Genomic DNA, 144,179 nt, shown 5'->3' with positions numbered 1-144,179 from the left:
AGCAAAGCATGTGGACATTAGAGGTTAAACGCTGGTCTCCTCTTGAACCCCCCTACTCACTATGCTATCCTCAATTTACCACCAACAATTTCTTATGTAGAATGGGTCTCAGACAGGGGTTCAGGGTGTTTGACCGCATATGTTGTGTTCACAGCTGTTTAAGTTTTTTGTTTAATTTTTAAGTTTCCTTTATTAATCCCCTTGGGGAAATTCAGTTACTGTAAATTAACCCACCCTAGCTGTGATCTGTGTAGCTAGGAGCAGTGGGCTGCCGCCTTCATACAGTGCCCGGGGACCAACTCCAGTTCTTTTCCCATTGCCTTGGTCAGGGGCACAGACAGGAGTATAAACCCTAACATGCATGTTTCTTTTGATGGTGGGGGAAACCGGAGCACCCAGAGAAAACCCACCACAGACACAGGGGGAACATGCAAACTCCACATACAGGATGACCTGGAATGACCCCCACGGCTGGACAAACCCGGGGTTCGAACCCAGGACCTTCTTGCTGTGAGGCAACAGCACTAACCACTGGGCCACTGGGCCACCATGCCGCCAATTCAGCTTGGTAAAGGCCTATACCAGGATTTACAGGGCACTGCAGCTCAATTTGTTGATTTAATTGATATCTCGTGGTAGTTTGCTTCGCTCAATCCATGAATTCTGATAGCCAGTGTTGACCTTCCACCCAACACCTGTAACAATAATCTTTACATGGGTTTTACCTTGATAAATACAACCAGCCAAGACTTTCTTCAACAGATTGGATGGTCAGATCAATCGACAGTCACCGCCTTATAACGGCAGAAACTAAATCCAAGTTCAATTCACTTTGAAATTCACAAATAAAGGAAGTTTTTTATCATCTATCATGCAACTTCTTTGGTATCTAAAAGAAATATAAGCCAACTGATTTCATGCACTGTCAGAAAATTATTAGAAAATGAGATTTGACTTCAAATTGGGAAAACTGAAAGTGAATTGAACTCAAAACCAAAGTGTTGGCTACCAAACAAGATCATGATCTGCTGTCATTTGTTTACCCAGGCTCTGGTCGTGTACGTAGAGCTCCTTGATTCCCAGCTGTGTCAGGGATTTGTCCAGCGGCAGCTCGTGGCGGCTGACACCGTCCTTCAGGAGCAAGACGTGAGCCGGGTCAAACTCACACTTGTCACAGATGACCGGTACTAGAGTCTGAAGCGGTACCAATGGATTGACCCGCACCACTGCTTTCTGGCTGCGGTGATAGTTCACCACCAAACGCACCGTTTTCTGATACAAGGGAGAGAGCGGGAGAGAGAGAGAGGGAGGGAGAGATGAGTGTCAATCAATTGGTTAGGGGAAAATTGAAAACTTTAACTACTACGATAGGAAAGAAGCTTTGATCTGCATTGACTTCATATTCAGAGTGAAGCATTTTCAAAACAACTCCATTCAGTATTTGAAGTAGCAGCAAAGTATATGAGGTGGAGGATGCATCTGCATGTCAAAGGGCATGCAGTAGATAAAAATCAAACCGTTAAATCAGTTTTAAAAGACAGAGGAGATTAGGCGGAAAGGACATAACCTCTACAAGGATCGCAGTAAAGTTTTATCAGAAGTTTACTTGCTATAGTGTGAGTACAAAGGTATCATCTGCATAGCAAACAAGCAGAAAGCAGAGAGAAACTGAGTAAGCACCTAAGATGGGAATTGATGGGATCTGGCATGTAAACACTCTACAGTAGAGTAGCCATTATAAATTAACATTCAAACGATAACTGAAGCTAAAACATTTTAAGGGCTAAACTGACAGAAATATGAAATACTAGGAAAGAAATAACACAAGCAATGTACAAAATGTCACTTAATTGATAAAGATTATATATTTTTTTTTCAGTACAAGGAGAGCAGAAGAATGACGATAGATAGATATTCAGACATGACAAGACAGCAAAATAATCAGTAACTAAAGGTTAGACTTTATTTCCTGACGACGGAGAGTGAAAGAACGAGAGTTCGTATGTCAAAATATCCGTCCATTTACGTAAGTGCTTTTGTACCTGTGTGTGTGTGTGTATGTGTGTGTGAGAGAGAGAGAGAGTGTGTGTGTGTGTGTGTGTGTTTTAATATCAGCAGCTAGTCCACAACACTAAAAGGTGTTGTGTTATTGAGTACAGAGAGTACCTTCTCTCTGTTAGGCAACCTATATCACTGAGTGAACCTCATCAGGCTATCAAACACACCGCATGTTCAGGTTCAAGATCACCTCTATTAAAACAAGCACAGCACTTGGGAGTCAAGGGCCTGAACAAATCAAAACAGCTGAAGTTCACCTGTGTTGGATGTCAACTGGCTTAGCATGTCACCTATCACTCCAGGGAAAGCTACCTGAATAAGGCAACACATGGCTTGTACTATCTATCTATCTATAATTTTTTCAGGATCAATATAACAAAAAATATCACCAACTGATGCAATGATCCCGCATTTATTTAATTTATATGTAAGCTAAACCTTCAGTCAACTTCTCTTTATCTCTGTATGTACAAGTACATGGAAAAGACAGAAAACCCCTTTCTAAAAGTACCGCAATCCAAGAAATACTCTCGATGACACCAAGGTCATTCTTTCTTATCTGCAGAGAAGTAGGAGATAGATAGGGATGGGTATCGTTAGGATTTTATCGATACTACTACTCTTATCGGTACTGCTTATCGGTTCGGTACTTTATCGATACTCTTATCGGTTCTTTTTGATTATTATGCAAGAAAAAAAGACACTTAATTAAGAACAGAATCGACATTGCTTTATTATTCTATTATATAACTTTATATAAATATAAACAATATTATTTATTCAGCAGCAACAGCAGCAGCAATGTTTTAAATGCGTCTGAATTATAGACTTTATAATAAACATTCAGCAACAACAAATAAGATAAGAAAATAAAAGTAGATAAAGATAAAGAAAAAAAATATATTAAAAATAAATTTTTACAGCAAAAGGCTAACGGAAGTTCAAACAAACAAGAACCGAGAACATTATCCTAACAGTTCTTCTGCAGAAAAATCAACCTATCTGCCTTCTTCGGCAGGAGTCGTGATCTCTCCTGACTTATAGTGTGCCCGGCTATTAGCCTAGCTAACTCCGTATCTATGGCTTATATATTTGTAGCTAAACAATTAGCTAAGCAATTATATTTTATTTATTGGCCTATTCGTAATAATTCGTTATTAGCCTAGCTAACTCCGTATCTATGGATACGGCTTACCTGCAGTGGACGTGGATGGAACACTACGAGCAAAGCAGTGGAAAACGCCGCATTTCTGCAGATTAATACCATGTTTCGACAAAAGATGTTTCGACAGATTGCTTGTATTGCCACCCTTACTGGCAAATGATTTGTTGCACTTGTGGCAACGAGCGTTGTTGTCATCGACTTTTGAAAAATATACCCAAACTTTTGAACGTTTAGTTCTGTCTGCCATGATGAGCACTTGAGCAGAGCTGTCTGTGCGTGTGTGAGCGAGTGTGTGGAGCACAGCACAGCCCCGCCCCTCGCGCAGTAAGAGAGAGACAGAGAGATGGAGAAAACGGCAAACAAGATTATGTTCGCGACGTTTAAATTCCTCGAAAAACACAAATGCCACAATATAAATCTCACTCCATGATTTCTCGAGTACCTACCGACTACCGATAGCAGAACCGAAAACGTCGGATCTTAAAAATGCTCCGGTTTTTACTAATTTAGAACCGGTTCCCGTTTAGAACCGGGTTTCGGGGGGCATCCCTAGAGATAGATGAGAGGGGTGACTAATAATGAAGTCTGAAATGGTGTTGACCCCTGGCCTGGGGCCAGGCAAAGGTCAAAGGGAGAGAGCAGCCAGCGAGCCCTGAGAACAGCAAAGAAATAATGCATGGTAACTAAAGGTAAGGCACTCATCAAATATTCACACAGTGGGAGGAGATAGGAGGAGAGTTGACAGAGAGACAGAGACAGACAGAGAGAGAGAGAGGGAGAGAGTTGACAGAGAGACAGAGACAGACAGAGAGAGAAAGAGGGGGAGAGACAGCGAGAGAGAGAGAGAGAGAGAGAGCGAGGAGAAAGAAATAAGATGAAGGCTATACACACAAAAACACACATTTTATGTATATATATATGCATATAAAGTTAAAAGCAATCAGAGAAAGAGAAATAATGAGAGGACTAGAGAGTGTGCGCATGTGTATGTGATGATAGAGAGAAAGAAAGAGTATCAGAATGACAAACCACAGGATAAAATAACCAGGTTAAGTCTCCTAACCAGCCTCCTACCTTAGCATGCGCCCTTAGTGGTTTCACTGGCCTTGTTTTCTGCCAGCGGTCAGTAGTAAAAGGCAGAGACGGAAGGGAGATTACATAGAACTAGCTACAAGCTAATATGATATAATGTAGCAATGCAACAAAACACAGACATTGGGATATACAGGGACGACAAAACACAGGGAATCAGGATATACAGGGGCAAAAACAAACCGAAATGTACCACAGAGAATATACCTGGGCTATCTCTTAGACAAAAATCATCACATCATGCTGCATTACTTCATCTGAACTTGAAGTCTGTCACTGCTTTTGGGATATATCAGCAATTCATTCAATCATGTATGCCACTTCTGATAGAATTTATGAATATATTACAGATAGACATGTTCGCCAAATTCATCAGTAAACAGAATTAACACATGATAAGCACTGACTCACACCAAAACACACTGTACTGAATTTTCAGCATCTCACAGGACATTACTCTTACTTAACATTGCTCTGCCTAATACCCCCGTAGATACATGTCACTGTAACCAACACATGCAGAAACCCAAACCATGCATAACAAACCCTTTTGCTGTAGGTCTTCAACATGAAAATAAAAGCTGCTTCAAAATATCAGGATTCAGAACAAGTTCCTGTGCACGCGAAACACAAAACACATGTGGCACAAGGACTCCTCCGGCTCACGGCATCGGGCACAGATCTACAGTGGCTCACCTCTGGCACTTTGGGTGCAGGTCTGCGCGCCACTTTCTCCTCGTAAACTTTCTCCTTGATGAGGACGCAGGCCACGTTCAGGGAGCCCAGCAGGGCATTGGGCTTGAAGCCCAGTGGGTGGCCCTCAGGGGACAGCAGCTCCAGGGTGTGCAGGGCTGGATTCAGGTGGTAGCGGCTGCACAGCTCGACCAACAGGTCCATCAACGCCTTACTGGAGAGAGAGAGAGAGAGAGAGAGAGAGAGAGAGAGAGAGAGAGAGAGAGAGAGAGAGAGAGAGAGAGAGAGAGAGAGAGAGAGAGAGAGAGAGAGAAAGTGAAAGAGCAGGAGAAGAGGGTTGGGAGGAGAGAAGACGGGGGGAGGGGGAGAGAAAGATGAAGAAAGAAGGAGAGAAAGAGGATAAGGTTACTCGGCCTTTCTCCCTTAAGCTCCCATAGATGGAGCTGTAATTACTTGATGCAATGATACAGAGACAATCTCTCACCTTACTCTGATGTAAGAGGTGTTTTAAATCTTAAATCAGCCTCTCTCTGAATCTCTAATCTGTGCCCAGAGAGGCGGGTTAATTCAAGACTGAAGACATTTTGAGCTATGGTTAACGAAATTGGATAAAGGGACAATAAGCACAAGCTTCTGACATGCAGGCCGAATGTTAGTGAATGACTCCATTATTCAGCTAACTTTTGAGACAATGTGCCCTGATTTTAAGACTACAACAGGAATTAAAAACCTGAAAATGCACAGTGCCCTGTTCCTCTTAAACACCCAAGCTGTCGCAGGCACCCCTTCACTCTTTTTTTCCCCAAAAAGTGTCTTCACCTTAACGTAAGACATAGACAGCCTAAGAGGAGCTCTATCATCCCTTAGTTTAGATGTCGTATCACATCACAGAGAAGTCATGAAAAATGTATTATGTAGGCCTTCAGCAAGAAAGTGTCACAAGGATTGATTCATGTCTGTGAAACAGTGCTACAAAATATAATATTTAAAGCTTATAAGACAAAATTGTATCAGGAGGAGAGACGATGCATGATTGTAACAGACGGATCCCAGGGACAAAGCAAGAAAATAATGTTAAATAATGTTTATTGTTTATAACTTTTTTTGGCTTACATTTGTGGGGAAAATTGATAATGCTGGGAGAATTTTTTGGCATAAAGCTTGTGCTATAGTGAACTGCTGAGGAAAGGGCAATATTTCATTTTAGTACTCATGTACTTATGGGAAACCAGTTACCTACTACCTGGTCATACTGGTTATGTTCACTGAGTCCTTGGGGTATCTTCTGAGTTCTGTGTGTGTGTGTGTGTGTGTGTGTGTGTGTGTGTGTGTGTGTGTGTGTGTGTGTGTGTGACAGAGAGAGAGAGTGAGAGACTGATGAGGAGCAGACAGAAGGTAGAGCCCATAGTGGTAGCTGTCAACCCTTAGATAAAGAAACCAAGAGACAGTCTCCACTTCTTTCTGGGAACAGCCAGATCATATGACACACCTGAGAGAAACTGTTACAAAGGCTACTACTGACAATCACTACCACATGGGCATAGTCCACAACTGCAACAGCGTCTGAACTGACCATACACACCTGCACCATGCCATTACAGGAGAGCTTGATCATCACATTGTGTCAAAAAATATAATTCAGTTAAGCGTTTTGCAATTCTGGAACCAAATCACATCTATTTTTACTTAATCTCCTATCTAGCTAACCTAGTTTTATTATGTGAGAACTATGCTGGAGTTTGCAAACCAAGCACTTCACCGCCAGAAACTAGTGGCACCATGTTGTGACGTTACAGTGTATTAGGCAAATACACTTTGATTTCATTTCATTTCAATTCATTTTATTTGATAGCAATATAAAATTCAAGGAGAATGCCAATGAGACAATTCAATCACTTAGGTAAGAGAGAGAGGAGCATCGACTGAACACATGATTTGTTCAGACATGCGTGTAATGAGATGTGCTTATGTAAGAGAGTTAGAGTGTCTTGTTGTGCTGCTTGCACAACATGACATTCATCGGTATCTCCATCAACAGAAACAAGCGATATGTGTAATGAGCATGTCCCATCCAAGTTTCACAAAAAGTCTGACAAATAGGCTCAACAGCAGTCCTTGGAGAAAGAAACAAGCCTACAGTGAGTCATTTAATTTGCTTAAGTTATGAAACAGCCTGGTGGCATACTTTTTCATTGTGTCTTAAGGAACACAAAAGACCTCAGTTTTATCAGTTAGTAGGCAAGACTTTGAGATTAATTACTTCACTCTCATAGCCGAACAACTGCATAAAAAAAAACGTGACTCATATCACAAATAACCCTGCTACTGCTCTACCTTCATTGGTCACGACAAACTACAGAGTTGATTGTAAAAAACAGATTCATCACAAGGCATTTCCTGGTCTGTCCTAATCTCAATGGGAGTAACATGGCCTTTACTGTGGAGTCTGCAACAGCATGCAACTAACAACAGAGCTGCAAAACTGACTTTAAATCACAATACAAAAACGAAAAAAAAAATTAATTAATAAAAACAAACAAACAAACAAACAAAACCAAAATAAGTTTTATATAATTGCATTTATCGATGTCTTACAATCTGTTTCATAGAAAGCGCTTGCTGGGATGATATTACAAAGACACAAGTTATCATCATCATCTGCCTTGTCAATGTCGTCATTATTTCATTGTTGTTCTCAAATCTATCCGACAACCATCCGGCTCACGTTGTGATCTACTGGCAGGGTGTTGTCAGAGAGGCGAGCCCACGAGTTTATCAGCTGTTTATGACAACCCTGTTTATGACGCCTACATCTGTATCGTCCACACCTGAGAGGCTTCTCCACCAGGCAAGGCTCTGATGTCACCATGAAGCAATATCCCCTAGTGTACCACGCATGTACACTGCAACAACAAAAAAAGACTTGTTATGAGGAATTTTCACAAAACAGTTAAATAAATCTTAAAACACAAAACTTGATTTGAGATAATCTTTCTTTTTTGGGGGTAAATGGCTTGAGACAAGTCTGATTATCTTGAAAAAAGTGAATTTTCTTGGAACAATATCCTCTGTCAGTGGGTTGGGATTTTTTTTTTACTATGTCTCAATAAAAACAAAGAATACAGTTTTATAGTCCTTTAAAACCCTCTTGCTGTTATTTTAAGAGAGGCTTGTGTGATACTAGAAAAAAAACTTGTTTCATGAGACGTTCTTCACCAAAGAGGAAGGCTAAAAAGTTCCTAAAATGAAACTAAAATTTAAAAAAATAAAAAATGTTCCCTACCAGGTCCCTGAATATTTAGGGTATCCTGTGAAAAGAAGTACACTGGGACCCGTTAACCTACATTATGGTGGTGATCATCAACAGAGTCCCTTGTTCTGTGCCAGGGACACTGGCGTGTCTCTGATTTCCTGCCCCAGAGAGAAGACCCTCATTAGGGGCCCGAGAGCGTCGACAGGTCAGCCTCGTATGTCCTCTCTCATGGACAAAGCTGATGCTTAGACAGAGAAAGGGACCTCTTGACAAGGCCCCAACACCACAGCCACCCAAACAAACGGCAAAATCTACAGCAATGTCATATTCTGTTTCTATGGTACCTTCCAAACAGCACCAGATTAAGATTGGTCCAAAACCTTGTTGACATCATGATATCCATGTATGTATGAGTGTATGCATGTATGCATGTATGTTGGGGAGCATTTGTGTGTATCTGCCAGCTTTTTTGTTCATTTGCCCTATGTGTGTTTACGTAACCAGGTAATCCAACGGACATTATTTCAAGAGGGACCTGCTCCAAAACAGGGTGTAGTACAGAACATAAAAACTGCCGCAAACCATATAAGCAAAAATATAAATGACATCAAATTATAGATAATTATAGGAAGCTCTTGAAAAGTGCTGGTTGCAACCAAGCCTGAACAGAGCTTGACTAAACAAAGCTCCTGGTCGAAGCTACTGATACTCTGTCTTTACTGTGCTGTCTGAAAACTAAATTAAATACAAAGAAATAAAGAGTATGAATAACAAAAACAATTTAATAGGCCTGGGATGCTTAATAAGTCAATGAAATGAACCCAGGAAGCCACCATGTCTCAATATGATGCTGAATGGTTAGTAATATCCATCCATCCATCTATTATCTGAACCACTTATCCTGCTCTCAGGGTCATGGGGGTGCTGGAGCCTATCCCAGCAGTCATTGGGCGGCAGGCGGGGAGACATCCTGGACAGGCCGCCAGGCCATCACAGGGCTGACACACTGACACACACACACACACACACACACACACACACACACACACACACACACATTCATACCTAGGGGCAATTTAGTATGGCCAAATCACCTGACTTACATGTCTTTGGACTATGGGAGGAAACCGGAGTAATATGTGTAAGTAGTATAAGCAGTCCTAAAATGTAATAAGTTTTGGTCCAGACATTAAAGATGACAAAGTCTGTAAGCTGAGGAAAGATCAATAGATTTACTTCCAACTTTGTTCAAGTTTTTTTTTCCATTGACACATAAATTTGATTGTTATGCTTATGTTATGTTATATTTGACTGTTATTGTTATGACTGTTATTGTTATCTGTGTAAGCCAAATATATGCAAATCTTTTCAATTGCATTAACCATACAGGATGGCTAACATCGTACTAGCGTCATCTGGCATCTTGCATTAGTGATGCTATATCAACTAAATTTCTATTGTGCATGTGTGTAGGGTGGGGGTGCAGAACAACAAACATTTTGGATCTGACAACTGTGTGTAATGTACCTGCTTTGCTAATGTGCCTGCTTAACTATGACCCTCATTAAAAACCTTCGGAGCAACCTGTAACACATTCAGGTTTATTTGCTAAGTGTAAGTGTGTGAGTGTGTGTATGTGTGTGTGTATTTCAGCATGTACGTTTATGTACATTATGTTGTTTGTGCATTCAGGCATCTAACCACGAACCTTAAGGCAAACTCCAGGTGGATGTGAGCTTGAACTTGGTTGTCTTCTTACCTGCCATTCTCTGTAATGGTAGTCTTGTATCCCTGTGGCAAGGTTAGGTGTATATCCACGGAGGCTCTCAGCATGTTCTCCTTGGCGTCCGTGGCTCCAATCCCTCCCCCGTCGGGCACCGCGTTCCTGAATATGCGCCGCGGGGCAGGCTCAGGGGCCTGGGGTGGAGGTGGGGCAAGACCTTTCATTTTCCTCCTGGAGATGGAAGCAAAGATAGAAATGGTTATTATTGACATGTCAGATGTTCATCTGTTTCACTTTGGCTTTGCTGAGTGTGTATTTGAGTTTGTTTGTTTTAACAAGGAATTATTCGCTTGATATTTTATTCCCAGTTCATATTTCATTTTCTCAGAGTACATAAATCAATCAATCAATCAATCAATCAATCAATCAATCAATCAATCAATCAATCAATCAATCAATCAATCAATCAGGAATGTGTATGAATCAAATCAGTCTGACAGAAAATTATATCACAGTAGAGAGAACATTCAAGTATGTTTGACCTTTTTTCTTTTGGATCACCCCCCCCCCCTTTTTTTTTTCTCCCCAATTGTACCCGTCCAATTACCCCGCTCTTCTGAGCCCTCCTGGTCACTGCTCCACCCCCTCTGCCGATCTGGGGAGGGCTGTAGACTACCACATGCCTCCTCCGATACATGTGGAGTCACCAGCCGCTTCTTTTCACCTGACAGTGAGGAGTTTTGCTAGGGGGATGAAGCACGTGGGAGGATCACGCTATTCCCCCCAGTTCCCCCTCCCCCTTTAACAGGCACCCCGACCGACCAGAGGAGACGTTAGTGCAGTGACCAGACAAATACCTACATCCAGCTTCCAACCTGCAGACCGCAGACACGGCCAACTGTTCTGCAGGGACGCCCGACCAAGCTGGAGGTAACAAGGGGATTCAAACGGGCGATCTCGGTGCTGGCAGGCAACAGCATAGACCGCTACACTACCCGGATGCCCCTAAGTATGTTTTATTTTTAAGCACAACTTTCGTATCTGCTGACAATAAGATAAAAACTTTAAATTACGTCAACCTTTTTTGGTTTCCATAGAGAAGCTCGAGTCACATTGTTGTGTGAAGGAATGAGTGGATCAGATCATTAATTAACAAACAAATAAAGACTTATGAAAACAATCCACTACCACCACCTCAGAAGCTGCCTGAATATCAATGACCATAGGTCCGTTTCTCTGTTTGTCAGGCTTCCCCCACATTCATTACACAAGCAAGACTGCAAACAGGGTGTGACTGCTTATTTGGTTGTCAACTTGATTTCAACATGTGACCTTCAGTTCCACTCCCTCTTTGCACTTGCATGACTGCAAGATGACATTATACTACACATCATGAACGTTCGCTGAGAGAGAGCGAGAGAGAGAGAGAGAGAGAGAGAGAGAGAGAGAGAGAGAGAGAGAGAGAGAGAGAGAGAGAGAGAGAGAGAGAGAGATGTTTCAAGAAAACAAATAATTCAAATAATCTGCCAAACCTTATCGTTGCTTTTATGGTTTAATTAAAGATGGACGGAGATAAAGTCTGGGCAAATCAGTGGTAAAGTGCAAACATTAAACTGAACGGATGGCACCAGTTGCACGTGTCTTTAACCAGCAGGTGAGAGCATTTGGGAGTCTTGCGAAACTTTGTTGATGTTGGGGTGCTTTGATAAAAGGCTCTCGCCTTTACATAACATAAGAAAATAATATAGAGCAGGCCTAACATGGTGGGACAGTTTTCCCAGCAGCATATATTATAAGGGTAATACTGGGGTAATTAACGCCACGGCGTCAAGCACATTATGTGGTTGTTACAAAATGAAAGTGAACATTATTTCTTCATCTGTGAAATTTGGCGACTAGGATAGATAAACAAAAGTACACAACATGTGATCACCCAATGATAGCAGCATATAAAAGCTGATGTCAGTCAACCCATATGATGCTGCTTCCTGACACAACTTAACCTTGGATCAGTTACAGTATCTTGTGATACTAAGATTCAAGCAGCAGGCTGAACTCTTGCCTTACCCAATAACACAATACTCATTTATATTTTATTGCACTTTTGGGTGCAACATTATCTTCTAGAGGATGTCTGATGGGAAGAGAGCTCATGGTGACAACTATGACATAGAGAGTTTTCCTTGTGAAGAAACTCTCTGAGGTCGCAGCGCAGGCTGAAGCTACAGAACAAGCACCAGAACAGCTAGGGGAGATTTATCATCTGTTTCACGGATCCTGGATGTCTGCCTATATGCAGGCCTGAAGACGGGTCCATCCAGGTGAAGGGTGGTCTGCCACACCACTTAGTGGCTATCATGAAAGTACCAACATTGAAAACTATACGCAAAATGATTAATTAAATAAGTATTTGAATCATATTGATTCATACTTAATCAGGGTATTGGTGTGGGGCACTCAACATAGTTCAGCAAGTACCAATTAAGCTGCACATCATGTAAAATTTCATTCATTCTCCTTTCATTTGAGCTCTTTTGTACCAACACCGAAGAAAATGTTTAATCTTTTTTTTTAAGCTACAGTATTCTCAGACCCAAAGTGGACACACCATGTGACAGATGGTAATGATGCTGGAGCTGCTGCTGTCTCTGTACATGATTTGACTTCACCATCACAACATAAACTTGTACCTTACCTGACACACCTGACTTGACAGAGGTCCCAGCAATTCTAAAGGCTCCTTTCTGGTGAATTATTATTCTATGCCGAGTTTTTCGAGGTTCTACGGACAGACAGTGTTGTCAATGAATGTTTACTGCAGTTACCTGTTTCTCACTGTGTGCCTATTAAGGCCCTCGGAGACTGTAACTGTAACTCATGGCTATACATATAAACTTGACTTGGACTATTTGAGCACACTGCACCTCTCTGTCTTCTCAGAACAAATATTAGCCTTAGATTAAAAACAATCACACTCACGTCAAAAAAAAAAAAACAGTCCTTGTGTTGATTACGTGCTCCAAAAGTGTTTTATATATCAGCCTGTTTACAGACCCAGGTCCAAGGACTCAGGATGCACTCCGAGAGAGGGTGTCTGTGTAAGCCTGTAGAGCAAACTCCACTATCCTTCAAGAAAATTCTGCTCGCTGCAGCAGAGAGAGGTGGAGTCGAAGAAGAATGCACGTATGCATACCGCAGCGAATGGACTCTAACCTGGCCAAAGTTAACCATTAACAACAAACGGTATCAGCAAACTTCCCCTATGGGACAGATAGTGTCAGTGCCCTATTATGCAATGGGAGAAAGTGACAGTGGAAGGGTACATCTTTCCTCTGCCACAGTTTGGGGTTTAAACCCCACTGGGAACCACTAATACTTTTCTCCCTTCCAACATGCTGATAACACTGTATCCCTTTTATTGTAATATATTTTGCATAATAAAATGACACAACAAAAACAACAATAATGATGATAATAATAATAATAATTTGGTATATCTGCCAGTAAAACCGTTACATCTTCCTGTTACAGTGCCAACTTTTCTAGAGGCCCACGCATGAGAAAACATATCTTAATGTTTTAAAACCTTTCTACTGATACCTGTTCATGCACGGGAAGCAACACAGTTTGTGAAGAAGAACTGGTCTCAGGCCAGAGTTAGCACCATCAGCGAATCTACCTTTCTCACACTATTGGTCTCTCTTTCTTTGAAACAGCATACAAAGAGTCCTTTAGAAAAAGTTTAGTCTCCCACAGTGCCAGAGAGAGATAGAAAGAGAGAGAGAGAGAGAGAGAGAGAGAGAGAGAGAGAGAGAGAGAGAGAGAGAGAGAGAGAGAGAGAGAGAGAGAGAGAGAGAGAGTGAGAGAGAGAGAAAGAGAGACAGAGTGAGAGAGAAAGAGAGACAGAGGGGAAAAAAGGGAAAAGGAGATTGCAAAAGGCAGGGGACTCAGTTTCTGTGCTGGCACAGGGGGGCAGTAAGTGCTGAGCCTCAACAGTGACTGGCTTGTAAATGGGCTGACACAGAAACAGACACACATACACACCCACGGATACAAATGGACCTTTCAAGGACCGCTCTGTTCTTTCCACTTGACTGCAGTAAACAGGAGATATGATGTCTTTTCACTGTAGTTGTTTAAATCCATTTTCAGCAGGGGAAGCTTTGATTCGTGGAGCACCTCTTAAGTCTTCATAACACTCCAGTTAAATCTGTACCATTACACTGATGGAAAGTTTGGAGGGCGACACACCACCGACATTGTGAATAATCACTTTAGATGGGAATAAGGTCAGCAACATTCCTATTCTATGTACACGTGAATCTGGAACAAAACGGATCCTGAATAGTACGAGATGAGGCAGAAGAGATGGCACTTTCTGTGAGACAGCAGATGGGACAGAAAATTCCTTGTTCACGACCACATTAACCTTGTATAACGCATCATGCAGAAAAAGAAAAGCAAACAGACTTTCTGAGCAGAAGCTAACTCTAGTCCATGGGTCAAACGACATATTACCCAGTGGGCAAGGGGACTCATGTATACAGTACAGATACACAGACAGGCAGAGTGACATAGACAGACTGATAGGAGGACAGACAGATGAGCAGATCAGACAGTCTGTGAGACAGGCAGATAGAAAATGTGCATACGGGTACTCATCATAGGAGTGTAGCAAATCTGACATACTTACACTACAGTGTGTGTCAACATGGCCCACAGGACACCAAACAGAATGACTAATACTGTAATACTGTTACTGAGAGTTTCTGGGCCTACTATGAAAATTAAAAGCAAATCACATTCTATAAACTGGCAGCCTTGTCTTGTATCCCAAGTTCGGTGTTGAATGACTGTGATGAATCACAGCAGAGATGTAAAAAAACCCCAAAAAAACATCAATCTGTTTTCCTACATTGCCACCTGGAATATTATGAGATTAGTCTTAGTGTAGGCATTTAAGTGTGTGTTGTGCACGCACATGTATGCGTATCAGTCTGTCTTTATTTCATATATCTTACTGGCCTATAGTTTATTTAGACCAGATAAGAATACCATTAAAACCAAACTATGCAATGTGAAAAAATAGTGATAATTCATATGACATGACATAACAAAAGAAGTTATAATAAAGTTAGCTGAATCTATGCTATAAATAGTTATAGACACTGAAAGATATCAGCATGTGCCCAAAAGTAAAATTTTACCTAAATAAATAGAATAAATCAGAGTAAACAGAGACGGGTCATTGCTGCCACATATATGCTAAACTCCAGCACAGCTCCACACAAGAGAGAGCTTCTCCTTAACTGCGGAAAGAAACAGTTACTCACTGCAAGGCAACATTCATCATGGACATGGAAACGCAGCTTAAATTTTCCTACTGTGGAGGGTCCTTATGAAAATAATGGAATATATTAGTGCATTTTCTGGGGTGTGCTTTGTAAAGAGTGGTAGCTGATCTGGGGTTGGAGGTGAAGAAAGCAGTTTTCTGTTGCGGTTTTACTGTTATTCCACATCTTAGCAGAAATCCCATGTTACAAATTACATGAACATCTGTTGGAAAAAGGCAACTAAGTTGTGATGGCAACAACTGCCATTATATCTCAAATACATAAAGCTCTCACATCTGGGCTTAGCCTGTGGCAAAGTAAGTTTGGTTATATTCTTTTATTCTAAAATTTCTCACAATAGCTTAGCTCTGAGTTTTTTTTGTGTTCTTCAGCACAGTCGCCTTTGAACTACTATCCAATCTTGACATCTTGACTTTGCCTCTGACATTTCTGTGGTCTAAAAGGCAGTGATTTGATAAAACATGAAAAGTCATTATGTCATTCTCTGTCTGAACATCTGCTTGAGGACTAAGTCAAATCAGACTCAAAAGACTGCAGACGCTCGGTTGTTTATGAGGTTTTTGGAGTTGTCTGGGGTTACCTGGAGTTTTGTTTGATTGACACTGATGGCCTCAGGAACAAGGCTACGTCCAATAAGGGTAAATGCATATTATCAAGTCAAGTTACTGAAGAGAGGAATGGTAAGTTGTGATAACAAGAGAGAGAGAGGGAGAGAGAGAGCACAAGCGAGCGAGAAAGCGCACTGGAGCCTGCTCAAATCCACCATCCTCGACACCTGCAAAACCACCCTTGGGTACTGTGGCGTTCCCAACACAGAATATTAACCAGTGTGGGTTGGTTGGTTTTGAATGTGTACATTCAAATGTGATTGGTGCTGAATGAGGTGGAGGTCAGCTATTGGTTGTTCCTGAAGATTATATAAGGCAGAATCGCCACCAGGGCGCTCTCTTGGTACTCCGCTCTACTTGGAATAGCTAGGTTGTTACAGCGTAATAATGAATATACTACGTTACTGTCATAAGTCTGCCGTGTGCACTTTCCAGTTATCTACTTAAACAGTTTTAGAACAGTATTAGTGTTTCATACACCACAGGTACCAGTCTAGAAAACAGATGCAAAGAGAGATGAAAACTGTCCATTTACTCTTATTTGTGTTAACTCCCTGTTATGGATGTAAGGAGTTCAAATAACGATGTAACGTTGCAGGCAGACACAAAAGTTTATTTACTCAACGAGACATTCAGTCAGCTAGAACGCAAGGCTGGTCAGGGACTGGGACAGGGACAGCCGGTCAGATAGACTGAGGACACCTGTCAGAGTCTGTTAAGTGTGACACTACATGGCCATGCAAACAATGGACCACTATCCGCTAATGAAAACAGCCCACTGGGAATGGTGCAGCTTAACTGGCCCAAAGTATGGCACTGACTGACCCATTTTCCCTATGACACACTTATTATATTCACTGATTATGTAAACAGTGGACAGGACAAAGATTCTGTCAGGAGGGGTGTTATCAGAAAGAATAGTGAACAAATGTCAAAGACTTTAAAATCTGCATAATGTTGATGCTGCATGGGACAAGAATTCAATTCTGTCTTATCCTAATTAAGAGAGAGCTATTCCCGTTGCTCCCCTGCCCGTCTCCAGACTGATCACTTTGTCAACTAACCCTTTATGAAACCCAGTGAAAACCAAGATTTCTCTAACATATTCACTTATGTGTTTAAGATGTGTAGCTTGGTATCAACTCAATATCTGGAAAGGCTAAGTTATCTACCACGATAGTCAATTCTGAGTTGGGTGGAAACCTACTAGAGATCTACAAAGACTGCACCAGGTAAATTCATTAAAAAGAAACATGAACGGGACTAAAAATTTCTCATTTAGTTTCTGCCAACGTCATTCAAGACATATAATATACCAAGACAAACTAGATAGGCGGCATGGTGGTGCAATGGTTACCACGGTCGCCTCAAAGCAAGTAGGTTCTGGGTTTGAACCTCAGGGTTGTCCAACCTTTGAGGTCATCCCAGGTTGTCCTCTGTGTGGAGTTTGCATGTTCTTCCTGCTATTCTCCATGTTCCCATGTTCTCCCTGTGTTTGCATGGGTTTCTTCCATGTGCTCTGGTTTCCTCCCACAGTCCAAAGACATGTAGGTCAGGTAGATCGGCCATACTAAATTGTCTTTACGTGTGAAAGTGTCAGCCCTGTGATAGACTGGTGGCCTGTCCAGGGTGTCTCCCCGCCTGCTGCCCAATGACTGCTGGGATAGGCTCCAGCATCCCGCGACTCTGATTGCGATAAGGGGCTTGGATAATTGATGGATAGATGGACAAACTAGCTATTTAAACTGTATCAAGAAACACTGAATAACAGATAGCGAGAAAGAGAGACCACAGTTGCAGTTACTCTTATGATGCACTATTCACAAAATTCTCATCTAATTGATATAAATGATTTTTCTTCTTTCATTGCCAATAATGATAATATTTTGGCTTTTAACTCCAGATAAGATGATACCGGAGTCAAATTTATGGACATGAAACTTCAATATAATGCATCTATTCATCCATCCATTCAACCATTATCCAAACCGCTTATCCTGCTCCCAGCATTGCGGGGATGCTGGAACCTATCCCAGCAGTCATTGGGCGGCAGGCAGGGAGACACTCTGGACAGGCCACCAGGCCATCACGGGGCCAGGGTTACTTGTTACTTTTACCCACACAATTGATTATCACCATTATCAACAAATCAACATATTACTGACAAACAAAATAACATTATCAAGGTACCTGATGAACGTAACCAGCTTATTCTGTGGCCATAGATACCTAACTTAGCGATAGCTAGCCAACTGACATAACTCCTAGTCACAGGTTAGCCAGGCTCAAACTCTCATTTCAGAACATATAGATCTGCGGGGAGGGTTGGCCAGGCCCATTGTAAAAAATTTTAGGGAGTCCGGGTGGCGTGGCGTTCTATTCCGTTGCCTACCAACACAGGGATCGCCGATTCGAGTCCCTGTGTTGCCTCCGGTTTGGTTGGGCATCCCTGCAGGTGCAGTTGGCTGTGTCTGTGGGTGGGAGGCTAGATGTGGGTATGTGTCCTAGTCGCTGCATTAGCACCTCCTCTGGTTAGTTGGGGCGCCTGTTCAGCGGGGAGGGGGAACTGGAGGGAACAGTGTGATCCCCCCACGCGCTATGTCTCCCAGGCAAAACACCTCACTGTCAGGTGAAAAGAAGAGGCTGGTGATTCTCCATGTGTCGGAGGAGACATGTGGTATTCTGCAGCCCTCCCTGGATCAGCAGACGGGGTGGAGCGGCGACTGGGACTGCTCGGAAGCATGGGGTAGTTGGCCAAATTCAATTGGGGAGAAAAAGGGGGAACATTTAAAAAAAAAGAAAAAGTTTAGCAGAGCATTTCAATGACAACAGTGTCTGAGGTGCTTTTATTTGGTTTTACTTGGTGACTTCCATCCCTGATACCATGGCCTCTATTGTAGGAAATCTTTGCCCATGGGTTAAATAAAAGATAATTTCGGGAATATCGGATATCAAGCACACTGTATGGTTTTGGTATTTAGAGAAGAAAATCTGTTCAAAGCAATATTGCTAAATGAATAACTATGACAGTTTTATATTGCCAGATTAACTGCTTTTGTATTGCTGCTTGAATAAAAAAAGCTGGATTCATTGATTCTGAGGGCCTTCATTCCTAATTTTGTTCCTCACTGTAATTTGCATCCTACATGGTAAGGAATATAATTTGTGGGAACATCCATAATACATGAAATCAGAAGCTTAAACAAAACCAACAAAACAAAATACACATCAACTCTGATGAAACAACATCAGCAACCATTACAGCCTTTTCTGTTGGTTTCAATGGTTTTATTGGGAACTTAAATACTTCCGATGTTAAGTTAATGGTCAACATTTGTATGTCTAATGGAAAACATAAGAGCATGTTGTTCTATGGGAAACCAACAGGATCAGGCTAATAGTTTTAATGGCTTCCATCAGAACAGTGTCCAAAAGCACACTAAAACCTGATGGTTGTGATGGTCCCCACTATTGGAAACCACAAGTATTCCGATGGTTTCTGTTTCTGATGTTTTTTTCAGCAGGGAAGAAGGAATCCACTAAGAGAAAGCAATCCCCCCCCCCCCGTCTTGAGCTTTGACTTGATCCAGGGTTGTATGATGGAAGATTAATTATTTTTTTTATATGTTAATGTAAAGGAGTTACCAGAGGTGGAAAAAGTACAAAAATATTGTACTCAAGTAAAAGTACCAATACTTTGATGAAATATTACTCAAGTAGAAGTAAAAGTACTCATCTGAAAATGTACTCAAGTAAAAGTAAAAAGTAGTTCATTTGAAATGTACTTTAAGTAAAAGTTACTTAGTTACTTTCTTTGTGTGGGGTGTGAGGGTAGTAAAAATAGGACAAGGGGTCAGAAATCCATAACTATTTTGTTTTTAATTAAAGAACAAGTGTAAAAAATGTAAGCGCAATAACAACAACTTCACAACAACTGAACTTCTTGTTCAGTTTAAGTAGCATCTTAAAGTTAGTTGAGCTCATCCATTTAGTGGTACAACATTAAACATGCTTACTCTCACGTTTTCTCTCTCACTCTCTCTCTCTCTCACACGCACACACTCTCCCTCTCTCTCCCTCTCACCCTCTCTCTCTCTCACACACACAGGTAAAAAGTACAAAGTAATGCCCACATGATGACGCTCATAAGTGTTGCTACAAAGTCAAACTGACATAAAGGAGCAGCAATATTCCAGAGGAGACATGCTTGTGTGTGTGTGTGTGTGTGTTTGTTAACCGTCAGAGAATGAGAATGTGTTAATGCCATCTCCACAGCTGCAAGAGCGCTATAGAGGGCATGTGTGTGTAAGTGCGATAACAACAAAGAATACCTACACAAATATAAGTGTAATTACAACAACATACATGTCAACACCAACAGCAACAGCTGCTATACTGCAAATCAAGGCCGCTAGTTTTGTGACACCCTGAATCACCTGTAACCTAGTCTACAAACTTCTTGTTCAGTTTAAGCAGCTGCTGATTTTCAGAGTTAATTGAGCTCATCCATTTAGTGGTAAAAAACATTAAACAGGCTTGTGCACGCCTACTTTCTCTCGCTGTCTCTCTCTCTCAGGGAGGTACAAACTACAAAGTAATGTCCACATGATGACGCTCACAAGTGTTACAAAATTAAAGGAACTAACATAAAAGAGCAGCAATATTCCAGAGAGGAATATTGCAAATCAAGGACACTAGTTTTGTGACACCCTAAATCACCTATAACCTAGTCTACAAACTTCTTGTTCAGTTTAAGCAGCAGCTGATTTTCAAAGTTAGTTGAGCTCATCCTTGCTCGCTTTGCAGTGAACAGTAATCCAGCACAACTGAAAAGCCGCTCGCAGGCAGCTGAAGCAGGCAGGCCAGTGTTGAGTTTCAGAGAGAGTTTTTTTTAAATTTGGAAAGGAGTTTAGCAGATCCATATCGTTTGGGATACAGGCTAGGTACCCTTCCAATTCCCCTGTACCTTCTGACCTTCTGGACTTCATTGAGGAGAAGAAATCATCTTCATCTGAAGAATGTTGTCCAACTTGCTCCACTTCCACCTCTGCCATCTGGTCAAGGTGTTGTCTGACATAAGCCAGACCTGTCGAGTGACAAACAACACATTTCTGACAATTAAGACTTGATTAATTTACCAAGAGTGCACCATAATGCATAATGCCTTATAGCACTGACCACATTGTATTGAGTATAAAACAAAGTAGATCTCCAATAAATCATACCTGTTTCTATGACATCAGGCCTCTCTGTCCAGGTGGTGTTGAACTTCGGTAGAAGTATTGCTGCTGCAATCAGTTCTGGGTCCATCATCATCTCACCAAAACGCTTTTGGACACCATCCTGAATGGCTTTGATGAGTGGTAGACACATCTTGGATGAGGTCTCCTGCCTTTTGAGTTTTGCTTGTAGCTGACATATCACTGGAAGAAGCCACCCTAAGTGTGTGTTGGTCTCTGACTGAAGTATGTTCAAGGCCTTTACCAGAGGTTTCATCACCGAGCAGTAATCAGTCAGGAAAGCAATTTCTGCTTGAGTCAGCCTGGCATAAATAGAATACAAACAATTGTTAGGAAATCAAGCAGGAAAAGTTTAAGTTTCAAGTATGTAAAGACACATTCACACTTTCATACTGTTGAAATGCAAATTAAAACTTACGTTTTCAATTTGAATTCTTCACAAATATTCCTGATTGCCTCCTCCTCTTTCTGTTGTATGATCCGTATGATTCTCTCCACAGCCATGAATGTTGAATTCCCCCGCGTTTGATTTGGTCGGATGAGCTGGAGTCGGCAATGATCTTCCACAACTTCTGCTGCCATGTATGAACGACCCGTATTGTTCCACATGGCTTGACATTTCCCAAAGGCTGCACGTTATAGTCTCTTGTATGTGTCCATCTTCTTTTCTGCTATCTCAGCATCTGTTGTGGCAACTAAGTTGAGAAGATGGCATGCACACCTTTGGTGTGTAGGAAGTTGGTACTCCAGACCATTATCTTGCTCCAGGATGCTGAATGTGTCCAGGTAGTTGGCTGTGGGCTCATCATCAATTGAATCTCTGTCCGACTCAGCATCTGATTCTGCATCCTCAGACTGGCTCTGTTCTCCGAAGACACTAAAAGCTTTAACGAAATTTGAGCCACTATCTGTTGTGGTTCTCACCACTTTGCCCCCAATTCTATACTGACAGTGTATGTCGTCAAGTGCCCCTGCAAGGACATCAAAGGTGTGGGACCCTCTTAACCTCTTACATGCAAGCGCAGCTGATCTCCTCTCAAAGGTTTCTTCATCCACCCAATGACCCGTCACCCCACTAAAACTTTGCTGGTGTGCAGTCCAACAATCTGTAGTGGTGGCAACGTAGCTCACTTCCTGAGATGGGACATGACATTCTTCTTCATCTGAATGGCAGATGCCTCTAATCTTGTCCGGACAGTGGGCCTGGAAATGACCATGCATTGTGGATTTAGCGTTGTCAAAAGTTCTTTGAACGCAGGTTGTTCAACCAAACTAAATGTATGAAGGCCCTCACATATTAGCCTAATGATGATCTTGTCGATCTTGCCTTGTGGCACACGGCGGTTGCCTCCCACTGTCATGGCAACTTTTATATTTGTTTGCTTGCTTGGACTTGGTGGATTTGCTTGGTGGGTTCGCTTCCCTGGCTTTGCTCGGCTAAAAGCCAACTGTTTCGATGGATGTTTCCTCTGTGGAAAAAAAAGAAAAGGGTATTATCAGTAGAGGAATCAATGTGGTGCTTATTAAACACACTGAAATTAAAACTTTGATAAATAAAAGTTTTCTATTTCTTTAGTCATCACATTTTGTCTATTACATTGTATTGAGCACAATATGCCACAATCCAGAGGGCATTACAATGCTGCACCCTTCCCAACAAAATCAATGATTTGGATTTGAATGCTAAAATTGAGATTTCAAATCAACATCAAAAGCCAATGTGTTTCTATAGCCTACCAGTATTATGATACAGAGGAAGGAGACATATCAATGCATGTGTAATCATCATAGCTGCTTGCATGCACACAGAGCAACAATCGCCTACTAGTGATCTAATCCCTTGTCGTCGATATGAAGGAGTCAAAACAATCTTTTCTGGGTCTGCCTAGTAGGCGGGGAGCTACGAGGCCTTACCATGCAGTCGTGCACCCTCCTTACAATTGAACAAAACCAACTTTTTTGAAAGGTCTGACCATGCTGAACATGTTAACAAATGTTAACATTGAAAATTTTGGGTTGCACGTCATGTTTCAGGTACTCAATGCATTTCAATGTATTTAAAAAAAAGTTGGTTTCGTTCGATTGTAAGGAGGGTGCACGGTAAGGCCCCTTAGCTCCCCGCCTATAGTGGAGGAGTGCTGAGTGCCCTGTAATGTTGGTTAGGCAAAGTGCCTCACACTACAACCCTCTCTATTAACGCAGTTGATACATTTGATTTGACTGTAAATTCAAAGACACAATCAAATTGAAACCCGTGGCAATTTCGACGGGGTAACACCGACTATTCATAGCAGCTAAATTTAACCAAGGCTAATTTCCCCGAGTCCACTCAAGACTACTAGCAACTAACAGCTAGCCTTTACACACTCAAGTACCAGGGGCTAGCTGTTATGCAAATTTAGCCAATGTCCTAAAGACTTAAACAGACTGCAAATATACATTACGCATTTTGTATCTGTTTGAAGTACGATAAACATGCGGATTGTCGGCTGGAGCGAGTTCATTTGGTACTTAATGATGTGTCACGTTTGATTATGTTAGCATAGCAGCTAATTAGAATGTGCTGGCTAGCTGTGGGTTTCTTCTACTGTCAATGGTTGCAGGTGCTAGCATAAAAATGCCCACGAAATGGGGTGAGCCTGGGTTGGCTATATTAAATAAAACTACTAATGAGACAGCAGAAATACTTACCAAAACATGCTTCTGCAGATTTGAAGTGGAGTTGTTGAAAGCAGACAAGTACTTCACTGCTGGGAGGCACATCTTGCACTGCATGATGATGCTGTTGCCTTTCCTACGCTTGAACAAAAAGAAATCTTCCAAATGTGGCCAAGGATTTTTTTTCTGCATCTAGTTCTACAGACTTCGATGTTTCAGCTTGAGCTTCATCTATTATTTCTAGGTCCGGGTCTTCTGGACCGCGACCGCTGGCTGTGCCTGCTTTGTCGACCTCCATTCTAGCACTAGAAACTAAAAACTTCGCGCCCACTAACCTAGCTTGTCCGCGCGCGCCCTCTATGTTCACGCGCCAGTGCTAATCACATCCTCATTTGTCACTGTTGGTTCTGGCCATTGGTTTACTGTCTATGGTTCTGGCGCGTATTTTTCCCCTGTAGGTTGAATTGTTATTTTTACTCAGTAACGGATAGGATTTATAAAGTAACTAAGTACAATACTTGAGTCAAAACGTACTCAAGTAAAATACAAAATACCGATTTTAAATTGTACTTAAAAAATACAAAATACACAAAAAAAGTATTCAATACAGTAGCGTGAGTAAATGTATTTCGTTACTTTCCACCTCTGGGAGATTACTCTGTTAATATTGTAAAATAGATGTGTCAATGTTACAGTTTGTTTCATGTAAAATAAATAGTTGTTTTAAAACTCAATTCAAAAATTCGCTCTCTGTGTGCATGCTGGGAGTCATGAGTGAGTGAGTGTGTTTGGTGAGAGCGACCTGCTGTTATTAAATTTAATTTATTTATCCATTTTATAGTAGTTTTTTTTTGTCTTTAGAGCTGATGGTTTCAGATTGACTTTGTTTTTGTGGTTGTGGGCTACATTTGCTGCAGTCTGTGTGTTTTGTTTGTTGTACTTTTTTGCCAGTTTGACAGAGATGGCGTCCTCGAAGACGCTTTCCCTCTCTGTCCGACATGGAGTGCGGGTTCAGCCCGATCCATCTGTTCCGGTAGAGGCGGTTCTCCTGGCTGAGGGAGAACGTGTGAGACATGCCAACCTGTCCTATGCCTCCAGGATGAACAGAGGTGTGATTGTTTTCCTGAAAGAGGAGCGTCTTGTGGCTGAGCTAATAGCGAGCGGCATTTCTATGAATGGCACCTCTCTGTAGGTTTACCCGCTCGCTGTGCCTTCCACTCGGGTCACCATCACTGGTGTTCCTCCGTTCATTCCCAATGAGGTGTTGGAGCGGGAGCTTCAGTGCTTCGGGAAGCTGGCAAGCAGTTTTAGGACTGTAGGGTTAGGCTGTAAGAGCAATAAACTAAAATATGTCCAATCCCTTCGGAGACAGGTGTTCATGTTTCTGAACTGTCCATCACAGATGCTGGAGGTTTCTTTCAAAGTGAAACATGGAGAGGGACATGACATGGTGTATGCCAGCAAAGGTAGCATGATATGTTTTGAGTGTGGGGCGCCCTGAGCCGGGGGCCAGGCTGGCTGAGGCGTGCACTAACACCGGTGTTCCACTGGATGAGGAGCCAGTGGATGCCACTGTTCTGTGGGGGGGGGGGGTCATCGACTGAGCCCGAGGCAGAAGAGGGATACAGCGGGCAGGCAGATAATCAGGCAGGGGAACAGTGAGCTTATTCAGGCAGTGAGAATGTAATTGATGACAACTCGGCTGTCCCGAGTGTCACAACAGAAGAAAGGAAAGGAGCAGAGGAAACACTGGCAGCAGGAGAAAGCAGCGGAAAAAGGCCAGCAGCTGGACCTGACCAAAGTCAAGCTGGTGGTGCAAAGGAGAGAAAGGGTAAGTTGTGTATTATGGAGAGTGTTGCTGGTGAGGGAGGATAAGGTGAGGGTAATGGGGTATGACACTGACTCTGACTGTATCTCTGTTAGACTCACAGACACAGTGTAGATCTGTACAAGCTAGAGGAAATGAATGGTTTTCTAGATGACATCTTTGAAAAATCTGTGAAAGTATCTTGAGTATCTTTCAGATACAGGAACATTCATGAAAAGCAGGTTAACTTTGCAGAAAGTAGTTGGTTTTGATTTGTTAGATAAAAAAAAAAAGTTTCCGTTTGAAAAAACACATGACAGGTCTAAGAAAAAAACTAAGAAAGGAAAAGGTTCAAAAAGGTTAAAGACTACACAAGGAAGGTCATGATGAGTATGTTGTACTGGGTGATCTTCCTATTACTGTTTGCTCTACCTGTTTATATCATCTCTCTCTGTCTTTTATGCACAAGGGGAGGGTCAGCTCTTTGAATATTAATGGGTGGAGGGATCAACAGAAGAGGGCGGTCATTTCAGAAATGATCACACATAAAATATTAGACATAGTTTTGTTTTTTTTGCAGGTAACATACAGCAACAAAGAGAATGAGATAGACTGGGGTTTGTGGTGAAAGGACCAGTATTTTCTGTATATGAGACTTATTTCTCTGCTGGTATAGCCATTCTATTTTCTCCAGCGCTGAATGTTGATATCATCTCTACCACAAAGATAGTGACAGGTAGGGCCTTAGTGGTCAGAGTAAAAATACAGGCCCTATCTTTATGTTTCTTTAATATATATGCTTTGAATCAGGGTTCAGACAGGCTGGACATCTCTCAGAGAATAAAGGTTTTCTTAAAACAGTGTAATCAGAGTGAATGTGTAGTGATGGGGGGAGATTAGAATTGTACTACAAATTTTACATTAGATGGAACAGGAGAGGAACCTCACTTACATTATACACCACTTTACCACAGGTGATTTCAGAATCAATCACCTAATCACTCTTCACTACATTAACATTACAGTCATTTAGCCGACGCTTTTATCCAAAGCAACTTACAATAAGTGCATTTAACGTAGAAAATCAGGAGAACTACTAGTCATCAGAGGTCACAAGTGCATCTAAACAAGCATCTAAGAGCAAAACCAGTGCTAAAGTAAAAGTGCAAGAAAGCGATTTTTTTTTTTAAATGAGTGAACACAATAAGTGCTAAAAACAAGTAACAGGGTAGTAGTTCTTAAAGAGGTGAGTTTTCAACCTGCGCCAAAAGATGGGCAGCGACTCTGCTGTCCTGACATCAGTAGGGAGTTCATTCCACCACTGTTGGGCAAGGACAGAAAAGAGCCGTGACCGGGTCGATTGGCAGCAAGGGCCTCTGAGCGACGGGGCAACCAGGTGTCCCGAGGCAGCAGAGTGAAGTTGTCGGGCGGGGGTGTAAGGCTTGATCATGGCCTGGAGATAGGAAGGAGCTGTTCCTTTCACTGCCCTGTAGGCTAGCACCAGAGTCTTAAACTGGATGCGAGCTGCTACTGGGCCAGTGTAGGGACATGAGAAGGGGAGTTGTGTGGGAGAACTTAGGGCGGATGAACACCAGACGAGCTGCAGCTTTCTGAACAAGCTCCAGAGGTCTGATGGTCAACACCGGGGCGCCAGGAAGGAGGGAGTTGCCGTAGTCCAGCCGGGAGATGACCAGAGCCTGGATGAGCACCTGTGCCATCTCGTCGGTGAGGAATGGGCAAATCCTCCTGATGTTATGGAGGAGAAATCTGCAGGAGCGAGCAACTGATGCAACGTTTTCAGCAAACGACAGTTGGTCGTCCAGGATCATACCCAGATTCCTCACAGTCCGAGTTGGCGTCACCACGGTGTTGTCAATGGTGATGGCCAGGTCTCGGTGCGGGCAACCTTTCCCCGGGAGGAACATCAGCTCTGTCTTGTCCAGAGTGAGCTTCAGGTGGTGTGTCGCCATCCACTCCGAGATGTCAGTCAAGCACGCAGCAATGCGTGTCTCTACTTGTGTTTCAGAGGGAGGAAAGGACAAGATCAGCTGGGTGTCATTGGCATAACAATGGTAAGAGAAGTCATGCGAGTGAATAACAGAACCCAGGGATGATGTGTACAGGGAGAAGAGGAGAGGACCCAGAACCGAACCCTGTGGAACGCCTGTAGTCAGTCTGCGAGGCTCCGACACAGATCTCCTCCATGTCACCTGGTAGGGGCGACCCGTCAGGTAGGTTGCAAACATTGAGAGTGCAGAGCCTGTGACAACCCGGCCCCTCGAGGGCAGAGAGGAGGATCTGGTGGTTCACTGTGTCGAACACAGCTGACAGGTCCAGGAGTATCAGGATAGAGGAGAGAGAGTTTGCTCTTGCAGAGTCCAGCGATTTTGTCACTGCAAGGAGAGCCGTCTCTGTCAAGTGACCCACCCTGAACCCAGACTGGTTGGAGTCCAGGAGGTTGTTCTGGTGGAGGTAAAAAGAAAGTTGATTAAAAACAGCACGTTCGAAAGTTTTGGATAGAGAGGGTAGAAGGGAAACTGGTCTGTAGTTTTTGACGTCAGAGGGGTTAAGTGACGGTTTCTTGAGAAGTGGGGTGACTCTAGCAGTCTTGAAGGCAGATGGAAAGCATCCTGCCTGAAGAGAGATGTTGACGAGGTGGGTTAGATAGGGAAGGAGTTCGAGTGCTATAGACTGAAGAGGAGGGGAGGGGACCGGGTCAAGGGAGCATGTGGTGGGGCGACTGGATGTGATGAGGTTTAGAACCTCATTGGGGGAGAAAGGAGCGAGGTGGGATAGGGTGGGACATGGAGAGGTGAGGGACGGTGCATAAGGTGGGATAGTGCAAGCAGCACTAACCGGGTGGTGAGAAAAAGAGGATCTCATGTCGTTTACCTTCTTGTCAAAGAAGTTAGCGAAGTCATCAGGGAGAAGGGAGGAAGTAGGAGGAGGAGGTGGGGGTTGAAGAAGTGTAGAGAAGGTTTCAAAGAGTTTCTTAGGATTAGAGGCAGAGGATAGGATTTTAGAGCGATAGAAGGCAGCCTTAGCAGCAGAAGGGAGGAGGAGAAAGTGGAAAGAAGAGACTGGAAGTTGAGAAGGTACTCTGGGAGTTTGCCTTTCTCCATTGCGCTCTGCCACTCTCAGGCTCCGTCTGTCAGTACGTACTGAATCGGTCAGCCAAGGGGCAGGTGGAGTTGGGCGTGCAGGCCTGGAGGTGAGGGGACAGAGATTGTCCAGAGAAGAGGAGAGGGTAGAGAGAAGAAGATCAGTAGCAGTGTCAGGGGGTAGGAGAGAGAAAGATTCAGGTGTAGGGAGGATAGAGGTAACAGAGGAAGAAAGATCAGTGGCGGAGAGAGAGCGGAGGTGTCTACGGGTGGAAACCATGTGGGTAGGGGAAGGGACTGAGGGAGGAGAAGAGAGGGAGAGAGAGTAGGACATGAAATAGTGGTCAGAGAGCTGGAGGGGAGTAACAGAGAAATTGAAAATAGGACAATGTATAGTAAAGATAAGGTCCAGCTGGTTGCCGGCCTTGTGGGTAGGAGGAGAGGGTGAGAGGTGAAGGTCAAAGGAGGAGCGGAAAGAGAAAAGAGGATCTAGCTTGTTAGTGTGGATGTTGAAGTCACCGAGAAGGATAAGTGCAGAGTCATCAACAGGGAAGTGCGAGACAAGTGTGTCAAGCTCCTCCAGAAACTCACCAAGGGGGCCTGGTGGGTGGTACACAACCACGATGGTGAGTTTGACTGTAACAGCGTGAAATTCAAAAGAGGGCGGAGAAAATTGTGGAATAGAAACAAGAGAGTATTTCCATTTCAGGGAGATTAGCAGGCCAATACCACCACTCCGCCTCCCAGCTCTGGGAGTGTGAGAAAAAGAGTACACATCAGACAGAGCTGTGGGTGTGGTAGTGTTTTTTGGCATGATCCAGGTCTCAGGTAGAGCAAGAAAATTGAGGGAGAGCAAGGATGCATAGCCTGAGATAAACTCAGCTTTCGGCACCGCAGGCTGGCAATTCCAGAGCCCTCCCGTCACCACTTGCTCAACATGAGTGGAGAGAGTGGGATAGATGAGATTGGTAGGGTCACAGTGCCTAGGAGTGACCCAACATCTATGCCAGCCCTGGGAAGAGGAAAGGACAGGAATGCGAAGGAAACACATTGTCTATACTAGGTACACAAAATACAGATGACTGACCGGATCTAAAAAGAGCAGTCTGTTAGGGTTAGGGTTAGACTTTCACATCTCACCAACCACTAAATGCAGCTCATGTTGGCACTTCAATGTTAAGCTGCTTCATGACAGTGATTTCTGTCAGAAATTTGCGATGTTCTGGGGAATCTGGAAAGAAAGGAAGAGGGACTTTGAGTCCCTGAGTCGGTGGTGGGAAGTGGGCAAGGCACATATGTGAGTTTTCTGTCAACAGCATACAAATCATTCCACAGCATGAGTCAAAAGAGTCATTCAGGATTTAGAAAAGGAAATCAGGGATTTTGAAAACAGTATATTCACTCACAACAGCACAAATAGTCACAGGCTTCAACAAAAGAAACAGGATTAGGCTCATTTTTACATATAAGAGTGAAAGGGATTTGGTCAGGTCAAGGGTTTGCCAGTGTTAGAGACATGGATGCTCCCACCTCCTTCTTCTTTAACCTGGAGAAGTCTGTCTCTCAGACCAAAAAAAAAAGGTCTGTCTCCACCTCCTTGATGGTATGGTGACGACTGACCTGGCTGAGATGAGACAACATGCTGTCGAGTTCTACAGTGCCCTCTCCAGAATGGAGGACTGTAACAGAGAGTGTGTGGATGAGCTGCTGCAGGGACTTCCTCAGTTGAGCTCAGAGGACAGCGCCGTCCTGGATGCCAACATCTCCCTGGAAGAGCTCACTGCTGCTGTGGGTCAGATGACTTCTGGTTGAGCTCCTGGAGTGGACGGACTGCATGCAGACTTTTATAAGCACTTCTGGAAGTGTTTGGGAGCCGACCTTTGGGAGGTGCTTGAGTGTTCTCAGACAGGCCTGTTACCGGCATGCAGTTCTTCCACTTTTAATGAAAAAATTAGGTTTGGCTTTACTTGAGAACTGGAAACCAGTGGCTTTGTTATGTACAAACTACAGATTTCTTTCAAAAGTGCTTGCCAATAGTCCTAAAAACTTTCTGGAACTAATAATCCATAGAGACCAGTCATACTGTGTACCAAACAGATCCATTATGTACAAACATTTTCTCATGAGAGATTTAATCGACTATTGTAAACTATACAATTTTGATGTTGGAATTATATCATTAGATCAGAGAAAGTGTTTGATTGGGTTGACTGTGGTTTTCTCTTTTCCACTTTAAGAGCTTTTGGTTTTAGAGATGGTTTTGAGTCACTGCTGGGTTTGTTGTATAAGGAAGCTTTCTGTTTGGTGAAAGTGGGTGGTGGGCTGAGCTGTCTAGTACAGGTTCAGAGAGGAGGCATAAGATAGGGACATCCTATCTAATGATTTTATTTAAACTGTTTATTTTTACTCTTATTTGATCTTGCTCTTATTTTTGCCTTGTCTTGTTTTCTTTTTTGTGAAGCACTTTGTCAGATTGTTTTAGAAAAGTGCTATATAAATAAAATTATTTAATATTATTAATATTATTATTATTATCATCATCATCATCATCATCACCATCATCTCTGGACAGCTGGTCTGTGTCAGACACCAGGAGAGATGTGGGGTTCCTGGGTAGTACTTTAGACATGTATGAAAGGGCGTCTTCAGCAAAAGTAAACTGGGAAAAAAAGTGAAGCTCTGCAGGTTGGTTAGTGGGCAGACAAGGACAGGCCAAAGTTACCAGGAAATCTCAGATGGGGAAGGCAGGGCATGAAAATGTTGGATGTTTTTCTGGGAGCAGAGGAGTTTCAGAGGAAGGACTGAGAGGGTGCTATGGAGAGTGTGCGCCAGACTGTCTAAATGTAAATGCCTGCTACCTCAGCTTTCCTACAGGGGAAGGGTCCTGATCATCAATAACTTGGTTGCCTCAACCCTTTGGCACAAACTGATAGTCTTACCTCCACTGCCTAATTGAAGGAATTCAGAGGGCAGTTGTGGATTTCTTCTGGTCAGGCCAGCACACTGTACCTGCCAGTACAGGAGGGAGAACGGGGCCTGGTAGACATCGAATCACGGATCACAGCTTCCAGGCTGCAGACAGCTCAGGGACAGATATTGCCTGTTTGCTGCTAAGGAGGGCTGGACACCTAGGCTACAACGAACCACCTATTCTTGCTTCGGCCCCAGTCCATGGATTTAATTGGTCTGACACCTTTTTACCAGTCTGTCTTACAGGCATGGCATGTTTTAACATTCCAGCTGGAAGCTGTGATGACACCAGGGTTGTGGCTCTTTGAGGAGCCTTTGTTTGGAAACAGTTTCATCACCTCTCAGGTTTTGTCTTCTGTTAGCCCGAGATCCAGACTTGAGGGTCATCGTTAAACTGGGTCATCTCATGAAGAAATCCACCACCCATCTAACTGAACTGCTCAACATCAGATGGAGGTCTTTGCTTCCCTGGTGGAGGAGGTCTTTGCTTCCCTGCCAGAAGCCCTCAGAGCATTTGCTGAAGATCGTACTCTATCTGACCAATGGGATAATGAATATGATGTCTTTCCTTCTCTAGCTGTCTCTCCTGCTGTGGGACAATGGCAAGATAAGAAGGACATCCTGCTGTTTCTAAAGACCCTAGAGTTGGGAGACTTTGAGACTCTAGGGAAAAAGGCAGCCTATTATATCAGTGTGAAGGTTTACAACTTGTGCTCCCTGGCAGGGTTGAAGGTGTCAAAGTGGACTAAGTTTTTTGGTGAGGGATCATCCCTGAGGGGCTATTGGCGGACACTGTACAAACCTCCCATTAACAAACGGATAGGTGACCTCCAGTGGAGGATTGTACATGGGGCCATAGCTACAAACAGGTACCTGGTGCACCTTAATCCTGGCAAAGGGGATGGCTTTCCTTTCTACTTGCAGACAGAAACAATATACCATAAATAAAGTTTATTATCTGTTTATCCAATGTTCCAGACTGGTCAGACTATTCCGCCTACTACAGACATGGTTTCAGGACTTAAAGAAAGATTTTCTTTTTGTCTTTTTATCTATGGTCCACACTACTCCGCAAAGACAGAAATCTGTACACACATTAATGAATTTCATTTCAGGACTGGCTAAGTTAGCTATTTGGAAAACAAGGAAAACCCGTGTGAGGGGCGAGGGTCAGAAGACATGGTTCTGATGCTGACTGGGCTGCTGGCAGCTTGGATCAAGTGGAGTTTGGTTTTTACAGACCGACAAAAAAGCAATTTTTGTGAACACTTTGGGGGTGCAGGATGTGCTGTGTTCAGTCTGAGAGAATTCTTTGGTTCTGAATATCTGAGTCTTTTTTTCTTTGGTACTTCTGTTTTGGGCTTTTGAATGAATTTGTTTTGTTGTAATTTTTGATAATGAAACACTTTGTGTAAATGGAACCAGACAGAAATAAAATTAGTTTTTAAAATTCAATTCTCTCTCTCTCTTGCTCACACACACACTTGGAAAAAAAACTGCATTTGTAAGTGTGCGCACTTCACCACCCTATTGTGCATTGGACAGATCCTGAATAGTAAACATATCCTGGACCTTCAGCTTCTCTCTCTCTCTCTCTCTCTCTCTCTCTCTCTCTCTCAAGCACAAACACACACACACACACACACACACACACACACACACACACACACACACACACACACACACACACACACACACACACACACACACACACACACACACACACACAGCTGCCACCAACAACTACCTAGCTAGAATGCCCCTTGAGTGCTATGGTGTCCCCATAGCAACCTATATTTACCCCGCTTGACTGCAGAGGAGTGCGTAGCTCTATTTAGTAGCAGCTGTGGGTTTATGATATGATTCAGTTGCATGCACTGGAGTTAGCCAAACAGACAGGGAGAGAAGGACAAAGTTAGAGAATAAAAAAATATACAAACACTGAGTGCAAATAGCAGAGATAAAAATGATAGAGGGAAACCAACAGAGGGAGAGAGAGACAGAAAGAAATAGAGAAAGCGAGAGAGGGAGTGAGTCGGAAGCCTTGCACAATTAGAGTGTGTGCCTTCGAAGTATGTCCAGTGGGACATATGAGCCTACCAAGGCATTTGTTTGCAGTTGCTAGGCACACCGCCTCCTAATTCAGCATATGCCCTGTTACTCAGATTACCACTCAGCCATGTGGGTAAGAACCCCACCCTGCTGCCCTGCTCACAGAGCGAGTGGCACCAAATAGCTTCAGCTATAGCATCAGTTTGACTGGATGTGTTCCCTATTTTCCTTCAGCAGGGAGAATCCACCAGAGATAAAACCATTCCCACCACTGCAGGAGAAAATCAAGATTAAAACAAGTTTACTGGAACATAGCCGGTCACAAACAATCCAATGCAGTCTTTATGTTCATGATGTATGATGGCGAGTAATTCTATAGGAATAGACCTTCCAGCAAGAAAAGTTCAAGACTGTTTCTAATCAAATTCTTGCTTTATCGAGAAACGTGAAGCAGATAGTGACTGACAAATCTTCAAACCTCACAATTAACACCTTTTGCATTAGAAAGATTAGTCAGTCTCCACCAGCAATGGACTGTGGGACTTTAGACTCTGAACTGGTTCTTGATACACCCAAATGATAACAAGCGCTCTGCCTAACATTGCTTGAAGATGAGTACACACTCGTTGCGAGAAGTGAAATAGGGTGTATCACAGTAGCACTCCAACATTTGACTCTGCACTTAGAGATGCCAAAATGCCGAGAGGCTCTTTCACAAATGCCATGCCACAGCTACACATACAGCCCTCATGCCGTGGCAACACATACAGCAGTTTGCTTGCGCACATGACATATGCACGCACACACACACACACACACACACACACACACATACACACACACACACACACACACACACACACATTCAGTCCCTTGCCCCTAACTCTAACCTTAACCATCAGCACTACCTGCCTAAACTTTACCCTTACCCTAATCCTAATTTTAACCCTAAACTCAAGTCCTAAACCCAAAATAGACCCTTAAACAAGGAGGACTGGGCAAAATGTTGCTACTTTGCAAAATGTCCTTACTCTGATGGTTAAAAACTCAAGTTGGTCTTCACAAACGTAGCCGAAAAAGAACACACACACGCGCGCGCGCGCGCATGCACGCACAAACACACACGCACGCGCACACACACGAACAGAATCCATCCATCCTAGGCATATTCAGGATATAGGTCTGACTTTGCTAGTCAGACCTATATCCTGAATCCTACATAATCTCCACTGACTGATTCGTGAATATGAGTTCTATTTGGGAAATCTATACATCGCTGAAGTTTCTATTAGGGATCGACCGATTATCGGTATGGCCGACTATCGGCTTAGACGTTCATTTTTCATATTATCGTTATCGGTATATTTTTATCGGCCAGCCGATTAAAAAAGTCTGCTGCACAACATGCGTGTTTCCAACGCAGCCTTCACTTTCCCAAAGTACAGCACGACACTCAGTCCAACAACACAAACAGAAGAGAAGCGTCGAGGAGTCAGACCACTTTTCTAATTATACAGTGTTGCGCATGAACACGTTGCTAAAAGCGTGGCGGTTATTAAGCGCGGTATCATGTACAACATATTTTGAAGTCATATACAAACATCATTAATCACAGACGATGTCGTTAGGTGGGTAACCCGTTGCTAAAAAAAACCCAATTTCCCCTCGGGGATGAATAAGTTTGACTGCCACAAATGTTATTTGTGTCATTGTTTGATGCGTTCTGTTTGAATATATTGTTTATGTAGTTTATTTTCATGAATATTGATTCGTTTTGTATTGAAACTACGCAGGAAGTACGTTTACGTTCCATGTTGTACAGGGACACATTTAGTTGTTGAAATTTCATCCAAGAAGAAACGTGAAGCGGGAGAAGTTTTTATACTATGCTTAAAAGTTGGAGTTTAAACGTGATACTGTATTGCCGTTTGGAGATTTTATGTTTGTTCAAGTGGAAAAAAACAACAATAACCACGATAATATGCGACACCGTGGTTCTTCCGTTATTGATGGATGTACTCATCTTAATTGTACTTCATTCGACATCACCGCCGTCAAATCCACCGTTGAGCTGTTCAAATAGATGGCAATGTACAGAATAAGCACGCCTTCATATCACACACAAACTGTAGAAACTTAACATCAACATGCGCGACGAAACATCAAACACGCAAATGACCGTACCTCGCTGGCTGCACACAACCAAGAGGGAACGAGTCCACCCAAACAGAGATAAAATCAAACATATGTTCTCTTAAAGGCAGCGTTGTGTTAGGGTTTGTGTTGCTGTAAATTTTGGCACAGTTTTTTTCTTTAGTTACCGCAACTGGATATCGGTCACAAATATCGACTATCGGCCTCCATAACTTACCAATAATCGGTATCAGTACTGGCCCTGAACAAAAAACAAACAAAAAAACAAAAAACATATCGGTCGACCCCTAGTTTCTATCTCTAGCCCTTTAAAGATGGTGGCAAGATACACTACTGTGGCTCCTGCATTTGTACAGGGTCGTAGTTATTATTGTAAGAATACATTTTCCCATAAGTCCAAACACTAACACACCCATTTTGTCTCTCTGAGTCCTACTTAATCACCGCCAATAAGGACAGTTGTCACATTCTGAGTATCAGTTTCATAATGACCCAGGGGAACATAAAGCACACAACACCTCAGGTGCTAAAGTGAATTGGTACCAGTTAGGCCTTGGGACCAATTAGGCTGCATGCATCGCTGTGTTGGCTGCTCTCAGGCTCAAGTTAAACGTGCTCTAGTTGTCTCAGCAGCCAGACGTCCAGGTGTATCTTTTTCACCCCTACTTAAAGATGAGAAAACCACTTATATTAACACTGATCCTCTCCCCTTCAACTCCCCTCTCCTCTTTTACTCTCCCTGGTAGGCACAAGGCATTTTTACACAGAGGTCCCACAATATTGCCGTATTGAAGACCTGTCTTTACGCCGGCTTTATTTTTTTACACTGGACTAAACAAAGGCTAATACCGCCCCAGTGTTTGATTTTTACATACGTAGCATGACGGCCTTCCAGAAGCAGAGGCATCACGGCATGTAACGCAACAGTGTCAGCTGTCCCTTTTATACAGACGTCAATTCGGCTGTTACTACCTCCAATGTCGGTTTAATGCCGCAACAACGATGCCCCCATTCCATCTTCATACCTTTTACACAGAACGGCGGATTAATGGAGCAACATTCCTGCTTGAAAAGGCCGTGTAAAAGCCTCATACATTCATCTGCTCAGCCGCTGCTTTTGTGACCAATGACACAGAGACACACTATAAAACTTGTGGTTTCCCTTTTTCTGAAAAATAACTAAAATGATTAACGCCTTAACACTCAAGTATTCTGGAATTATTCTTGATTGCTGTATTATTGAATATCAAGAAGAACATAACTCATCTGTGCCCCTATTTAGCAAGACTCAAAAAGCTAAATAGGGCTGCAGGTAATGATTATTTTCATCACTGATTAATCTATTGATTATTTGTTTAATTAATCTATCACTCATCATGCCCATCTTAAGTTTCCAGAGTCCAAAGTGACGTCTTAAAACTGTTTAGTTAGTCTGACAGACAGCCAAAAACCTCTACAGTATTCACTTCATAATGAAATACATCAGAGGAAGGCAAGCTAGTCTTAGCATTTATGAAACTTCAACCAACAAATGTTTGGTATTTTTATTTCATGAATGAGGCATACGATTAAATGACTACCACAAACGTGTAATCAATTCATTTTCCTGCCATGGACAACTTGACTAATCCACCGATCGTTTCAGCATTAATGTCAAACTAATATTGGCAAAACTATTAACGCAGCTACTATTGGTTCAGCAAAAACTGAATACCAACCTGTCAATCAGTTACACACCCTTTATCATGACTCAAGTGCCAAGTGCCTCAAGCATAAAAAAATCCTTTTTGAAATCCTTTTCTTCTCCTTCATCATCTTTCCTGAAATCGATGAGAGATTTTGGCTTTCATCTGGATGCAACGGGTCAGTCTACTTTGTGGAAAGAGCAGGCCCTCCTAATATTTGGTATACCTGGTATATAGGATCCTGTGTTGACAAAAGCAGATGGCCCTGTGCTGAGATAATAGACTAATACCCACATCTCTCAGCCTTGATCCACTGAGCTGGCAGTCTTGATCCTCGGTCACCGCACACCAGCCCTACAATACCTGAGTCACAGCCAGATCCTGGTGTACCCATTTTGGCTTGGTGTGTTTACCTTCCTGTCTGAGGTACACATTTTATCAAAATTTCATTCTTAGTTTCTGCATAGAAGACTGGTGCTTTATCCTATCCACCCCAAATGGCAGCAAATCTATCAAATCCAAATTGTAGTGTTGGATGTTTTTTGAATCAGCTAAGTCTGATGAGGCACATACAGTAAAAACACATTTTCAGAGTGTACATATAACTTAAGCGTGGTTTTGGTTACAGATATACAGATGCCGTGGGTGGCACAGTGACCCAGTGGTTAGCACTGTTGCCTCACAGCAAGAGGGTCTTGGGTTCGAACCCTGGGCCATCCCAGGTCCTTTCCGTGTGGCGTTTACATGTTCTCCCCATGTCTGCAGTGGGTTTCCTCTGGGTGCATGCATGTTAGGGTTAATGCTCCTTCCTGCCTGTGCCCCTGACCAAGGCAATGGAAAGATGAACTGGACTTGGTCCCTGAGCACTGCAGCTGCCCACTGCTTCTATACAATAGGATGGGTTAAATGCAGAAGACAAATTTCATTGTAACTGTACAATGACAAAATAAAGTGGCTTTCTTTCTATCTATCATAAAGTATCACATAATTACTTATTAGCCAGCTCTAGTGCCCCAGCTCCTGAACACAGAAAGCCCCCCGAGTGGCAAATGAGCTCACAGCAAAGAAGGGATGGAAACCAGGGGAAGGACCAGGGGCAACGGAGAGTCAGAGGAATTAGAGGGGGGGAGATATGGTTGGGCGAAGTCCCACATGAGGGACGGATGATGGGAAGGATGGATTAGAAAGAAAGTGGGAGTGAAGGAATGAAAAAGCGGAGTGACAGGAAATAACAACTGGTCTGCTCTCTATTCCCTGAACTACTCCCTAAATTCAACACCTCCTGTTGATAAGTGGAGAAACTCATATGCCGCCACCGAGCAGATCGTGTGATGAGTGACCATGTGATGAATCACTTAACTTACCAAAACATACCCGATACACATTTTGGATCAACAGCTCTGTTCCCCTATCCCTGTAACATTCGACAGCAGGTTCTTCATCATATATTCCTGTTTTTCCTTCAGTCACATCATGGCCAAAAATTGATGTTTAAAATAAAGTGTTTATTTTTCCAAGTGCACAAGTTCCTTTTTCCAAGTTCTGAAAGCATCTGAAAATGAGAAGTCCTGTTAGACTGGTGCACAATAGTTTTGCAAATAGACTGTTTACAAAAAAACTTCAACTTATTCTTGGTCATGAAGCTCAAAGGACGAGATTAATGACAACCGTCCAAGGCCACCATGATTTTCAAATACTGTTTTAAAAATGTGAAATATTTGGCTTTGATGGAGCATTTGATGGCTCTGAACTAGATGGTGATGTTTAATGCTAGACTACTAGATACTGTGTCACGTCATGTAGAAAATGTGAGCATGATTCAAAACTTAAAAATTGTTCAAGACAAAATGCACTCCCTCATCTTCACCCCATCAGTATTTCCTATTGGTATTACACATCAGTTGGAATAGTCTCTCAGTCCTCTGTATACACACGCATGCACAAAACTTCTCGTTTCCTCTACCACAAACCCAGTGACTACCATCTGACAGCGGGTTTCCAGAAATAGGTTAACGCCGGACACTTTGGCTGCATAACAAGAGTACAGACAGATACACTGTACAACGACTGGCCATGCACTGCTAAACACAATATCTTGAAGGCAATGGTAATAATCTATACTATCTATAAGCAGCAATAGAAAATGTAGAATGGTTCTAAATCTGTTGGATAACAACTGGGTATTGTGAGGCCCAAAGACATATTGATACACAGACAGCTCACACAGAATCTTTTCTGGACATAGCCCATACTCCTTTAATTGGTGCACCAACCACATATGACGTATCAATTATGTTCAGCCCAACGCTGCGGTGAACAAATACTGGATGCTCTGACCGCTAAACATGTTGTTGTGTGGGATTAAAAGATTCAGTAAGGAATTTCAAAATATCAATAAGTTTTAAATAATATATCAGCACCGACAAGCATACCACTTGTCTGTGTAGTGTATTCAATTTCATGGCTAGCTCTAAACATTACATTGAACCAGAAAGATGAGGAGAAATGACAGGGTACAAAGTTCATTTAGTCACATGGTGATCACCCCATCATATGATCACACAATGCATTCTGCTGTGTACATTTCCAAAATCATAAAATGAACAAAGGTTTGCCATTTCTGCTATAGCAAGTTCAGTCACTGTGTACTTTGCTGCAATGTACACCAGGTCGATACTCATTGAGCCTTACAGAACTAGTTCGTGGTAGCATTTCATCTACACCCACTCAAGCACTATTTATAAAGTGGAGTGTCAGTGTTTAAAACAGTATGGTCAGTGAAGCAGAGGCGAAGATTACCAGACAGACATATGCCGGTGTCCCTGTCCACAATGCATGGATGACCCAACTACTCTCTCACTCCTCTCACGTCTTTCACAGGACTTGATTTTAATCCATCATAAGTGCCCAAAAATTCAGTTATACAGCTATGAGCACTACACTGAACTGTTGTTTTCTTTACAAAGTAAAACAGTTTTCATGTGAGGGAAAAGACAACCGTGGGGAACTCTTTTAGTCACCAAAATCCTTGCGAGTGGCAATCCACATAAACCCTTCAACTCTCATGTCTGGTCCTAAATTCAGCCCATGTTTCACAGGGTGTGTCTCTGAGGTACTGGGTGGGAAGGTCACATCTGCATGTGTCAGGGAGATTTTACTGAAGGAAAACAATATTTTCACGACCTCAGCTACCTCTTAAAAGTATATAAGGCCATGGTATATACTGACAGACACACGCATTCGCTGACTATGCAGGACAAGAACTATCTCCCTCAACAGGCCACACTGACTGAGGCATTCATAGATTGGAGATAGTGGGCACATGGCAGGTAGCCAGTATTAATTTATGCCTTTGTGTACATATAAATTCAAAAAACACTCACACACACACACACACACACACACACACACACACACACACACACACACACACACACACACACACACACACACACACACACACACACACTGCAACACAAACAGCCCAGGAAACTCAGTACCCAATATCCATTCCTGACCACTAAGCTGTTATCTGTATGACAAGTCTGTATTTATGTGGCTCATCTGTCATGTTGGCCTTCATCAGAGTTTGTTTGTTTTTTAACGTCACATTTGGCACAAAGAGTAATAGATGCGCAAATATTTTTACAGATAAATGAAAACGTGGAACCTACCAGCTGGAGGGCAGACGGCAGGACAGTTCGGGATAATGCAGACCTTTGGTTTACGTAATTTATCCTCTCTGTATTTTGCACCTCGAGGAGCTGTAAAATACAGTATCTAGACGGGCTGGAACGGTTGCATCTACAAAGAGCTGAAGTGATGAGGGCAGTAAGGTGCTAGTCAGGGTAAGGGGTGGTGGAGGTTGATCATCACAGATGACTGAGACATGTGATCGTCTGCCAACACACAAGGATCTGACTTCATGAGCGCTTGTCTCGCCACAAAAGAGAGAGACAGAAAACATCTAATAAACTCCTAAAACGACTGTAAAACTCTTTGAAGATTGTAACAACACCATAATGTCAGAACGAGCTTTCCTGTAACTACAGGCTACAAATCTCATCTGAGCTGCAAACCCATTTAAATATATTCAGCTTAAATTCTGCACCCTTTTGAGTGCAAAGCAAGTTAATGTAGTTTGTTGCTGCTAGAGTCAGACAATTGTTTTCTTTGGGTGTTTTGAGGAGAAGTAAATTATTAGAGGAGAACACTGAGTTTCATGAGGATTCTTTGGACTCGACCTTCCTGGAAAAATGTCTCTCTCAACACACCAACAAGCATACAGGCTTAAAGATGCAGTGACACACACACACACACACACACACACACACACACCCCCGGAAGAAACCCACGCAGACATGGGGAGAACATGCAAACTCCACGCAGAAGGCGACCCCCAAGGTTGGACTACCTTGGGGCTCGAACCCAGGACCTTCTTGCTGTGAGGCAACCACACTAACCACTGCGCCACCATGCCACCCAGGTCCAGACATGTCCCAATGAAAACACCAGCACAAACCCAGATGGCTCGCTCACACAAGTTAAAAGCCACATCAAGAGCAGGTCTACTGTGACTCCCTTGGTGGAACCAACATTCATTTTAACTGGTGTCCAAGAGGAAGTTGTTGTCCTTATAAAATTGTTATCATGACGACAGTAAGGTAATTTCTATTTCTGATCGACACCACAACAACAAACAAACAAACAAACAAACAAACAAACAAACAAACAAACAAACAAACAAACACAAATACACACACACACACACACACACAGCATTAGCGTCTGTTGGTCTGTGAATGCGTGTGTGCTGTGTTTCATTAGGGTGATGACGGAAAAGAGGGATCTCGACACAATGAGTTGTCACGGTAATTTATACGGACAGAAATGTCACATACTGACCGAATAAAAACGCACTTTGCTTCCATTGCCAGCTGACACTGTCACTGGGCTACTTTGTGCTTTAGACACAAAAGCCCTCGGCAGTCTGAAATACAACCTCTCTATTAGAGTACCTGGCTCACACGACCTTCCTACAAACCCACAGGGAACTGTCTGGAAAATTCAGCTACCTATCCCAACAACAAGGTTTTGGGAATCACTGTTTACATTTGGCACATGTTGTTTCTCCGCAACTCTGTATGTATAAGCTTGAATAAAACAGATGTGAAAAAGTGTCCTGGTCCAACAAAAATTGGATTTGCTCAATGCCATGCCACTGTCCGGATCTGGTCATGGCCTGCACTGTGTTGATAAACTATGATACCAAAGCACTTCAAAACGAGAGCGAGAGAGAGAGACAGAGACACAGAGAGAGAGAGAGAGAGAGAGAGAGAGAGAGAGAGAGAGAGAGAGAGAGAGAGAGAGAGAGAGAGAGGGTGAGAGAGACAGAGACAGAGACAGAGACAGAGAAGATGGGAGTATACAAGCTTGTCATTGACTATCCACTTCATTTGTCATGGGCAGCCTTGCATGTTATGCACAAAAGAAAATATGAGGGTCTCTAGGGACCACTGATTTATTGATAATCAGCATTGTCAGGTGGGGCTGACAAATGGGAACTAAAGCCTAAATTTGTAGCTGTGCAGTCATTGTAGAAAGACTTAGCTTGTTTGGTCATAAACAGATGCAAAATTAAAAGCTTTTAGCCTGTTCAAAAGAAAAATCCATATTATATGAATAAATTAACTGACAAACTCAGTAGCTTAAATACTGACCACATACATAAGCCATCACCCGTGTTAATGCCATTTTGACAGGGAAAAACAAAAATCACGAAACAAAAATGTTGGTGTGGAGTTGATAAGGTCTTTTAGGTTTATAACTTAAGTGGCTTGACAAATTATATTCTTTGAACACTGGCATTAACGGGCTGTGGATGATTACAATCAGTAGGTCTATGTGCAAGTAAGCAATGTGATTAAATGCATAATTTTGTAATGTTAAACAGGAAGCAATTATCGCAGCCAACATTATGTTTTGTTAGAAAAGAGTAACGTGTTCAGGTGATGAACGACCCAGCCGATCTTTCCTTCAGTTATCAATATGATCATATCAGAAATCCTCCTCCTCAAACTGCCACCTGCCACAGATATGAAGTACGATAAGATGCAAAAGGTGGCAGTTGCACCGAAATACTGAATCCACTGATGTGTTGACAAAAAACAAAAACAAAACAAAAAACAAGGGGACAGCAGGAATTCAGATGCCAGCCAAGCCCAAAACAATGCCAATAAAAGACTTTTGTGGAAGGCCCACTGTTGTTATTCCACCAGCCTCTCTCCAACAGAAGCCAACCAGAGGGATGCATCACTACACAGTTTGTGCTTACTGTGGTGACTGCTGGTGCAACACTGGAATTGTGGTGTGACGGCGTGCAGCATATCCAGTGAAAACAGCCCTGGCTACTGGAAAACCCTCTGTTGTCCATCCTGACTCGGCTACAATGCTTTTTACAAGTGACACCAGTGGCTGTTTCTGACATCGCTGCATTCATTATAAGCATGTCATTTCTACGTGAAGGATAATAGTGACCCATGCAGCTTCGGCTGTAGCTGGAGTACTGTGCAGTCGAGTGAAATTACTGCTATCAACACTTTAAAGTTCATTCAAATACACAGAGAACCGACAGTAGGAGAGAATCATTGACAACAACAAAGAACAGATACTCTGAACTGGCTTTCACACTGTTAATAACATTCGTCACTACTCGTTGTATCTGTCCTCAAGAAGTAATGAAGAGAAACAACATCTGATTGTCTAAATGAGGGTCGTCACTTACCCGAGGGGGGGTTTAGCAGCTATGCTGGCTTGGCTGTACTCCATGTTATGAATGCGGCACTTTGATTATCTGCTTATCATCCGAGTTCAAAAGACACCAGCAAAACTCCGTTGTCCTCCTTTTCACCAAGGACACCGCAATTACACCCCGTGAACGTCCATCATCACCTATAATTAGATCGGAGAGTTAGATCAACAACATGTCTTGGTCTAGAAATAATACATCTCATTTGAAACAAAAAACAACAACAAAAAACAAACAAAACAAAAAACATCTCCCTAAACGGGACACAAGTGACAGCCCGCCAGACAGTCAGAGACAATAGTGTCCACGCAGTATCTTTGAGGTCAATAACAACTACGACAAAATTTCCCTCTTCAGTAGATTTACAAAATGTAACTATAGGTTAATATCTTACTTTTGGTCAAAATAATTATATTAATTTTACCAACTCATTCCAGTGCTCGTCAGTCGTCGCGCTCTTCGGACGAACTCCCGTTGTCTCTGTGCGACTCTCGGCCCCGCCCCCTAAGCAGCTCTCATGTCAATCATCCTCAATAGGAATTCACTGAGCGGCGTGTGTGTGCGTGTGTTTGTGTGTGTGTGTGTGTGTGGGTGGGGGGCTCGGGAGTCGGCAGACAGTTCAAAATTATTAGATAAACTGTTTTATTTTTTTAAGTCGCTAAACGAAGTCTATCTCTAGGAAAGTGCCTACGATATTTGCCGGTTAATGCATCAAATTGAAAATTACATCGACCCAATTGCACATACAGTAATTTATAATGAGTTGCGGCAATCTTCTAGTGATCTATTGATAATGAAACGTGGTTATCTATTATTAACGCAACGCTGGACACGATATTTGATGGAAATTACACGATGGGAATTCAAACCCTTCTCCCATAATGCTACGTGATGACGTCATGTTTTGAACTCCTCCCCTACACACGACTCTGAAATTTACCGCCACAAGAGGGCAATCTCTCCCTCCCTCCCGCTCTCACTCTATCTCTCGCTCTATCTCTCTCTCTCTCTCTCTCTCTCTCTCTCTCTCTCTCTCTCTCTCTCTCTCTCTCTCTCTCTCTCTCTCTCTCTCTCTCTCTCCGTTAATGTAAAATTTTAATGTAATTTTTTATGTTGTCTTCAAATTGATAATATATAAAGAAACATAGATCATGGGATGTGCAGAAAGAAAATGACAGGGTGGTATCCAAATGGAGGCCATTGAGAGTATGTACCGCGAGAAGAACTGGCCATGAACACTTGACTATTTATGGTTTTATTATTATTGTTAAACTCACTTGATTGCACCTATTATCGTTTATCCGTTCTCACTATTATAACTATTACTCTGCACGTTTATTGCGTTGACCATATAATGTGTGGCATTCAACACATTGAACATAAAAATTTACTGTTGCACACTGTATATATTACACGCTACATCTTGGGCATTACATTGCACGGTAATCCGGATGAGTTGACATGTACATAGAAAGTGACGTATGCTTGTAGATTTACACACTAATCTCTCCGAACCTGTAAAGACACATGTTAAAGTGTAGCTGAGTGGCTGCACTGAGATCTTATCAATTATTTTGAAGTGAACTTTGTCCAAACCTTACTTTCTTCCATTTTTTTCCATCGGTTTCATGATGCAACCTATCTCAGATAGTCTTTTTTTGTGGCTGGGGTTCAGTAAAAACAGTCAAAATGCTGTGAATTGTTCCTATTGTATCTGTGTTGTTGGTACACACAGGAAGAAGCATTGCTAATGTTTATTTTGTGAACATGGTAATGTTCTCTGTCCTTATCTATTTCTGCAAGGCTGTATAAAGTTATATATACTATATGTATATATATATATAACTTTATTAAAAGAAACACTCACTGGTAGGGAACATGCTCAACAAATAAGGAGCAAAATAATCCAGTGAGTCAAGTAAATTGAGTCACCGGATTGTATATATATATATATATATATATACACTACCGTTCAAAAGTTTGGGATCACATTGAAATGTCCATATTTTTGAAGGAAAAGCACTGTACTTTTCAATGAAGATAACTTTAAACTAGTCTTAACTTTAAAGAAATACACTCTATACATTGCTAATGTGGTAAATGACTATTCTAGCTGCAAATGTCTGGTTTTTGGTGCAATATCTACATAGGTGTATAGAGGCCCATTTCAAGCAACTATCACTCCAGTGTTCTAATGGTACAATGTGTTTGCTCATTGGCTCAGAAGGCTAATTGATGATTAGAAAACCCTTGTGCAATCATGTTCACACATCTGAAAACAGTTTAGCTCGTTACAGAAGCTACAAAACTGACCTTCCTTTGAGCAGATTGAGTTTCTGGAGCATCACATTTGTGGGGTCAATTAAACGCTCAAAATGGCCAGAAAAAGAGAACTTTCATCTGAAAGTCGACAGTCTATTCTTGTTCTTAGAAATGAAGGCTATTCCATGCGAGAAATTGCTAAGAAATTGAAGATTTCCTACACTGGTGTGTACTACTCCCTTCAGAGGACAGCACAAACAGGCTCTAACCAGAGTAGAAAAAGAAGTGGGAGGCCGCGTTGCACAACTGAGCAAGAAGATAAGTACATTAGAGTCTCTAGTTTGAGAAACAGACGCCTCACAGGTCCCCAACTGGCATCTTCATTAAATAGTACCCGCAAAACACCAGTGTCAACATCTACAGTGAAGAGGCGGCTGCGGGATTCTGGGCTTCAGGGCAGAGTGGCAAAGAAAAAGCCATATCTGAGACTGACCAATAAAAGAAAAAGATTAAGATGGGCAAAAGAACACAGACATTGGACAGAGGAAGACTGGAAAAAAGTGTTGTGGACGGATGAATCCAAGTTTGAGGTGTTTGGATCACAAAGAAGAACGTTTGTGAGACGCAGAACAAATGAAAAGATGCTGGAAGAATGCCTGACGCCATCTGTTAAGCATGGTGGAGGTAATGTGATGGTCTGGGGTTGCTTTGGTGCTGGTAAGGTGGGAGATTTGTACAGGGTAAAAGGGATTCTGAATAAGGAAGGCTATCACTCCATTTTGCAACGCCATGCCATACCCAGTGGACAGCGCTTGATTGGAGCCAATTTCATCCTACAACAGGACAATGACCCTAAACACACCTCCAAATTGTGCAAGAACTATTTAGAGCAGAAGCAGGCAGCTGGTATTCTATCGGTAATGGAGTGGCCAGCGCAGTCACCAGATCTGAACCCCATTGAGCTGTTGTGGGAGCAGCTTGACCGTCTGGTACGCAAGAAGTGCCCATCCAACCAATCCAACTTGTGGGAGCTGCTTCTGGAAGCGTGGGGTGCAATTTCTCCAGATTACCTCAACAAATTAACAGCTAGAATGCCAAAGGTCTGCAATGCTGTAATTGCTGCAAATGGAGGATTCTTTGACGAAAGCAAAGTTTGATGTAAAAAAAATCTTATTTCAAATACAAATCATTATTTCTAACCTTGTCAATGTCTTGACTCTATTTTCTATTCATTTCACAACATATGGTGGTGAATAAGTGTGACTTTTCATGGAAAACACAAAATTGTTTGGGTGATCCCAAACTTTTGAACGGTAGTGTATATATATATATATATATATATATATATACACATACACACACACACATATATATATATCAGTTTATGGTTTATAATCAGAACACATGAAGAATTTAAAGATGTCTTAAGTTGCATTTTGGTTAGAGCATTTTTTTTTCAGATGGACCAGCAGGTCCTGCTTCTCTATTTTGGCTTTTTTTTTTCTGCCAAATGATCTCAGAAGGAATGCATCAGGTGTATCCCCCACTCTTCTCAAAGGCATCTTATTGTTGCAGGATGGGGCCTCGTTCATTGCAAAATGCACATACACGTGAGATTGAAATGCACAAGTAACCTTGCTATGGACTGCATAATGCTGTTTGCCATCTGTGGAGCAACCACACTACAGGTCTTCAGATGCTTTTTTTTAGGTTTGAGATTTTTGTTATTTATTGGAAGTTATAGGGCTTACAGATACCCTGCTTACATTCAAAACCACAGGAGCACAGTTGAACACAAACTATGCAGAGAACACAGTGAACATATCTACTTTACAGTATTAGAAAATGATATACTATGTGGCCGTACTGTGTGTCCACTACCCTCCTATTAGAATTTGATTAGTTGTTACTGAACAATATAGGACAGGATTCGAGTATAATTACACATAACACCTTTAAAAAAGCATGTTATATTCACAATGTTTTAAGAAAAGACAATAACCTTAAGAGCACATCAAAAGAATTAATTTGCAAAAAATATACAGGAACTATTTTTTTTTTCGTTATCAGGAGGACATAATTTTGTATCCACAAGCACTTATAAGATAACTCTGGTCAACTTATTGCTCCTGACCAGTGTTGGGCAAGTTACTGAAAATTAGTAATTAGTTACAGTTACTAGTCACTGCTCTCAAAAAATAACTGAGTTACTACCCGAGTTACTGCATTATAAAAGAAATTAGTTACTAGGTAAAGTAACTTTTGCATTTTTTTTTTTTTGCTTCAATATACTCTTATTGCTGTGGCACAGTGTAAGACAAGACAACGCTCATATTTCATCTTATTGTAGCCATTGTCACTATAATGGAAAGTAAAGCGTGGAACAATAAAACACAATAGATATATTTTGAAACTTTCGATATTTTTGGCACATTTATTGTAGCCTCAAATCAAGCACTAGTGCACTCTTTCAGCAATGAAAAATTAAATAACTACACTCTTTTAGCAGTGTAAACTTAAATAACTACACTATTGTGACAGTGTACAAAAATTAAATAACAGCTACACTCTTAGCAGTGCAAAATTAAATGACAACTACACTCTTTGGCAGTGTAAAATTTAAATACATAATATATTGTTCGTCAGACATTTGACAGTAACTTCTTATCAAATGATAAGCCTAATGAAATAAAATGTATTTACAAAAAAGAAAGGAAGGTACCATTACTGAAGATGTGTCCAAGACAAGTGCATCGCTAGATGTATGTAACTATAACATTAAATAAATAAATAAACACACTGTGGTTTATCCTCCTTTGTAACATTAACAGAAATAAATTGAAATCAACTGAACTCAATTCACCAACTGGAGATTCAATAATGTTGGACAAACTTACAAGTATTTTCAGCCTCACTAAGAGAAACAAAACACAGTAATGATTTAACAAAAACTATTTACCTCACATCTGGCCGTTTAGCTGAAGAAATCTATAATAGTGGATAAAATTAATGGTGGATACATTTAAGAAATGCTTTCAGCCTCATAAGGAAAAACTATACAGAGCTCTCTAAAGACTAGACAGATTAAAATCAAGCCTTGGCTGTTTGGATGGAGTGGCTCCTCCTTGGTCAGCCGAGCTGACGTGGGCTGCACCTGGGTCATTGGTGTTCGCTGCGCTGGGGTCTTTGGCAACTAGCTTAGTAGAAGCGTGTTGTTTTGCTAGGTGCTACAGGACATTAGAATTGCTATTCTTGGCTGTGGTCAATGTTTTCCCTCCTGCACATAGATTACAGCTCACCACTTTATTCTTGTCCTTTGTTTTGAGGAGGGAAAAATAATGCTGGTATTTCCATAATAAAAAGCTAATGCCTGAACAGTCATCAGCCATTGTGCGCAATGTTTTGGCTTACTGCGCGCCATATCCCCCCCCCCCCCAGAATGCTCCTGTGTTGACATTACGGTCTCACCCACCAAGTCACCCACTGCTCCTGACAAATCAAGTTAAGATAGACCCAAGTCAACAAAAGCACAATGAAAACAGCAATGATTGATGTACACGTAATTAATAGCCAATAATCATTTTGTCAAATACACATGTATAAAAGGGTCAGATTCATTATAACCTTGTCTATTACTATTTGGTATGGGCCCTGCCATCTGTGGATGCAATCTATATGTCAGAGAATCATTTCTGATTCTTCTCCCCCTGAAAACCCACCCCTTGCCCTCATGTACATGTTTCAGGGTAATAGCATCAAAGACAGATCTTGCTTTCACCAGAGCACCTTGATGCTATTCATGCCATGAACTGGTCCCATTGCACGGTTTACTATGTATCAACCATATTAAGCTGCATAAACTGTCAGTGAATTATTGCACTTCTCTATCTAATAGGAGCACTGGTCTATGCTGATATTATTGTTTTTCTTTCTTAACCATTTTGTATGCCTTTCTAAAATTGCTTTTATCATTTTAGATACTTGCTTTTTTCTTGTGATACTAGTGTTTTGCTGTTGTTACATCATGCATGCATATGGATGTTTGGATTGTATTGATGGCTGGTGCTAAGGCATTCTTAGCAACTTTGGATGGCATGGCAGTGAAGATTGACTCTCCAGATGTCATTCGTGTTGTTTTTCAGTGTGACTAAGATCCCCCTCACAGCTGTGTTATTTAAGATACAGTCATAAAACGCTGTGCTGCTTCAGGCCCAAGCAGACCAAATATCAAATCATGAGGGGCAAGATATTCAGTGTGCTACTGCAGAATCGTTAGATGATTTGCCTAGCTGCACATCGTACAAATGTTTAAAAGATAGTTTATATGTAAATCAATTCTAGATTATAATCGATTGTTTTCTGCTCAAGTTCTGGCTTTAATATTCTTATATTAAGCACATTACGGTGGATTTTCGACATTGTTGCCCAAACATGCAAATCCCAATTTCCAGTCCTAAATTGCCAGTATGTGACACACTATGGCATTTTAGTATGTTGTATACACATGCACAAATGATCTTTGCTTTGTTGTTGTTCTCATGGCGTCCGCTAGAGTCAGTTTCTCTACCGTTAAGTGGCTGATTCATATTCAGTCATCCCTTTTTCTTCCACTAGATAGCAGAAAAGTATTCCAGACGAGTTTCTCTCTCTCTCTTTTTAAAAATCCATCCATCCATCCACCCTGGACAAGCCTAGTGGCCTGTCCAGGGTGTAACACACACACACACACACACACACACACACACACACACACACACACACACACACACACACACACACACACACACACACACACACACACACACACACACACACACACACACACACACAGAGTCATACCTAGGGGCAATTTAGTATGTCCAATTCACCTGACCTACATGTCTTTGGATTGTGTCATTTACAAACATTTTAAGTCATGGAAGTTTTCAGATAATGTATCATGTTATAATTCACTGCCATAGAAGTACTAAATTATCCCCAAATTCTGAAGAATGAACACAGTAGTGATGAGATATGAAGTTGGATAACAGAATATCTGACTACTGTGCTGCCCTAGCAGCACATACTCTCTTTTGTTTTTTCTTTTGGATTTTCCCCTTTTTCTCCCCAACTGTACCTGACCAATTACCTCACTCTTTCGAGCCGTCCCGGCTGTGTGTTGCTTTGGATATCATGATGAGTTGCTGTTCTATCATCAGGTATTTCCAGTTTATTCATTTTTCTCTCATGTGACTCCACTGCTCTATGTTTCGAAGGCAGTGCTGGAAAGAATAACTCAGACTTGTTGGATGTACTCACTAGTGCGTTAAACTGTACTGAAGGGCTTGTCTTCAATGTAGGGTTCTTGACTGAGCTCTCTGCTTTCCACCTTGGCCTCCCCATTGGCTGTAGCTTCAGCTTCAGCTGCAGCAGCAGCTCTTTGGTACTGGAGAAGATGGAGACTAGCATCGTAGTTAGCCTTTTGTTTTAGCATGCTTGCTTCCAGGTCTGCTCTCTGCTTCATCATGTCAGCTTCTCTTTCAGGGTATGCTGGTTAAGCTTGGGCAGCTTTTGCTTTAGCATAGGCTTTTGTGGCTGAAGAGGCTGTTGATGATGACCTCTGAGAGAGTCTGGTGGATGCTCTGCGACTTAGCATCAAATGCTCGAGGAGGCCCCTGCCTCTTGGTTGCTTGATCTACAACCTCTGCTTGTTGTTCTCCACTAGCTTCATTTTGCTGCATAGTGGTGTCTTCCTTGATATAATTTCTTCCTGGGCGTAGACTCATGTTTGCTGAGTATTGTTTTCTAATGCTTGAGCCCGCCGTGCTCGTGTTTTTACTGTAACAATCGACAATTCTGTGGTTTCCCAAAGTGTGGCAGCCAAAAATCTTGGTGTTACGTTTGATCCCGTTTGAAGGGTGTTACAGGTGGTACAGTGTCTTGGTAGATAGCACTGCACATAGGTGTGAATAGTGTGGGGGTGCCCTGTGTGTGTGTGTGTGTGTGTGTGTGTGTGTGTGTGTGTGTGTGTGTGCGTGTGCGTGTGCGTGTGCGTGTGTGTGTGTGTTCTATGATGAACCAGCGACCTGTCTCGGGTCTCTTCCTACCCTCTGCTCAGCGCCTGCTCACACAGACTCCAGACCTCACAGCCCTGTATTGGATTGAGCTGGTACGGATAATGGATGGATAGTCTATGTTGATTAAGGTCTCATACATGTTAAGTCTGCCATATGCGCCTGTTAGCCTAAACAGCGTTGTTTCTTCTTCTTCTGTGTTTTGCTGCTGTTGAGATTTGATTTGGATATTTGTGGAACTTTTGTCTTAACCACGTGTTTAATTAACACAGTGACAAAGTGTTTATGAAAGGATGAGGATTTCATAATATGCGCCGTTGTGGTCCTTAAAATAAACTAGTCCTCTGTTTTATATCTAATCACATTTGCCTGTATACAATCATTCGAAATGACTGTGAAGTTTGCCCTGATATAAACTGTATGTTTATAATCAAAGTCTAGGTCTAATAAAACAAGTAATTCCAACTGAACTATACAGCACATAAGATACATAAAGCGAAATAAAATGCTGTGTTTAAATAGAAAGGTCAAAGAGCAACAGGCATGGACTGAACCGCCGCGTGTGTGAAAATGTATCACTTTTCTGGCGGGATTTTAAACGCTAGACTTCAAACACATGGAGACATAATATTCATATGTAAGCCTCATTTATCCTTGTGGATCACTCCCTCCCACTTTGGCCATGATCCTTACTCCCATTGGCTGGCATGGTGGGGGGTGTGGGGGGTGGAGCGTGGCGGGGTTAGTGCAAGATAAAAGCAGCAAATTTCCATCCCCCTGGTTACACACACACACACACACAAACACACATACCACCTGCCTGTCTGTCTGTCTGCGTTTAGAGACGAAAAACAAGAGGGGAGCCACTGTCCCAACACCACCTCAGCACTCCCAGCTCTCGCAACACAGTATGTGAGTGCACGCACACACACATCCACGCACACACGCACGCACGCACGCGCACACACACACAAATCCATCTTAGATAAGAGAAGCGAGATAAGTGGGTCTCAGCTTCACAGCAGGGCAGAGTGATAGAGAGTGATAGGGAGAGAGAGTAGCACAAGGGGCAGTGTGCACAGGGTACTGAGATGGCGCTAAAGTTGGCGATATCAAGATTGTTGGATCATTACGTTTTGCTATGATTTTTACAACAATTCATCACTGACACACAACAGCAATTACATTTACTGATACAAAGTGTGAAACACAGGTAATGTCCTGAAGTTTTAGTTTTTTTTTTATATTCACATTCCAGGCATGAGAATGCTGTATCTTAATCTCATGCATGTATTTCTGCATATCTAGCAGGTGCAGGCAACTATCATTTATTTATTACGTTATGCATTAATTATTACAAGGTTTGTAAAACTATGTCCTTTCAACCCCACTTGTGGGGCCATTATTGTAGCAGACTCATCTGCAAATATTTGTGGAGGGTTGTGTAACTGTATCTCAATCCGAGGGTGTGTGTAATCAGATTTGTAAACGTGTAAAATAATCTCTGTTGTACAGGAATCTACAAATGTGTATTCAGAATCTGTGTGGCTGAAAAGTCGTAAGTATTTTGCTCCAAGAGCTGGAAATCCAGAGAAGTCATCAGTTACAACTCAGGTGGGCCTCTCAATTGGCTGTCCTTTTACCCATGATTTTTGCTACACTTCTGCTGTGGCAGCTCTGCAAATGCGCGTTGCGATCTGCAAATGTGCAGATCTCTAAGCGTACCGCACTGTGCCTCAGTAGCTGTATAGCCTACATACCGCCAGTAGGTGGCAGCACCCAAGTGCTTTTAAGCGTGATATTCCTGGGCTGGGCCGATGCAAGGCAGGCAGACTACAGAGCGCAGAGTTGACATAAGAGAGGACGTCCTACATTGAAAAAGTCTAGTCTACGATGGAATCTTTTGTTATGAGCTCCATTCCATTAAAAAAAAGTCTAACTGAAGTGCATAAAGATTTCCTATGTCTTCTAAATAAAAATAACAATAATGTAATGTATAAATAAATAAATAAATGAAGTTAACCAAGGTTCGGGAGCAAGGCCACACCTCAACCACTCCTCTAATCACCTGGCAAGCCAACTTATACCTGGTCAAACCATCCAGCACAGTCTGTCTCTGTTCTCTCGATGAAAAACCGTGCTTCGTGCCTGCGCTTGATCACATTAATTCAAAACAGACTAATACTACCTCAGAAAATAAAACAAAAACCCACTCACCATGGATCCCGAACTGCAAAGTAATCCATCCTAGTCAGGCGACGATCTCCTCAACGGTGATTCTTCTCCAGTCATGTTATTCTCACAGCAGTGTCAGACCATAGCCTATCTTCTCACCAAAGCCACTTGCACTCTACAATACACATACCTCAGCCTTGCAGGGACCCCCATCCAAGCCCACCTGCTCCTCCGTCCATGAGGCCCAGGATTCCAGGGTTGCAACAAACATAGACACGGAAGTCAGCTCGATCGCCCTCCTCGGAACACCTCCATCACATCATCCGTCACCACATCCAAGTCACGAAACAAACATCAGAGACTGGACCATTGCTCTCCTTCAGAGTGCCCTAAAAAGGAAAGGTATTCCCTTCAGTTGCTCCAACAATAAAACTAGGTTGTTTCAACTTTACTTGTCATCCACCAACACTCCAGCCACAGCAAACTCCGAGCCTTCTGCGCTTCTGGCACACTCACCTGAGCTACCCACCTCCAGGATCACCTCTCGTGACATCTCGGTGCCTTCTACAGGGCCACAGCCAGAACCATCACCCCCCCCCCAGTGGTGGCCATGTCTTTTTACCCCTTGTACCTGTACTTTCTATGTCTGAGTTCTCTCAGCTCATCACATTTGTTTTCATCCCTGTGTTCACAGGCTTCACAAAATCCCCATGCACATATATCCATCATCCATTCATCTACCCTGCCTTCAGCCGTACACAGTAACATGGCTCCTGCTACTTTTGTGTGTGTGTGTGTGTGTGTGTGTGTGGGCATTTTTCGCCTATATTTGACAGTGAAAGTCAAGAGAGAGACAGGAAAGGCAGGGGAGAGAGAGGGGATGACATGCAGCAAAAGGCCCGGGTCGAATTCGAACCAAGGCCGCTGCGGTAAGGACTCAACCTTTTGTGGCATGCGCTCTACCAGGTGAGCAACCGGGGTGCCCTCCAGGGTCCTGCTACTTCTAATACCTCCCTAACAGCCAACACAGCAATCCATCTCAGATGAACCAAGCTGGATCATGTCAGCCTTCTCCTCCATTTCCTACCTTTTTCCCCTCCCTCCCCAACTCCAGCCCTTCAATACCGAAATATATTTTTTTTTTTTTTACAAATAACAATCTTTTCACCCCTAGTTACAGCAATGCCACCCCCAAAGCCAGCTTCATCAGTCAACTGCCCTTCTCCTGTCACTCCAGCTTTACGCCAGTAAATTCTTTGCGGTAACTACGTAGATCTACCCCAGCTCCTTCAGCCATCCCTCACCAATATCAGCCAGCCAGCCCATGGAACTGCAGACTAGCCAAGACTTGATTCAGCTTATTCATTCAGTTCATTCCCAGTCAAAACACCTCACTCCCACTGAATTCACTATACCGAAACATAATCTGCTCAGCATATCCAGATCGAAGGTTTGAGCTCGATGACTACCTCTCAGTTATTCTTGACATGGCCTTACGCTTTTGAGGGACAGACTTTTACAGCTATCATGTCATTTCCGTTACCCAGGCAGCAGGGTGTTTACAACAATTTAACCAGGGACTTACTGGGGCACATTAGAGTCAGAAATTTACTGCTGCATTTTTGCTGTTTGTATCACTCTCCTGTGAGCTATGTGAAGCCTGCTCATGTCCAGCCACAGCAGGCACGCTCATCGTTCCTCTTTGTTCACGCCCCTCCTCCTTGGACAATATCCCGGTATTTAGCTGCTTATCTCCCGTAGCATTGCCTCTTCTCATCATCCCTAAGCCCATCAATTTACACCCCATGGTTATTGTTCCCATCCCCAAGGGCATTGACAAACGGGGATGGCCAATACTCTGATCAGGGTAGCAGGATGGTGTGCAACAACTTCAATGACCTGGGCTGTTCCCTCTCTAACTGCAGACTCTTGCACACCTGCTCTTTTTGCAGTGGCGCCCATGCAAGAAAGCTGCCCCAACAATCCAACCACACCAGCAGACTGACTAGCAAAGTGCTTCGGTACACCCGTCAAGGTAAAGGCCCCAACTACCACCCTACAAAATCACCCAGATAGAAAGTTTATCAACTTTCTCATAAACGAGTTCACACATGAGTTCCATGCTGGACAATAAATTATTCCTGACACTTCCCATATCTGTCACAACCTTCAGTCTGCTCTCTCCAAACCTGACACTGTTGACACATTACTAGCTAAAGAGGTCAAAGAGGGATTCATCATAGGCCCACCTCACAATCCACCTTTCCCAGTCATACATATCAGTCCTATAGGCATCGGAACTCAGAAATGCTCTGGTAAAAAGAGGCTAATCATAGACTTATCTTCTCATGGCGCATACGTTCTAAGCATCAATAGCATAATTCCGTCTCTAGACTTTTCCACGCATTACGCAACCATCGACCATGCCATCCCTCATCTGTTTGGCAGGCTATGGCACTTGGCTCTCGGAAGCAGACATCACCAACAATTTCAAAATCTTGCCCATTCATCCAAACTTCTGGCATTTCTTTAGTCTTCTGGAAAAGAGCTTATTACTTTGCCATACACCTCACTTTTGGCTGTAGCAGCGGCCCTAAGACCTTTGATTGCCTTTAAGAAGTCTTATGTTGGATCCTCACCAACAACCACAGACTCCCTTATGTTCTCCAGCTTCTCAGCGATCTCCTTGTAGTCACCCCTCCATCCTCAACTCCACACCTTGGGCTTTCTATCCATCCATCCATCCATTACCCAAACTGCTTATCCTGCTCTCAGAGTGGCGGGATGCCGGAGCCTACCCCAGCAGTCATTGGGTAGCAGGTGGGGAGACACCTGAAAAGGCCGCCAGCCCATCACATGGTCAACACACACACACCTGGGGCAATTTAGTACGGCCGAGTAATCTGACCTTCATGTCTTTGGGAGGAAAGCGGAGCACCTGCAAACTCCACACAGAGGATGACCCGGGACAACCCCAAGTTTGGACTATCCCGTGGCTTGAACCCAGGACCTTCTTGCTGTGAGGCAAGAAGCAATAAGGCCTCACAGTAAGCAAGCAACACACAAGCACACAAGCACAACAGCAACAACACACACACACACACACACACACACACACACACACACACACACACACACACACACACACACACACACACACACACACAATACAATATAACACAACACAACACAACACAACACAACACAACAATAAGTACAACAACAAGCAAGCACAGCAAGGCGTGAGACCTTGCGCTTTCTACTCTTACCAAAACTTTCTCAGAACTCGGCGTCCCACTTTCACAAGAGAAAACCTCAGGGCTTCATACCGCCATAGAGTTTTTAGGCATCTCCCTGGACCCTATCGCCTTCCAGGCATATCTGCCCCCTGAAAAAATACAACATATCACACCGTTTCTGTCAGTTGAACTATCTGCTAACAGATAGGTGCACAAAGCTGTCACAGATGTGAGTTTAATGACATGTGTTTTACGACAGTTGCTACTTCCATATTGAGCTGGAGTTACTGGAAAATAATTGTTGTTCGAGTTTTGTTGTGTAGCTGGACTTTACTTTTCTTATTGCCGCACAGTACTTGGCTGCTCTGTACTGATCCCTGTTTCCGTTTTTGCATGCCCAGTTATTTTCTTTGTGTAGGAGGTGTAATTCTTTGGAGAACCAGGGTTTTTTTTATTGCCATACGATGCTACTGTTTTGGTAGGGATGCACATTTCCTTGCATAACTTGATGTCACTGTGTCAGTGAGTTCATCGAGGGAGTCACAAGCTGCACTAAATATATTCCAATTAGTGCATTCAAAGCACTCTCGAAGTGTTTCAATGGCATCCATGGACCAGGACCTGACAGATGTGGATGTTTTCTTGATGGATTTAAGCTTTTGTCTGTATTTTGGGATGAGGAGTAACACAGCGTGGTCGGACTTCCCCAGTCGAGCCCACGGGAATGCACGGTAAGCATTCAAAATTGAGATGTAGCAGTGATTCAATGTTTTATTTTCTCTGCTATGGCAAGTGACTTGTTGCTCATAGTTTGGGAGTTCGAGGGGCAGCTTCGAATGGTTGAAATCACACAACACGATAACAGACGTGTCAGAGTTGGAGTTTTCAACATAGGAAATGTGTTGCGAGAGTTCGCTAATGACTGTGTTAGCGTTAGGTTGTGGTGGAATGTAAACAGCAACTAATACAATTGAAGCAAATTTTCTCGGAAGGTAATATGGTCTGCATTTCAATCTGATGAATTCAAGATAGGTGCTAGCTGTATTTCCCCAGGGTGGCGATGCAGTGTTGTTTACAACGATCTCGATTTATACCAATACAGCTCCTTCCACAGGCTTCAGTGGTTACTATGGTGGGAGCTGGTTATCTTCCAGGTGGCCCCCAGAGTTAATTTCTCTTGACCCACTGTCCGTTTCTCCTCCTTTGCGCTCCATGAGCTGTACCCCATCCTAATAGCTACCATTCTTTGGGGACACGATTGGTCTAGGAAGTCTAAAGTTATCCATTCAGACAACACCGCAGCAGTAGAAATCATAAACAAAGGTTGATCTCGTTCTCCAGCAATTATGCAGTTCCTACGCAGACTCACATTAATCTCCACCCAACACCAGTTCCTCCTCCACGCAGCTCTTGTCCCCTGGCACCACAACTGCATTGCTGATTCGTTGTCTTGCTTCTCCTTTCAGAATTCAGACTCTTGGCCCCAGAATTGGACATCCATCCCATACTAGTCCCACCATTTTCAACCACCATATTCAACTAGCTCTGCAGCTGGCAAACCTTTTAAATTATTTGCAAGAAGCCAACCTTAATAGCCTTGCCCCATGGACACTCTCAGTCTAACTAACTGGCTGGAACTGTTTCAAGGCATATCTCGCCACCTAACAACTGTCCTTTCCCTAACTAGACGTTATGACTATCTGTAATTTTATCACCCATGCTTATTCCAATCTAAAAATCTGCTACTCCACCATCCAGACTTACTTGCAGGGAATCAACTTTTTCTTCAAATTGGTCACCGGCAAACACTGTCCATCTCTCATTCCCACGTGTCCATGCTTCTGACAGGCTTGCAAAAATAAGAACCTGCCTTCTCTGCAAAACGCTTGCCGCTCACATCTGATCTCCTCAGTCTCTGCATCCTTTTGCTAAACTCAGGGTATTCATCTCCCTCAGTCGACCTAACCTTAGAATTCATGATCTTACTAGCCTTTTTTGGCTTCAACTTCTTCTACCTATAATCCATCTCTTCATCTCAGTCTGTCAGACATCACTATTCATACTCCCGACTCATTTGCACACTCCGGAGAAGTAAAACTAACCAATCATTTCCCACCTAGATCTTCTGTTTATCCAAAGGAGTTGAATCAAGTGCAACTGGACTTGGTATATACCCGTGAAGACGTTTTGCCTCTCATCCAAGAGGCTTCCTCAGTTCCTGTCTAAGGGTGGCCTGAGACAGGAAGCAGATACCTGGCACAGCGGCAGGGACAGTGCGTCTCAGGGCTGTCACTGTGGCCATGGCGACCTCCTGAGGGGTGTATTTTTTAGGGCAGGAATGTTCAGCAGTGACCATGTTGGGCTTCAGCAGGGTGTCCTCCAGTTAGACGTGGTGATCAGACAGAGCTTTGTAAACAGCAGCCAGAACCTTTTCTATGACATACTGGCAGTGCAGCAGATCATGACCTCCATCAGGCAATATCTCTGGCTCCTCAATACTAGGTGCAAGGCCATTCTGTTGGCAGATGCTGGCATATCTGGCAAGGACATTGGCATTTTTTGCAATTGCAAGAGCCAACAGGCACCCATCTCTGATCTTCAGCACACACTTCCATTCAGCAAAGTCAAAGCCATCCTTCTTGTTTTGAGCACATTGCTCTGAAAGTCCATCAAGGCCTTGTGTGGTGGTCTCTCCGTCAGTCCCATTTAGAGCAGCTGTGCCTTTGTCCACCTTGATGACCTGGGGGAAAAGCTTGCTGTTGTCAGATTTCTGGTAGAGCGTCTCGTGGAAAAAGATGACCCCACCCACACTGTTGGTAACTGAGGGATCAACAGAGAAGAGGAGGTCGCAGAAGTAGCGACGATTCTCCTCATTGTACTCCATGTTGATCTTCCGGAGGTACTTTCCCATGGTACCTGTTGATTCATCTGCAGCCAGGATTCCCTTTCCTGGAGCTACAATCCTCTGAGTGATGTCAGAGAGCTCTTTCTTCTGCTCCGGAGAGAGGGATGGGGACTGATAAGTCATCTTGGGATTTGGTCAAGCGTCGATGACGACAACAACAAAAACGTACAAACGGCCCATTCACCCTCCTGCAATCACTTTCTGATCGAGAGGCTTCTGGCACCAAATTAGTGGGGCAGCCGCGGCAACCGCCACACCCGGGACGCGAACCCGCGTCTCTCGTGGCCCGGGCGACAACGTTAACCAGTCGACTAAACGATCTAACTCGTTCGCCTAGGGCTAGCGAGTTTATTTATCCGTGCCCGTTACAATACACAGGAAAGGGAGAAAGGGAAGCGGAATGTCTCGTTGTTACACCTTAGGTAGAAAGCCAGACCAGTTCTTCGTTTGCGTTTGGAAATAGGTCTGGTCCAAAGTGGTTTCTAATAACAGAAGTTCAACAAAAGTGTAAGTCTAAATTTTGTCATTACACTGCTTTGAACATTACTGAGGAAGTGAGCTGATTTCACCGTGTGTCTCCTGTTGAAATAGGTGAAGGAGCTCTAACGTAATTTTTTTTTCTGACAGGCAATTGAAACGAGAACATGGGCAGAAAGACAGACGTACATAGAAAATACACACCCGTACACGTGGATACACATCACACACATGCATTCATTTGTATGCATGCACACACGGACACACAAGCACACTTACACACACAGACCAAGATTAGAATAGATTTCATAGGATTAAACAATGGTGTTTGTACTTAAGGGGCAGACCAACAACTCTACATATTAATTGGACAAAGACGCTGTTGTCAACTAGCATTTGGCGATCTTTCTCGCTTGTTTGCTGGTATATGTTTATGTGGTATGAATATATGGATACATACAGATATATGTATGAATTTATGAATATCAAGTATTTATTTATCTAATGACAAACACCAGAATATTGTATTTGCTTTGTGTTTGAGGCACGTATGCAAAAATACACAAATATTCGGCATAGCTTTATATATGCATGTATCGATTTATTATTATATTATTATTATTATTGTTGTTGTTGTTGTTATTATTATTATTATCCATCCATCCATTATACAAACTGCTTATCCTACTCTTAGGGTCACGGGGATGCTGGAGCCTATTATTATTATTATTATTATTATTATTATTATTTGTGTACAGTGTGTATTTTGTGTGTTTATATTTTGCCATAAATATGACATTGTGATCTGTAGCGAGAGTAGGGTGCAGGTTGAGGAGAGCCTGGAGAGGTGGAGGTATGCACTGGAGAGAAGAGGAATGAAAGTCAGTAGGAGCAAGATGGAATACCTATGCGTGAATAAGAGGGAGGACAGTGGAATGGTCAGGATGCAAGGAGTAGAGGTGACAAAGGCATTTGAGTTTAAATACTTGGGGTCAACTGTCCAAAGTAACGGGGAGTGCAGAAGAGAGTGCAGGCAGGGTGGAGTGGGTCGAGAAGAGTGTCAGGAGTGATTTGCGACAGAAGGGTACCAGCAAGAGTTAAAGGGAAGGTTTACAAGATGGTTGTGAGACCAGCTCTGTTATATGGTTTGGAGACAGTGGCACTGACCAAAAGACAGGATGCGGAGCTGGAGGTGGCAGAGTTGAAGATGCTAAGATTTTCACTGGGAGGGACGAAGAAGGACAGGATTAGGAATGATTACATTAGAGGGACAGCTCAAGTTGGACGGTTTGCAGACAAAGCAAGAGAGGCAAGATTGAGATGGCTTGGACATGTGTGGAGGAGAGATGCTGGGTATACTGGCATAAGGATGCTGAACATGGAGCTGCAAGGGAAGAAGAAAAGAGGAAGGCCAAAGAGGAAGTTTATGGATGTGGTGAGGGAAGACATGCAGGTGGCTGGTGCGACAGAGGAAGAGGCAGAAGACAGGAAGAGATGGAAACGGACGATCCGCTGTGGCGACCCCTAACGGGAGCAGCCGAAAGTAGTAGTAGTAGTAGATATTTTGCCAGAAATACTTATTTTGTTTCCGTATGTTTGTGTCGCTGTGAATCAAAATCTTTACTTAGCTTATTATATAATCCAGACCAGCATTTTTTGTCCTTTTTTTAAACAAGCATTGCATTTTACAAACAAACAAATGTTACGTAGTAGGAAATGCAAATTCATTTTCTATGCTTTAGTTTGTTTTCTTGCGTTTGTCTGCCTGTTGACACCTATGTTCATAAATTACATTTGTGTATTGTATGCACAGTTCAAGTGTATATAGGTGTGTGTTTTTTTTAAAATGATGCATTTTGGCACATATTCCAGTGTATTTGCGTATGTGTGAGAAGGAGTCGGAAAGAGTGCACAGCCTCATTAACTTCGTGTGAATCAGTCTTTCCCAATTTTGGCGATGAGCTCCACGCCCATTGGCTGGCCTGCTTAGAGAGGAGGGGTCAATGGCGAGATAAAGGAAGCAAATTTTTCCTCCCTCAGCTTACAAACACTCTCACCACCTGCCGCCTGCATGTCTGTTTGTCTATCTCTCTGTCTACCACTGAAGACCAAAGAAGAAGAGAGGAGCCAGCATCTCAGGACCGCAGCGTTCTCAACCGAAGGTGACACAGAGAGAGAGAGAGAGCGAGCGAGAGAGAGAGAGATAGGTGAGAAGTTTTGATCAGAAATGAGGATTTACAGCATAATCAGAATATTGAGGAGAAAAAAAAACAATCTGTGAATGGTTAGATGATGATGTAAAGCAAAATGAACACATGAAAAGTGTGGCAACTCCCAAAAAATGTATTATTGTAAAGTCCCTTGAGGCAATTTTGTAATTCGTGATATTGGGCTATACAAATGAAATTGACTTGACTATACTAGGATTTGGGTGAGAAATTTATTATAATCCATCGCTTCAAAATTACAACAGCAGTTTTTAACGGCACTTTTATTCTGTTTTATATATCTATATCTATAACTATCTATCTATATATGGTCCTGCCAGGCGATGCAGGTATTATCCTTGCAATTTTCATATTCATTAACACATTCCATGGAGAAGCATTAAAATAGCTTCCACTTATGTGGTTTTGTGTTTTATGAGTTCAAGGAAAGTACTACTTAACCAGGTCTTGGCTTAGCTGTTTTTCAGAACCGTACCCTTTGACACCCTCTGTCACAAGCTTCATGCTATGAGTTGAAGCGATGGATGGACTATAGTTGTGTTTTAATCCTGCAATATGAGACACTGATTCTTGTTTACTCCTATCGAGAGTTTTTGGAAACTATGTTGTTGAAAACACAATTATAAGCAACGATATTAAGTGCAATTCAAGCTGTTAAATACAGCCAGTCACAGAGACAGAGTCAGGTAGCATGAGTTCGAATGTCAATTTGCACAAGACAAGGTCATGAACACCCGATTCATCCAGCTGATCAACCAAAACCCATATCTGTGAACATAGTGGTTAAACCTCTCTGACTGGCAGGTGGTACTTTGGTGGATGCTGGTGAAGAAGAAAATAAGGTTGCCCTAACCAGGATGTAATTAATTCAGCAAGTGGCAGATGGAGGCACAATATAATGTGTACGCGTAGCTCTTTAACAGAACGCGTCATTTAAATGTTAGTCAACGAGTAAATGAATAATTCACGCGCTGATTTATTCTGATATGGAAGGATCTTTTTTAATGAAATGTCAGTTTTATTCCTTTACGATGGGGGGGGGGGGGGCATTAGCTAGATTTCAATCACACAAAGGATAGAAAGTAATGCCCCTTAGAATTTGTTGTGAATTTGCCAGAACTTGTTAGATAAACCATGGAGTTTTCCTTGCATATCTTTATTACATTCATGACAGCTTAATTATGGCAAGGAGCATGGATGGTTTTTTTTTTTCATGTATGTGTGTCCCCATCGTCTGTTATTGACTGAATTTGACTATGGGGTGGGAAACTGCAGCCTCTCTGGAGATTTCTCTGTTTAAGCCCGTGTCTCTCCTCTGCAAAATGAAGTTGAGACACCTTAATGATATCTTCTGCCAGACAATTAAACACAGCATACGAACAGTCAAAGACAGAGACAATCCTATATGACCATACACATGCGAGTGCCCAATCTCTCTCACACACACACACACACACACACACACACACACACACACACACACACACATACACACACACACCTGGATTGGATCATGTTTGCCAGTATACTAATTTTTCATTGGCTGGAGGGTGTGCGTTTAGTAAAGGATACTGTACAGCGAAATAAACCCCAACAGGGGGATGCAGGACCCCGATGCAACCGGTTCACTGTACATTCTCTCGCTTATTACACGGCTACTTACGAAAGAAATCTATAATTTGACACAAAATGTTGATTTGAAAATTATTTTATCGCTACTGCTAAAAAATAACTTGTTAGATTCATTAGTCTGATAGAATTGTGTCCATAGCAACAGTCCGTTATTCATGGCAACAGTCTTCTATTCAGAAATAACAGAACAAAGAATGCCGTAATTGACCAATCAGAATGGAGTATTCAACAAAGCCGCGTCATAAAACTGTTTAACACATATCCGTGTATCATTCCGTAATTTCATATCCGTTCGGCTAAAGTTTAATCTCCGTTCTAAATCCATACATTGGCTGTAAATTTGCTTTGTAACCATGCCAACACGCCGAATTAGAAGCAAGCCCAGTTAAACATTCAAGGACTTAATGGCCAACTCTTGCTTCATAACCTTTAAAATTTGAATCCAAAATGTTCAACAAAAAAACAAGTGGATGGTTATATTTTATTTGGTAATCCATTTTGTTGTGGATTGATTGCCCTTACTTTATTATCCCTTACTTAATTATCACTACTTAATTATCCCTTTCTGTGGATTATCCCTTACACCTAGGAGTGGATTAGCTCGATTATACCATGGTCACTGTCCTCTGTTATAGCTGGCTGCAGATTGGCTTCAGGTGCGCTGATCACCGATGAGCCTCTGGTGCGTAGCTGCGCTCTCAACGAGCGCGCTGATTGAGCCCTGCTGGTAGACTCAGACGGAGACACGCCTTGCGTCTGGACCACAACAAATATCTCATTATTTTGAGATAGTATCTCTTTATTTTAAGACATTATCTCATCGTCTGGGGTTAAGCCATGAGTTTGTTTATCATATTAGCATATACCCACATCTCAATCCACTAACTTTCATAACAATCATGTATTAACTTAAATATTTAAGTCAATAACGACATCAGCTGATGCATCGCAATTTGTTTTGCTCTTGGAAAACTAGGGTATTTGCCGTACATGATCTATCACTGATGCCAGTGTAATAGCTCAATTCATAAAGCAAAGGCTTTCCCTGTGGTCGACTTGGGTTTGATTCCCGCACAAACAGACATCCCTGTTATTATGGAGTGATTTATAGTCATCAAATAATTTAGACACATGATAAATCAAAACGTTCACTGACTTCTTGTGACACTCACGATGTAAAAATCTTAGCTGTGCGATGTATCGTAGCATTTTTTCGGAGGGTGCACACCCATAGAAAATGCGTTGACACAGAGAGAGGGAGCCATCTTGATAACCACACACCCACTAGGCGCACGCTCCACTCTCCAGATTTCTGCATTCAAAAAACACACACGGGAGGGTCGGCTGACTTTTTTATTTTTGTTCAAACTAGTAATAGCAGCGTACCAGGAGTTTCAGGGGTTAAAAATGGCAGATACTGGCAAACCTGCTGTGTCCATGCCTTTTTAAAAAAAAAGAAAAAAAAAGCTTGCATTGACTTGTTGTCGTCAAGCCAATTGCTGAACAGCACTTTTGACCCAAATACTCTGCTGTGTGTGTTTCCAGTGGTAACATGGATGTGGCAGAGTTTCGTCGCAGAGGGAAGGAGATGGTCGACTATGTGGCTGACTACCTGGAGAACATAGAGCAGCGACAGGTGTGTCCAGATGTGGAGCCAGGCTACCTGCGATCCATGATCCCTACAGAGGCCCCGCTGGAACCAGAGACATACGAAGATATCATAAAAGATGTAGAGAGGGTCATCATGCCTGGGGTGAGTTCACTCATTAATTTACTTGGTCATTATTTATTTTTTTAATGTCTGGTGGAGAACATCATTACTGCCATTGTTCTACAATTTATTAGCTATTTATTTTGATAGACACAACACACGGCCAAAAGTATGTGGATACCCAAATATCACACCCATATGAGCTTGCTGACTGTCTCATTCCAAAACCACGGGTATTAAAATGGATTCAGTCCTCCATTTGCTGCTATGATAGCCTCCACTCTTCTGGGAAGAATTTCCACTAGATTTTCAAACATGTCTACAGGTATTTGCTCCCAAGAGCATTAGTGATGTCAGGACTCTGTGCAGGCCAGTCAAGTTCTTCCACAATAAACTTGGCAAACAATGTCTTTTTGGACCATTGTCTGTGTGCACAGGGGCATTGTCATGGTGAAACAGGAAAGAGCCTTACCCAAATCGTTGCCACAAAGTTGGAAGCACACAATTCTCTAGAATGCCCTTTTATGCTGTAGCATTAAGATTTTCCTTCACTGGAATCAAGGGGCCCAACCATTAAAAACAGTCCCAGACCATTATTCCCCCTCCACCAAACGTTACAGTTGGCACTATGCATTCCACTATGTAGTCCACTTCTGTGTTTTGGTACAGTTGTTTTCACAACTGATGCAAACCGTACCAGAGTACATATGAACCGTACTCGAGACCACCTTTTCAAGGGTCCTTTCAAACCAGGGACCCGGGCCCAGATCCGAGTACACTTGACCCCAAAGTCCAGTTTGTTTGAGTTGTGTGAACACAGCATACCATACCCGGGAACTGTGCCTGGGTCCACTTGAAAGGTGGTCTCGAGTATGGTTCATGTGTACTCGGGTACAGTTCACATCAGGTGTGAAAACAACTGTACCAAAACACGGAAGTGGACTGCTATGCAACAAAGGCATTTCTCCAAACCAACTGTGTCCTCCAAAATCAGCGTATGCGCACAACATGTGCGATCTCGTGTGTAGATGCGCAAGCGTACTTGGGTATGGAACAAAATTACTAATGTGACAGCTGACCAGCAGGGTAGGGGCAATCATACTTAGACACGGAATGAAGCAATCATACCTAACGGTACACGGTGTTTACACTTATCAAACGAACTTGACTTTGGGGTCAAGTGTACTCGGAACCAGGCCCAGGTTCCTAGTGTGAAAGCACCCTCAAACAGAGCTTGGCTTACTGTATGTTGCAGTATTATCACTGTTATCACTATTTTTTCAACAATCTCCATTGTAATTTAGAAGCTTTGTGATTTGTGCTGTCATTTGTTTCAATTGAGTTCAAGGTTCAGTAGTTCAATGCAGTCAAGTTTAGGGTTGTACAATCATTTACCAGTCATTTACAGTTTGCTTTGTTACAGTTACATTCAACCTTCTTATGTACAACAAATGAACCACATGACAACATCTTATCTCGTGTGACAATATCTTATCTATCTCATCTATTCCACTCTCTCCACTGACATTGAGCAAGTGGTGACTGGAGGGCTCTGGAATTGCCAGTCTGCGGTGCCAAAAGCTGAGTTTATCTCAGGCTATGCATCCTTGCTCTCCCTCAACTTTCTCACTCCAAGTGAGACCTGGATCATGCCAGAAAACACTACCACACCCGAGGTTCTGTCTGATGTGTACTCTTTTTCTCAAACTCCCAGAGCTGGGAGGCGGGGTGGTAGTAATACTCTCTTGTTTCCATTCCACAGTTTTCTCCGCCCTCTTTTGAATTTCATGCTGTTACTGTCTCTTATCCAGTCAAACTCACCATCGTGGTTGTGTACCGCCCACCAGGCCCCCTTGATGAGTTTCTGGAGGAGCTTGACACACTTGTCTCGCACTTCCCTGTTGATGACTCTGCACTTATCCTTCTCGGTGACTTCAACATCCACACTCACAAGCTAGATCCTCTTCTCTCTTTCCTCTCCTCTTTTGACCTTCACCTCTCACCCTCTCCTCCTACCCACAAGACCGGCAACCAGCTGGACCTTATCTTTACTAGACACTGTCCTATCAACACCTCCCTCCAGGCAGGATGCTTTCCACCTGCCTTCAAGACTACTAGAGTCACCCCCCTTCTCAAGAAACCATCACTTAACCCCTCTGACGTCAAAAACTACAGACCAGTTTCCCTTCTACCCTTTCTATCCAAAACTTTCAAACGTGCTGTCTTTAACCAACTTTCTTTGTACCTCCACCTGAACAACCTCCTGGACCCCAACCAGTCTGCGTTCAGGGTGGGTCACTCGACAGAGACGGCCCTCCTTGCAGTGACAAAATCGCTGCTCTCTGCAAGAGCAAACTCTCTCTCCTCTTTCCTGATACTCCTGGACCTGTCAGCTGCGTTCGACACAGTGAACCACCAGATCCTCCTCTCTACCCTCGAAGGGCTGGGTGTCACAGGCTCTGCACTCTCAATGTTTGCAACCTACCTGACGGGTCACTCCTACCAGGTGACATGGAGGGGATCTGTGTCGGAGCCTCACAGAATGACTATAGACGTTCCACAGGATTTGGTTCTGGGTCCTCTCCTTTTCTCCTTGTACACGACATCCCTGGGTTCAATTATTCGCTCGCATGGCTTATGCCGATGACACCCAGCTGATCTTGTCCTTTCCTCCCTCTGACACACAAGTAGAGACACGCATTGCTGCGTGCTTGACTGACATCTCGGAGTGGATGGCGACACACCACCTGAAGCTCAATCTGGACAAGACAAAGATGATGTTCCTCCCAGGGAATGGTTGTCTGCACCGAGACCTGGCCATCACCATTGACAACACCGTGGTGATGCCAACTCGGACTGTGAGGAATCTGGGTGTGATCCTGGATGACCAACTGTCATTTGCTGAAAACATTGCATCGGTTGCTCACTCCTGCAGATTTGTCCTCTATAACATCAGGAGGATTTGCCCATTCATCACCGACGAGATGGCACAGGTGCTCATCCAGGCTCTGGTCATCTCCTGGCTGGACTATGGTAACTCCCTCCTTGCTGGCGCCCTGGTGTCGGCCATCAGACCGCTGGAGCTTGTTCAGAAAGCTGCAGCTCGTCTGGTGTTCAACCGCCCTAAGTTCTCCCACACAACTCCCCTTCTCATGTCCCTACACTGGCTCCCAGTAGCTGCTCGCATCCAGTTTAAGACTCTGGTGCTAGCCTACAGGGCAGTGAAAGGAACAGCTCCTTCCTATCTCCAGGCCATGGTCCAGCCCTACACCCCCGCCCGACCACTTCGCTCTGCTGCCTTGGGACGCCTGGTTGCCCCGTCACTCAGAGGCCCTTGCTGCCGATCGACCCGGTCATGGCTCTTTTCTGTCCTCGCCCAACAGTGGTGGAATTAACTCCCCACTGATGTCAGGACAGCGGAGTCACTGCCCATCTTTTGGCGCAGGTTGAAAACTCACCTTTTTAAGAACTACTACCCTGTTACTTGTTCTTAGCACTTATTGTATTCACTCTTTAAAAAAATATATCTTTCTTGCACTTTTACTTTAGTACTGGTTTTGCTCTTAGGATACTTGTTTAGATGCACTTATGACCTCTGATGACTAGTAGTTCTCCTGATTTCCTATGTTAAATGATGCACTTATTGTAAGTCGCTTTGGATAAAAGTGTCGGCTAAATGACTGTAATGTAATGAAATGTGTATGAACTCACCTTCAGTTTCTGTTCTTTTTTTAATTCATTCAGAAACAGGGAACCAATAAAATTACAGCAATTGGTACAGCTATGTCAAAAATATTAAAATGCAAAAATGTTTTTGATAATGATAACAAAATTGTTGTACCATTACAGTGTAGTAGGGTTGAAATTTTTACACTTGTCTCTTTTTTTTACTTGTTGGCTTCTGTTGTTTTTATACCGATATGAAGCACTTCGGAGTCGGACCCTTAGCTCAAAAAGATGCCATATAAATAAGGTAAAGTTGCTGATTTAGTTGGCTTTCCTTTTGTGAAAATATGTCTTTTTGCTCAGACTTTAATCAAATGAATCTGATCACAGGGCAAGTAGGGAAGATCTATTGATCGAGTGATCTTTGGGACAATACACAACAGCGCCATGATTAACATAAGAGACATTTCTCCTTTTAGTGCTCCGGCATCCTTATGAACAGTCAACAGCCAAGATACACATTTTGAAGCTCGCTCTTATAGTCTGCTTCTGTATAGTGACAGCAACTCGTTTTCAGTTCAGCACAACTTCTTAATAGAGACAAACAGTATATGAAGGGAAAAGTTATTTAGGTACAGCTGTGCCTCATCGTCCAAAAAACTCAATCTCCACCTGTCTGTGAATGTTCTCATTCATCCAGGTCATGGTTATCCAAAGGAGTTGAATCAAGTGCAACTGGACTTGGTATATATCCATGAAGACGTTTCGCCTCTCATCCAAGAGGCTTCCTCAGTTCGTGCCTCTCTGACTAGATCAAGCTAGTCTGACTGGCTGGTGATGAGACTCAGATATTTAGCCTCTAGGAGTCATTGTCACAGCTACCCAGATCTCTACCCAGGAGACTCAAGAAGCCTAGCCTCCAAGAACAACAGTCGGTCACTAACGGCTCCAACGACTCTCATGACCACTGAACGATGAAGTCGAAACTAACACCCCCAACGACCGTCGCTGCTAAACAAATGCAAATCAATAGCTCCGATGGCGACGGGCCCGGTTGGACATCGAAGCACAGGAGAGCCACGCATATCAATAGCTCCGATAACGACGGGCGCGGCCATAACATCGATACACAAAAGAGCCACTCATATCTATGGCTCTGTTAGCGACGAGCGTTGTTTAACATCTGGACACAAAGAGCCACGCATATCAGTAGCTCTGACAACGACTCCTAGAGGATAAATATCTGAGTCTCATCACCAGCCAGTCAGACTAGCTTGGTCTAGTCAGAAAGGTACGAACTGAGGAAGCCTCTTGGATGAGAGGCGAAACGTCTTCATGGATATATACCAATTCCAGTTGCACTTGATTCAACTCCTTTGGATCAATATCCACCTGCTTACCACACACATCAGGACAGAGTCTGTTCTCTCTAATAAGAAGAATAATAAAAGTTCTGCCCTTTGGGCTGGGAAGCGAATGGTGTTGTATCAGGGAGAAATTTGGATATCATGATACTCAATTTTGATGTCTAAGTTAATAATAATGGGGCATCCAGGTGGCGTGGCGGTCTATTCCGTTTGCTTAGTAACACGGGGATCACCAGTTCGAATCCCTGCGTTACCTCCGGCTTGGTCAGGTCCCTACAGACACAATTGGCCGTGTCTGACGTTAGGGAGCCGGATGTGGGTATGTGTCCTGGTCACTGCACTAGCGCCTCCTCTGGTCGGTTAGGGCGCCTGTTTGGGAGGGGGAACTGGGGGAAATTGCGTGATCCTCCCATGCGCTACGTCCCCCTGGCAAAACTCCTCACCGTGAGGTGAAAAGAAGCAGCTGGTGACTCCACATGTATCAGAGGAGACATGGGGTAGTCTGCAGCCCTCCCCGGATTAGCAGAGGGGGTGGAGCAGTGACTGGGACTGCTCGGAAAAGTGGGGTAATGGGCCAATTGCAATTGGGGAGAAAAAGGGGAGGGGGGTAATGATTAATTAATAATAATGAAAATATATAGATTTCCGTCAAAATGCAGGTCTCTAAACACACGGAGTTAGTTAAGAGACCGGCATTTATTTTGACAGGCTGATATGTTACGAAGACTATCGGACAGTCACACATGTTACGTTTTTTGTCGGGCTTCACATGGGCTTAAATTTAAAATTATATTCGGGGCTACACTCAAAACGTTCGGGGCTTAAGCCCCAGCACAATGACCTTGCGACGTTCATGTAAGTGAGTAAACGACAGCACTGACTTTGAAAAATCCAAACCAGCCCCTTTAATATAAAGTGCATGTGGCGATCTGTCTTACCTCCAACATAACATTATTTTGTTCCATCTCATGCTTGGTCTTTAAAAAACTCATATTTTCCCTCTTCAACACCTCTGCTTCATTACCAGTGTTGATGGAAGTGGGCAGCGGCAGCTTGGGCTGGCCTTAATTGATGATTCATTCTGGGAAAACCATGTAAGCGATAAATGCAGGGACAACAGCAATAGGCCAATAGACAGTGTCTGGCTCCCAGCTGTACACCTCCCCCAACACACACACACACACACACAGACACAGGCAAACGGTTGTCATAAGATTTGATTTGTTGATGCAGTGGGTCATAGAATTGCTTTGATGGCTTTGCTAGGCACTTGCACCAAATGCAGCATTTCTTGAGGGAACATAGAGGCTTACAAGGGAATATAATTTGTGCTCAGTCTATCTTTGCATGTACGACCATTAACCTTTTTCCTGCTGTAAATTAGTAGTATTGGATTAGATTAATCCAAATCTATTTATATTTTTACCCAGCACAATTCCAGTTACACCCCTCTATAACACTCCCACCAAATGCCAGGATTAAGTTTTTGTAAGGACGATGTCGTCACACCTATACATTTACACCAGTTTATACCTGTAAGCTTCCCAGTTTACGGATCCGTTTGGGGTTCAGTATCTGTGGGGCATCCCAGCCCATGTCATTCAGTTTGCTTGCTAAGACAGAGCGGCTACCTTGATCCTCTTCAAATAAAAAAAAACAAAGAACAAGGGCAAATGGGACCTCAATAAAATAATTTTCATCTGAATATTTTGTCTAATTCCAGATCACTCATTGGCACAACCCCTACTTCTATGCCTACTTTCCAGCAGCTTCATCTTTTCCTGCCATGTTGGCTGACATGCTGTGTGGAGCCATCGGCTGCATTGGATTCTCCTGGGTAATACACACCCTTAGTATACTATGTCTTTTTCTGCATTTTCTTTTCAGGTTAAATGAAAACAAATAAAACACAAATGCAAATTACTATCAAAGATTGTAGAATTTTTTGACGTCATTTCTGAAAGAAAGCTTTGACTTCTGGGAGGGACTCATGTGCAAGGGTACGGGAGAGCCTCACCTGGGTTTATATCTTTACAGTAATTTTATATAAGGACATACATTTTTTTATCAGTCATACTTCTCAGTCAAGAATGTACATGATTTAAAAGAGAAATTTGTTTTCTCAAATTAAGTTTGATAGTTAGATAAAGAGTAGACCAGAAGAGTACAATCTTACAGTCTATATTATCCTGACATCATAACACAGGGAAGAAATGACATTTACTCCTCATTTATGGGATAAGACTTCTGAAATGAAAAATCTTAAAAGGTTCCTGCTGCTTGTTTGTCAGGCTTCCAGCCCAGCCTGCACAGAGCTGGAAACAGTGATGTTGGATTGGCTGGGGAAGATGCTTCATCTACCTGAAGACTTTATTGCCGGGAGTCACGGACAGGGAGGCGGTGTCATCCAGGTTAGTGTCTGTTTGTTTTGCATGAACATATATACTTGTATTCTTGCAAGGGCAAGTTAAATTTTTTTGCATTTTAAGCAGTTTTTTCACTAGTAAGTTCATCAAGCTACTCCTTGCCTCGCAAAAGGAACAACATTAGATAGATCAAGGTTGACTGTATGTGTGTGTGTCTGCCTGTATACGGTATGTGTTTATAGTGTATAGTGTTTGCATGAGTGTGTGTGTACGTGGGTTCGAACATGATTGTGAGGTTGGCACATGTCTCCTTCTCGGCTCCTTCTTCACATTCACGACCACACAATGTGAGTGGGGAGGGGTCCTCCCTATAGTCCCCGGGTCCTATAGTCCCCGGGTCCTATGTTCCCCGCTTTGTATGAGACCGGGGAATATCGGACCTTTTTGTATACAGAGGGCCCTATATTCCCCACTTTTCCCCAAAAGGGTCCTATGTTCCCCGTTTTGTATGTGCAGGGGAAGAAAGGTCCTATGTTCCCCTAGGGCTCCCAGGGAACATAGGACCCTTTTTATAAAGAAAGGTCCTATGTTCCCCGGTCAGCAGGTTTGACGCTGTTTGGCGCAAAAAGTGCATTTTCAATAATGCATTATTTAGGGCAGATTATTTAGAAGACAATGAATCATACGATTTCTATTTTTATATCACAAAAACGAATTCACAAAGTCCAGGTTGGCTAAAGTATGTGGAAACTTTCGACACTAAACCAATTTCAATTTATTAGGCTATAGCTTATATTTGGGCGCATAACCCACCCCGGTAGTTCTCTGATATTTATGCGTGAAATGTGTCACTTATCGAGGAAAATGCGCCTCGCCGAGTAGGTGAGCTGGCTCGTCTGTGTCTGAATGTAATATAGTAAGCCTATGCTCCTTGGGCAATTGTACCCGGGCGTAGCTCAGTCGGTAGAGCTCTCGCCTATGGATCACAAGGTTGTGAGTTCGATCCCGGGTGCCGCCAACTCAGCGTATGAGTAGCACATTGTGCGAGAAGTGCTGGGAGCTGAGGATAGGTGTTGTGTTCCGTCCTCAGCAGTCCATCTCCCAGAGGTCTAGTGCATTGTACCAGGGATAGACCCCTGTGAAAGCTAGCTGATATCGACAATAGGCCAATTCCGACCCACTTCTTCTGTGTTCGCTAGAAAGCCGTCGTTCCCATCATAACCACACCAGCTTATTGGGAAAAGCATCTGACAGATATTAGATAGAAACCATCTGCTCAGTAAGGCCCTTTAAGCATCATAATTGTAATGATAATAATAATAATAATAACAACATAATAATAATGATAATAATAATAATAGCCTAATAATAATAATAATGATGATGATGATGATAATAATAATAATAACAATATAGCCTTATATTAGAAATGCTAAAAATTGGATAATTGAAATATTTATAATTATAAAGTAGGTTAATATAGCATGGTAATAACAAAATAATAACAATATCTGCCTGGTCTCTTAAGATTCTAAGATGCTGTATGCTACAGAAATAACAGGACATAGGCCTAGGCTAATGAATACGCCTTTTTGACAAAATATGAATGAAAGGCTAATCAACAACGCTAAAGCTGAATCACAAAACACATATTGCTCGAAAAAGAATTTATAAATAGCCAAATGCACACATGATTTCGAGTTTGGAAATATTTAAAACTTGTCGTGGATGTGTGGTCATCTGCACGCAAGTTTCCTGGCGTTCTAAACCACATGTTCAAAATTCACCAATGTCTAAACCGCCTGCCAACTTGCAACAATTTGCAACAATCGGTTGTTATCGGTGATAACTCGTGGACTCACTGTCATGTGCTTACTAGCCTACAAGAAGACAAACAATGGCGATAGTTATGGATGGTGATCGAGGGGGCAAAGTGTTGGTACATGAGAACTTCAGATATCAGAAGCACCCTACCAATCAAGACACCATTAGATGGAGGTGCTGGAGGTGGAACTGTAGAGTGCCACTGATCACAAATAGATTTGAAGTGGAGGACGTGGATGCAAACATTATTGTGCACGATGTTGGGGAACACGTGCATCCCCCTGACGGAGAAATGGTGCACCGTGCAGAATTCCGACAAGGGGTGATTGCAGAAGTTGCGAGGGAGCCAACAGTCCCAATCAGAAGGATCTATAATGCGCAAAGGGTCCTGCAGCATCGGCAACGTCAAATCCAAGGTGGCGGCGACAGACCACCACCACAAGGATTACAGTCTGTAAGGACTGTTATGGCCAGAGCACGCGCAGCAGTCACGCCCCCGATTCCAGCTACACTTGAGGATGTCGTCATCGAAGGTGCATGGGCTGAAACATGGGACAGGGAACAGTTCCTCCTGCACCAAGACAACGAGTGGGCTATCGCTGTGTTTGCCACAGAGGGAAACATCAGGAAACTGCGAGGCTGTGGAACCATATATATGGATGCAACGTTCAGAACGTGCCCCCGCCCCTTCAGCCAACTTTTTACAGTACTTGGAAACATGCATGGCTTCGTTATCCCTCTTGTGCATGCGCTGATTGGCCAGCGCACAATTGGGCACTACCGGCAGGTGCTCGATTGCATCAAACGGGAAACCAGGAGGATTACGCAGCACCACTGGGCATCTCAAAAGGTCATATGCGACTTTGAACAGGTGCTTATCAATGCGCTGGAAACAGAACTTCCAAGGGCACAAGTGAGTGGATGCTACTTCCATTTCAGTCAAGCCCTGTGGAAGAGGGTGCAAAGACTTGGACTGACTACTGCATTCCGGGATGACCTTCAGTTGGCAGCAGTCATCCGCAAGGTGATGGCACTCAGCCACCTACCACTGGACACAGTTCAAGGCAACTTCGCCCTGCTCGTTCACCACCCAGACACGAGGCGCGTCCAGCAGGACCATCCAGAGCTGCATGACTTCCTGCAGTATGTCGGGAACACATAAGTCCATGATGGAGCCCTCTTCCCACATCCAATGTGGAACGTCTATGCACGCAACATGGAGCAAAGGACCAACAACCACGTTGAGTGTAAGTGACTAAGACTTATTTTCTGATTTATTGAATAATCAGCGAACAGACTTTATTTTTGATGTGTGGCCCATAACACGCTTAACATTTTCATGCGACACCACAGAAGCGTGCAGGCTATGATAACGTAGGCCAATTGTATGATTATGGTTGTGTAAATTAGGCTATACTGTTTTTAGTCGATTATTTGTATCATTATTTAAAAAAATAATATAGCATCGGTGTAGGGCTCACAGTCAACCATTGCTTTGGATACTCTTAAAGCTTGATGAATCTACATTGTTTCCATCAGTTAGCTGTGGAATTCACCATAGGCTATGTGTTTAACTTTCATTTTAAAAATCAGTTTAACACAATCCAGCATAATTTTTGGAGGTCTACATCACTCAAAGGCCTACACTCCTAAAGCTGTGTTATGCATTCATGTTTATCAAGCTACTGTCAACATGTTCAGCATATTCACATTTCTTTAACAGTTTACATGATTAACCTCTTGTTTTTGTTTTTGTAGCTTATCATTGCACTCTAAATGATGCGGTCCAAGTGCGCCACCCATCCCTTTGGATGTTTCTGCGCCACATTAAGGACCAGCAAACCCTGGCAGAGGAAAGGCTGGAGATGGCGGAGAGAGGAGATGCTCCCCCAAGACGGAAGCCCAAGTGGAGGAGGTTGGAGGCCCGTCTCCTGCGGCTCAAGGGTCAACTGGATGCTGGTCACAGAGATTTGGAATCATATTGGAGGGCTGTAAGCCACCACATTTTCAGATAGGCTGAGTAGAGGTTTTAGCCCCTCTTTGTTGAGTAGCCTAATGGGCTAGGACTACTCATTTTGCTTTTTTGAAGAAGAAAAAAGCCTTAACGTTAGGCTAGTTAGGCCTTGGAGATTTTTGTTTTAGACCATGCCTTTTCTGGGGGGCTTCTGCCATAGACCAACCCTTTTTCAGCCAAGCTTTTACTAGAAGCATTTTGTTATTAATAGCCTATTATCAGTGTTACTATTGATAGTATTATGCCTGTAACTGTTATTTGTTATTAGGCCTCTTTTATAATTAGGCTATTATTATTATTATTATTATTAAAGAAGAACATCAAAGGATGTAAGGTAGCACTCATCAAATGAAAAAAAAAAGACACAATTCTCTATTTTACCATTTCATTGTTTGGCATCAGTCAATAACTTGGCCGGGTGGTCTTCTTCAGAAACCTTAATGACTGATGCCAAACAATAAAATGGTGAAATAGAGGACTGCCTCTGTTATTTTTTTACCATTTGGTGAGTGTTACCTTACATCCTTTGATGTTCGTCTTTAATAATAATAATAATAATAATTAGCCTATTGTGTAAGGTATGCGGCCCCCATTGATGGATACTTTGTGCTGGTCCTAAATTCCCAAGTCCTGGTCTAAGTTCTCTGCCTAAAAAGTTCATCATTAAAGTCTTTTTGAAAGAAAGTCTGCCAAGTGATTTAATATGGAAAACGAACTGCAAAGTAACAAGAAAGTGGCTGAAGTGTCCAGTGCTGTGCAAATTGAACTTTGAGCGAAGGTGGAAATGGCTAGGTTATACTGGTAGGCGGGCCTACTGCAAGACAAACTTGCGTTGATTGCCGACTGTCCATGCTGAGCCGGAGAGCCAGCTAACTAGGCCTACTGCAGTAAATATTGGTAAGAAATAACAATAAAGCAAATTACAGCCTCCTCTATAGGCTGAATTTGGATACGCACTCAAGGTGGCCTGCGATATACAACAGCCAACAATGGTAATACGGCCTAATTTAATCAGCGGAGGAATAGATTGTCGTAGCCTACATCTCAGCCATGACCCCAGTTTTTATTATTTTGGACCCGTTAAGGAAATAATTTGCAAAAAGGGTTCTAAGTTCCCCGGTTTGTTCCTCGATTGGCAATAGCGGGGAATATAGGACCCTTTATTTGGAAAAAGGTCCTATGTTCCCCTGGAAACAGCGGGGAATATAGGACCCTTTTTCCAAAAGAGGGTCCTATGTTCCCCGGTGTCTATTGCAACGGGGATTATAGGACCTTTTTAGGGGAAAACGGGGAATATGGGACCCTTTTTTTCGAAAGGGTCCTATGTTCCCCGATCGGGGAATCGGGGAATCGGGGAATAGCATAGCGGTCTATTCCATTGCCTACCAACAAGGGGATCACTAGTTAGAATCCCCATCGGGGAACATAGGACCCGGGGAATATAGGACCCGGGGTCTATAGGCATGGCCCCAGTGGGGACAGCACAGCAGCATGGTGGTTAGTTATGGCACCACAGAGAAAGAGGGATAATGGGTTCAGACCCGGCCCTTATGTGTGGAGTCCAAACACATACACGTTATGTGAATTGCTGACTAAATCACCCTTAAGTATACATGGTATGTGAGTTATTGCTTGTTGGCCCTGGTGGCCTGTTCAGACCAGACGTATTTCCCCACCTTCCACCCATGGTCTGCTGGGGAAGGCCTCAGCCTCTTTAAGCCCTGCATTGGATTAAACACATGTAAAGAATGAATGAATGAACAATGAACATATTGACTTAAGAAAGGCAGGAGTGTCCGGGTAGCATAGCGGTCTATTCCATTGCCTACCAACAAGGGGATCACTAGTTAGAATCCCCATGTTACCTCCCTACAGACACAATTGGCCGTGTCTGCGGGTGGGAAGCCGGATGGGTATGTCTTCTGGTTGCTGCACTAGTGCCTCCTCTGGTTGGTTGGGGCGTCTGTTTGGGAGGGAGGGGGAACTGGGGGGAATAGCGTGATCCTCCCACATGCTACGTCCCCCTGTTGAAACTCCTCACTGTCAGGTGAAAAGAAGCGGTTGGTGACTCCACATGTATCGGAGGAGGCATGTGGTAGTCTGCAGCCATCCCCGGATCGGCAGAGCGGGTGGAGCAGCAACCGGGACAGCTCGGAAGAGTGGGGTAATTGGCCAAGTACAACTGGGGGGGAAAAGGTGGGAGGAAATTAAAAAAAAAAGAGGCAGTTTTAGTTATTCACCTCACCTGACAAAACTTTTCAGACAGTTCATCGCCTGAAATAATCAGGTTACCGGTTCCATTTATCCTCTGTAGCCCAAGTCTAGCCATTAACTGAAATTTAGTGCTGAACAGGACACATGAAAACTACAAGTATCTTGGGAGAAAATTTTCATTACCATTATTTGCCCTTTTCCAATTTGAAACAGCTTGTTTACATGGAGACATGAGCAACGGCCCCCAAATCTATACTCACCAGTAATTTGTCTGCCATTGATTTGTCCTTTCTTCCTCTACCTGGTTCATAGCAGCAGAAAAATGGCAGGAAATTGCCTTTTAATATTTCAGCCACAGACCGACAGAAATGAGGAGGATGATGATGGTGATGCAGAGATTGTTTCTTCAGCAGCTGAGAATTGTGGGTGGTTGTATGTGTGTGTCGTGTGTGTTTGCCGGATGTTGAGTGGTGGAGCATGAGTTCACACTCTGATGACAGATCATTTCATGCCTTTCTACTGCTGCCACCTGACAATTGCAACTGTGTGTGTGTGTGTGTGTGTGTGTGTGTGTGTGTGTGTGTGTGTGTGTGTGTGTGTGAATGTGTGTGTGTGGCTGACTGGGTGCAAGCTCCTCGGTGTGTTGTCCTGTGTTTTTGTTTCCCTATTGCCGCAGGTCTTTTTAAGTGCAGCTCACTATGGCAACAAAACTGGGCTCTCGGGGTAGCGGGGCAAATGAGCGTTGTGATAGCACTTTGCCAACCTGTCATTATAAACCTTACAGAGACAAAAGACAAGGGGGATGCATTTTTGCTTCAAAAACTCCCCTCCATTGACCCAAGGGCTTTTTTGAATTTGACCCCAACATGAGCCGTTACAGCTTGGTGATATGACGAGGGACATTTTGCTCATCAATAAAACGTTGACTCATGAGCGACAGAAACAATGTTAGGCTATCTATTATGGGGAAACAAGTAAAGTAGAGTGTAATTTTTTGTGTTGGTTTTGAACATTATTGGATTCCTATTCCGTAAAACTGTTATTACAAATTACATCTTACTAGCATTAATTTATTACACTATTTGTGAGATCATGTCACTGTTAAATCTCTAAAGTTGGAGGCCTCATCATTTGTATCTTTAAACCTATTTAAAGATATATCAGGATAACGCTGACTGGCCTTTGCATGTCTGTCCAGTCAGTTTTAACGCTTTTGTCCAATGTTCACCCATCTGCCTGATAAAATCAAACCATCAGGACTGCTTACATTCAGAGAAAAGCAAAGTTTGCTTTTAAATGAGTCATAGTGAATTTAATGGGCACATGCCTTGAAGGGAGTGGCAAATAATGCTATTTTGGTGGATGAGTTATAATCCCAATATTTATAGCAGTTAAATTCAATCTGACAGCTACAGAGATTACTAATTCAGATATTTGAGCATTGTAATGCTTGCACTGCAACTGACCAACATTTTCAATCCTCCGGTTAATAATATGATGAGACATATCTGATACCTGGTCCCTCTTTAATGCATGTACCTATCAATAGTATATTCAACAACCTACTGCAGCGGCATCCACCTCCCCAAGGATGAGTCAGAAGGAAAGGCCTAGCGACTGGTGAAAGGACAAATTGTGGGGACCTCCGTGTAGCAAAGCGGTCTATTCTGTAACTTACCAACACGGGGCTCTCCGGTTCGAATCCCAGTGTTACCTCCGGCTTGGTTGGGTGTCCTTACAGACACAATTGGCCGTATCTACGGGTGGGTATGTGTCCTGGTCAATGCACTAGCGCCTCCTCCTATTGTGGATGAAGGCGGGGGAATTGCTTGGTTGGGTATTTCTTAGCATAGTGTTTGGTATGCTGTCATGGCGGGGTGAAGTAGGAAAGTACCTTGGATCTTTTCATGTTACATCACAGACTTTGAAAGTGCCTTTAAAATGTCTAATTTGAGGTTGTGCATTCAAGCCAGAGCTCTGATACCAGTTGACATGTTTTCACAGAGGGTTGATTGATCCATCGATAGAAATACCCCCAACCGCATAGCCACCAGACTTAATTTTACCCTGTCTTAGCATTCGTTGTGACACAAACAATTTATCCTGTGTTAGCCTGTTTTTCTACTGACTAATTTGAGCGTATGGATTCAATGATTTGTAAAGTCAATTGACTTGCCTATGATAATGCTTCCAAATGCCAGAGATGTCATGTCTAATTCATGCTGCCTCTAATGACAGTCATGACAGCATTCTTTTTTTTTTCAACAGAGAATGGGGATGTGTGCAGATGTACACCCTAATTACACAGACAGGCTCAAAGCAGGGAATAAGCAACACAACAAGCTGACTCAGTGACGAAAGCTTTGGTTGTGTGTGTGTGTGTGTGCAGGTTTTGTAGATATTGGTGTGCAGGCGGATGTGTTAGAGATTTTGTGTGTTTTGCATGGATGCATATTAATAGACACACTAGATGAGGGACAAACTCTTCAAGAATATTAATGGGAATCGAATATTGCCCTATTTACAGTGTACTGGACAATGAAGCCATTTCAATAAGAATGAATAAAACTATATCAACTGCATGAATCATGAAGGATCAGCTAATGGAAGTATACTTGATACCCAGAGAGACTCCAAAATTGGCATCACACATGGTCCTCACAGGCTCCCATTGTACCCTGGGACTGTCCCAAGACATCTTTACTTTGCACAGGATATTTCCATTCAGTGTGTGACTGAAAAGATGGTTAAATAACTGGATGACATTTACCAGCAAAGTCCACAAAGAAATGCCATATCAGTGTATTTTCTCTGGTTATAGATTAAGGCTGAACAATATTGAAAAAAAAAATAATCGGGCGCCTGGGTAGCGTAGCGGTCTACCAACACAGGAATCTGCAGCTCGAATCCCCATGTTGCCTCCAGCTTGGTCAGGTGTACCCACAGACACATTTGGCCGTGTCTGCGGGTGGGAAGCCGGATATGGGTATGTGTCCTGGTTGCTGCACTAGCACCTCCTCAGGTCAGTCGGGGCGCCTGTTCAGGGGGGAGGGGGAACTGGGGGGAATAGCATGATCCTCCCATGCGCTACGTCCCCCTGGCAAAACTGTCAGGTGAAAAGAATCGGCTGGCGATTCCACATATCTGAGGAGGCATGTGTTAGTCTGCAGTCCTCCCTGGATCGGCAGAGGGGGTGGAGCAGTGACCGGGACGGCTCGGGAGAGTGGCGTAATTGGCCAAGTACAATTGGGGAGAAAGGGGGGGGGTTCAACATTGTGATATTCTTTGTTTTTTATGTCATGTATTGTACTTTAGCAATGATAAGGGTGGTTTTAGAGGGCAAAATAAGACAGTTATTCTAAAAGTCATCTAATGAGACAATTATGTTATTCATCAGACATACTTGAATCTATTACTTCATGAGTTGTCATAAAAAAGTGGGCCTTGTTAGATTTGTTTTCTATCAAGGTTTAGCCTAACATGGCTGATGATCACCTGTTTTTTATTCTTTTCTAGTGTGACTATTGCAGGTGTGTATTAGGAAGCCGATTGTGAGATGATATATTATTTCAGCCTAGGTTAGATCAAACTTCAACTCATGGCTCGTAAAGCCAACTGTGCTCCTCTATAGCAAGTTGGACAATGTCGAAAAAAAAAAATTTTTCTCCATGAATTAAATTCTTCGAAAGTTTTCAAATAATTCCTGTAAATGAAGTTTAAAACCATTTGTGTTGAAGGCAGCACACAAGAGGATGTTCAGCCTTACAAGATATGGAGATTGTCATGAATGGCGTGACACTTGCTCACTCAGAGAAATATTCTTTACTTTCCTTTATTAATCATTAGAATAACAATGTGGAATGAATACATTGATCTTGCGAATAATAAAAGACTTGTTATTTCACGAAGCAACATATTTCAAGAAGAGGGAGGAACATGGAGTGATGTCAAAGAGTGGAGGAAGGTGCACACAGGTGGACTATATCTTATGTAGAAAGCGAGATCTGAAAGAGATTGGAGACTGCACGGTGGTGACAGGGGAGAACGCAGCTAGGCAGCATCGGATGGTGGATGTAGGATGACTTTGGAGACCAAGATGAGAAAGCGAGTGAAGGCAGAGCCAAAAATCAAATGGAGGAAGTTGAAGAAGGAAGACTGTTGTGTGGAGTTCAGGCAAGAGTTAGACAGGTACTAGGTGGTAGTGAAGAGTTGCCGAATGGCTGGGCAAGCACTGCAGAAATAGTGAGGGAGACAGCTAGGAAGGTACTTGGTGTGTCATCAGGACAAAGGAATGAAGACAAGGAGACTTGGTGGTGGAATGAGGAAGTACAGCAAGGTATAAGTACAGCAAAGTATACAGAGGAAGCGGTTGGTAAAGAAGAAGTGGGATGGTCAGAGAGATGAAGAAAGTAGACAGGAGTACAAGGAGACGCAATGTAAAGCAAAGAGAGAGGTGGCAAAGGCATATTATGAGATGCATGAGAGGTTAGACACTAAGGAAGGAGAAAAGGACTTATGCTGATTGGCTAGGCAGACCGAGCCGGGAAGGATGTGCAGCAGGTTAGGGTGATCAAAGATAGAGATGGAAATGTGCTGACAAGCAAGGAGAGTGTGCTGAGAAGGTGGAAGGAATACTTTGAGGGGCTGATGAATGAAGAAAATGGGAGAGAGAGAAGGTTGGATGATGTGGGAATAGTGAATCAGGAAGTGTGGTGGATTAACAAGGAGAAAGTGAGGGCAGCTATGAAGAGGATGAAGAGTGGAAAGGTAGTTAGCCCTGATGACATACCTGTGGAGGCATGGAGATGTTTAGGAGAGATGGCAGTGGGGTTTTTAACTAGTTATTTTAACAGAATCTTGGAAAGTGAGAGGATGCCTGAGGAGTGGCGAAGAAGCATACTGGTACCGATTTTCAAGAATAAGGGCGATGTGCATAACTGTAGCAACTACAGAGGTATAAAGTTGATCAGCCATAGAATGAAGATATGGGAAAGAGTAATAGGTTGAGAGGAGAGGTGACAATTAGCGAGCAGCAGTATGGTTTCATGCCACAAAAGAGCACTACAGATGTGATGTTTGCTTTGAGAATGTTGACTGAGAAGTACAGAGAAGGCCCGAAGGAGTTATGTTGTGTATTTGTAGATTTAGAGAAAGCATACGACAGGGTGCCGAGAGAGGAGGTGTGGTATTGTATGAGGAAATCGGGAGTTGTAGAAAAGTATGTAGGAGTGGTACAGGATATGTATGAGGGAAGTGTGACAATGGTGAGGTGTGCGGTTGGAATGACAGATGGGTTCAAGATGGAGGTGGGATACATCAAGGATCGGTTCTGAGCCCTTTCTTGTTTGCACTGGTGATGGACAGGTTGACGGACAAGATCAGGCAGGAGCGTCCGTGGACTATAAGGTTTGCAGAAGACGTGATCTGTAGTGAGAGTAGGGTGCTGGTTGAGGAGAGCCCAGAGAGACGGAGGTATGCACTGGAGAAAAGTGGAATGAAAGTCAGTAGGAACAAGAGGGAATACCTATGCGTGAATCAGAGGGCGGACAGTGGAATAGAGGTGATGAAGGCGTATGAGTTTAAATAGTTGGGGTCAGCTGTCCAAAGTAACGGGGAGTGCAGAAGAGAGGTGAAGAAGAGAGTGCAGGCAGGGTGGAGTGGGCAGAAAAGAGTGCCAGGGGTGATTTGTGACAGAAGGGTATCAGCAAGCATCAAAAGGAAGGTTTACAAGATGGTTGTGAGACCAGCTATGTTATATGGTTTGGAGACAGTGGCACTGACGAAAAGACAGGAGGTGGAGCTGGAGGTGGCAGAGTTGAAGATGCTAAGATTTTCACTGGGAATGTCAAAGAAGGACAGGATTAGGACTGATTATATTAGAGGGATAGCTCAGGTTGAGCAGTTTGGAGATAAAGCAAGAGAGGCAAGATTGAGATGGCTTGGACATGTGTGGAGGGGGGGAGGCTTGGTATATTGGGAGAAGGATGCTGAATATGGAGCTGCCAGGGAAGAGGAAAAGAGGAAGGCCAAAGAGGAGGTTTATGGATGTGGTGAGGGAGGACATGCAGGTCGCTGGTGTGACAGAGAAAGATGCAGAGGACCGGAAGAAATGGAAATGGATGATCCGCTGTGGCAACCTCTAATGGGAGCAGCTGAAAGTAGTAGTAGTAGTAGTAGTAAATTCTCTAAGCAGTGAGGATTGCGTAATAAAAAACAAAAGTGTTACACAACAAAAACACCTTTCCATGACGTTTCCTTACCCAGGTAAATGGATGCATGTGGTGGAAAGGTAGCATGGTGACAGATGGCTGCTGTGAGAGAAGGGTTACAGCATGAGTCTCTCTCAGCCTGTAATGAACTCTGTCCTTTCCTACAGGGCACAGCCAGTGAAGCCACCCTGGTGGCCTTGCTTGCGGCTCGCTGTAAAGCGATCCGACTGGTCCAGGCCTCTGATCCCAAACGCCCAGAAGCCGACATCACCTCCAAACTGGTGGCCTACACCTCTGACCAAGTAAGAGTTAAAAGGATGAAGCATGGGAAATCCATGGCAAATGTCTTTGTTTGCTGATGGCAACCATGCCAGAACCCCCTTATCTGTTATATCTCCTTACATTTCTGTCCTCAAAGCAACACCAGGGGACATTTTTTTCTCTAACATATCACTAAATTCATTTTGGTGGCATAGTGTGATGGCTGTAGGAGAGTGACACAATCGCCTTTCCAGATGGCTTCCCTAGAAGCCTTGTTTTGTTTTTTGTCTGCTACTGGGCGCAAAGCCTCCTGGGAAATATTGAGATTGCTGTACAGCACACATGCAGTTCTGGCGACTCTATCAGTGAACATGGCTCATCTTCTTCAGTCTTTTGAGCTAAAGCTTGTAAATACATAAATGTACCTATCTTTTTGCCATGCTATGAATAAAAAAAGACATAAACTCCCATGTGCTTTCATAACTAAAAATATTAAAATACATTTCTCCAGTTCAACCTCTCCTACAATAGCTCTGAGTTTTAGAATTTATTGTGACATTTTCATGAATACTTATGAAGTATGGTGATAATCTACACCCGTTAAACCATTGTGAAGATGGTGTGCAGCCTATTTTCTCCAAATTCCTTATTTCATAATTTTTGATCTTCCACACTGCCATTTCCCCCTTAATATGTTAATTTGAATTGCAACTGTAAGAAAAACAACTGAGATAGTTTGACGTGCTAACATAGCCAATGCAAAACAGAAGTGAACCTGTTTAATCCACCAATAAATTCTGCATTTCCACTTCTATTGATTAACAACAAAGCAGCTGCCATGCTTCAGCTCTACAATGGCTGCAATTGTACATTGTACCGAACGTCTTAAAGGTCACTTTAGTGATTGTGAAATGGCTTTTCAGTGATAGCAAGTGATGGAGGGGTCAGACACGGGTTAGCAGGCAGGCAGAGGCTCTGATCAGGTTTAAAATAAAACTTGCTTTATGATTAAGAACGTTGCCTGTGGGCCACACAGATTACACATTTACAGACAAAACTATAATCAGACAGTCTTTATGCATGCTCAACAATCCAGGTAAGAAACTCAAAGAAGGTTGAATCAGTTCATCTGGATACAACATTTATTGACAGATACAGTTCATCACTCATCTAAGTGACCTCTTCAGTCTCAACTGACTGACTGAAGATGTCCCCTTATGTATACAAGTTGGGGTCTCTGGCCTCCGCCTGTGTCCAAAAAATGTCTCTTTGCTTTCCCAGGCGCACTCCTCCGTGGAGCGGGCTGGTCTTATAGGTGGAGTGATGATGAAAAAAATACCTACAGATGACAGCTACTCTGTTAGAGCAGAGACGCTAAAGAAGATGCTGCAGGAAGACAAGGCGGCTGGACTTATCCCTTTCTACGTAAGGAAAATAAAACATGCACATCTTATCTTTAGTCACAGAAGTTAGAAAGAAGTATATGAACATAGTAAGATGCACAGACAGACAGAGGATCAAGCATATGGACATACCTGCACACACACACACACACACAGGCACATATGAGCATATGCAAATCAAATAACGAAATTGGACATGACTAATGGCTATGACACAAACATCACAAAGAATATCATACAAGGTATCTGTCAAATACGACCAACGATGGCGTCCGCGTAGCGTAGCGGTCTATTCCGTTGCCTACCAACACGGGGATCGCCGGTTTGGATCCCCGTGTTACCTCCGGCTTGGTTGGGGGTCCCTACAGACACAATTGGTCATATCTGCGGGTGGGAAGCCGGATGTGGGTATGTGTCCTGGTCGCTGCACGCGCGCCTCCTCTGGTTGGTCAGGGCGCCTGTTCGAGGGGATGGGGGAACTAGCATGATCCTCCCACGCGCTACGTCCCCCTGGCGAAACTCCTCACTGTCCGGTGAAAAGAAGCAGCTGGTGACTTCACATGTATCGGAAGAGGCATGTGGTAGTCTCATTGATGTTGTAGCGAATTCGGGGGACAACGCAACCACAGGAACTGCCGCGGCCGGGAAGCGAACCCGTATCGCCCGCACCGCAGGAGACATCGCTAACCGCTCGACTAAAGGGTCAGACCCGCGAGCCAGCGGCCAGCGTGTCTTCTTATCCATGCACGTTGCACTACCCACCCCCTTCGGGAAGCGCGTCCTCGCGCTTAAGCATATCAGCTCCATCACGCCTCAGGGCGCCTACGCTTCCGATGGCCTTACGGTCGCTCCATCCCACTTCTGACACCAATGTAGCGAATTCGGGGGCAGTCCGAGATACCGTCGCCACAGCCGGGAAGCGAACCCGTATCTCCTGCACCGCAAGCGACAACGTTAACCAGTCGACTAAAGGGTCCGACCCGTTAATCAAGGACCAACGTGTCTACTTATCCATGCACGTTACAATGTATTATAGTAGAACTGGATACGGCGCCGCTGCTCAAGGTTGCAGCCATTTTTTCCGGTGGTCACTCGCGATATTGCAGTGAAAAATCCCCTGTGGCCCACTAGAGACGCCTGTAAAACTGTTGACAGGACACCTGCAGCTATAATCATGGTCATCTATTACTCTTTGTACTGTATATTTTTAAGCCATGGGGTTTTAATCTGTTTTTTTTAAAATTCCAAAGCCCAGAAAAAGCCCCGATACATATTTTTTTTCCTGCATGACGGCACGGCTGTGTACGAGCCGTTCTCATAGCATAGAGCAGTGGTGGCTAACCATGTGCCATGGAGAGCCATGTGTATGCAGGTTTTCAATTGCAGCCGGACTCCACACCAGGTGATTTCACTGATTAGCAACCCTTCAACCAAAGAGGAAGAACGTATCAGTGAAATCACCTGGTGTGGAGTCCGGCTGGAATGAAAACCTGCATACACATGGCTCTCCATGGCACATGGTTAGCAACCCCTGGCCTAGAGGCATGATGGGAGCGTTTCGTGTTCTCATGAATGACGCAGGGTTAGTACTCATAACCTGGTTTATTAACCAACACGACGAGGATGCAATAAGACGACATACGTGTAGCTGGCATCCAGCACTATCGCTTCGCGGGCCCTCACCCGGTAACCGGTATAACTGAGTGTTCCTCAGTACGGTGTCTGCAGTGGCTCAATAACATCATCAGTGACACAGTCACTGATCTACAGGGAGTAACAGTACTGCGCATAGTCAGTGGGCCCCATGTACCCAGAAGTAACCCGGAAGCCAGAAACTTTTTCGGCGTATGTGCCAGGTGAGCAATTCTCATAGGAATGAACAGGCCCCATTGTTAGATCTGGTATCCAGTTGTACTATAATACATCCATGGGTAGTCTGAAGCCCACCCCTGATCGGCAGAGGGGGTGCAGCAGCGACTGGGATGGCTCGGAAGAGTCGGGGTAATTGGCCAGATACAACTTGGGAGAAAAAAGATTAAAAAAAAACAATGTAAACTACTAGTAAGACACGTTAGCCCCTAGCTAACGGGTCTGACCCTTTAGTCGAGCGGTTAGTGATGTCGCCTTGTGGTGCAGTACACTCCGTTCGAATCCCGCACCGGGCAAGAAAATAACCGGTTACATTAGTGGCAGCGGTGGGATCCGGAAGTGTGCAGATCTTCAGAAGTCTCTTCGGAGCGCGGAAATAACAAAACGCGAGGGCACGCTTCCGGGAGAGGGTGACGACTGTAAACTACTAATAAGACACGTTAGCCCCTAGTTAACAGATTTGACTCTTTAGTCGAGCGGTCAGTGATGTCGCCTTGTGGTGCAGTACACCTCGTATCGAATCCCGCACCGGGCAAGAAAATAACCGGTTACAACAAAAAACAAAACAACCAACGATTGTGCACGTGTAAGATTTTGGTCTGAACACATTCATCGGGTATATTTCTGCTTACACATACTGTGCAGCAAAACATTAGTGTCCTCCATTTCACAGCAACTCTGAGCTAAGACTGAAACACGCTGGTCTCTGTCTTAATGTAAGTGGATTGCTCATAATGAGACCAATATATGCCTCCTCTATTACCTCTATTGAACGTGTACTTTCGCAGTCACATAAACACTTATCTAGTTATCTGTGGCAACAGGCACAATGACACACACCTTTCCTGGTGATGCTCGAGGGCCCTCTACACACGTGGGCCTTTGTTAAAGGATGACATGGTTTTCTGTTAAATCTAATCAGACTGTCAGAGTGACAGTCTAGGTAAGGACAGCAATCCCTGTTTCATCTGGGCCCACAGATATAATCAGTGAATAATGATCATCAAAGTCATCAGGGGCCCCGCAATGCTCGAGTAGGTTTGAAATGTCTATATCTATCAGAAGTGATATCCATTTCTTTTTTCCATGCGCGTATGAAAGGCTGTAAATGTCAACTGATATTATCACAAAGCATTATAATTTTCCGATATATAGCATGGCAAATGGCAAAACAGTTGCATTAATACTGAGGAGGAAAGCTGTGTTCTGTATTCATGTATTTATCTATACAGCTATAATCTGATTATTTGTGTAAAATAGAAAAATGACAGTTTGTATGGTTTCTCTTAATTTAAGCAACCAAAATATGTCAACATCCTTGCTTCAGAATAGATCTACATGAGATATTTGAGTGTGGTCCCGGGTCATGTGGCAGTTTCTGATGGAGATAAGGCAGAACTTGTCACAGGTGGTGTTTCATGATTTGTATGTTTGTGTCTTTCAGTTCTGTGCGACTCTCGGCACCACTCCCTCATGCGCGTTTGATCACATCTCTGAGCTCGGGCCACTATGTGAGTAGGACCTATAGGTGCTGTAGGGTAATAAAAACCCTGTGCATCACTAAACAAAACACTATAACAAAGCAGGTAGGGAAAAAAAAGAGGAAAAAAATATCAATCATGGGTTATGAGTTAGTTCCCTTGACATCAACAGTTAAATCTTTGTGTCTCAACTCGATTCAAAGAAATTGTAGAATGAAAAAGGTGTTTTCATTCAACTTGCACCAGCTGCCTATTCTTTATTTTTTTCCCGTCGTTAAATTGTGTTGCTTTCGTCTATTCCAGGTAACACAGAGAAAATCTGGATGCACATTGATGCAGCGTATGCTGGGAGTGCATTCATCTGCCCTGAATTTAGACATTTTTTGAATGGTGTAGAGGTGAGTATGAGCAATCAAAAGTACATATGTGTGGGTACATTTATGGTACATGTGTATATATATATATATGTGTGTATATATATATATATATATATGTGTGTGTGTGTGTATTTGATGAGTTAGTGGATGAACTCTAAAGGGATCTTGAAATAAGTGCATAATAATGTTAACTTCAAATGCCCAGGCAAATTTTCAAGAGCGGGTGTTATGTTGAAAGCCTCGTAGATAAACTGCAAATGGGGATTTTGGCCTTGATGAAATCAATCATTGTGTGAAAATTTTGCAGAAACGTTGCCTGTTTTCACCCGAGAAGGGGCAAATTGTTGGCAGTGAATGATGTGTGAATCTTTTCTTGCTTGATGACTCGTGAAAATACCAACTCTTTTCTAAAATCTATGAAAGGAAAGACAAAACAAATGCTGATTATATGCAGCTGCTTCATTTGCATTGGATAATGACATAATGTTAATGTCAAGAGAGAAGCGTACAAGAGTAATAGGTAGAACAACTGGAACGAGACGACAGCGTATGCCTTTCAAAGCTGCCGAGGCAGCTGCGGCCCCCCTTCCCCTGCAGCCATGCAGCTAGAGAAAGATAAGGGCAGAGTAATTTCCTGAGGCTGCATTAGACCTTTAGATAAGACCGTGGTGCTCCTCCTCATCCAAGAAATATCACTGTTTATTACACACACAACTTCAAACAATATTGTGGGGACAGGAAGAGAGTCAGAAAGCGAGCAAAAGAGAGAGAAAGAGCGAGAGAGAGAAAGGGGGGGGGGCTCTCCGTTTCTCTGATTGACAGCTGACAGTGGCTATAGTTCAACAGCAAAATCTCACTTCTCATGATGTCCCCTTCATCCAGCCTACATTTTTTTTCTTGATATTCTGAAATTTCAAATGAAATGTCAAATTATCAGCGGTCTTGCTAAGGAGATGGGTACAAACTTGTATGCAAAATCAATACATTAATATACCTCCCTCTTCTGTCTCTTTCCCTCTCTCTCTGCACATATTCCACGAATAAAGGTTGCCAGTGAGAAATAAACAAACAACTCTTTATTTATCACTTATTGGTGAAAACACAGGGGTCAATGAGAGGTATAAAAAAATGGTCTGGTCCTCCTCCACTCGTGAGGGGCCCGTTGCTAGGATATAAGAGATGGCCAAGCAGGCAACAGCCTCCCTTTGAATCAGTCAGCATGGCAACTGTCAGCCAGGAGTCTGTCTCATATTGTCTCCCAAATCCACTTTCACTTTTATTGTGTTTGTGCAAGCAGATGGAGAAAAGGATATTAGAAGAGAGATAGTGAACATACAGATTAAAACAGATCTGAGGGGAACGAAATTCTTGCAAGGGGTTATTTTGCTTATATAATGGGTCCTGTGTGTATTGGTGGGGAGATGCTGCTCTTCTGCTTTACAAATCCTTTGTGCCTGCTTTCATGTTGGTGATGTTGCGGTGAAATGGTCTGTGTCTCTGGCAATGTAATTAGTGCTGTTCTGGTGTTAGTCATCGCCAGACAAGCAAGGCTCTGATCATTTTTTTCCATGCTGTTAACTACCATAGATATTGCATTCAGGCATTTGTCATAGACAAAACGATCTCCGTTTTGGACTCAATGTCCAGAATTAGTATAATCAAACTGGTTTGCTATAATTTCATTACATTCTGGGAACTTTGTGCAACAATTCTAAACAACCTGGTGACTCCCTGAATTTTGTTTTGAAACTGTTAGTGTAAGAAAATGCCTATTTTGTGAGATAAATCAAGTCTCAGCATGAGAAATAATGGTATTTTGTGGTGTGTTCTTCATATTGTTCTTTCGGAAGTCCACTACATCCTCATAGGACATCCAAAAATGTGGTTTCATGACAGATGTTCCCCTTGTTTTTTTCTTTTGAAGTTTGCAGACTCTTTCAATTTCAACCCCCACAAATGGCTTTTAGTCAACTTTGACTGCTCTGCAATGTGGTAAGTAATACAAGGATTGCACCTTGCAACTGTAGTGAAACCATTCTGCACATAAATAACAAGTGGTGGACCTCTTTAATGACCATTTGTAGAAAAGTTAGACATAAAAGTTGACGCTCTGGAGGAGCTCAAAGGAAATTATTTTAAAAATTAATTAATTCATTCATCTTCAGCCGCTTCTCTGGGGTAGGGTCGCGGTGGCAGCAAGCTAAGTAGGGCCCTCCAGACATCCCTCTCCCCAGCAACACCCTCATTCCCAGGCCAAATTGGACATGTAGTCCCTCCAGCGAGTTCTGGGTCTACCCCAAGGTTCCTCCCAGTTGGCCATTCCTCCAAAGGAAGGCACCCTGGAGGCATCCGAATCAGATGCCTGAACCACCTCAACTGGCTCCTTTCAACGTGAAGGAGCAGCGACTCTACTCACTCTGAGCTTCCTCCGAATGTCCGAGCTCCTCACCCTATCTCTAAGGCTGAGCCCAGACACCCTATGGAGGAAACTAATTTCAGCCGCTTGTATCCGCGATCTCACCCTTTCAGTCACTACCCAAAGCTCATGACCATAGGTGAGGATTGGAATGAAAGTTGACAGGTAAATTGAGAGCTTTGCCTTCTGGCTCAGCTCCCTCTTCACCACAACAGTCCGGTACAATGTCCGCATTACTGCTGATACTTCGCCAATCCACCTATCAATCTCTCACCCCATCCTACCCTCACTCGTGAACAAGACCCCGAGATACTTGAACTCCTTCACTTGAGGCAACAACGCACTCCCAACCCGGAGGGAGCAATCCACCATTTTCCGGTAGAGAACCATGGCCTCAGACTTGGAGGTGCTGACTCTCATCCCAGCCATTTCACACTCAGCTGCAAACTGCCCCAGTGTGCACTGGAGGTCGCGTTCTGATGAAGCAAACAAAACCACATCATCTGCGAAGAGCAGAGATGCAATTCGGAGGTTCCTAAAATGGACACATTCCTCGCTTTGGCTGCACCTTGAGATCCTGTCCATGAATATCACAAACAGAATAGGAGACAAGGGACAACCTTGGCGGAGTCCGACACCCACCGAAAACGTGTTTGACTTTGTGCAAAGAATGCGGACACAACTCTCACTTTTGTTATACAAGGACCGGATGGCTTGTAGCAACTGCCCCAGTACCCCATACTCCCGCAGTACCCCCCACAGAGTGCCCCGGGGTACACGGTTGTAAGCCTTCTCCAAGTCCACAAAACACATGTAGACTAGCTGGTCAAACTCCCATGCCCCCCTCAGCACTTCCGCAAGGGTAAAGGGTTGGTCCGTTGTTCCACGGCCAGGACAGAATCCGCATTGTTCCTCCTGGATCCGAGGTGTGATAATTGGTCGGAGCCTTCTTTTGAGCACCCTAGAGTAGAATTTCCCAGGGAGGCTGAGCAATGTGATGCCCCAATAATTGAAGCACACCCTCCAGTCCCCCTTTTTAAATATGGGAACCACCACCCCAGTCTGCCACTCCACCCCGACCTCCACGCGACACTGAAGAGGTGTGTCAACCAAGACAGCCTAACAATGTCCAGAGCCTTCAGCATCTCAGGGCGAATCTCATCCACACCCGGCGCCTTGCCACCGAGGAGCTTTTTTTTTTCTTTTCGTAATATATTTCTGATTTCTCCCAATTTAGTGGCCAATCACTCCCTATTCTAATTCAAACTCCCACCCTCATACGTTATGCATTCACCAATTGCATCTCTCCGGCCGGCAGTCTCGAAGGAGATGCCACGCCACTTTTGTGACAAGGTGAATCCAGGCCGAATCACTGCTTTTTTCCGACACACCCAGAGACGCATTCATGTGACAAGCACAAGCCGACTCTGCCCCCCTCCCGAAGACAGCATTGCCAATTGTTGCTGCTTCATCGAATTCGGCCATAGTCAGATCTGACAAGACCGGGGCGTGAACCCTGGTCCCCAGTGGGCAACGTCACAAAGCCGATGCTTAGACTGCTACACCACCGCGGACCCCACCGAGGAGCTCTTTAAGTACCTCAGAGACCTCTGCCAGGGATATGGGTGGGGCTTCCCCTGAGTCTTCAGACTCTACCTCTTCCACTGAGGACATGTTAGCTGGGTTCAGTAGCTCCTCAAAGTGTTCTTTCCACCGCTCGACAACATCCCCAGTCCGGGTCAACAGTTCCCCTCCCTGGCTGAACACAGCCTGAGTCAAGCCCTGTGTCCCCTTCCTGAGTTGCCGGATGGTTTGCCAGAACTTCCTTGAGGCCAACCGAAAGTCCTCCTCCATAACCTCACCGAACTCCTCCCACACCCATTTTTGCTTCTGCGACCACCGAAGCGGCAGCCCTTCTGGCCTCCCGGTACCTGTCTGCTGCTTCAAGAGACCCCTGGGCCAACTAAGTCTGAAAGGCCTCTTTCTACAGCCTGACAGCTTCCCTCACCGCCGGTGTCCACCAGCGGGTTCTTAGGTTCCCGACTTGACAGGCACCGATGACCGTATGACCACAGCTCCTACCTGCTGCATGTGCAATAGAGGCTTTGAACATGGCCTATTCAGACTCCATATCCCCAGCCTCCCTCAGGACAAACGAGAACTTCTTCCAGAGGTGGGAGTTGAAGACCTCACGGACAGGGGCTTCCGCCAGACATTCCCAGTTCACCCTCACTGCACATTTGGGTTTGCCAGGTCTGTCCGGCAGCCTTCCCCGCCATCTGATCCAACTCACCGCCAGGGGGTGATCAGTTGACAGCTCTGCTCCTCTCTTCACCTGAGTGTCCAAAACATACGGCCGCAGAGCTGATGATACGACCACAAAGTTTATCATTGATCTTCAGCCTAAGGTGTTCTGGTACAAAGTATATTTATGAACTACCTTATGTTCAAATATGGTGTTTGTTATGGCCAATCCATGACTCGCACAGAAGTCCAATAATGAGGCACCACTCGGGTTCAGATCGGGGAGGCTGTTCCTCCCAATCACGCACCTCCAGGTTTCTCCATTGTTGCCCACGTGAGCATTGAAGTCCCTCAGCAGAACTATAGAGTCCCGAGGCAGAGCCCTATCCAGGACACCACCCAGAGACTCCAAGAAGGCCGGATACTCCAAACTGCTATTTGGTGCATAAGCACACACAACAGTCAGAGCCTTCTCCCCAGCGACTTGCAGTCATACAGAGGCGACCTTCTCATTCCCCAGGGAGAACTCCACCATGGCAGCACTCAACCGGTGGACTTGTGAGTATCCCCACACCCACCGGTGCCTGTCACGTCACCTTGGCCAACTCCGGAAAAGTAATGAGTCCAGTCCCTCTCCAAGAATTTGGTACCAGAGTCCATGCTATGTGTGGAGGTGAGCCCAACTATATCTAGCTGGTACCACTCCACCTCCCGCACCAACTCAGGCTCCTTCCCTGCCAGAGAGGTGACAATCCACATCCCGAGGACCAATCTGCAATGCCGGTAGTTGGCATGTCCCGGTCCCCGCTTTTGCCTGCCGCCCAGCCTGCATTGCACCCTACCCCAATGCTCATCCCCACATGTGGTGGGTCCATGGGGTGGTGGGTCCATGTTGTTTTTTCAGGCTGGGCCCGACTGGGCCCTATGGGCCAAGGCCTGGCCACCAGACGCTTGCCGGTGAGCTCCCTTCCCAGGTCTGGCTCCGGGAGCGGGCCCCGGTTTCCTTTTTCCTATTGCCCCCGACAACACAGCTTCCGGGATCACCAGGACACACAGACCCCTCCATCCCATTAAGGTGGTGATTCTATTATGTATTTAGAATTTTTTTTATTCCATCAAATTAAAATAATTAGCCATCCTATATTGAATATTTTACACCATTTCACTTTAACTGTTTAACATTCACTGGCTGCAATTAAACATTCAAATTCAAGGTCCTGTAAATGAACAAGGATGAAAGGTCTCACAAGATCAGCAGCTTAACATGTGCTTGGCCCAGAAGAAATTTCACATTAATTCTCGACCAAACGACTGTTAAAATGCTAATCTCTGCTATCAGCAGCACAAAGAATGTACAAGTCATTCACTGCTTTATTGTCATCGTGACAAACCATCCTCCACTCACCTTTACCTCAATGATTCATAAACCAAAAATAGAACTATGCTTCCCATCTGCCCCTTCTGTCAACAGCTAACACAGTCACACAACACACTCTTACTGTCCCCGCTAGGTTGCCAGAACAAGACAAGATCACTCGATACGTCGGAAATTAAAAGTAAAGGATGCACTTTTCTGTATTTTTGTGTATGGTGATTGATATTAATCAGTGATGATGATGATAGTTATTATTATATTGTTATTCACACACTTAATTGAGTGGAAGGTATTGTATTGGCTCTTTGTAGAATAGAAATTAATTCTTTAACAGAAGCAAGGATGAGGATGCTGTGGACATTAGCATGATCCCATTTCCTTATTTCATGCTCAGTGAATGGACATGTTAAAGAGATTGGCGGGACTAATTTTATTCTACCATATCATTATGTGCCATTATGTAAAACACTCACCGAACAGAATGGCTTACATCTACTACCTACGACCATTTTTAAGATAGATAGATAGATTGATTCTAATTCCTAATGCAGGAGAGATGATGGGGAACTGTCAGTCAGTTTTGTTACGTATCTTGTCTATTTATAGCTAAATATTGCAGTAAGCTAACAAAATTAGCAGAATGTAGTGCTTTAAGGGCCAGGTTCTCTGACTGTGTCCGTTTGGTTAACTTTGGCCCCGTGACTACTTCATGGCATCATATGTCATCATTCACAGTTTATATGGTTGAATATACATTTAAATATCATGCTATGTTTTGAGCCCTTTACATTGCTGTTGGTACTGTCTGTCCACAGGGTGAAGAAGAGAACTGATATTATTGGGGCCTTCAAGATGGATCCCCTCTACCTCACACATGACAACCAAGAGTCAGGTAGAGTCATTTCCTTGGGTTTATGAAAGCTAGACAAGAAAAGCTACTTGGTTTTAGTGAGTTGTTGTGAATAAGAATCAGAGTCAAATGGACCAAAGATTCCCTGAGTTTGATGTAATTAACACACTGAACAGTTTTGACTTTAAATGCTATTTTTTAAGTACTATTTCCATTTTGAGAGATTAGGACAGCTTTTCTAAGGTAGGATGTTTTAAGGCCTTGTCTTAAATGCTGTTTGCATTTTTTGACTTACCTGTTCTTCAATGTTTTATGCTTTTTTTTAACTAATAACCGTAGCTGAGGTTGCATTCAGACATACAAAAATGCTGTTGTTCCTTATACCTACAAAAACAAAAAACTACCTTTTGTTTTACCAATAGTAGTTTAGACATTGTTGTGGTGTCTGCATGTCTCCAATACTGTGAGGAGGTGTGCAGTAGAATAACTAATCCTAATCCTGCTGTAGCCTGAAAGGGAGAGGAACAAGGTAAATCTTGAGATCTGCGCCAGCTTACTCCCATAATCCTATTACCTGAAGTTAAACTGACTGACAGGCAGTGTTTGTGACCTAATTTAATTAATACTAACCAGTACTATTTGCACTGCACCGTGTGTTAACAGTAGGGGTTACTTGTAAACCCCTTAACTTAAACAGTGACTGATAACATCTTTCATCTTGGACATTACCTTAGCTAGTGAACTGATAAACGTTTCTTGCAGAAGTGAATAAAACACATTGTGATAGTCGGCAGACATCTAGGATGGGTTAGATTGGTATTATGTGTGTGTGCACGCTTGTATATGTGTGCATGTGTGTGTCTTTATATCATGGGGGTGTGGCATGTTTGTGGGTGCATCCACTACTATGTATGGCTTGCAGATGTGCTCAGAGCTGGACTATAATTTGTGTGTCAGACAAACGGAGAGAAAGACAAAAGGTTGCCTCTAAACACTCTGAGGCATCTTGTAATGGCCCTTGCTTACACAATCTGAGCTCTCCCATCAAATTAGTGGTTATTAGCACCATCTTGCATGGACTCGCACTGTGCAGTCGGACCATAGAGATGTGGCAGTGGAGATGTTGCAGTGGCTGCTCTATGGACAGACAGAGCCATACCAATATGGCTTTTTTTTTCCTGAGAGAAAAAGTATATTAATCAAAACAAGTTTTATTTGGCAAAATGAATATAAGGGTTATAAATGTCATAAGGTACTGCCTGATTTGTAGGATTACAGAATGTCTGCAGTAATTGGCAGATTGCCTTAAATGTATGTAATATCAACTGTTTACACTTATTCATAATATTACTCAAGATGCTAAATATTACTGAATAGACAATAATACATACAGCAGAATACAATATTAATGAATAATATTGAATACTGAGGGTACAATGGCTTATTCTCCTTAATAGTACACATATTGTGCAGACATTAAACACATTATACATGAGCTGTAAATTATTATGTGATATGAAACCCTGTTGCTAAAATTCACTGTCAATGTTAGACGGTGTTATGGTCATAGTTGAGTGCTCTGAAAAAAAGTTTTACCTGCTCATAACTGATGTGATGAAGTGATAGAGGATATTTCAGTTTTTCGATCCATGAGCGAGACCCCAAAATATATCTACTTTGTCCAGTCGCAGGGACAACATCCATCTCACGCCTTGTCCACACGTGCACGGGTATTTTTGAAAATGTAGCTTTTTCTTTGCGTTTTGGCCTTTCGTCCACATGCAAACCGCGTTTTAGGTCAGTGTGACCTTTTGGAAAACCCCTTCCAGGATGAAGATATTCGGAAACTCATTTTCAGGGTTGACATGTGGGGAAAACGGAGTTTTTCGCTTGTTGTTGACTTTTTTTTTCAGGCTTCTGGTTGGCCAATATGGTTTTAGGATTAGGGTTATATCGCCACCTGTTGGTTTAGCATGCTCTTGACAGCGCATTCGTTGCGTTAAGTAGTGTGAGTGTTTGCGTTTTCATTTGGACGGAGATTTTCCTGTGGTTGCCCCCCGAATTCGCTACATTGGTGTCAAAAGTGGGATTGTGAGACCGTGAGGTCATCGGAAGCGCGTGCGCCCAGAGGCGTGAGGGAGCTGATATGCTGAAGCGCGGGAACGCGCTTCCCGAAGGAGGGGGCTAGTGTAGTATAACGTGCATGGATAAGTAGACACGTTGGTCCTTGTCTAACGGGTCGGACCCTTTTGTCGATTGGTTAACGTTGTCACTGACGGAGTGGGAGACACGGGTTCGTGTCCCGGCTGTGGCGGTTCCCGGGCTGCCCCCCGAATTCACTACAATACCCTTGTACGTTTGGACTAGGTATTCTAACGTACACGAATAAGTAGACCCGTTAGCCCTTGGTTAACGGGTCGGACCCTTTAGTCGACTGGTTAAAGTTGTCGCCCGTGGTGCGGGAGAGCTGGGTACGCGTCCTGGCTGTGACGGTCCGGGCGAGCTGCCCCCCGAATTCGCTACAGTATTATTGTATGTTTTGTAGAGGGCCAGCCAACGATAGTTGACCATTAGTTCCTCATTGGCCCCGAGGTTCCCCATTGGCCATAGACCACTGCACTTCCGTGTTCGAACGTTAGAGCGGGGGGAGCTAGAGGGGGATAGAAGCCGACAAGTTTGAACACGGTTTAAATGGCTAACTATGTCGCTACGTTGGCTGCTGCGGACAAGAACCGATATTTGCGAAAAAATCGCAGTATCGATGGCCAGTGTCCTTTCAATCGAACAGGGGAATGGGTTAATAACCCCACTCAATGGCCAGATGTGAAACCGCCTGATCTTCTCTGCGATGGGGGAATATAGAGGGATAGTAGTCCGGGTGCATGGGGTCCTTTGCATTACACCCTGAAATGATAAAAGGCAAAAATTAAATCACACATCATGACCTAGAGCAGCCATGGGGAAAAGTCATAGGATCTAGGCTACATTTTCAACAAATGTTTGCATTTTATTCAATTATTACTTTTTACTGGATTACGCATGACTGCATACAATGATGCATGATATACTACTCAATAAGGATGACAATAATAATGTGATAACAATGTTTGCATTTTAACTGGGTAAGGGAGACCGGGGTAGTTACCCCTTGTTTCTAGGAAAGATAAACAAAATTGAGCATGTGACCAAATATTCAGGGGGGAGGGACCATTTTATGATTTTTAATGGATAAAAATACATATGGGTTTGAAGAATGTGATCCCATTCAGACAGGTTTAGCTAACTGTGGGATTCCATATAGCCATCGGCTCAACCTGCGCCAGACCAAACTGTTCCAGGGAGGGAGAGAGAGAGGAAGGGGAGGAGGTGAGGGAGGGGCCAGAGCGGGTCTTAGAAAATATGAGTGGAGGAGGGAAGGCAAGGGGAGGGGAAGAGGGAGATGAATCAACCTACCCCGCAACTGAGTTTCACATCTAGCTGCTACAGTGTAGCTGAAGGGAGTCTGGCGAGGGAGACTACAGTGTAGCCAACATTATGCGGGTTGTAGCCTAGCTAACTCGGCTACATCTCGTTCAATGTAGCTAGCCTATTACACTGACTAAATTCGTTTTCCCATCTGGGCCCACGGATCTATTGGCATTCTAACTTGACATTTTGGTAATTATAAAATGTAGAATAGGCGTAACCTATTATAAGCTAGTTAAACTAGCTAACATTACCAGTGATGAAGTGCAGACCACAGACGTAAACATGTTTGCTGTCAGGATCCCAAAGTTGTCCATCCTTGTCTTCCCTTTTGATCGCCTGGAGCCATTTCAATCGTTTTTCTCCCTCCTTCTGCCTATTAGGCAATACAAAAAACGAATATTTGGGTTGTTTTTCTTAACAGTACAGTCCACCACACAGCAACTTTTGGGCATCGTAGCTACGGCTAGGCTGCGTATCTAATACAGTGCGGCTTGGCGGCTTGGGTTTTCTATCCCCCTCTCCTGGCGTCCTGTTGTCAAGGTACCCGGAAGTGTTCCGGTGGTCTATTGCTTTCAAAATGAATCGGCGAGAACAGTTTTCTATTACGTCATCAGCTGTTCACGGAACCGACGTCAAACAGCCGCTTTTTAAACATGGCCACGCAAAAACGGCTGCTTAGTAAATGTAGCCGCGGTCCAGCCATATACTAGGTTTTAACCTAGTCTTGTTTATGAATGATTGCTATCATAGACCCTTTTTCTGGTAGCTTTTTATTGTGCTTTGGTCAAGATAATTTCACAAAAAGAACAACAAGATTCCCAATCAGAGTATGATATTATAGCGAATTCGAGGGGGAACTACAGGAACCACCGCAGCCGGGACGCGAATCCGTATCTCCCGCACCGCTGGAGACATCGCTGAGCGCCTACTGCGGGCGGATCGTCCGCGTGAAATGTTGACAATGTTGAGCGCCGTTGAGTTTATCGTCAAATCAGCTCGACTAAAGGGTACGACCCGTTAACCAAGGTGTCTACTTATCCATGCACGTTACAATATTCATAATTTCGCCACTGATTCTGAGATAACAGATTAGAGATGTTATTGTAATGAGCCCATTAGAGCATCATGTGTCGTTAGTTTTGATAATAAGCTGAAATGGTTTTTAAAGTGCGTTTCTGACATGACAAACATCCAAAAAATTCCTGCTTCCTCTTAATGGGTAATATCTAATCAATGGGACCTAAATCAGGAAATTGTTGTGAATGGGAGCAGACTTTTTGGGGAAGAGCCACCAAAACTGCAACACTGGGCCATTTCCACCATCGCACATGGTGGATAGCAAGTTTCGTGAAAACTGGTGGGAGTGACAATGCAGTTTAATTTGATAAGAGGAGCCGCCATACAAATAGGTTTCATCAAAATTAGTGGACTGAATTTGAATGCATGCTAACAGGTAAATCTTAAACACTAGGTTGTGAAGCGAAAGACAGAGAAAGAACCTAATACAGAAAAAAAAATTCTAATGATGCATCTCATTTTTACAGGGCTGGTCACAGATTACAGGGTAAGATAATTTAACATTTTCATAGTCTCTTTGGCTATTTTGACTGATGATGAGTTACACAACCTAGTCTACAGTGAAGTAGTTGTAGTTAAAGTCATACTTTGGTAACACTTTCACTTTTAAGGATATGTTAATGCACTCTCTCTCTCTCTCATGCTCTGCCTCACTATCCTTTCATTCTCCATTTCCTCACTACTTAATGCTTCTCTTCTTTCATCATCATCTTTTCCTTTCTGCTTTCTTCTTTCTCCCTCCTCTCTCCATCTCCATCCCCCACTCTCCTCCTCCTCTTTCTTTCTCTGTTCTCACAGCATTGGCAGATTCCACTGGGCAGAAGGTTTCGCTCGCTGAAGCTGTGGTTTGTCTTCCGCATGTATGGGCTCACAGGTCTGCAGGCCCATATTCGCAAGGTACGTGACAAGCTAAACCATGAATGGGATGAGTAAAACATCGGTCATGGCGGAAAATCCTGCTTTGCCCCATCCATGTCAACTGTCCTTGCCATGCCTGCCTCTATCTTTCTCCCTGTCTGCTCTCCTCCCACCTCTCTGTCCTTATCACCTCATCTGAAGTCTGTTGTCTTACCCTTTTACTCCCTCCCCTTCTCCTCAGTTGCCCAGCAGCATACCCTGTCAGTCATATATATATGGTCTGTTTCTTGTTGTTATTAGCTCTTGTCTCCCTTATTTTCCAATATCTCCCACGACTGCCCCTCCATCTTCTTCCTGTTGCCTCACTACTGCACGCCTGCTGCCCCCCTTGCCCCCATCTCCCCTGTCAATCAAATGAGCCTGTTCTGCATCCATGCACTCTGTTTTAAACAAAGCAGCAGCAGCTTCAGAAGCACCATACATCCCTCTGGTCATGGAGACGTCACGCTACATCCATCCATATCTGCTTGATTAGATAGGGAAAAGAGGTTCTAGGAAAACACAAAGCAGATTAAGAAGATGGTCATACCCTAGGATTTTTTTGTAGTTAGATATAGACTTTGATCTCTTGTTGATTTAGAAATAATGTTTTTAAGCACTCAGTATGTATAAAGTAATGTGTAAACTATATATTTTCAATCTCCTATCTCCCAGTGGAGGAAAACAAGGCTTTTTTTCTTCTTTTTTTTAATGCATAAACAGTTGAAGAATGTTTATAGGTAACCATCCCAACAGGGTGCTGGGAAACTGTTAATGTAAACGGTTGATCGCTGTCCAATATCACACCTTCCTTTGTCGTTTTAATGACCTGACAGTTTATAGTAAGTTTGTGAATAGGCATGCTAAAATATTGCGAGGTCGTTATATTAGCTCATTAATCATCTGAGTAGTGCTGAGTTACTGACAGGGAATGAAAAAGCAAGGTGGTGGTCAGACTTACTGGCCAAGAAGGTGCCAAGTGTGGTCTCATTAAGGATTCATTGGCAATGGATACGAGTCCTGACGACATTATGACCACTAGAAAATAAAGAAAACATGTTGGATGCTTGTTTTTCTCTCAGGGGCCACATTTCTGTCCATTGATTACAGTATACTAACTTCTATAATGGTGATTACCTGTAGTAAAGCACAACCTGATAATTTCAGCACACATGAATTGTACTGGGACATGTTTGATGCCAGCAGATTTTTTGATTGCTTTTTTCATTTGATTCCGATTTTAATTGTGCCTATGAGCAGGCGTGCTTGGTTAAAGGCCTGAATGAGTCAGGTGCTGTCATGTTACAGAACTGCCATCTAGTGAAAACATGAGAAAAATGCAGCCGCCACTTGCATTCATACCATCACAATACTGGCTGCTTTACATTATTCAGCAGTTTACCTTCATTGAGGGCCCAAATTAACAGGCTATTAATTTGAAATGGATGCTCTTTCCAGCCACTAGACTATTTGACATCACCTACTACCTGGATCCATATCGTCTCATTTGACAGTCCACTTCAATTTCTAAAAACAATGAGAAATGATTTATGAACGGAAAATCATAGGTTATGCATTTTGGTATTTAACTTGAGTATGTCGCAGGATCCTGGAGCCTTTCCCCAGCAGTCACTGGGCAGCAGGTAGGGAGACACCCTGAACAGGCCACCAGACCATCACAGGGCCGTCATAGGCTCTAGCATCCCGCGACCCAAATTCCGATAAGCGGTTTGGATACTGGATGGATGGATACTTGAGTATGCTATTCCCTACAGTAACAGTATACAAATTGTATCCTCCTTTAAAATACTTTGTTTGATTCACAGCAAGTACGCCTGGCCAAAGAGTTTGAGAGTCTGGTAAGAGCAGACAAGCGGTTTGAGGTCTGTGCTGAGGTCATCATGGGACTTGTCTGTTTCAGGCTAAAGGTAAAAAGTTTTCACCACTTCATATTATTTAGCACTAATTTCATCATTAGCACTAATTGCTCTGTCTTCCTTGCCCTCATAATTTCCTTATTTCCCTTCATCCATGTCCTCCTCCACTATACTTCTTCCCTTTTCTATTTTCCATTCACCCCATCTCCTGTAGGGTTCCAATGAGCTGAATGAGGCCTTGCTGAAAAAGATCAACCGCAGCAGGCGGATCCACCTGGTGCCTTGCCAGCTCTCTGGCCGCTTTGTCCTGCGTTTTGCCATTTGTGCCCGCACCACAGAGTTGCGCCACATCCAGAAAGCTTGGCAGCACATCATGCAGCTGACGCACAGTGTCATGGAGGAGCTGCCCCATTGACCGATGGGCAGGGAGAGAACAGCTCCAATAGCCGACTGCAAGATCAAGGAAGAAGCGGGATCAGTGGTCCAAAGAAAGTAACACCCAATCTAAAAGTCTGTCTCAGAACCAAAGTCAGTTGGGGAAATAATAATCTAATATTGTGTGAAAATACTGTCATAAAGGGAAGTGAAAACAATTTTATATGCCACTTCAATGACAGGCCTGTTCTGTATGTATTGCACTCTGCGTGTGTCTTAGCAACATTTAACCAGTCGCTTTTAGTTGTGTGCCAGTCTATGAATTTATGTGCATAAACACATTGAAATGTCTTTCACCTGTAACTATTTGAGCACTTGCATTCTTTACTGTGGAATTATGACTTAATACTTGAAAAAAAAAACGTTGAAAGAGTCATATATTGAATTAATTTTTAGTTTATCCATCCATCCATTACCCAAGCCGCTAATCCGAATTCAGGTCGCGGGATGCTGGATTTTTAGTTTAGTTGTACAGTATATCAGAGGCTTCATATAGGATTGGAAAAATAGAATTGTATGCTTTTCTTTTCTGGACTCTGCCTGAGCCACTACTACTGTATAAAGATCAGATTTTAATTTGTTATGATAATAGTAAAAAGAAACAGCATGGTGTATCAGAAATTTTACTTATTTAATGCAAGAAAACACAGGACTATACAGAAGGTTAAAACTAGACACAATTGGAAAGCATTTCCAAGCTGCAAAATCACATTTTCCTTACATTGTGAATACTGGAAAAAGAATGAAATTCTCACTATGCAACATGACTGAGCCCGGCCATGTGCATTATCAGTGGTTTGATATAAGTCTGTGAATGTTCTCATTCATCCAGGTCCTAGTTATCCAAAGGAAATTAATCAAGTGCAACTGGACTTGGTTATCATTTCCTTTGGATAAGAAAGGCATAAGCATATATTTTATTGACTGTGATTTTCAGATTAAGCATTCTCAAGGCTGTTTAAAACACAGTGAAACAACACAAGATCTTATTTTTCCATGTACAGATGAAAAAGGAAATGTCAGATCAGTTTCATAGTAAAATGGGCCAGATGCTGTTCTCTTTTTGACAAGGTAGTTTGCAAAATGATGAAGGCAACATCAGTTTGCACAGAGAAAAACTCAAAGTTTCAAGATAACAACCATGGTATGTACATTATAAAGCTCGAATTTGATTGCTTCTTTTTTGATGTGGCCCTGGAGGTATTTCAACTTCTTTAGAGCAGAAAGATAATCAAAACTCAACTCCAAACTCAACTTGTACAACTCTTCAGAAGTCAATGGTTAGTGCAAAACTATGTTTATTCTTTATTTTACAAATCGCTTTTGTAGCTGAAACTCGGATAGGCAACATGTTTCAGAGATGAGACTAGCTGAGTTAGTGTACATGAAAAACTATAAATTGTAGCTCTCTGTGTAGACTCACAAACAAGACCTTTGTAATCGACAGCCTTGCCAAGGCATCAGATTTGATCAGAGTATCAGATGGTGTCACTTAGCCTGCAGTGTAAAGGCAGCATATTTTAGTTTCTGTGTTATCTCAATTGCACTGTGCTAAATAATAGATGACAGGCCTCCACACAGAGGGATGACCATTGTGCCTCCTCCTAAACCTTCACAGAACACCCTAATCCCCCAGAAGACAGGCCAGCCCTCTATAAATAAAGGTGGGGATTTGGTATTAGGGCATTAACCTTATGTTAAGGTGACTTACTGCGCTCAACATAGTTGGCCCACTGTCAGCCCTGTCAGAGTTGGATTTTAACTCATTTATTTAATTCAAAAGGAAAATCAGGATCATTGTGCTGGTAACTTTGTGAGTTGTGAAGAGAATTTAAGAATTTACCCCTTATATCCCTGTGCCAATATACATTAAAAATCAAATGGGACAAAAGAAAATAACCTATGGGAGGTATAACATCTGGGAATATCAATTTAAGTCTCTAAGCACCAATGAAACATTAACGATTTGACGCAACATGTAAATATAAAAAACAAAAACTAAACATGACGAAAAACTGCTATTCTCTGCTTGAGCTCTCATCTTACATTAAGACTGAGCTGCATTTATTTGTGCAACTCTAAAACATCAAGAAGAAAAAAAATTACAAACAGCTGGTTGAGAATATGCCAAAGAGAAGAGTCTGTACACCCCCAACCTTGGCTGTAATTTAGTGTAATGTTTAAACACAAGGGACATAGTCCTAAAACCATGCCATTATAGAGGTCCAACAGTTCAAGCATCTGTGTACTTTACCTGAATTGACCTGCATGAATAGAAGCTATGTCCTCCATTTGTGAGACACACTCCAGTTTGTTGGGTTATTGTCTGACCAGCCAGTGCCAGAATGCATGCAATACAAAAATATTATATTAAGAACTAGCATCCCTTATACAGGTCTGCAAATAAAACCCAAATCTCTGATGTTTTTTTTTTAAATATCTCTCTATTGGAAAAACTTTCATATTAACTTTTTTCCATTCTTTTTTTATTATTTACTTTTTGAAATCACAGGAAGCATGAAATGTACTGTACTGTTTGACTTGCATATGCAAATAACTCCGATCCTCGTCTCTAATCTTTGCACACAGAATGGAGCAGACATTGTGATATAGTATGTCTGAGTGTATTTTCTTTATTTGTCACAAATTTAAAAAAAGGTAAATTTGAGAGGAAATGTGTTTTGAAGTAGAATTTAGCAAGCTTTTCACTGTGAAAAAAATGCTCTGGTGCAATCATTACATTCAACTGATTATTTTTCAACATCTGTACATTGTTGTCCATATCTTTGGTATAAAAAAATAAAAACTTTTTTCCCCAGGTCTTTACATAATAAATGTGTTTCAAAGAAAAATTTGGGTATTTCCATACTTAAAGGTCCTATATTTAAGAAAACACTTCTTTAAAATATGATCATTTTCGAATTGCTGTATGATAGTTTAATATTACCTATCTGGCAATGCTGAGTTGAGTTTAAGAGGCAATGAGAGGAGTAGCTATGATAAAGAGGTGATAGCATCCATTGTTAAGCATTTGTATTTATGAACTGATTTATGTAATTAGAGTAAAGACAGTCCTGTCTTATCGTTATTTATTAGTCAGTGGTTCAACAGAACATAGAGGTATTGGCTTGGGTAACCACTGGGCTATAGTTCCTTTGTTTTCTAGCTTTTCAGAGCAAGCTACATGTATTTAATGTTACAATAAAAAGGTATTGATCCTTTGTGAAAAGGGCACCCCAAATGTTCTGAGCTAGTCTGGTTACTCCGGTGTGTGATTATTTTTCCAGCATGTATAAGCTCCTTCTGCAGCCCTTGGAAAGAGACGTAAAAAAAAAAAAACGAACGCTGAAAAATAGATTACTCTTCGCCAAGACGCCAAGATGGCTGCCGAGTAAGTCGTGGTTGCTGAGCTCCTGCACAATAAACGATTTATCTGGTGAAAAACGAAGAAGTTGTCGTTTAAATAACTTTAACAACAACCGGAAGAACTTCTTCAACGACTGAAAGCAGCTTAATGTCGAGTCGAGACAGGAAAAGATCGCAAAAGAGCAAAGTCCCCTCACCTGCGGTCCACTCGGGTAACATGCTTATATCCTCATGCCATGATTACGCCCGCTCCGTAGAACCAGTAACGGTCACTATGGCAGAAGAATTTCCTCCGCTACCTGTGACTCCATGCAAGTCCCCTACTGCAAAAAAAGCTCTTTATGAGACTGTTGGACTGCAGCTCACTCTACCAACTCATCTTCATCTATGTGAGAGCCTAGTCCTGCGTGTTTGTTGATAAAGCAGTAGGAGAAGATGTTCGGTCTCAAAACCATCCGTTTTATTTAGCAGTAAATGGATAAAGCATACAGAGCTCTGGGTCTAGATCTTCCTATCCCTGACAAACAACAGATTGTGTCAGTTCACGAAGTCTGACTGTCTCTCCTTTCCCTGACCCAGTCTTTATACTATACAAAGTGTTGACTGAATATGGATGTGTGGTCTTCTTTGTGATTGGTCCGTTCATCTGACTCCGTTTCCACCTCACTGATATCTGGACTCCAGGTAATCTTCTTCTACATCTGCTGTCGTAGTTCCTGTTTCTGAAACCACAGAGCACAGCACATCCTGTATCTACTCCCCCCAAGGCCACAGCACCCTTGTTGTTCCCTTTCCTATTCAGAGCCGCTAACCTTATCTAAGGTCAGCAGACCCTCACTCCTTCCATGGAGATAGACACACTCTCCTTCTTGGGACAGCTTATCCTTTTATTGCCCCCCACTTCTCTTCCTGTAATTTACTTCTGCATTCCTCTGTTTGCTAACATACTCAGTACTTTTCCACTGCCACTATAGCCCCTCATGTTTTTGTAACAAGCCCTGTTCCTCATGCATATGTTTTCCCAATGATTAATATATCCTTATATCCCTTATTCCAATTAATACGTTGTAATCATTATTATTAAACATCACACCATTACATTTATCTACAAGTCCCCATATAAATGAGACCAACCAACCAATCGGATTCAAACATCACATTCAGCCTCTGTGTCACTGCCCAGTTCTTCACACCCTCCATGCTCCATCTGAGCCACCGTCTCCGTCTCGACTTGAGCCATCTGATAGGTTGATGGGGGACTCTTCTTTTCGATGGCAGTGACGATCAACCTTTCAAACAGAGATCTGATACAGGGGATACAACAGCATCCACACAACACAAGTGCAGTCATCATGCCTACCAGGGACAGAAACACAGACACCATCACACCTTTCCACCTCCCAAACCACTGTTCAAAAATTCTTCCCAGTGGGTCGTTTATACCTGAGTGGTCATGCATCTCCTCCGACAGGGTCCTAAGTCCTTTTAGGGCTCTAGTTACCGAGCCGTCTGGAGCAGTGTTGTTGGGGATGAACGTGCAGCATTGATCGTCAAACATAGAGCGAACACCCCCTTTTTCAGCTAATAACATGTCGAGGGCCATTCTGTTTTGAACTGTCATCAACGAGGTGGCAGCTAATTGTTCAGATAAGCCTGCTACAGCGTCCCTGGTTTTATTGGCGAGCCTCAGGACGTTATAATGGATGTAATTAATTCTATCCACATTCTTATTGGGAGTGACTGGAAATAGCGCACTAATGATTGGGATGTTCTCAAATCCTGCTGCCACTTGATTTACCAACTTATACTCATCTGGAACTCCCCTGGGAACGCCTATAGCATCTATGTATGTGGGAGAACCATACCCAACCTCAAATGTGTCTCTCCTGTGGTGGGTATATGTGAAATTTGCCTGTTGGCGTGGCCCTAGCAAAAACAGGGGTAGAACCAACCTGACCATTGCACACGTTCCAGACCAGTCTGCTGGCAGGCTGATATGTAGAGTCCTGTCCCCGCAATACCAAAACAGGTCAGCCCTTCCCCACACCATAGAGCTAGGGACCGACCAACTGTTGACCTCAAGTGTGTATTTGCACCAGCCGTCAGGCATGTGTCCCATCTTCATACCGGAGCTGGAGCTCCTAGAAAAACACGTATAGTTATTAGCTCTCACGGTGAACGCCGGCGGCACTGTGGAGTTTTTAACGGGTGGAAAAATAGAGTTGAGAGTAGTACAGTTAGGGGGGTTGGCTTGCATAGTTAGGGCCATCATGCAATGAAATCCTATAGGATCTGTATCGGGAAACAGAGGTGCTGGGGCGTTGAAAAGAGTTGGCCTGGCTGAAGAACATGCAATACAATTACTCATGTTCATGGAGGCAGCAGAAGCTGCCATCCAATCTAACCACAGGTTTTTGTCCCCATATCCAGTAGCCAATTTGACAATATCGCCTCTCGTTAATTTATTGTAATCTATGGTGATTACGTCCTTGCTCTGTCTAGGTTTAGTTTCGAATGTGCTAATCGAGGCGTCTGTTTTCTTGGGGGATGGAGGTGTTAACAAATTCACCTTAACAAGACCCATGGTGTCCGTGCCTTTTTGATATGCTCCCACAACCATATAGAATGCCTTTTTCTGGCCTGTCATAAATGGATCATCCCACAGGTCGTGTATTGTCAACAACAGGGGATTAACCCAACCCGACCTATGTCGTAGTTGGCCGCGTATGAAACTAATCTTATTAACTGTATCTGGATTTTTGCCCGCCGTTTTGATAGGGGTCCACGGACCAATATACTGCCAAATCAGTTCCCATCCGGCACACAAACTGCCCATGCCAGAGTTCCTAGGCGGATCCCCCTGCCTTAGACAACTGGAGTGAGTTTCTGGACTTCCGCACAGGTATAAATCATATCTTCTCCACATCTCCTGGTGTTTCCCACAATTAATAGCATGGCATAAATCAAATTGAAATGTCACGTTCGTTCCCAGAGTGTAGTCTACGTCTATACCTCCATATGTTTTAATGCAGTAATCTGGTTGGCCTTGGCCTTCCCTCTTTGTTCTGTTGTGGTGTTGGTTTTGATCTGTGTGTCTGTCTCTGATGGCTGATTCCCACATCAATATTGGAGTAACTATTACTATAGAAATGATCCTGCACACTCCCAACCACCACCATTTGGCTTGGTGGGGTTTACCTGTTCCCTCAAACATCTTAATCAACATATATCAAAAATTCTTAGCAAGCAAAACCTTCTTGTGTTCTGGTTATCAGTTCCTTGTATCCTAGAAAAACCTTTTCTGGGAGAGCTTTTGACCTTCTATAGTAACATCAGAACATTCTTTCCGCACCTGGCAAAATTCTTCATTCCAATCTTGAGTGTATTGTGGCTTGCCTGAGTATATGCAAAGCCGGTTACTATAAATCTTATCCAAAAGTGATAGCTATAATAACTGTCGCCACAGATAGTGGCTCGTGTCTTTACCCTTTTTCAGAGTCAACTGTGGTGTTTCTTCTCTGTTCCAGTGTCCTAGCGGGTGAATCCGCTGCTGCACACTGGCTCCAGTGGTACCAGCTGTCTCCTTTGCCCTGTAGTCGGACCGCGAGTGATGTTCTCTCAACCACCTTGTAGGGCCCTGTCCACCTTGGCTCCGACCACTTCCTCTTGATCACTTTCAGCAGAACCCAGTCTGTGGTGGGCGGTGTCTGTCCCTCTAGGTTCCCCTCTGCTGCTGCAACCTGTTTTGAGAAAGCTGTTAGTTGTTCATAGTAAGGTTTGTACTTCAGCGGATCTCTTTCCTTTTCTGTGGTTGGGATTCCAGCTCCCGGTCCCGGGAACTGCTGCCCTGTGTCAACTCATATGGAGTGAAACCTGAGATGGAGTTTACTGAGCTCCTAATTGACATTAGAGCTAGTGGTAGGGCATCCACCCAACTCATTTTTGTTTGAGCACACACTTTTCCTATTTTTCCTTCAATGGACTGATTCATTCTCTCCACCTTTCCCTGTGAGTGGGGGTGATACACTGTTCCAAACGCATGTTTCAGTCCCAGGGCCGCTTCTACTGCCTGCAAGTCTTTGTTCTTAAAATGTGTGCCATTATCTGACCTGATTCTTTTTGGAAACCCATGTGTTGGTATGTATTGGTTGATTAGGAATTTGATTACCGTTTTGGCATCTTCCTTTTTAGCAGGTACTGCTTCTGGCCAGCCAGTGTATGCATCCACGGCAACCAAGAGGTACCTATACCCATTTACCCTTTCCAACATGTCAGTGTAATCAATTATGATTTCTTGACCTGGCATTTTTGGCAAAGGACATTTTCCCTCATGTGGCTTTACTGTAACCCTGATATTGTATTCTGTACATATTTTACATTCCCTGATATGGTTCACAATCATTGCGGGCAAAAATGGATGCCACCAATGGGTCAGATGTCTCTGCATCTGTGCCTTTCCACTATGTGTTAGCCCGTGTGCCTCCTGTAACACGGAAGCCGTCCACCCTGGGGGTAACACAGGTCGGCCGTCTGGTGACCTCCACACTCCTTTGGATTCCGTTGCCCCTCTCTCTTTCCAAACTGTGAACTCTTGAGGAGAGGCTTTCTGTTGTTCCTTTATTAACATATTTACATCGCAGGCAGGTAGTAAATCATACACCGTTTTTCCCACCTGCATCATCATGTATTGGGCTGTGTAACCTGCTGCCCTTTTAGCTGCAGAGTCTGCCTCCTGATTTCCTTTTGCTATCATTGTTTCAGTTTTGTTGTGACCTCTGCACTTTATTACTGCTACCTCTGTTGGTTTCATTAGGGCCTCTACCAGTCTCTTGATGTCTTTCTCATGTTTGATTGGGGTTTTTGCTGCTGTCAAAAATCCTGCTCTGATCCACTGACTTAGCTCCACCTGTATTGCTCCTACCACGTATGCCGAGTCTGTGTAGATGTTTACTTTTTTCCCTTCTGCCCATTCTAATGCTGCTATCATTCCCTGTAATTCAGCTAGCTGCGCTGATTCTTTTCCTATTACTCTCCCTGTCACTACCTCCTCAAACCCTTCATCTGTTTGTCTTACCACTGCATATGCTGCCTTCAGTCCCTCCGTGGGATGTCTGTAGCAACAGCCATCTGTGAACAGCACTTCCTCTGGGTCAGCTAAGGGTTTTGCCCGTAAATCTGCTCTGACCTTAACATCTTTCTGTACTCTTTCTTCACACACATATGGCTCACCTTCCCCCATGTTATCTGCCATGTTGAGTCCCTCGTGGGTGAACGTTATGTGTGGTGCATTGAGGATTTTTTCCAACCTTATCTGTCTTAATGATGTCATGGTGAATGCTACTGAATTCACATAGGCCACTATGCTGTGTGTTGTCAGGACTGTTAGAGCATGTCCCATGACTATGTGTGCTACTTTTTGCAGAATTTTTGCTACCCCTCCATCATGTCTTGTGCATGGTGGATGTCTATTTTCTGTTGGATCGAGTGTCACACTTGCATACATCATCACCTGCCTACCTCCCCCTTTTTTCTGAAAAAGAACACCATTCACTGTATGTGATTTTTCTGAAACATCCAGATAGAATAGCTCTTTGTAGTCAGGCAGTGCTAAATCAGCAGCGTTTGTGAGAGACCGTTTGAGGGAAATGAAGTTATTCTCTGCTTCAGTGGTCCATTGTAAGCATGCTGACAAATTTCTCATCCCCTGCTCATTGACCATGGCCCTTAAGGGGTGCGTGAGTTCCCCATATGATGCTATGTACTGTCTGCTATAACCCGTCAACCCCAGGAATGAGAGCATGTCTTTCACTGTGACTGGTTTAGGATGGTGTAGTATTGAGGATCTATGGGCTGGGGACACACCTGTTCCTCTACTAGAGATAATTCTCCCCAGGAACGAGACCATCTGTCTGCAGCACTGGAGCTTGGTTTTTGAAACTCTGAACCCAATATGATACAGCTGAGTTAATAGGGATTTGGTGGCTGCTAGGCAGGAGACATGATCTGGAGCTGCCAGAAGGATGTCATCCACATACTGAATCAACACCACCCCCTTTGGGAGGGTGAGATCAGTGAGCTGCTGTTTCAGAACCTGATTGAACAGCCAAGGAGACAAGATGAAACCCTGGGGAACCCTTGTATACCTTAGCTGTTGGCCTTTATAGGTAAACGAGAAGATGTCTCTCACATGGTCAGCTAGTGGTAGGCAGAAAAATGCATTGGCCAGATCAATACAGGAAAACCATTTGTGTTCTGGGGACAGTGCAGACATAGCAGTATATGGATTTGGTACTGGGACTGTAGGAGTTGACACAATACTATTGACCCGTCTAAGGTCGTGAGCCATTCTATATATCCCTGTATTTTGTTTCTCTACTGGTAAAATAGGTGTGTTCCAGACAGATGCTGAGGGCTCCAACACCCCCGCTGCCAACAGTCCCTCAATAGTATCTGTGATCCCTGCTTCTGCCTCAGGTTTGTGGGAGTACTGTTTCTGCCAGATCGGAGTGTGATCTGTCAATTCAAAAGAGATTGGATCAACATTCTTGCAGTGGCCTACATCAGTTGGGCCTGCTGACCATAACGCCTCAGGGAGAGTGTTTATCATACTTGCGGCGTCAGAGTGATCAGCCTTCTCTCTGCCATGAAATCTCTCTATTTGTCTATGTTCTAACAGCACTTTGTCAGCCGTCTTGTGCATGATCCTGTAAGCCTTTTCGGATGGGGAGTACTGTAATTCAGGGAGTTGGGTCCAAACCCAGTCTGTCAGTGCCATCAGACGCTTGCACATCGGCCCAAGATCTCTAGCCTGGTGTTTAACATGCACTGCTAAGGTGATATGGGGCACCGCCTCTTCAGAAATCTCATACCACTCAAATTGTTCTGGTGTCAATTCAACAGCAGCTGCCACACCTTCATTCCCCACTAAAATACAACTAGACAATACTTCCCACTGTGTCCCTTCAATGCCATTGTAAAAAGTTTGCTGATAAATTTCATCCCCGTCCCTATCATAGTACAGAGTAACATGGAGGGGGTCGATTGGTGGGGAGTAGGGATGTAGCATTTGGACCCACGGCCGCCACTGATAATACAGAGTCTGTACGCCGTCGCTTTGCTTGGTTCCCGGTTCTAGGAGTCCCCAGTATATATCTGCCCAGAGTCCGTCAGCCGTGGGTGAAACATCAGCTGACAACAACATTTGAGAGCTGGACTGGATCATTGACAGAGAACAGTTCACAGAATATCCATTGGGAAAAGTCACTACCAGTCCCTCTGGCCCACACATGACTGATGCCCCGCACCTCACCAACATATCCCGTCCCATCAAATTGACTGGGCATGCTGGTGATGAAATGTATTGATGCAAAAAAGTCTGTCCTGCCACCGTGGTAGTCAGAGGTGTCGTCAAAGGCAGATTTTCTGGTTTACCCGAGAACCCTACTAGCTGGACGCTGGAGGATGAAAGGTTGGACCGAGACATGGCGCACGTGACAGTGGAAAACCTTGCCCCTGTGTCAACTAGGAAATGCAGATCCATGTCCATTACCCTTATTTGCAGGTAGGGTTCTGCCAGCCCCACCTGCCCTTGAGTTCCCGGGCCCCTTCAGTACTCATCCCCCTGACCACCCTGCATGGTCTGGGGATATCATCCCTGCGGTGGAGCTGCTGCTGCATGAGGGTCTTGATGAAGTGGAACCATAACTGAAGGCTGCCCTTGGACCGGGGGCTGCACATAACCACCCCTGTTGCTGACTGGACCTTGACCTCCCCTGGGTCCCCACAGCATGGGAAACTCCCTGATCCAGTGTCCAAGCTGGCCACATCCAAAGCATGTAAGTGGCATACCTCTGGGTCCTCCGTGACCCCTCTCTCTACCTCTCATACCTCCTGTTACTCTGACAGGCCTGCCCCGATAAGGGGAACTAGACACCCATTCAGGCACTGGGTACAAATTTGGGGTGTAGTTTTGTGGTGGCGGCTGTTGAACCATCTGATTGGCTACCTTTTGGTTTGTCTTTTTAGCATCATTTACCTTTTTCTTTGCCTCATCCAATTGGAGCTTTAGGAGCTGCACCTGGGCTGACTCTGTGCTCTGTCTAGCCTCATCCTGTGTAGCCTTGTGTCTTTTCATATGATGAATCAAATGTTTTTCCCATTGCTCAGTAGAGCAGCCTGGGATGTCTGGATTGCCCTCCATGGCGTCTTGTACTGTTTTGGGCATTCCAGCCATAACAGCTTTTCTAAACAGTGTGGTCTGTAACTGTCCTGAACCTGGATGGCTTCCTGCGGTGTCTGTCCATATGCCTTTGCATCTGCCTAAAAATGCTGACATGTCTTCTCCGTCTTTCATGGAAAAGGTCAGTGAATGCATTGCTCCGGGAGGAATGGGGAATTTATCCCTCATTGCCCTTCCCACAGCTGTGGCTTCACTGGTAATTGGTTCTGAATCTGGTATATGACTAGTGCCTGCCACAGCCTCAATCTGCTGTATTTCCCACATAGCTAGTTGTTTTCCCAATAATGCTCTCCAATCTCCCATAGCTAATTTATATCCCAATGTGTGTTGGCAAAATTTCTCCATCCAGGGCCCTCCTCCCTCAGTGGGAGGGGGCATTTTATCCAGGATGCAATTCATGTCTGTGAATGAGAATGGTTGATACACATCCCCCGTTTGGGGTCCTTTATATATCAGTGGCAGTTGATGATATCTAGAGGGTGGTCGTATCTGTTCTCTGTCCCTAAGCTGGTGTCTATGCCTGTGGTCAGCACGGGGTGCTATATGAGTCTGGTTGTGCCTGGTTAGTGCCCCTGTAATTGTGACCTGGTATGTGTCTTCGTCTCCCTCATTACTCTTCACACCCCCTGCTGCTCTACCTGCCTCCAATCTCTCCTCGGGACCGTCTGCCCTAATTACTTCCTCTCTTATCTCTCTGAGCTGTCTCTCCTGGAACCCATCCATTGTTTCAACCCCCTGACTCTGTATCCTCCCCTGTCCTGCTCCTCCCCTGTTTAGGGTGGAGGGTGTTTCTGACACTGTCGTGGGTGAGCTTCTTGCCTGGTTTATCTCTTCCTGTCCGCTCATCTGTTCATGTATTTTCCTATTCACTTCTCTGGCTTCCTGCATCCTACGCTCTGCCTCCCTCACCAGGTCCTCCACCTCTGATATTCTCCTTGTTACTACGTTCTCTAACCTCTCCTTAATCTCTCTGTACTCCTCCTTTCCTATTGCTGTCATTTTCATTACTCCTTCTTCCACACGCACGAGTGGCATTTGCGGTGTGGGATAAGGAGGGGGTTGTATTCCGGGTATTTTGGGATATATTGGTGCTGATGCTTCTGTTCTTTCATTTCCTTTATCTTTTTCTTTGGTTATTTCTGAGTATTTTTGATTCATTTCTACTGCCATGCAAGCTAAGGTCATGTTGTGTAAGTGGGCTCTTCTCTGCTCATTTTCCTCTCCGTCTTTTTTCCATTTTCTTTTGACTAACATGGAAACTTTTTCCGCCTTCCAGTGTTCAGCTGCTTTCTTTTTAGCTTGTTTTTCTGCCTTCCCTAGGTATAATATCAATCTCTTCCTTTCCTCCTCTTTGGGGACCTTACCCTGTGTTTGTAAGTCTTTCCATATACTGTCATACGCCCCAATCATGGTGTCTCGCTTGTTCCTAGGGAGCCCTGCAAAAATTTGACTCCTGGTTCTTTCCCATTGTTGCTTAACGGTCAACATAACATTGGGAAGGCAACCTCCGTATTCTTCACACTCCCTGTCAGATTCCCCTTCCATTGTGTTTTATCTGTCCCCACTCAGTAGCCAGCTGGTTTGTATGACACTTGCGTTCCAAGCAACCAGCCCAATCAGAGAAGAGTTCAGTAGCTAGTCAGTTTGTATAGCACATACATCCCGAGCAACTGGCCCAATCAGTGAGTGTTATCAGGCAGTTTACGTTGACACCAGTTAGGTTTCCACTGCTGATTCTTTCTCACTGAGACACTACCTCCTTCCTCTCTGAGACACTAATGAGTTTCTATCACCCTTATACACAGTTTTATCAAACAACACACTTTTCAATCATGCAAAATATCAAACATTCACACATGCAAAATATCAAACATTCACACTTGCCGTTAAGACACAGCACATATAAACCAGTGAGCGCTGCTTTTATGGGAACCTCCGTTTTTTGTTTGTTTTTTGTTTTTTTGTTCCCAAGGGTCTCTAAACCTACTCACTCAGGGACTCTAACCCCTTATACGGACATGCGCTGCTTTTATGAGGACTCTAACCTCATGGGTCTTTAAACCCGTCCGTATTTCCCACGTGCATGCACTGCTTTTATGGGATTTCTTAACCCATGGGTCTTTAAACCCGCATGTCTTCTTTTCAGTACTGTTGTTGCTTTCAAGGGACTCTAACCCCTGGGACTTTAAACTCGTGCAAAATTTATTTCAATGCTTTATTCATCCACTTTAACTAGGACACTTGCCGTATAATGACAACACACAATTTGGTATAGCCAATAACAGAACTTCGATAAAACAGGCGTCTGTTTACCTTAGTTTTTTTCAGCGGCCGCCTGTTGTTGCCATCACACTGCAGTTATCCGTTGTCTTTTACTTCTGTGGTCAATCCGTCACTTCTCCGTCTTTATCACGTCGGGGTCACCAAATTGTTGGACTGCAGCTCACTCTACCAACTCATCTTCATCTATGTGAGAGCCTAGTCCTGCGTGTTTGTTGATAAAGCAGTAGGAGAAGATGTTCGGTCTCAAAACCATCCGTTTTATTTAGCAGTAAATGGATAAAGCATACAGAGCTCTGGGTCTAGATCTTCCTATCCCTGACAAACAACAGATTGTGTCAGTTCACGAAGTCTGACTGTCTCTCCTTTCCCTGACCCAGTCTTTATACTATACAAAGTGTTGACTGAATATGGATGTGTGGTCTTCTTTGTGATTGGTCCGTTCATCTGACTCCGTTTCCACCTCACTGATATCCGGACTCCAGGTAATCTTCTTCTACATCTGCTGTCGTAGTTCCTGTTTCTGAAACCACAGAGCACAGCACATCCTGTATCTACTCCCCCCAAGGCCACAGCACCCTTGTTGTTCCCTTTCCTATTCAGAGCCGCTAACCTTATCTAAGGTCAGCAGACCCTCACTCCTTCCATGGAGATAGACACACTCTCCTTCTTGGGACAGCTTATCCTTTTATTGCCCCCCACTTCTCTTCCTGTAATTTACTTCTGCATTCCTCTGTTTGCTAACATACTCAGTACTTTTCCACTGCCATATAGCCCCTCATGTTTTTGTAACAAGCCCTGTTCCTCACGCATATGTTTTCTCAATGATTAATATATCCTTATATTCCTTATTCCAATTAATACGTTGTAATCATCAAGACTAAAGAGTCCACATCCCAAGATAATGCCGTCATCTCCATACTCTCCAAACTCATAAATGAGCGAGCCGACTCTATTGAAAGGCTGGTGAGTGAAAACTCTAAGAAAATCGACGAAAATACACTGAAGATAGAAGGGATGAAAAAAACAATAGACTTTGCATGCAGTGAAGTAAAAGACACACAGAAGAAAGTGTCAAATGTTGAAGCTCGTCTTAAAGAGGAAGAGCGCAAACCTGCCAGTCTTCAAACACGTGTGTGCGAGCTGGAGTCCTACTCAAGACGGTGGAACCTGAAGCTTTATGGCGTTGCTGAAAACTCAACCGAAAATGTAAAAGAAAAAGCTTTAGAGGTTTGCCAGAATATCCTTCCAGAGGAAAAGAACAAGCTCTCAGATGTTATCGATGTTGCCCATCGTCTTGGAAAACCATCGCAAAGCCGCTCCACTCCAAGAGCCATCACCATCCGATTCTCCCTGAGGTCCTACAGAGATGCTGTGTAGAAGTCAGCAAAAAATCATTCCTTCCTGCGTGACAACAGGCTTCGTTTTGCTGAAGATCTCTCTCAACTCGTCAGGGAGGCCAGGCTGAAGATGTGGCCCATGGTGCAGAAGGCACGAAGTAAGGGGAAACCTGCATATTATATAGGTGCACGAGCCTTCATCAATGGACAGGAAATTACCTGAGGTAAACATGATTGATTTCAACTGAGTCTTTTTCATGGCTTACAGGTCCAACAAAGCTCAGTCTCCTGACTCTCTAAACTGGTGTGCTGTTAGACTTTTCATCACAGGGAGAACTGAGCCTACTTGAACTCTCATTTATTTTGCATTCTTTTCTTACAATATTTCTTACAATGTTTTATCCTACTGATTTTTTTATAGACAACAGCTTGAAAAACTAAGTGGTTTAAAATATGTAGGACACCCTTATTTTGCTCAATTTATATTATATTGTCACCTACTATGTTGACTGTTCCAAGAGCTCAGCGTACCAGGTCATAACTACTTGTTCAGTATTATTTCATAAGTTTTCTTATCTTAAGAATTTCTTTGTCTATAGTTTCCCTAAACGCCAGGGGGGTAAGGAATGTTACAAAATGTAAAGCATTATTTCTATTTTCGAAACAGTTTGATACAGATTTTTGTTTCTGTCAAGAATCTCACTCAATCGCAAGTGATGCGAATTTTTGGAGAGCCCAATGGGGTAACGATTTATGGTTTTCTCACAGCTCAGAAAGATCAGCGCGTGTCTTAACCATGAAAAATAGATATAACGGTGACATCCTACACACAGACACAGATCCTAAAGGACATTTTATCTGTCAAATTGTCAGTTATGATAAAATTATTTTGATTATTGTTAATGTGTATGGATACAACTCTAATTTAGAAAATTCTCAATTATTTACTGTCATAGAGAATAGACTTAAACATTGGCTCACTAAATTTCCAAATTCCCAAATAATAATTGGAGGAGACTTTAATGTAACTTTGAATCCACTTATAGATAGATGGCCACCTACACAAGATAATAACAGATACTATTTTATTAAATCTTTTATAGAAAGATATGATTTAGTAGACATATGGAGAGTCAAATCCCCAGATACGGTAACGTTCACTTGGAAGAGCAAAGGAAACACAAGGCTTTCTCGTTTAGATTTTTGGTTAGTTTCCAAACATTTTAATGAACAAGATATCACAGTAAATGTTATCCCTTGTCCCTTAAGTGATCATAAGGCTATCTACATATCAATTAATCTGTTTCCCTCTGATAAAAGCTGCAAAGCCAAATATTGGAAATTGAACAACTCTCTTCTTAAATATGAGGAAGTTAAAATGAAAATTTCACAATTGATAACGCTTTACTTTGATAAGGCAAAAATAAATAATTCATTCAGATTAAACTGGGAGCTATTTAAGTATGAATCAGCGAAATATTTTAGGACTTACAGAAGTAATCTTGCCAAAATTAGGAAATTAGAAGAACAGAACGTTATCACAGATATTTCTTTACTCTCTCAAATTTCACCAGACGCCTTAACAAAAGAAGACAAAATTAAATTGTATGAGTCACAAGAGAAACTTGATGTGATCTATAAAAGAAGGGCAGAAGGAGCGTTTATTAGATCGCGGACACAATGGCTAGAAAAGGGTGAACAGAACTCTGCATATTTTTTCAAACTAGAAAAATATCGTGCAAAAACTAATACCATTAACTAATTAAATTAATGATAATATAACAGATGACCCAAAACTAATATCTGATTTTTGTTCTACTTTTTATAAAAACCTGTACACATCTGAATACTCTGAAGATAATACTCAAACGTTCCTGAATTCACTACAGCATACCTCTCGACTTAAAGACTCTGAAAGAGATCTTTGTGATCTCCCCTTATCACTAACAGAGGTTAGCAACAGTATTAATTATTTAAAGGATAACAAATCTCCGGGAACAGATGGCTTATCTTCTGAATTCTATAAATTGTTTTCACAGCAGATGGCACCATTTCTTCTACAACTGTTTAATGAAAGCCTATCATCCAGTTGTTTACCTGCAAGTATGACTCAAGGTTTAATTACATTAATTCCTAATCCACGCAAAGATCCGCTTTATATTGACAACTGGCGCCCAATCTCTCTTCTAAATAATGACTATAAAATATTGGCCATGATTCTTGCTGAAGAATCAAGAAAGTTCTAGATTCCATAATTGATGAAGCACAATCAGGATTCATGCCTAATAGACACATCACCAACAATATTAGACTAGTTTTAGATGTACTTGATTACTCACACCTAATTTCTGATAACAGCTTTTTGCTCTTCTTAGACTTCTTTAAAGTATTTGACATGGTGGAACATACTTTTCTCTTTCATTCGTTTAAGAAATTTGGTTTTGGAGACTTTTTTTGCAATACATTTAAAACCCTTTACAATAATGCCAACTGTTCAGTTAAAGCTTAAATATGGGTCATCTTCCAGGTTTGAGGTCAAACGTGGCATTCGTTAAGGTTGCCCGATATCGCCATATTTATTTCTACTCGCTGCCCAACTTTTATGTGACCATATTAAGTGTAGTAATCTGAAAGGTGTTACTATTGCTGATAGAACTATTGTAATTAGTAAACTAGCGGATGACACCACTTTATTTCTAAAAGACAGCTCCCAAGTACCTTTAGCTATTAATATTTTAGAACAATTTACTAAAGCTTCGGACCTTCGTTTAAATCTTAAAAAATGTGAATTATTAGCCATCAAAGATTGTTGTGTTGATTCAATTTCCAATATTCAAGTTAAAAATTCAGTTACTTATTTAGGTATCATTATAGATAAAAATGAATCCCAAAGATGTAACACTAACTTCAATCCAATAATTAACAAAACTAAACAAAAATTCAATCTGTGGCTCTTACGTGACTTATCTTTAAGGGGCCGAATTCTCTCAAAGGCTGAAGGAATATCAAGATTAACATATGCTGCACTGTCATTAGGTATAGATAGTCATATATGCAAAACAATAGATAAAATATTATTTGATTTTGTATGGAAAAACCGCACCCATTATCTTAGGAAATCTGTTCTGATGAGCGAATACAATAATGGTGGTGTAGAGCCGAAGGAACGGAGAAGACCGTAGGTTCACACTTTAGCCGTGTAGGCAACTTTCTTTAATCCCGGTAAATCAGAGAGACAACAAAACCACAGTTCGACTGAGCGGAGGCGGCAAGAATAACCAGAAAACTGGCTGAACAACCATAACTTAACCCTGCCTTAACCTGCCAGGGCAACCCTGACTTAACCCTTAGTTCCTGGGGTGAATTCTATCCCCGATACGTGTCCACCACATGAGCCCCCCCCAGAATTCGCCCTAGTAATTGAAGTCAGGCAGGCGCGGACGGCCTGTCGTCCCCCCGCGGCGGCTCCAGGTAACAGGGGCCGGAGTGTCTCTGGGAGGCATTGACGTGGACCTGTGGAGGTTGGCCTGAGGATCAGAAGAGGCAGCGCGGGCCTCCACGGGGGAAGGAGGCGGAGCCGGGGGACGACCGCGAAGAGGAGGTTGGGCTAACTCCAACGGCTGCGTCAAGTCCAGGTGTGCGGGTTTAACTCGGTCCACTGAAACATGCTCGGCCGTGCCCCCAAATTCCACCACCAGGTGCTTAGTTCCCCGTTCCAGGACGCGGAAGGGGCCATCATAAGGGGGTTGCAGAGGGGGGCGGTGTGCGTCGTGACGGATGAACACGTAGTCCGCTGACCGCAGACCTGGGGGCACCTGGGACACCGGAGCGCCGTGTTGGGCGGTAGGGACGGGTGTGAAAGCTCTGACCCCGTCCAGCAAGGAGGCTCGTTGGTCCACAGCTGACCAGGGACGCGTTGCGTTGGGCATGAAATCGCCTGGGACTCGCAGCGGTGTGCCGTACACCAGCTCCGCAGAAGAGGCTTGTAGGTCTTCCTTCGGGGTGGTCCGCAGGCCCAGCATGACCCATGGGAGCTTGTCGACCCAGTTGCAGTCCTTGAGAGTAGCCCGAAGCGCAGCCTTCATGGATCGGTGGAATCGCTCACATAGGCCGCTCGCCTGAGGGTGGTAGGCGGTAGTGCGGTGAAGCTTGACGCCCAGAGTCTCACCCACAGCATTCCATAGCTCTGAGGTAAACTGTGGCCCGCGATCAGATGAAAGGTCGGAAGGCGTACCGAAACGTGAGACCCACGACCCAATAAAAGCCCGGGCCACATCAGCATATGTCGTGGATGCCAGGGGAACAGCTTCAGGCCAGTGCGTAGTCCTGTCCACCACAGTGAAGAGGTAGGTGAACCCATGGGAGGGGGGTAGGGGACCAACCAGGTCGACGTGGACATGGTCAAATCGTCTCTCCGGCACTGCGAAGCGTTCCAGGGGCGCCTTAATGTGGCGGTGTATCTTAGCCCGCTGACAGGCAACACGCGAGTCGGCCCACGCTTTCACGTCTCTCTTAAGTCCCTCCCACACAAACTTAGCAGAGGTCAGGCGCACGGATGGCTTACCGCCTGGATGAGAGAGGCCGTGCACAGCTTCAAACACGGGGCGTCTCCAGCTGTCTGGGACGATGGGCCTGGGCTGTCCTGTGGAGACGTCACACAGGAGGGTGACACCTGTGTCGCTGAAAGGAACGTCCTGCAGGCGGAGCCCCGTGTCGGAGGTCAGGAGACGGAGGATGCTCGGGTCCGTGGCCTGGTCAGCGGCTATCTGTGCATAGTCCAGGCCTAGGTGGACCGCTCCAATCACTGCCCTAGAGAGGCAGTCAGCTACCTGGTTAGACTTACCAGCGACGTGCTGGATGTCGGTAGTGAATTCCAAAATGTAGGAGAGTTGTCGCTGCTGGCGAGCGGACCATGGCTCGGCTGTCTTGGACATGGCAAATGTGAGGGGCTTGTGGTCCACGTACGCAGTAAACTCATGGCCCTCTAGCAGGAACCGGAAATGCCGGACAGCGAGCCAGAGACCGAGGAGTTCCCTGTCAAAAGTACTATACTTGCGCTCTCGGGGTGTACGCTGGCGACTGAAAAAGGCCAAAGGCTGCCAAGCCCCCCCCACCCACTGCTCGTGAACCGCACCAACAGCATAGTCTGATGCATCCGTGGTTATGGAAATAGGCGCTTTAGGTGAAGGATGCGCTAGTAGGGTAGCCCGGGAGAGCGCAGCTTTAGTCTCGGTGAACGCACGGTCCCGCTCTGCTGTCCAGTCGACCGCCTGGTTGGGGGACTTGCCTTTCAGCGCCTCGTACAGAGGGCGGATGTAAAGGCGGCTCGGGGAATGAAGCGGTGGTAGAATGTCACCATCCCGATGAACTCCCTGAGCGCACGAGCTGTTTGGGGGCGCGGAAAGGCCGCCACCGCTTCCACCTTTGAGGGCAGGGGGACCGCCCCGGAAATCAATGGCCGTCAGACCGAACCGGCACTTCGCCGGGTTGACAATCAGCCCATGCTGGCTGAGGCGTGTGAAGAGGGCGTGAAGATGGGACAGGTGTTCTTCCTCAGAGGCGCTGGCGATGAGTATGTCGTCCAAATAGACGAAGATGAAAGGAAGGCCACGGAGCACTGAATCCATCAGCCGCTGAAAGGACTGGGCCGCGTTTTTGAGTCCAAATGGCATTCGTAGGAATTCAAATAGGCCGAATGGGGTAGTCACCGCTGTCTGGGGGATGTCCGAGGGGTGCACGGGAACTTGATGATAACCACGGACCAGGTCGACTTTTGAGAAGACGCGTTTGCCAGACAGGTTTGCAGAAAAGTCCTGGATATGCGGGACAGGATAGCGGTCGGGCGTGGTGGCGTCATTTAGTCGGCTGTAGTCCCCGCATGGGCGCCAACCTCCATCAGGCTTAGCGACGATGTGGAGTGGGGACGCCCACGGGCTGTCAGAGCGGCGGATGATCCCCATGCGTTCCAGGTGCTCGAACTCAGACTTGGCAATGGCAAGTTTGGCGGGGTCGAGACGCCTGGCTCTGGCGTAGACCGGGGGCCCCTTCGTAGCCTTGTGGTGCTCCACCCCATGCTTAGTGGTGGGTGCAGAGAAGGTAGGCTGGGTTAGGTCAGGGAACTCAGCGAGGAGGTGGTTGAACTTGTCTGCCTCTGAGAGAGAGTTGGCTAGACCTGCATAGGCCGCTTCCCCCCCGCGTACATGCGAAGGAGGAGAAGGTTAAGGTGTCGACCAGACGGCTGTTCTGAATGTCCACTAGCAAACCGTAAGCGCACAAAAAATCAGCTCCGAGGAGGGGAAGCGTTACATTGGCCATGACGAACTCCCACGTGAAACGTTGTCCACCAAAACACAGTTCTACAGACCGCACGCCGTAGGTGTGGATAGGGCTGCAGTCAGCCGTCGCCAACTGGGGGCTCCGCTCCCCGCCCATGATGTCGACGTCAGTAGCAGGGAGCACGCTTCTCTGTGCGCCCGTGTCACAGAGAAGAGAGATGGTGTCGAGGATGAAGAGTAGCCTGCTCGTATCGCCAACACTCATGGCCACTACTGAGTGTTGGCCCTCTCGTTTCCCGTCGGCCTGTAGTTGCAGGGGGAACGGCACCGTTTAGCTTTCGCACCAAATCGAGCGTGGTACATACAGAGTCCAGAGGGCTTGTAGCGGTCTGACGCTGTGGCGCCACCGTCGGGCCACGCCCGCGATGTCGGCGGGGGGCCAGTGAAGGTAGGAGCCAGCACCCCGGCATGGGAGGAACGTTGTGTAGCGACGAAGAATCGGTCAGCCTCCTTGCCAGTTCACGGGGATCAGTGATGGTGGGGTAGCGAGCGCAGTCTGGACGTGGGGCGGCATGTTGCGCAGAAACAGCTCCATAAACAGGAAACATGGCTTTTCTTGACCCAGTAGATTTAACATCCTGCTCATTAGCTCCGATGGTTTGCCATCTCCCAAGCCCTGAATTGCGAAGAGGCGACGTGCTCTCTCCGTTGTTGACAGTTCAAAAGTTTCAAGGAGGAGATTTTTAAGTGCGGCGTATTTACCATCGGCCGGTGGGTTGGTTATGAAACCGCTTATCCTGGAAGCCGTAGCGCTCCCCAGCGCTACCACTACGTAGTAGTACCTGGTCTCGTCTGCTGTTATGTCTCTGAGCGCGAACTGTGCCTCAGCCTGCGCGAACCATGTAGCCGCGGAAGACTCCCAAAACGGCGTTCGTAGCCATAATGTGTGTGGTTTCAGAAAACTTATCCGAAAACCGACGTCGGGGTCACCAGTGTAGAGCCGAAGGAACAGAGAAGACCGTAGGTCAGGGGTCCCCAATAGGCGGCCCGCGGGCCACGTCCGGCCCGTGACGGGTTGATTTATGGTCCGCGAGAATTTTTGGAGAAATGCCAGAAGGAAGATTTTTTTTTATTTCCCTACCAAAAAAAAAAAATTAATTTCTTAGTAAAAGTAAGACAAGTAATATATCCAAAAATAGAGGAAAAATCTCTGTTTAAATTATAATACCTGCAACGTATCGACACCAAAACAAACTAACGAACAACATGCTGCTGGAGGTTGAGTGGCCCGTGGTTTTAAAAGTGGCTCTAAAAGTGGCCTGCTATGAAAAGTAATTGGGGACCCCTGCCGTAGGTTCACACTTTAGCCGTGTAGGCAACTTTCTTTAATCCCGGTAAATCAGAGAGACAACAAAACCACAGCTCGACTGAGCGGAGGCGGCAAGAATAACCAGAAAACTGGCTGAACAACCATAACTTAACCCTGCGTTAACCTGCCAGGGCAACCCTGACTTAACCCTTAGTTCCTGGGGTGAATTTTATCCCCAATACGTGTCCACCACAGTGGCCTTAAATTTTTAAGACTTTTCCACACTAAATTACACCTTTAAAATAAATTGGATCAGACGTTACCTTATATGTCCATCTTCTCTTTGGAATTTCATTCCCCATTTTGTCTTTTCTTCAATTGGTGGTCTCAAATTTTTTGCTTCCATGTAACTATAACATTGACAAAATTCCCCTCAAATTTTCTTCGTTCCACAAACAAATGTTACTGGCATGGTGTCTAATTTACAAACACAACTTTTCTCCTTACTCTTCGCCAGGACTGTATTGTGTGCTTCCGGGTTACTTGGGTTGCGTACGCCAGTCGCTTGTTACCCTGGCGTCATTCAGTAAATAATCTATGCACTTACCAGATCGTGTCTGTGGCTTTGTGAGTGTCATCGCCTTATACTGGCGTGGTGGAAGCGTTTAATAGGCCCTTTTACAGCCTACGTCATCAAAAGTATGCGCGCGCATTTAGGCAACGGAAGTGAAATGCTACCCCTAAGTCTCCCATTCATTCACGGATTCAGACGAGGAAGAGGAGATTACAAAGTTTATTCAGAAGTATAACCAGCATCAAAATGTCCGGTTGTTGTGTGTCTGGCTGTACGAATCGCTGCTCTACCAACAGCGGACTGAAGTTTTACCAAATTCCGACGGGATCACGGCCATTTCAGAGCAACCGGAGGCGCCTGTGGTTGCAAGCCATCAAACGTATTGATGAAAACTGGACTGAGGACACGATCAAAAATGCTGGCGTTTGCAGTGCCCATTTTATATCGGGTAAGTTATCTATCTACTCTTTGGTTTCACTGAAATGTCTGGTTTAGATGTAGACTAATATCTAAAGTAACCGATAAGCAGCGTTAGCTGGTATTATTTGGCTAATGTGGTGTGTCTGGCTATTTACAGGTGAGGCGTCACTGGACTCACAGAATCCCGATTTTGTGCCCTCTGTGTTTAAGTACACAAAACAAAGTAAAAAAAAAAAGAAAGAAAAGAAGAAGCAGATTTCATGTTTGCACAACAACTAGGCCGATATCATTAACCCTGAGCAAACTAGAAAAGCAACAGAACAAAAAATACTCACCCTGACATGCAGGTACAATTGGCTGTGAGGACGTAGTTCTCGGATTTGTTTATGATGACCCATGCCTCGTACGTAGCCGTCTTGTGTCCTTGTCTTTGACTTGGCAAGACTTTGGATTTCAGGACACAAAACTCAGAGTCTATGTCATGGTATTTTACATTTTGTACGTGACCACAGACAACATAGTTGTAAGCATCCAGTGACTTGTATGCCCGCAACTTCTCTCTTGTTTATACGCTCGGTTTCTCCACCAAACATGTATATTGTAGCGTGCATATAAGTAGACACGTTGGTCCTTGACTAACGGGTCGGACCCTTTAGTCGACTGGTTAACGTTGTCGCTTGCGGTGTAGGAGACACGCGTTCGCGTCCAGGCTGTGGCGACGGTCTCCCGGACTGCCCCCCGAATTCGCGACAATATATATATATACACTACCGTTCAAAAGTTTGGGATCACCCAAACAATTTCGTGTTTTCCATGAAAAGTCACACTTATTCACCACCATATGTTGTGAAATGAATAGAAAATAGAGTCAAGACATTGACAAGGTTAGAAATAATGATTTGTATTTGAAATAAGATTTTTTTTACATCAAACTTTGCTTTCGTCAAAGAATCCTCCATTTGCAGCAATTACAGCATTGCAGACCTTTGGCATTCTAGCTGTTAATTTGTTGAGGTAATCTGGAGAAATTGCACCCCACGCTTCCAGAAGCAGCTCCCACAAGTTGGATTGGTTGGATGGGCACTTCTTTGAGCAGATTGAGTTTCTGGAGCATCACATTTGTGGGGTCAATTAAACGCTCAAAATGGCCAGAAAAAGAGAACTTTCATCTGAAACTCGACAGTCTATTCTTGTTCTTAGAAATGAAGGCTATTCCACCGGTGTGTACTACTCCCTTCAGAGGACAGCACAAACAGGCTCTAACAGGTACTATTTAATGAAGATGCCAGTTGGGGACCTGTGAGGCGTCTGTTTCTCAAACTAGAGACTCTAATGTACTTATCTTCTTGCTCAGTTGTGCAACGCGGCCTCCCACTTCTTTTTCTACTCTGGTTAGAGCCTGTTTGTGCTGTCCTCTGAAGGGAGTAGTACACACCGGTGTAGGAAATCTTCAATTTCTTAGCAATTTCTCGCATGGAATAGCCTTCATTTCTAAGAACAAGAATAGACTGTCGAGTTTCAGATGAAAGTTCTCTTTTTCTGGCCATTTTGAGCGTTTAATTGACCCCACAAATGTGATGCTCCAGAAACTCAATCTGCTCAAAGAAGTGCCCATCCAACCAATCCAACTTGTGGGAGCTGCTTCTGGAAGCGTGGGGTGCAATTTCTCCAGATTACCTCAACAAATTAACAGCTAGAATGCCAAAGGTCTGCAATGCTGTAATTACTGCAAATGGAGGATTCTTTGACGAAAGCAAAGTTTGATGTAAAAAAAATCTTATTTCAAATACAAATCATTATTTCTAACCTTGTCAATGTCTTGACTCTATTTTCTATTCATTTCACAACATATGGTGGTGAATAAGTGTGACTTTTCATGGAAAACACAAAATTGTTTGGGTGATCCCAAACTTTTGAACGGTAGTGTATATATATATATATATATATATATACACACTCACCGGCCACTTTATTAGGCACACCTGTCCAACTGCTCGTTAACGCAAATTTCTAATCAGCCAATCACATGGCAGCAACTCAATGCATTTAGGCATGTAGACATGGTCAAGACGATATGCTGCAGTTCAAACCGAGCATCAGAATGGGGAAGAAAGGTGATTTAAGTGACTTTGAACGTGGCATGGTTGTTGGTGCCAGACGGGCTGGTCTGAGTATTTCAGAAACTGCTGATCTACTGGGATTTTCACGCACAACCATCTCTAGGGTTTAAGAGAATGGCCCGAAAAAGAGAAAATATCCAGTGAGCGGCAGTTCTGTGGGCGAAAATGCCTTGTTGATGCCAGAGGTCAGAGGAGAATGGCCAGACTGGTTCGCGCTGATAGAAAGGCAACAGTAACTCAAATAACCACGCATTACAACCGAGGTATGCAGAAGAGCATCTCTGAACGCACAACACGTCGACCCTTGAGGCAGATGGGCTACAGCAGCAGAAGACCACACCGGGTGCCGCTCCTGTCAGCTAACAACAGGAAACTGAGGCTACAATTCGCACAGGCTTACCAAAATTGGACAATAGAAGATTGGAAAAACGTTGCCTGGTCTGATGAGTCTCGATTTCTGCTGCGACATTCGGATGGTAGGGTCAGAATTTGGCGTCAACAACATGAAAGCATGGATCCATCCTGCCTTGTATCAACGGTTCAGGCTGGTGGTGGTGGTGTAATGGTGTGGGGGATATTTTCCTTGCACACTTTGGGCCCCTTAGTACCAATTGAGCATCGTGTCAACGCCACAGCCTACCTGAGTATTGTTGCTGACCATGTCCATCCCTTTATGACCACAGTGTTCCCATCTTCTGATGGCTACTTCCAGCAGGATAACGCGCCATGGCATAAAGCTCGAATCATCTCAGACTGGTTTCTTGAACATGACAATGAGTTCACTGTACTCAAATGGCCAATACAGTCACCAGATCTCAATCCAATAGAACACCTTTGGGATGTGGTGGACCGGGAGATTCGCATCATGGATGTGCAGCCGACAAATCTGCAGCAACTGCGTGAAGCTATCATGTCAATATGGACCAAATTCTCTGAGGAATGTTTCCAGTACCTTGTTGAACCTATGCCACGAAGGATTAAGGCAGTTCTGAAGGCAAAAGGGGGTCCAACCCGGTACTAGCAAGGTGTACCTAATAAAGTGGCCAGTGAGTGTATATATCTGGCCACTGGATAGTAGGCCACTTAGTAATGTCTTCCACCCACTCGGTAATACCACATGGCTCTGGAAGTCGGTTGCCGTTCGCCAAAATTAATTTATTCAGGTAACTTTCGCAATTTTTTGTCGTTAATCCCCTTGCATAGTTTTGACAAACTAGCTAACTCCGCCATACTTCCGTTGCCTAAATGCGCGCGCATCCACACCTACGTCACCACTGTTTACAAACTGTAAAAGGGTCTATACATCCATGCGTTTAACGAACTTATGCTCTTGATGTTGAAGACTGGTCAACACAATTTTTCTTGCATGGGGTTTTTCAACGGATTCTAGCTAACTTTTGGGTGCTGTATCCAAATCTGGCATTAGTTTTTGCCTATCACATCAGGTTTTTGAACTATGAGAAATCATTATTTTTGAGAAAACAGCAATTTAACACTCGAAGTTAAAAAACACTGTTGCATTAGAAGATCGATAGATGCAAAAATGATTACAATGAAAGGTACCTACTTCAATTACAATATTAAATCATACATTAACATTTAATCCATGCTGGCTTGCACATATTTTTACACATTTTCTCAATATTTTTAGTGTATGAAAAGTTTACAAATTTCACTAAACTAATATATAGATGGAAAAAGTTCCCCTTAACATGGTGTATATCACTTAAATACAAGGCATCACTCAAGCTCAAAGCAGTTTTGTAACTTTTCACGACATTCAAAATGCAGCAATAAATGCAAAAATTTGCGAATATAAGAAAATAAGTACCAGTACTTGAAAGCGTAAGTATCAATGCGGGAGTCCGGCGCACTCATACTCTTGTGAGTCACAGTTTAGAATCTCTACTGCTAAACACGAACCGGGAAGCTATCGCTAACATGGCTAACGTGCACAGAGCACCGAAGCAGTGGTGCCAAGCGAAAACAGAGACCGTGAATTCTTTTGAAAACTGGCGTCAGAATCTTCTCTACACACTGGCGCTAGCTAATGAGTTTTCTCCTTTTCTTGTTGAGGGCGTGCACTGGGAGAAAAAGTCTAAAGCGTCTGCGTTCAGAGGTTTCACTGACGATGGTGACGAAATCCCAGTCGCTCTGAGACGTACCAGACAGCAAAAAGTTAATATGCCGGAGTTAATGCTGGGGCAAATAGCCAATTATTGCCCAGTCGTCTCACTCAACACAATCGTCAGAAATGCTACGTCTGTAGCTTACATTTGGCAGAGTATTCGGATACACTATGGATTCCAGTCTACGGGTGCCCAATTTATAGACTGCAGCAATTACACTGGAGGCAAATGAGAGACCAGAGGACCTGATTCAGAGGCTTATGGCCTTTGTGGAGGATAATTTACTTTGCTAAGATTCTACTGTTACTCATTTAGACGCCCCTGTGACTGAAGATGAGGAGCGCACTCCCACTGCAGAACATTTCATCGTGCTCACCTGGCTCCGCCTCATACACTCTGACCTACCAAAGCTGGTGTAACAACGTTATGGGACAGAGTTACGGTCACGCACATTGGCCTCAATTAAACCTGAGATTTCCAAGGCGCTTGATTCCTTGCTGGAAGAACTGCAGGCTTCTGAGGATGTGAGAGCCATGTGCACAGCTGTGTCTGTTTTGCCCCGGCCCAAATAGATCCCCGCGGTAAGAACAAAGGTCCTGTCCACTGTACACGGAGGCGCGGAGACCCGACAACCACTTCATAAGCATGTGCTCATTTCTGCCACCTCAGGGTAGAGTGTTTATTGCTAAAGCCAGGCAGGTGGCTGAGGCACCAGACGACACAGGGAGTGAGCCAGATGACTGTGAGGGTGACATCACGGCCATACCCAGTCTCATGCAGCACGTGCTTATTCGGCAGTCACCATACCTCGACGTTTTCCATGACCACACCCCCGTGAGGCTCACCATTGACAGCGTTGCCACAGGCAACATGATGAGAGCCTCATGTGCAACCAGACTGGGGATCAGAGTTACCAGCATCACACAATCTGCCCATCAGGTTAATTGCTCTTCTCTCCTAAGAGTGGTGGGGGAAACACGCGCACAGTTTAATAGAGATGGGCACAGTCTTTATTTTGAGGGCCTTGTAGTTGAAAATCTGGACTCCGATATCCTGGCTGGCATTCCCTTCCTGGAGAAGAACGACTTCTCTATTCGACCAGCGAAAAACCAGACATGTGTCCAGGAGGACATGTATCAGTCTGGCTGCTGTCAGACATCCATGGACAGGTATGCTGTTCGATGGGCACATGTCCTACGTGCCCGTGCCAGAACCACAGTGTGGCCTGGTGAATATACACTCACCGGCCACTTTATTAGGCACACCTGTCCAACTGCTCGTTAACGCAAATTTCTTATTTATAAATTTATTTCTTATTTTTCCCTTTTTTCTCCCAATTTAGTGGCCAATCGATCCCTATTTTAATTCAAACACCCACCCTCGCACTGTATGCGTTCGCCAACTGCATCTCTCCGGCCGGCAGTCTCGAAGGAGACCGCCTCGCCACTTTCGTGACAAGGCGACTCCAAGCCGAACCACTGTTTTTCCGACACACACAGAGACGCATTCACGTGACGAACACAAGCCGACTCCGCCCCCCTCCCGAAGACAGCGTTGCCAATGATCGCTGCTTCGTCGAGTCCGGCCATAGTCGGATCTGACGAGACCGGGGCGCGAACCCCAGTCCCCAGTGGGCAACTGCATCGACACAGAGCCGATGCTTAGACCGCTACGCCACCGCGGACCGTTAACGCAAATTTCTAATCAGCCAATTACATGGCAGCAACTCAATGCATTTAGGCATGTAGACATGGTCAAGACGATCTGCTGCAGTTCAAACCGAGCATCAGAATGGGGAAGAAAGGTGATTTAAGTGACTTTGAACGTGGCATGATTGTTGGTGCCAGACGGGCTGGTCTGAGTATTTCAGAAACTGCTGATCTACTGGGATTTTCACGCACAACCATCTCTAGGGTTTACAGAGAATGGCCCGAAAAAGAGAAAATATCTGGTGAGCGGCAGTTCTGTGGGCGAAAATGCCTTGTTGATGCCAGAGGTCGGAGGGGAATGGCCAGACTGGCTCGAGCTGATAGAAAGGCAACAGTAACTCAAATAACCACTCATTACAACCGAGGTATGCAGAAGAGCATCTCTGAACGCACAACACGTCGAACCTTGAGGCAGATGGGCTACAGCAGCAGAAGACCACATCGGGTGCCACTCCTGTCAGCTAAGAACAGGAAACTGAGGCTACAATTCGCAAAGGCTCACCAAAATTGGACAATAGAAGATTGGAAAAACGTTGCCTGGTCTGATGAGTCTCGATTTCTGCTGCGACATTCGGATGGTAGGGTCAGAATTTGGCGTCAACAACATGAAAGCATGGATCCATCCTGCCTTGTATTAACAGTTCAGGCTGGTGGTGGTGGTGTAATGGTGTGGGGGATATTTTCTGGGCACACTTTGGGCCCCTTAGTACCAATTGAGCATCGTGTCAACGCCACAGCCTACCTGAGTATTGTTGCTGACCATGTCCATCCCTTTATTACCACAGTGTTCCCATCTTCTGATGGCTACTTCCAGCAGGATAACGCGCCATGTCATAAAGCTCGAATCATCTCAGACTGGTTTCTTGAACATGACAATGAGTTCACTGTACTCAAATGGCCAATACAGTCACCAGATCTCAATCCAATAGAGCACCTTTGGGATGTGGTGGACCGGGAGATTCGCATCATGGATGTGCAGCCGACAAATCTGCAGCAACTGCGTGAAGCTATCATGTCAATATGGACCAAATTCTCTGAGGAATGTTTCCAGTACCTTGTTGAATCTATGCCACGAAGGATTAAGGCAGTTCTGAAGGCAAAAGGGGGTCCAACCCGGTACTAGCAAGGTGTACCTAATAAAGTGTCCAGTGAGTGTATAAAGTTTGAGCCTCCTACTGAGCTCCATGATGTCGATGGTGAACTGGCTGTGGAATCACGCGTGGGGACACTACATGGAGTAGACACTGCCACTTGCTGGCCTGCTCCATTCTTGTTGACTAGTGTATCAGGGAAGATTCGTGTTCCCAATCTCACAAATTATACTCATTATGTGAGAAAAAAATGACTATATATGCCATGTTCGTACAACCTTTGTCCCCGAGTCCTATGACAATTCAAAGACGCCCCCCACCCCCCGTTTATCATTGTCGCGCCACCAAGATCTGCACCCTTCTCTGGAGAAATTAGGCTAGACCCAGACAATATTATGCCATCTGACATAAGGAACAAATTTCAGCTACTGCACAAAGACTTTGACAATGTGTTTGACCCACACTTCAAGGGGTAAAATGGCACCATCAATCTGTTCCATGCAGAAGTGAATATGGGTGCTGTTCAACCACCACAGCACAAGGGCAGAGTTCCCCAGTACTCAAGAGGCCAGTTGCAGGAGCGCCAGGCCTAGTTTGACACACTGGAACAGATGGGCATCTTTAATCGGCCTGAGGATGCTGATGTGTGAGTGTGGAGTATGTCAACCTATCGTTCCTTGTAAAGAAACCAAATGGGGGTTTTCGCCTTGTCACTGCCTTTGCAGACGTGGGCAGGTATATCAAGCCCCAGCCTTCTCTCATGCCGAACGTCAACTCCACCCTGAGGATGATAGCCCAATGGAAATACACTGTTGCAACTGACCTCACCAAGGCATTCTACCAGATACCACTATCCAAAGACTCCATGAAATACTGTGGGGTGGTAACACCTTTCAAGGGTGTTCGTGTATATGCTCGATGCGCCATGCGCATGCCTGGCTCAGAGACTGCCCTAGAGGAACTAACATGCTGGGTCTTTGGTGAACTCTTGGGACTGGGTAAAGTGGCCAAGGTCGCGGATGATTTGTACTGCGGGGCAAATTCGCTTGGAGATCTGCTTAGTGTCTTGAAGGGACTGTTGTCAGCACTAAAACATTGTGGACTCAACTTATCTGCTGCAAAGACAGTTGTTGCCCCTCAACAAACAAACATCCTGGACTGGTTGTGGCGTCATGGGACCATCCAGGCCAGTCCCCACTGTGCTGCTGCATTAGCTGCATGCTCCCCTCCTAAGAACGTGGCTGGCCTTCGATCATTCATTGGCACATACAAGGTGCTTGCCCATGTGATTAAGGGCTGTGCATCCATCCTGGCCCCACTGGATGATGTCATTGCTGACCGTGAGTCAAATGACGTGATAATGTGGTCAGATGAACTTCTGTTTGCCTTCAACAATGCACGGAAAGCCCTGGCCACTAACCACTCAATCACATTGCTTCAACCAGAGAACCAGCTCCGGACCATCACTGATGGCGCAGTGAGGGAACCTGGTCTAGGAGCTACACTTTATATCACTTATCAAGATTCAATGAAAGTTGCAGGCTACTTTAGTGCTAAACTCTGCAAGAACCAGCCAATGTGGCTATCATGCGAGGTAGAGGCCCTATCTATTGCTTCTGCACTGAAGCACTTTAGCCCATACATAATCCAGTCCTCAAAGAAAGCCTGTGTGTTAACAGACAGTAAGCCTTGCGTACAAGCCTTTGAAAAGCTCTGCAAAGGAGAGTTGTCAGCTAGCCCCCGTGTAGCTACCGTTCTGTCTACAGCCAGTAGGTCTGCATTTGGCAGGTGGCTGGTGCAGCAATACTGCCTTCTGATTTTGCCAGTCGCAATGCTCCCAACTGTGACAACACCACCTGCCAGATCTGCACTTTTGTCCGCACCTCTATGGAGTTTGTTGTACGCCAGGTTATGGCTGAGGGCATTCTTCAGGGGTCCCAAAAACTCCCCTTTACCAACAGATCAGCATGGCTGGCCATACAGGCTGAGTGCTCTGACCTCCAAAGGACATGTGCTCACCTCCGCCAAGGCATCCGCCCCTCAGAGAAGCTAACTAACATACGGGATGTTAAATGTTACCTGAATGTAGCCACATTATCCAACGATGGTCTGTTGGGGGTGCGTCGCCATATCCCCCTTGTTTCCTCAGTGGACTGTATCATAATTCCAAGGTTGGTTCTGGATGGCCTCCTTATGTCCCTTCATATAAAACTTGATCACCTTACAGCTGGCCAGCTGAGATTGGTTGTGCAACGCTATTTCTATGCTCTGGACATGGATGCTGCCATCCAACATGTCACTGAGGGTTGTCACCAGTGTGCTGCACTTAAGAAAGTCCCTGCCTTTGTGGTGGATCAGTCAACATATGATTCGCCAGTCATCGTCGGTGCGTCCTTTGCAGCTGATGTTTTCAAACGTGAGCGCCAGCTCATCCTTGTGATCCGTGAGTGTCACCTCTTTCACGTCGTCCACTCTCATTGAAGATGAACGGCAACAGACCCTTCATGATGCTCTGATTTGCCTGTGTATTGGCTTGCAGATGCTGGATGGTCCATTTGCTGTGATCAGAACTGACCCAGCTCCTGGCTTTGTGGTGTTGGGTGGCGACACAGCACTTGCCAGGCATAGGCTGACTGTTGAGGTCGGCAATGCTAAGAACATCAATAAAGATCCTATCGCTGAGAAGGCCATTCAGGAGCTCCAGGGTGAAATACTGCATCTTGAGCCAAATTGCAGAGCTGTCACCCCCCTGCTTCTGTCAGTTGCCACTGCCTACTTGAACAGCCGCAACAGATCCCGCCCTTGAGATGCTATTACAGAGGGACCAGTTCTCCCACAATCTGTTGCCTATCAACGATCGGGACATCATTATGCAGCAGCATGCACAAAGGTTGATCAATCATCCATATACGTAGCATGAAAGCCAAAGCTCCCACTGGTCATGTTGCATCGCCATCCATAGTCCGCCCTGGCGACCTTGTATATCTCTATAGCGATCGAAATAAGTCTAGAACCTGAGGCAGATACCTTGTCATCAGCGTTGAAGGGTCATGGTGCAACGTGCAGAAGTTCACAGATACCCAACTCAGTCGTACTTCGTACAGGGTTAGATTGAGTGATTGCTACCCGGTGGCGAGTGACGCTCCTGACGTGGTCTTCTGTGATGACGCAGACGAGGACACGTCTGCCACGGATCCTGATGTCTCCCCTCCCAGGGGCTCCGACATTCCCCCTGCCATAGCTGGGCCTGCTCCAGCACCCTTTCTGCCCACTGGGGTTCTCAATTCTCTTCCTCCAGACAAACCTTCTGCTGGTCCAGTTAGTGATCAGTATGATGAAGAAACCCATAGGACTATTCCACATACAGGTGGGGCTCCTCGGCATTCCAGCCACTCCCGCAGGCCTAACACGTGGTTAAAGGATTTTGTTGCTTTGTAGCTTTCTTGTTTATTCCTCCATGGCACTGTTGGACATTCCCATAATTCCTTCAGGGTCTGTGGGTTCTGCCTTTGCAGCGTGTTTCAGGTTCTGTTACTGTTCTATCCTATAGTGCCTTATGCTTGGTGCCCTTTGTAATGTTTGTGCCCTTAGTGGTGTTTTTCTACACCGTTTTTGAGTTGCCTTATGGTTGTTATGGGTGGGTTTGTTTGTACTGGAAAAGCGGGTGGTGCCAGGAATGTATTGTGTACTTCCGGATTACTTGGGTTGTGTACGTCTCTCTCTTGTTACCTTGATGTCATTCAGTAAATCATCTATGCACTTACTAGATCGTGTCTGTGGCTTTGTGCGTCCTCACCTTATACTGGCGCTGACCATTCACAATAGTGTTACTGAGAAAACATCTGTTCTAACAGGAGTGTCTCTTCGTGAGTTGATAATCATGTAAATGGATGCCATGACTGCGTCCAGGTGTCATCCTGCTTTGAGCATTTAAGAGAGGATTGCTTGTGCATTTTAAAAAAGGTGTTCAATAGCCCAAACCATCCCAGAAAAAATGATCACTCACTGTAATCGAGTGTTAAGAAACATGTGGCGTTCCCAAGATCAAAGTCTAAATAAATGGTTTTAATTTACCTCACTAAGGGTTTCCCTAACATTTTGTCTCCACCGTGTGTAATCAATTTGGCTGAGTCAAAGCCAGATGAAGTGGAGGAATAACTTGTTTGCAATCACGTGATTTTGATGACGCGCCAGATTCAGATGGAGGGCAGGAAGTGAAAAGCAGAATGGACGAGATGGAGCTAGTTTAGCCCGAACTGTGCTAATTTAGATGATATTATGAGAGAAAGGTATAAACAGAAAGTAAGATATGTTGGACATGATCCATATGTTAAGAAGAGTGATTTTTTTTTGACCAAGTGGTCACTGCACACACGTGCGTTATCCCACTCTGCATTTCCCGACCACAGATGACGGTTCACAAACCATTTTTTCTGGCGTTTTCGGTCACTTTCTTGCATCCTCCCCAATGAACAACAACTTATGGTACTCAATAAAAACGCCTTGTGGTTTCTCAGTTAATGACGCCAAACATAGCCATTTCAAAAGTTTGTGATAGTGCTTCCTATGTTAGAAAATCACTTCCTGCCCTCCGTCTGTAGTTCGTGACGTCATACGCAAACAATCTTCTGTCTGATGACGTAATCAGCAAACAGGCGTGGCCTGGGAATCGCCGTCAGGTTGCCAAATCTCAGTAGCGTGGTCGCAGGGTCGCTGTTTTCAAGTAGATTTTTAGCAGCGGCGCTCTTTTATTGGTCAAATAGTGCAGTTGCGTCCACACAAGCTACGTTTTTTCCCGAGCATTTCTGAAGCTCAAGCACAGCGGAGCTTTCTGCTGCTGTCTGAAATAAAACTGCTACGGATTAGTGAGATTAATCACTTCATCAAATTGTGTTTCAACAGGGAACCCATGTGTGAGCTTCCTCAAGGAAGTACTGGAGCTGAACAAAAATTGTTGTGCACCTAGTCTATCGTTGATTTTAATGTTTGTGTGTGTTACATAATTGCAATAATACATGAGAAGAGCCTCGACACAGCCGCAGCACTCTTGTACCAATAATTATGTTAAAGAACAGCATCTTGTCTATTACTGTCTAATTCAGTCTTACACTCCAGTAACCAATGCGCTCTAATAATGTTGTAACCACCGACCGATCTTGGAACTTGGCGCGTCCTTGCAACTGAGTGAGGAGATCCACCTTATAGAGAGAATGAACCCCACGTTAACATCGAGCCCCCATGGTGGTGTCCCGGTGGTTCAGCCATTATGATGCATATTAGAAATGCTTCTCCTTACTGCATTGATTTGGGTTTGAATCTGTCCCACCCCCCTCGCTCTATCCCATATTCCTGTGTACATTCTTCATTGTCCTGTCTAATGGCAAGAAATACCTTAAAAACATCTGGTATCTTGAGACAAATCTGGATGGGTGTCAGTCCGCAAAACAACATGGGAGAAGAGCTTCACTCCTACAGCCTAATTCAATGACTCAAAGCCAGAGTTTAAGAATATTTTTCAGATGAAGTATGTGAATGAGTGGTGTAAAGGCTTGACCCTTGTTCATACGAAGGAGTCATTAGGGTTAAAATGATGTAGTTGAATGGGTGTTCCTGCAGGACAGAGATACTGATAAGCATACATAAACAAACAAAAAACAAACAAACACAGAGAGCTCACATTCACATGTTGAGAGTCCATTAACTGTCGTCGTCCATTTGCCAGGGGTTGCTAGGGAGGCAGGGCGCCAGGAAAGGGTTGTGGTTGTGGTAGGTTGTTACTAACTTGAACAGGCTACAGAGGAACGAGAGGGACAAGGCTCAACCGTGACAGCACAGTACTTGTCGAATATCAAACATAGGGGATTGTGAGAAATCTTACAAGGAGATTGTGACTAATTCATAACAGCTCTGGTTCCCAAACACACGCGCGCACACACACACACACACACACACACACACACACACACACACATGCACGCGCGTGCGCATGCACATCAAATGACTCTTCATTCAGCTCTGTGCCTGGGTGACCTGCCACCATCTCCTTCACCAATATGTGATATTACATCATAAGGTATAAGACAACAGGAGTTCTGAAGCCACAATTCCCAGAGCCACTTAAGACACAGGCGTTGGATTTTACCTCTCATGATGGCTTGGTGGTAGAAGATGTTCTGATGGGAGGGGAGGAGAAGACAAGGTAGTTAACACCAGTCTACATTCATTCTCTATTCTTACTTATCTGTCTCCAACTTAAGAGAAAACATACAGACGGCAATCAAGCAGAACTAGATAGCAAAGTCTAGCCACATCTTTTTGGTGGTCTGTGTACGTACTGTAAATTTGTCCGTTAGCAGGATTACACAAGAACTATCAAAATGATTTTCACTAAACTCGGTGGAGTGGTGTAACATGCTCCACGTTGAAATCCAATAATTTTAATGAGGATCTGACTCACATGGTGGGTCCACTAGCCCCAGAAACACGGCCACCCATTCACTTCCATTAATATTTTGGATCACAATTACAGTGAAA

At 43.9% G+C, this 144,179-nt stretch overlaps 3 protein-coding genes, 1 long non-coding RNA gene and 1 pseudogene across 4 annotated transcripts in view; 2 read left to right on the top strand and 3 right to left on the bottom strand.

Moving 5' to 3' along the window:
- The window catches only part of cobl (cordon-bleu WH2 repeat protein), a 107,238-nt gene extending 62,760 nt beyond the window's left edge, over positions 1-44,478 (bottom strand). Inside the window, exons 1-4 of the mRNA XM_056286966.1 lie at positions 44,398-44,478; positions 10,021-10,215; positions 5,012-5,222; positions 1,044-1,272 (exon numbers count right to left, since the gene is read on the bottom strand). Coding sequence (XP_056142941.1) covers positions 1,044-1,272; positions 5,012-5,222; positions 10,021-10,215; positions 44,398-44,441 — 679 coding nt within the window. The 5' untranslated portion in view covers positions 44,442-44,478. The remainder of the gene's footprint in view (positions 1-1,043; positions 1,273-5,011; positions 5,223-10,020; positions 10,216-44,397) is intronic.
- Positions 44,479-56,786: 12,308 nt separating this feature from the next.
- On the top strand, positions 56,787-58,358 carry LOC130118515 (uncharacterized; annotated as a pseudogene).
- A 2,034-nt stretch (positions 58,359-60,392) lies between these two features.
- Positions 60,393-61,203, bottom strand: LOC130117953 (fructose-bisphosphate aldolase B-like). The gene has a single exon (XM_056286232.1). The coding sequence runs from the start codon at positions 61,176-61,178 to the stop codon at positions 60,534-60,536; it is 645 nt and encodes a 214-aa protein (XP_056142207.1). The 5' UTR covers positions 61,179-61,203; the 3' UTR covers positions 60,393-60,533.
- Positions 61,204-66,944: 5,741 nt separating this feature from the next.
- ddc (dopa decarboxylase) lies at positions 66,945-106,773 on the top strand. Its single transcript, XM_056286602.1, has 13 exons — positions 66,945-67,145; positions 73,860-73,973; positions 74,428-74,547; positions 86,931-87,065; positions 88,306-88,449; positions 91,741-91,807; positions 92,081-92,175; positions 94,079-94,146; positions 99,005-99,081; positions 104,052-104,071; positions 104,383-104,481; positions 106,308-106,409; positions 106,573-106,773. The coding sequence occupies exons 1-13, from the start codon at positions 66,945-66,947 to the stop codon at positions 106,771-106,773; spliced, it is 1,443 nt and encodes a 480-aa protein (XP_056142577.1).
- LOC130118210 (uncharacterized) lies at positions 104,896-110,760 on the bottom strand. Its single transcript, XR_008810748.1, has 4 exons — positions 110,357-110,760; positions 105,969-106,008; positions 105,443-105,519; positions 104,896-104,993 (listed from the first exon to the last, which is right to left on the bottom strand). It is a non-coding gene; the product is annotated as an uncharacterized LOC130118210 (long non-coding RNA).
- Between the last annotated feature and the right edge of the window lie 33,419 nt (positions 110,761-144,179).

Source organism: Lampris incognitus, chromosome 9, assembly GCF_029633865.1.
Source record: "Lampris incognitus isolate fLamInc1 chromosome 9, fLamInc1.hap2, whole genome shotgun sequence".
In the NCBI taxonomy this organism is placed as follows: Eukaryota; Metazoa; Chordata; class Actinopteri; order Lampriformes; family Lampridae; genus Lampris; species Lampris incognitus.
This window is presented reverse-complemented; position numbering and strand designations above follow the sequence as displayed.

Excerpts from the sequence above, each read along its gene's own strand:
- LOC130117953 (XM_056286232.1), bottom strand. The coding sequence starts at position 61,178 with ATGACTTATCAGTCCCCATCCCTCTCTCCGGAGCAGAAGAAAGAGCTC.
- ddc (XM_056286602.1), top strand. The coding sequence starts at position 66,945 with ATGGATGTGGCAGAGTTTCGTCGCAGAGGGAAGGAGATGGTCGACTAT. Across the intron at positions 74,548-86,930 it reads AGGGAGGCGGTGTCATCCAG|GGCACAGCCAGTGAAGCCAC; the intron begins GTTAGTGTCTGT and ends CCTTTCCTACAG. Across the intron at positions 106,410-106,572 it reads TTGTCTGTTTCAGGCTAAAG|GGTTCCAATGAGCTGAATGA; the intron begins GTAAAAAGTTTT and ends CATCTCCTGTAG.